Source organism: Ascidiella aspersa, chromosome 3 (genome assembly GCF_963924565.1).
Source record: "Ascidiella aspersa chromosome 3, kaAscAspe10.2, whole genome shotgun sequence".
In the NCBI taxonomy this organism is placed as follows: Eukaryota; Metazoa; Chordata; class Ascidiacea; order Phlebobranchia; family Ascidiidae; genus Ascidiella; species Ascidiella aspersa.
Genome location: NC_139449.1, coordinates 24,018,878 through 24,160,807, shown reverse-complemented (window position 1 = coordinate 24,160,807; position 141,930 = coordinate 24,018,878). Strand labels below are relative to the sequence as shown.

The window sequence follows — 141,930 nt, the reverse complement described above, 5'->3', positions numbered from 1 at the left end:
GGACAGGTTTTTCTGATGACCAACCGCAACCTTATTCCGATCAGTGAAAAACACCACGGGAGGTTCTACAGCTTCGAATGTTTGATTTTGTTATAACTTTTTAATTATTAGATCGATTCAAAAATGCATAATAAAAAGAAAAAAATGCATAGATGTTACCAAGTGTAATAATAGACAATCACGTAAAGGCAAAAAAAAAGATATATAATGTTTAGGAAGATACCTTTGAAATGTTACATGTGCACGTCAAATATTTAAATTGTTGCAAATTATTTTTAGGTGTTTTTTGTTGAGGAGGAATTGACAGTGTTTGCCTGGTAAGGGATGAATATGAAATACTTTAACCATCTCTGCCTTTTCCGGTTAAGGCTATGTTTTTCAAGCTAAACTGTAGGACAAATGCGAAGACGTGGATAATTTCAAATAAATTAAATAATGCTAATGTGTTATAATTTGTTTAATTAAATAAGGTTTAGTGCATAAAATTATGTCACCAAGTTGTTATGCTTAAGTTTGCAGTTTTATTGTAATGCTGCTAACTCTCACGCATAGCATTTGAAAAGTAGCATTTAAAAATCGATAATTATCGTGTCTGGGAGTGAAATCCGTTTCGTGAGCAGAACTATCACAAACCGAGAGATAATAATAACTAAGCTCCGTCACGTCCAATTGGGAATTATTATTAGGCGGCGAATCTCCACGATGTACCTAACTTGTTATAATGACTATCATCATCAAGCCCCGAAGGCTCGCTTAGCTGAGTGACGCGTAAGCGATTTGACCTGTTCAAAAAAATTAAAAGTGTTACGGTAACTACTATTGTAGCAGTAGGCCTATACGTTGTTAACTTCTATACGTTGTTAGTTTTCCAGATAACACAAATGAAAACCAACTGTTTAAATTGAATTTTAAAATATAGTGTAAGCATATTGCTGGAAAATAAGACATTTTTTTTACAAAGCGAATGTTTTTGCAGTGTGTTGATTTAGCAAGTCTATGGTTGTAGGCCTTTTGATATATTCGCCAGTTCAGATATCGTCTATATTTATTAAAATAAATAAAAATGAATAAAACATTTAATAATTTGTTCATTTCACTTAATAGCAAGCTGTGATATTTTAGGTTAATATTTATTAAAAAAGAGATTTCGATTACCTAACAAATATACTAACTGGTCCCTTCTCTTCAAAAAATGATGTGGCTTGTTGCAATCTGGACGTTAATAGGCCTAACAACACTATCAGGTAAAACAAATTTATATTAAAAAGAATAAATGACCAAATATTGCAGATTTGGAATATTTAAAAATTTTTACAGCTATGTCTGGTGATAAGAAAGAAGTTTTTTGTGACAACGTTGAATTATGCGAGAGATCTGGAGTAGAAGTTTTTACGTTGGTTAAAAACGGGTCAGGCCCACCACAAGTAAGGTAAATGCAAAAAGTAAGCCGCCGATAAAAATTTATCAGTCCACCATTGGACTAAAACTGAAAAGAGCAACACTGTATTTTGCAAATGGTAACCTAATGATGACTAAAAGCGACGTGATAAGCACAGTAAAAATCGTACAAACGTAACGGCAAACCTATAGGTACGCCAAATAGCCTCGGGTTGGCGTTTGGAAATAACCATTTATTTTTCTGGTGTCAAAAAATAAATATTTTCACAGCAAAGTATGATTTAAGACCGGATTCAAATTAGGTTATTGGTACATCAAAACTTCAAGATTTGATGTTTCCGTTAGCATTGCTAACATTTCACTTTTATGCTTAGTTACCGGTACGTTATAAGAAAGACAAAGTGTCACTGTCACGTGTGTAAGTTAAGACTTATCAAAACCCGCAAAGTATGAGAAACCATTCAAATATTAGAAACACATTTTTTTTATTTTAACTTATGTTAACCTATAATACCAATTCTGCCACTGGTATTGCGATTTAAATTCGACATGTTCCTATAGGAAACGTTTTTCGGTTGTAACTAAATAATGTTAGTGTAACCAGTGACGTGCGGTGAGGATCCTGGATGGTGAGGCACTAATTTTTTCAAGCCACGCTTTTCTTTAACAATCACAAAAACGGTATCGTACTAATAAAAATAAAAAATTAGCGGCATGCTTTCACGTTTATTAGAAAAATGAAAACAACAAACAGGGAAAGTAGAAAAGGCAATTCCAGCAAAAAATTTAGGGAGGTGGGGGGCTGGGCAAAAAGTTTAAACTTTTGTTGTTGAGCTTTTGCCATTGTATGAACTGCGTATCGAACACAAATAAATACGCTAGCAAACCGTTTCGAGCAGCAACTGACTGAGTTTTAGCGCAATACTCAAAACCATTCAGAGTGCAAAATCAAAATGACTAAAAAGTAGTAAAAGTACATCAATAAGTATAGCGAATTTAATAATAACTAAATCGTTTATGACGTAACAGTGCATGACAATTGAACTACTGGCATGCCTGTGTGATCGACTTTTGTGGTACTGCTTATGATGCTACAAGACAAATATTATTAAGAGTACAATATTTATAAATTTTTAGGGGGTTATGGCCTCTGTGGCCCCCTGGCTGAGCCTATGACAGTCACACACCCACTCCTATTTTTACCAATCTCTTTGAAAGTTGCGTGTTATTTTTTTGTCCAGTCGTCTGATGCAAACCTTTTAAATGTGAAACCATAGAGCACTATGGTGAAACAGATTTGCCTTTATTTATGATTCTAACTTAAGATTGATTGAAAGTGTAAATTTTCCTCCATTTTAGTTTTATAAAGGTTTCATAGCTGGGACGTCACATTTGAGGCATGCCTCAAATTCTAGCTAAATTGTTTATCATGTTTTCCGAGAGAATTGGGAAAGAAAAAAGCACGCATAATGCAGTGTATAGCACTTCTGTGATCTGAGAGAGGCACAGTTTGGCGCTGCCTCACTTTGCGTATTTCAACGATTTTGAACGCTTGATATGAATAACGCAACAGAAATTTGAAAAAAATAAAGCACGCTTTTGGTATAGAAACGTAGAATTTGCGGGAGAGGGAGTATAGACTACAGCAGGGGTTCTTAAACTTTTTTTACCGCGGACCCCTAAAATTTTTTTTTGCTTTGCATGGACCCCGGTTGGCAAGAAATGCTCCAAAATGACGTCATAACATGACGTCACAATACAAATAGACTTCATAACTCTGTTTATTTTGGTCCGAAAAATGTGAAAGTTAAATGGAGTCTAACTATACATTCAGTGCAAAGCCGTTTAATTTTTAATTAAAATGTTTTCTTTGAAAAATAAATTACTTCGTACACTAGTTCTTTAATTAGGCCTTCATGGACCCCCTAAAACTAGTTCACGGAGCCCCAAGGGGTCCATGGACCCCAGTTTAAGAACCCCTGGACAACAGGAATTCATACAAATTAAAGCACCCAAAAACATGCAAATTGTTTAATATAAGTTTTGCTTTGCCAGATGTTGGCAGGTGAGGCACTGCCAGGGGAGGCACTGCCTCCCCTGCCTCCCCTGACCGCATGTTCCTGAGTGTAACTTAAATACAAGTTTAATGCATGTATCGAAAATGCATTAAATCATAGAATTATCGCCCAGCAAAGTATTCCAAAGACTTTATAAACACAAAACATACGATTTATGAATACCTATATTGCCTATAGTTGTGGTATTAAAATTCAAGTTTATGAGTTTATGGTAAACACCTTTAAATTTTCTATTACCAGTCGCTAATTTGAACAAAGACTTTTTTGTCAGATGTTTCGACTCTGCAAGTAACGCGTCGTGCCTTCTGCCGCACCGCAAGGCATGCAACCACGCCTCCTCCATCTTTCGTCAAGTTTATTCGCCGTGCGATGCTCGGTGTCCTGGTTATTACACATGCAGCCGCACGGGAAATTGCGTTGAACGCTCAACGGTGTGCGATGGCAACTCGTGTAACGGATGCCCGGAAGACGACGATGATTGGAAAACAGGTCGTTTGGAAAACGTGTAACAAATTTCATCGAAGAGGAATAGTTTTTTATGGCGTTTGCAAAGGGACGAAGCACCCGTCGCAGATTTTTAGTGACCCATTTATCTTAAAAAATGTAAATAAATATTTTCGGCAAAACATAGTGAGTGAAGCTACTGTTGTTTAAAACTATAAGGAATTGCTCTTATTTTATTTTGTTTTTCGTATTTATGCGACACATAAATTAACAAATCGCTTGTGACCGAAGCAACAGGTCCGTCATCCTGTTGTAGGGTGTAATAGTCAAAGCCGATAGAATTTCTGACACAGGAAGATACGCGACTCTTTTTAAGCGCTCTAAGTAAAATGCTTTATTCGATTTTGTACGCTATTTTGCTTCAAACTGTGCATTTCAGGTATTGGTTTCCAGTGTGTGCGAAACGGAAGGTTTTGCAGAATTCCTCAACAACTTTTGTGGGACAATGTTTTTGATTGCGACGATGAAGCTGACCTATGCTACTCCAGCAGTTCAGCTTACGATCGAGATCCAAGGTGATTAGTCAATCGATTTTTTGTGACGTCCTGACTAATTCTTTAAACTAGACGAGTTTAACTTTCTGATTACGAGAACAACCTTGTTGTGTACTGCAAAACTTTTCGACACCTTTTGATTTATCCCGAACTTTCCCTTGGAAAACAGTAACGTTGTTATCCCGCCACAGCGCTTTTAAGTATTACCTTTGTTTTTTTAGAGACTTGCGAAGTGTTACTGATTCTACCTTCAACAGCGCGAAATGCTTTCAGTGCTTAGATGGGTCTATGATAGTTCCACGTCGTAAAGTTTGTGATGGGTTGTTCGATTGTGCAGATTTGTCCGACGAATGTTTGTGCACAAGGAAAAAGCCCGAACTTTGTTCCAAGGTCCAATGGCAAACTGCAGAGTAAGAATCAATGAATGACTGACAGTCCTAGATGAACATTACAGAATTCATAACAGAATTGATCATATTCCAAATACATATAACTAACTATTTGTGTCCCTTTTTGGATATTTTTTCGACTGTTTGCATCCTGTTTATGATCTTTTTTCACAAAGTTCAATCTTAATGACGTAATGCGCAACTGTTCCATGTCATATTTAAAAGAAAAAGAGAAAGGTCCGACACACTGCTATACACTATTACTATTTGTTTTGTTACGCAGTTCGCCTAAAATATGCTCAGAGGGAGAAGTCTTATGCGAAGCCAATAAAACTTGTATGAATCGATCCGTAATTTGCGATGGGGTTCTGGACTGCAGCGACGGATCCGACGAAAGGTTACTTTAGCTAAAAACTATCGCATTTGCATTTCGCCTACACGTTTCGACGATGTTTCAAGTGACCGCAAAACAATCGCTTATATGCAATTTGAAACAAATACATCAACTAATTAAACAGACAAGTTTTCAATTAAAAAAGTGTTGCCTAAAAGTTGTTACTTTCAACTTGTTTTGCTAATTGATAACTATATGTTCTAGGTTTACTTATTGTGGTGGGACTTTGCCTTGTCGGCATGGAAAAAAGGAAAACGCTGGAGAAGTATGTAGGTGAGAGGTCTATTAATAAATTTGAGTTGGATTTTAATAATAAATATGTTAATAATTTTAAATTAGGTAAAACACAGCTTTACGTTAGATGGTAGTATGTTTACAAGCTACTGGTACGTTCTCTTAATATTGCCAATTAATCAAAAACTGTAAGCAGATATCGTACTTAATATCGATAAGATTGCAGGCGAAATTGCAGGCGACTTGTTTAAAAAAACCTTTAACACTCCAGGAATGTAAAACATGCTGTTAAATTTAAAATTTCATAGGAATTTTCATTCCCAACAAACTGCTTAGTGTTGTCGGCAATAAAACAAATTTCTTTAAAAAGAACGCAATACTTTAAATGATGTAGTAATAATTCCAAAAAAGTACCCAACCTCATGATATGCTACCAAGCATATGTTGGCTCAAGTTTAATAGGACATCGCGTAAACATTTGAGTTTATGTTTCGAAAGCCCAATATTAAACCCAATCAATAGAAAATGGCATTTCTCTACAGGTGTGAGAAAGAGTGTTCTTCACCGAGTGGAAAATTTTGCGACGGTTTCGGCGACTGTCCGAGCTCGGGCCCTGCTGGTTCCGAATGGGAAGTAGAACCGGGATTCCCCGAAGACGAGTGTGCAGGCAACTGTGACCAACCAGCAAATGTCACTTGTACAGTTCCTCATTGGCGACTTCCAACACCCGAACAGTTTACAATCGAGTGTGAAAAACAGGTATAGTTAAAACCTCTGGCAGTTTTAAACCTTAACACGTCATACTGGCCACAATATTTTCTGGCAAACAGCCTATGTGTAGACGCTGGGGGCCGATGTAATGTTTGCCTGTATTTTGTCCTAGTTCTATAAATTTTGTCAATACACAAAACTTTATAAATAAACTTTGGAGCATAATGGTTGGAGGTTGTAGTAAGATGTAATAAGAATATTAAAGTTCATACAGAAGTAGGTATCATCTTGAACGTTTCGAATAACTCTTTATTCATTTTCAACATAGCTATTTTATTATTCTTATTACGTTTTATAAATAAACATTGGTGGAAACTAAATAAAAAAATATAGTAAACGATATTAAGCAGAGAACACCAACGAATAACGGCGTTACTTATCCATACCTTAAAAGCACCATTACGTACAAAATATGGCTACAATAATGAATGAGCAGAGCCTTTTTGTGGCGTATAACAAACTAGCATATTGTCTTATTTATTGGTCTTCTTTCCGAAAAAAATCTACCAAATACCAAAATATCAGTGACGGTGACAGAACAATAAATTTATGGTGCATCCATAAGCCAATTCACAACTAAACTCGAAGCTGTGGGGAAGATTACACCACAAATTCAGCTGTCTCTTTTGTTACCCGTTTAGGTGCATATGCGACATGCGTTGATATATACGTGTTTTTAGCTTTGAATCAATAATGGTTTAAAAACGGATATGCGTTTACAAGTCAATCGGACTTTTACAAACTTAGCGTACAAGTCCTACATAACTCAAAATCGATTTTACTGGCGTGTTTTGACACCCAGGTGGTTTCATCTTCTATACTAGCGGAGATACACATAATGAACAATGCGGACGGATATTGCGACGGGAAAATCGACTGTGCAAATATGGCTGACGAGAGCGCTCAGTATAATTGCACGAGGTTCAACTGTCCCAGCAAGGGCTTGGTAAGCATTGAGGAGCACCAGGTATGCGATGGCGTGGTGAACTGCGATGACGCGTCCGACGAAAACCGAACTTTGTGCAAGGTTGATCGTTTCTTTTGTTCTTCGAGGCACGGTTCAAAGGTAAGTAGTTGCCGTTTTTTCAAAACGTAGAGAGCGATACGTACACCCAGTTATATGACTTTCATGATAATTTGCTTTTCGTCCCAATGTAATTAAATCACAAACTATCAAAACAGAGTGAGGTAAAAAATATTAATTTCTATTTAATCTGAAACTATATATCAGGGGTGGGCAAACTGCGGCTCGCGAGCCGCATGCGGCTCTCCGGCAAGTTTTTTGTGGCTCTTCTAGTCGAATCGTAAAATTCCAAATAAAAGTAAAGGCCACCAAGAGTACCGTTTATGAACGTTGTTCTCTTTTTATTTCTTTATTTAGGCCAGCATTTCGGTTATGACGTGGCACTAAAGAGTTAGTTGCTGCAAGCCAAATCAATTTCATTGCTAAGGTTTCTGAGATTACCAAATCAAACAAAAGACTAATATTGATAAATAATGTGCGTGTTGCTTTGTTATATGCAATTCTTTTATTATTGCTGAACTTGCATTATTTACCGGTTTTGTATTGAAGTATTTTTGTGGCTCTCTGGTACTTGTATTTTCTGCAAATGGCTCTTCGGTTGAATAAATTTGCCCACCCCTGCTATATATGTTTGCAATATAAGATTTTTCAAGAGCCTTTACAGCGTTTCACTATAATCTTATTAGAATTGGAATAATTTTGCAAACATTCGTTATAGAGTATAGACTATGCCATAATTTCAGTGATTATAAGATAAAAAAAAAACGATAAATGTATTTCGTCCATAATGGCATATCTTTTTAAGGCATTTACTTTCCCAACAAATCTTTTAGATTTTGCACCAACATTTGGTTCAGAATTAGCGAATAGTTTAAAAGATTGAATGATATTTCGATTCAAGGTATCCGTCCCTAATGACGTTGTTTGTGATTTTAACATCAACTGCGACAAAGCCGAGGACGATATGAATTGCACCAACGATGGGAGGTTTTATTGCGAGGATGGAAATCCCATGTTTGTTGCAAAAAACAAGGTAAAATCGGGCGTACAAGTCCAGAAGTAGGCCTAACATATTAAGTTATGTAAAAAGTAGGTAGGTCTATAATAGCATGGTGCATCATTTCGAAAAAATATTGTATTTACAAAGTAAATTTTTTGCAATGTAGTAGAGTGTAAATCGGTTAGAATTTAAAATTAAAGGTGAAATAGCGTCTTTCACTTAAAACACAAACTCTTTGTGTTGTTGCACTACTCCTTATTTGTAAACAGCTATTATACAACATTTCTATTTTAACCCTATGATAATAGTCAACCTTTTAAATAAAGCGCACAAGGCAGCAATATCGGCATAGTGTCGCCCTTATTGCAACAAGAAATTAAAATGAAATGAGTTAAAAAGAAAACTCCAGACTCGAACTGTTATAAAAATAGTTATTTGACGGGGTGCACGACTGCAAGGATTGGAGTGACGAATGTCCAAGCACCGTAATTACAGAAGGACTAAACGTACTTTCATCAAGAAAGGAACTGATCGGCAATTGGATGCTGAGGTCGGCTGTGTGGATCATGGCCCTGCTCGCCATCTTTGGAAATTCAGTAAGTGTAGCCTACTTCGGTTACTTTACATGTCATTATAATTAAAGATTGTCAAATGTACTTTGTATTTCTAGACAATATAGGACACTTTAAAACAACTACAAGTTGTAAGACTGACAAGTACGAGTTGGACATAATTATAAGGCCATCTGGTCAAATAAGTTATTTCACTTTGCAAGAATGCACATTTTGACTTTCAGTCCGGTAATTATAGCCAAAATGGAGCAGTCACTTCAACAATGTATTATTTTAAGTTATAATGTGTTTTATGAAGCCAGACTACTGTTGGGCCATTTCAAGGTTAATCCAGTTTTGTTAAAGAGTGATCAGGGAGTTTATATTACCTGGAGAGCTCAAGAAGCTATCGTTACTTTTCCTAAAAAGGTTGTAATTTTTGGCGAATGCAAGAAACTCACGAAGATGTTCAAACGTCGAGGAAACGCGTCGAAACGAGCCAATCACATGATCGTTCTTAATCTAGCTATTTCCGACCTGCTGATGGGAGTTTACCTTTTAATGCTCGGTATAGTCGGAGCCGTTTATAGCAACGTATACTGCTCCAAATCTCTAGAATGGCTTAATAGCAATGCGTGCACAGCGATGGGTGTTCTGGTATTTCTCTCAAGTGAAATGTCGGTGATGAACATGGTTTTGCTCACTGTTAGTCGTCTGTACTCAGTAACTAAGGTAAGAAATTTTCAATTACATGATTCTTTTTCTTACGTCGAAGGTCCTCAAGGATGAGCTTAACATTATTTTTGCAATGTGTGTACTATAAAAAACAGTTGAATATTCTAGATTAAGACACTCCATTTAAGAATAGATAAGTCTTAGAGAAACTTAAAGACAATTATGAAGAATATTACTGATATTTGTTTTTATTATCCTGAGAGATTCTTCTGTATGTTCTATTGTTATATAAAAAACAGTGAATGTTAAGTGCATTTTAAAGGGCGTGTATTTTTGCTGTTTCAGCCGTTTAAAAGTTCGACGAGCCCCTCAACTGGAACAATTGTCTTCCTCATTCTACTGGTCTGGATGCTATCGTTGCTGCTCGCTCTTCTCCCAACCAATATAACACTCCAAGCTTACTTCGTCGACGTGGCAAAAGTAAATGGCAACAACCCGTTGTTTGGGAGCTTGGTTGTTGATTTTCCCGACGCAAAAGACTTTGTAGAATCGTTGGTCAACTACTCACCCGTTTTTGCGACGCTAACTTCGCGCGACCTCGAGGAGCTGTCGCGTGTCGCGTCGTGGAAAGCGCTCGTTGACTTTTTGGACCAACACGCCCCCGGGGAAGATTTTTTCGGGATAGAACACTATTTTGGGTAAATTGTTTGCGTAAAAAAATGTTAGGACATACGGTTGACAATTCTTTAAATTTTGTGCTGTCCATAAGGCGCCTTACTTGTAATATGAAATATGTATTATAATTATGGATTATTCTTTGTTTTTGTTGTGGTCATGACTTCCTGGAGTAGCTTCTCAAAAAGCGCGAAGTTATTTTAATTGTCGTGAAGTTATTAAATCCGTTCGGTTACAAAGTTATATAGGTATTTTATTTAGTTTAAAACTCGCATATATTTTCTGCCTTTGCGCTGATTTGTTTTTAAAATGTTTAAATGTTTTTTTTTTTTGGGGGGGGGGTCATGCCCCATGCAACCTTAAGTGGTAAAAAAAAACCGCAGGTTGTGCCTGCCAAATGGAGTCAAAATAAATGTATTTGCTGCCTTAAACACTACATTGAAAAATCCAAACTTTTTGCAGGTACTATAGCGCCAACAGTGTCTGCATCCCTAACTTCTTTGTGACACGCAGCGACCGATCGTGGCCTTTCTCCTTGCCCATTTCCATCTTTAACTTTGTGGCCTTTTTATTTGTTGCACTTACCTATGTTGGCATTATGATTGCGGCACGCAGGGGTCAAAACGGCCAGGCGAGAGCAAAAAGTGTCGCACGTCGAAATTCAAGTGAGTATGGCCATAGTTTGGCGAAACAAGGATATGTTTTCAGCGTTCTAACCTGCCGTACACATAACGACTTGTTTGTTTGTTTGCAATAGAACTTCAACGCAAGGTACTCCGCTTGATCGCCACGGATTTCTGTTGTTGGATTCCCTTATCGATTATGGTGTTTTTAAACTTCGGCGGAGTGCAGATAGACAGTATTTCGTACGCAATATCAGCAATCGTACTTCTGCCCATCAACAGTGCGTTCAACCCGATCCTCTACTCAAACTTTATCGATAACCTGATCAGCCGACTAATCAAAAGTGGGTCGGCGTGGAGAACAAAGCAAACGGACTTGGGCTCCAATGACAAAAGAAACCAAATAGCATTACAGCAGACTGGAAAGACCGGACAAAAAACGACGGCAAATGGCAGCGGTAAAACTCCAGGCTTAGATCATCAAAATCCTCCCTATGTCGGCCCCAAACCAATGTCTGACTCGGCCTAGGGTCAAAATAAAATTGTTTACCTTAACTCTAGATTAAACATAACCACTGCACTTTGCCCATATGGTAATATACTATTTATAACCAAAAAGTCAAATAATCAAATATTTATAGGATTCGATATTCTGAATTCGTTTTTCTAGATTCCAAACCTATATTCTAGAAACCCTGGGATTACACTTTAAACATCCCTAGTCATAACAGATCCTTGAAGCAAGAACCTGTCTAGGAAGGTTTACCATATATGCTAGGACCAGAAAGTAAGCACGCTACCGTAATGACCATATATTACCGAGAAAACTGGCCGTCCATTTTCGAGACTGAAAGAAAAAAGTTAATGGGTGTCTTGATATTATCTTTAAACATAGAACCGGTTACTGAAGATCGTTGTGTATTGTGAAAAGAGACTATATTTGCAATGTGTTGTAATAATTAGTCGATTGACGACTTTTTACGTTTTTCGATGTTTGTGTTCTGGTTAAAATTCTTGATATATTGTGTTCCAATGCTTCAATTTGTTTATGGTAAGTAATAAACATTGGGAATAAATTGATAAAAAAACATAAAGGACTAAGGTACTAACAAGTCATAATATAAGCGCTTTCATTTTTTAATAGCAGAGCTTCTCATCACAAATGTTGCTTGACTACTGTAGCAAAATTCTATTACAGATTTCAAAGCCTTGTTTCCTTTTCATTTAGCCCCAAAACGTATTATCGGTAAAATAAAAGGGTCGATCGAAATAAACTTTTTTATCAAAAGTAATAAATATATTTTTGCTACAACAGAAAAGGCGTTAGGCCCTACTTGGTTTATATGCTTCTTTCTTAAATATTATTTTTCAATTTAAACGAAATAAACGATAATATTTTTAGTGCTTTGCCCGGGTTGTAAAGGGGTGGAACGTTTTGGGATGTTGGAAACTTTCCTGGAAAGTTTCCGGGAATTTTGAAGGAACCGAGAAAAATGGGAATATTGGGAATTTTGAAATTTGGCATTTATTATGTTTAAAACATTTGTTAAATATTTCATTAACCAGAAAAAATATTGAAAACCTATCTTGAGCTAGACGAGCAGGAGGAGATGCTAACCGGCAGCAACTGGTACAGGGGTCGGCAACCTTTTTCTAGTTGCGGGCCTAAACCAAACTAAGAAAGGTCTCTGGGGCCGCACAATAAGTTAACGAAGAATTGTGTTATTAAAATGTTAGAACAACTGTATATCAGGCGGGAGCGTTTTTTTGCACTTAAAGACGTGTTTAACTACATTTAATGAGGCAGTAAAGTGTTGGCGCAAAGCGCGAAAAAAGCGTTTGTTTGGTGTAAAATTCGAGTCCACACGTCGTCATCCATACAACTAATGAAAAGTGAAGAAACGAGATAACTTTATTGGTAATTCAATATTTGCTAAGTTTTCAAGTCTGGGTGTACCTGGCGAGCTGAGTGCGATTTTTTTTTGGAATATCTGTATTTCTTTTAAATTTCAACCGGATGTATGAAAGATCAACCGGATGTATGAAGATAATTCGCGCATAGCGGGAAAGGTTTCGCACTTACGTAGTTAAAATAGTCAAAAAGTATGGGAAATGGACTCGTGTCTATTTTGTCAAATAGGCGGCAGGCCGGATGAATTACTTTTGACGGGCCGATCCGGCCCGCGGGCCGTAGGTTGCCGACCCCTGGAACTAGTACAACGACTTTGTAACTGACAAAACAACAAATGTTAAACATTTAACAACCGTAAGCTGGGGATATTTTAGCCCAGACCGGTCTGTGTTGTTTGTAAAAAACAGATTGGTTTTGATTCATTTTTGCAGTTAATAAACTATACCAGGGTGGTCCAACGTTGACAGCATCGCGGGCCACAATATTTCTTGCATATTCTTTGCGGGCCACAAACATAAGGTTACATTCGTACGACGGCGTGAAACGTCACAAATAATCGTCCAAGACATATAAGTTTCACAAACTTGCTACTATCGTCGAACTTGTGAGCAATGAAATCGTAGGGTATGAGACTGTGGAAAATGGTGCGCGCGAAGCGCGAAAATTTTTGCGTATTTGACAATACTTTTCAGTTAGAAGACAGCATTTTATAAGCGTAGAATGTTTACGGAAACAAAAAAAATTATGAGAGATGTTGCATACTACACAATCGCCAAATACAAAGACGTTTTCGTTTTGCGCAAAAAGGTTTTAACCAGATCAATTTAGCTGAAATTTTATCTTGGAATGGGTCAGCGCGTTAGGCTAAGGTCACAGTGAAAACCTGTAAAACAATACTTTACAGCAGCGCAATATATTTTATCGTTCATTTACTTTAAAAGTGACAAAAATAGTAATTTATATAGGGTCTTTGTTTTTATATTATGTTCATATTTAAACGTGGGAACATAAAACGCAAATATAACTTATAAGGTGGCAAAAAAAAACATTAAAGAAAGTTTCGTATAAGACTGCGGCTCAAACCAGTCATTAATTATAACACATACCAAACTTGGCGTCCTTGCTACTCCCTGGATGCGAATTTAGTGAGCGATAGGAAACTGGTTTATTTCATGGTATAACTGGAAAAATGTAATGATGACCAAACAATTGCAGTATTCTTACTGTTCGTTTGTCACTTAGATTTCTTTGATTAAACAGTCAACGGTACGCAGTGCAATAATTCAACAGTCCTCGCGGGCCACGAAAAATGATGTCACATGTGGCCCGCGGGCCTGGGTTTGGACCACCCTCAAGTAAACCATGTGTTTGTATGTTATTAAGTATTTTAGTTAGTACTTTTAATCTAAACAGTTTAAGGGCATTATTTTCCTGTTTCAATATCAAACTAAGAATGTTTTAAAAGTTTCCGAAAATTTCCTAAAATTCCCGTTAATTGCCAAAATTTCCATGGAAAAGTTCGGCTCTGAAAATTCCCGGGAATTTTGCAACCCTAGCCCGAGCGCTTTGCAATGACGTTCGTTAATGGTTTTAGACTCCAATTCAGTGGCAAATTCGCGCAAAGCTTAAACCTAGGACATTTTGTTAGGTTGCTTGTTTTCTGACATGATGTTAAACGGCAACTTTTTGACGCCATGGGTGAAAGTCTCATGACGTCTTAAAAAATCGTGGGTCGACCTCTTGTGGTGACTGCTCCAATCCAATATTATTGGAAATCTTCAGCGGAAGCTTGTCAGCCTTAACTAGTACGAGCTCCGAAAGGCGTCTGCTGATGTAACACAGATTAAAGCTGCATGTAACTTAGGTCACAGTTATGGGAAAGTGGTTTAAGTTAAACAGGACTTATTTTTGTATGACATTGAAAAAGTGTGCCACAACTAGGCTTAAGTGCGTTTCACCAGAAGAAAAAGGTCAGCCATCTTGCTAGGGAATTTTCTGTTCGCAAACGATCTAATTTGAATTGCTTAGATATTTTAACGAAAAATATTAGTGTGTGTAAGGCATGTTCGCCCTTTATACTGTTCGTTTTGTTTTACAAGTCTAATTTAGGTCAATATAAACCAGAGAGAATTTATGAACTGGTTTTACAGAAATTTTACCCAAACCGTAACCAAACCTGATTCTTTTTTAGAAAAAGGCGCATTTTTCTGTATAGTCGCTTGTTGCAAAACTACGACCAAATGTTACAAGTCAACGTCGCCGATAAAACTTTTACAACTGAAGGAAGGCACCTGTAATGCAAATGACAGTTCTAGTTCAACTTTTAATTAGAACCATGTGACATACAAATGTCGCCTCTGTGGATTTCGTTTCGAAATTTATTCAAAAGAAGATCGCCCTGATACCAACATTACCAACAACTTTCTTTCTAGTTCGGATAAATGCGCTCATACCCTTTCACGTGATTCAGTATCTTGATATATTTTTAGATCAGCTTCGGTCATGCCTCGGCTGTGTATTTTCGTTTCCAGCACACAGCGCAGACAGAACGCCCAAGGGCACGTTCTTCCGTATAGCAAATTGATTGCCTACGTTAGATCACGAGCTTTCGGTTCCTTTTTCCAGCAGCAGCAGTTTAAATTATAGTTTTTAGTTTTATGCTATATGTAGCCTAAACGATAAAAACCGAGAAAATAGTGGACCGCTTTCCTAATCAATGACAGCCCTTATTTATTAAAATAAGATATTTAAACAAACGCTAATTAACTGTGAAAGAGGCTTGGTAAATCCTGATAGTCACTGTTGGTCGTAGTTATGTTGCACAGGGATTTGACAGTCTGGCAATACGTAAGAATTTATGCCTTCAGTGGTCTCCGCAGTTTGGTTTTGTGTACCTCCATAATGCTGATTGATGTTCCTAACGGTATCGATATTTTAATTGTAGATTTTTTACAAAGGAATTATTGTTGTGTAAATTATCAAATGTCATTCCTCAAAGCAGCTCTGCTACTTTTAATTTGTAGCGTATCTGTTTCAGGTGAGAATATGCCGTAAATAAAAAGTGTTGTAATTAATTTAGTCAATGACTTGACTTAAATGTACTACTCAAGTTACTAGTTTTTAATGATTGATTTAAACGTGACTTGATTTAAGTTTTTTAAACAAACGACCTGAACTAACTTCTCAAATATTGAAAAAACATAGCTCAATCAGATAAGTTGATCAATTAATAATTTTATAATTAAAGAGGAAACAAATTACTTGACTTATTATAATAATGAGTTAGACTGGAATGTGACTTGTTTTGTATGCAAATGACTTGACTTGGACTTTTGCGATTTTAAAATCACTTGTTTGTACAACATTGATATAATTAATTACCAACTAGTGGTGGGGTAAAAATTGAGCCAATTTTTTTTTTCTGTGTGGCCTAGAAACGCCGTTTTTACATACTTTTTCCAACCTCAGTTTTGTGTTTACTAGTCAATGGAAGCCCAAATGCCACTGATCTCAATACCCAAGAAGAAACAAGCAAAGCTGCCACAAAGTCAGCAATAATTGAGACAACAGCTGAAACAGCCTCACACGCAACGACAATCGTTCAGTGTGGCGAGGAAATTTGTTCTGAAAATCAAATCTGTTGCGACAAATGGGAAGATTATTATGATTTGAGCACCCCTAACTGTTGCAACAAGTATGTTGTCTAATGGGTACTGTTTGCTCAATATCTCCTCCCTACCTTTCAACAAAATATCGATAGTGTTTAAATGTTCATGATGTAGGTTCAGTCCATTAATGGAAAACAACAATTGGAATTTTTTATGTACATTAAACAAACAAACTGTTTATCTTGTTGAAACTATTGTTCACATTTTCTAACTTGATATTTAGGCAAACCACATCGACATCAGACGCAAACCCAACAACAACATCTCTAAATCTGTGCACTGACTGTGATGGGGCCGGGATGACGTGCGTTTACGTCGCTTTTTGGAATTCCTACACCTGCAAAAAAGAAGTCACAGAACAGTAATTGTCAAAAATAAAAAAATATATATTACCGGCCTTATTAGTGATTAAATAAATTCTTTGAGGTAAATCGTAAGAGTTTGACCGCTCTTTTAATGGCGTTTAACCTTGAATACCTGACGAAAACATAAAAAAAAAACAATTAACACATTGGACAACCAAAAAGTATTCGCACGTTGCTTGATATATGATGATATTCACCAACGTATATTCGGCAAACCAATTGTGAGGCCATTGACTCCACATACGTATAGCGGCACTCAAACAAACAAAAAGTTAACGCAAAGTGCGAAAAGCGGCCTTGTTGGGACTTTAGGCCAGGGTATTCAGAAGCTGCTAAACAGTTTTAATGAAGTGAATAAAACCCTAACACTAGAACATGGGAGCGTAAAGTTAGCGTAGGTACCTAAGTTTTTCAACTGAGAATGACTTTAAATTTATCATTTAGTTTTATGACTTCCATTATTAAAACGCATGTGTTGGAATTTATAGTCCAGTTGAAAAACATTGTAGACTTTCAAAAATTAAACACATACAACAACTCAATCGGCGCTATCTCAAATTCAAAAGACATTGTAAAGGCAAAGTCGTCTTCAAATTAAAAAAATAGAGCGAAGGTGCAAGACTTGATTTGTTTTGGTATTTGTTGCAAACTTTGACTTATTTGTAGACAATCAACAACAACAGCAACAACAACAACAACAACAGCTATAACTAGTACAGGCGATCTAACAGGCACAGCCTGCGGAGAAACTACTTGTGGCGAATATCAGAAATGTTGCCGTGACGAATGGGGCGGCCTTTACTGTATGGGTAACTACGAGCATTGTTCCTCGCCCTTCCCATCGGAGCTAAAAGTGTGCAATGGCAAAACTTGCAGCGCAGACCTGACTGCCTGTTGTTTCGATGAATTCGGCCTTGCATTTTGCTGCTCATCCACGTCATCCGTGTACGTATGACTATTTCTGCTTGTCGCTGGTCACACAAGAAATAATAGTGGTCGTTACGATGCACTAATTTTTTAGTTTTTCGTGTGAATCTAAAAGTTCCCGCCCGGGGCTATGAAACTTGCTTTAAAGTCACTATTTTACTGCTTAGATATTTTAACGAAAAATATTAGTTTGTGTAAGGCATGCTACTGTAGAGTAAATGATTTTACATGGCGCAACATATCCCAAAGAGTGCAGTACGGCAAAAATGCGCCATAAAGCGATCACAGAAACAGTAATTGAGAATGACTTTGAATTTATCATTTAGTTTTATGACTTCCATTATTAAAACGCATGTGTTGGAATTTATAGTCCAGTTGAAAAACATTGTAGGCTTTCAAAAATTAAACACATACAACAACTCAATCGGCGCTATCTGAAATTCAAAAGACATTGTAAAGGCAAAGTCGTCTTCAAATTAAAAAAAATAGAGCGAAGGTGTAAGACTTGATTTGTTTTGGTATTTGTTGCAAACTTTGACTTGTTTGTAGACAATCAACAACAACAGCAACAACAACAACAGCTATAACTAGTACAGGCGATCTAACAGGCACAGCCTGCGGAGAAACTACTTGTGGCGAATATCAGAAATGTTGCCGTGACGAATGGGGCGGCCTTTACTGTATGGGTAACTACGAGCATTGTTCCTCGCCCTACCCATCGGAGCTAAACGTGTGCAATGGCAAAACTTGCAGCGCAGACCTGACTGCCTGTTGTTTCGATGAATTCGGCCTTGCATTTTGCTGCTCATCCACGTCATCCGTGTACGTATGACTATTTCTGCTTGTCGCTGGTCACACAAGAAATAATAGTGGTCGTTACGATGCACTAATTTTTTAGTTTTTCGTGTGAATCTAAAAGTTCCCGCCCGGGGCTATGAAACTTGCTTTAAAGTCACTATTTTACTAAAACAAAGAAGTTGTTGATCCTGATTCATTATAGTTGCAATGGGCTTGTACATTTAATTGGAAATTGTGCAAACAGGACCTTTGTGAACAAAGTTTATTTTAGGAGACATTGACTTCGCGTATCTTGGTAGGATTTTTTTAAGAAAAAAAAAACAATTACGCCGTAAGCATCAAAAGCACTATTGTGTGCTAAGGCAAACTAACTACACCTTTCACTCCTCAACTTTAACACTTTATTATAATTCTTCCCTACTAACTCCTCTAATGTTCTTCCAACTTTTCGTCCAACTCTTCTCTCAACTCTTCTTCCCATTTGTGTTTCAACTCAACTTTTCTTTCAACTCTTCTAGCAACTCTTCGACCAACTCTCTTTCCAATTCTTCCTCCACCTATTCCTCCAACTCTTCCTTCGATTCTTCCTACGACTTTTCAACCAACTATTTTTCCAATTCGTTTCCCCTTTTCTCTTTTACCTCTAGCTCTTCTAACTCTAAATTTTCTGACTTTAACTCTAACCCTGGTAATATTTTGCGTGCACATTTTTGCATTTGTTGCATAAATGAACATCACGTCCCCTGTAAGGTGGCCTCTTTTATACCACCGTATGACACAGATTTTTCCTGCAGAGTGTTCATCGCCGAAATTGACCGTTCTTATTTTTTGGTGAATTGGCCCATGCGTGCATAACTGTGTATATTTTTAAAGGTACCGAATGTAGAATATAACGCCACGCATACCAATAGTACAACGAGAGCTTTGGGGAGAATTAACCAAAATCAGTCTACCTTTATAGTAAGGATTTTTTGCAAGACAAGCACAACACTTTTAGGGCGCCCCAAAACATGATAGGCCTACATTTCGAAACACTTATGCAGTGCTATATGATTCACATTGCTATACCAAAAGAAATGAGTACAATTTTGAAAGTCCGTTTATTAGGCATTTTTATCATTTATGTAGGACAACCACGACAACTGAGGATCCAGGGAAAACCTGCGGGTATGAAACTTGTGGCGAATTCCAGATATGCTGCCGCGCATTGAACATCCTTTATTGCGTGGCGAGCAACGATTATTGTGCATCGCCCTACACACCAAAGGTTTGCGGCGGCATAACTTGCAGTGTGGGCCAGGACGTCTGCTGTAACGGTTTCTTTGGCAACTTGGTTTGCTGCACATCCACCACTACAACCCAGTATGTAAATGCAGAGAGCTTTATCGTGTAGTTTAACGTTTTGCGATAAGCCTTGCAGTAAGTTCAAATCAATTTAAAAACATTTTTCGCTTTAAATTACTTTCTAAAAAGTAAATCGCGGCCAACAGCTTGATTAATCACATGGCTTATCGCGTGTCCTTATATAACATATGTAATAAACAATTTATATTATTGGGTATAGATCTACTACAACGACAACAGAATGGGGGGACTATGTCAACGAAGATTACAGCGAACATTGGGATGATGCGAACAATGAATCAGACGACCTAAACTATCCCGACCCAGGGTAAGCACTTATACTTCATTCGTTAGTCCTGACTGTGACCAGGCAGATCTTCAGTTTTTTTGAACAGTGTGATTTTAAATGCAGGGCCTTAACAACTTTTATTGTGTTGCCGATCGCACTGATTGTGGTTTTGTTGGCCGTGCTCCGTGTATGGGTGCGCGTTCGCAATAGACGCATCAATGGACGAGTGCTGACTGGCGTACGGACAACAGTCACCAGACGCTTCGCCATACCAGGTGAACTATTGCTTTTGTATTATTCACGCGGGTTTGGTGGGTAAATTTAAGTACTGTATAGATATATTGAGAATTGGCATACGTCCTTTTGGGGTAAGACCTTTAAAAACATTACTTAATGCCCTTAATGACTTTAAAGCACGAAAAGTCTAAGTTATAGCAGTAAAAGTAATTTTTTTTAAATTAAAAATATTTTGTAAAAAATATGAAAATATCTATCAGAGTAATGAGTCTAAATAAGGGTCGAATATGGTCCGCGGCCGCCAGCTGCTTTGCAAACTGGGTACTCGGCCATTTCTTAGTTATATATATATATATATTGCCTAATTTTACTTGCCCGATTTTCTTCATACGCCCCGTAGGTTTGCGTTTCAAGGGAATCTTTTCATTCAAAAAGCACTTTGTATATGCAGGAGTGTCAACATTTTTCACCATTAATACATAACGCTTCGCACGAATTCACTGTGTCTTTTAAACATGAACATAAGATCGAGAGTTTAACGACATTTTTTAAATCGCCCTTTTCTTAAATATATTATAATAGGTACTTGAAAACAGTTGTCATTATAAAATGTTCAAGTTTTTACCAACCAAGTTGCCAAAAGTTTGCCAACCACTGGTCTTAACGATGCGCAATCGGGGACTGGGTTAAGATATAAATATGTCTTGGTATATGACTTTGTCAGCTGCGTAATCTTAGTAACTCTTTATTGACGTCATGGTCGTTGAGGACAGGACAAAGGTATGGCCATTGTTTGTTATCTTTAATTTGCAGGAAAATTTTTAATGAGTAGATATTAAATTTACATTAAGTGGAATGGAAAATTACGCCATTATTAAACAAAATGGCCTGTTACATAAAGTTGGTGAGACACAACGCTTAAAGCTATTTTAGATTATGCGTTATTCTCTTCAATGTGCAGTTGTTACGACCGCCAGCCACATTCCCTACCAGCACCTTCAAAATGCTGCTGAATCAACGTCGGAGCAGCTGAAGGAAACCACTCGCCAGGCTCCCCCTGCCTATGATGACATTGCATAAACTTGTTTCAAAGAGTGTGAATTATAAACGATTTTCAAAGACCGAAAAATAGTTGCCAATTAAATGTGTACACAACACGTTTATTGTATTTATGCCTTCCATAATTTGCTGTGTTTGTTTTCTAAAGTAACTTCATGTTAAGGTTCGACCGCAAACATCATTTTTTTGCATTTGTTTGTTTTTATGGCATTGGAGTGAGAACATATATAAATATGCTTCGTAGCAAACAATTTCCAATTTTCTCTAAAAAAAATGTTATTTGTACGCTTCCTGCTTTGAAGTAACCTTGCATTATTCTTTCCACTTACCAACAATAAACTTTGGAGCATTGATGAACAAGGTATTACGAAAGTTATTGCGCAAAATATTTTACTTTGGTAACTAGCTTTAAGTTATATATTAACAGTTACTTTGATTAGATCTATTGCTCATCTCTGGTAGTCACATTAATGATAAAGCGGAAGTTTGGTTGCATTGCAAATCACTACCGATTGAATAGAATAATGACGATTGAATTGAATATTTTTTTTTATTTTTGTTATAGGTCAACGAATTACTTGCTAACATTATTTGCTATACGTCCACGAATAATTTGCTAAGTTTTAGGTGAGAATCGCATCGGTATATGTTGTAATATGACTTGGAAAGAGTGTTTGCCTATCTAATAAGGAATTTATCAAAATGCATAAAATGTATTTTTAGATTATAACAAAAAACGTTATAAAGACAGCGTAATTACAACCAATTAAACCTTTTTAGAAATGCTTCAACACAATTTCATATAATCTAACTTTGCTCCAGGTAAAATGTAAAGCAAAATCGATTGCTGAAAGATGGTCTTTAATGTTATTATATTGTTTGGTTTGACAATATTGCGATACACAAAATACAAGTTTACAGGTGTAGGTTAAAAAGCGAAAAAAAAACGAATGGTTGGTTCCAGATGTAGCCGGGGAAAATGTTGGTTTATATCCCTCACTTGTATCCTAACTGTGTTTACGTTTACAACAATCTTAAACTTTGTGTATCACACGAATGGAGCCACTAAACTCAGTAGTCTTAGAAGGTTAGTAAACCACATAGGCGGATCCGTAAGTGTGGGTATCATGCCATGTCCCCCGCCGAACTACAATTTCTCCTAACTTTTACTATGCAAAATTGGCGGTTCGCTCAAACAAGTGCAAACGCGCCATTTTTAAGGCTATGTGCCTAATGCATCAGGAACGTTTTAAAAATTAAGGTTTTCCATATTTAAACTAAACTATCGCAATTTTTTTCGCACTACGCACGATTAGATTGCTTTTAATTGGAACTTTAGCACGAGTTCGATTTGGAACAACGAGTGATTCTAAGACCAATAGCTTCGTGACAGATGGTTTTCTAGTTATTTAATGAGAAGAGATTACAGTGTCTTTCTTTTTAGTACGTTTTTAGGCGTACTCGGTGAAACGTGTTTTTTTATTGTTTTTAGGTCGATACGATCGAACGGTGCAGGGAAACAGACTTTTTCGCTATTCTGCGAAGGTATGACGGAAATTGCTATATTAGTCAGTGCACAGCACGTTTCATTCAAAAGAAAATCTAGTCAAGCTTATCGAAACGGGGATACCCTAAACCTAATATTGTCTGTTGCCGCTTTGGTTCTGTTTACGTGCATTTTATTTCAAACCTTTTTCATCCCGTATTACTGTGTTGCTTCTTTGTGTTGTCTGAAAGTTTGAAAAGTCCTTTCTGTTAAAGATATAATTTTCCGTACCAATAAGTCTTAGTGTCAAAGATAAAGCTACAAACAAAAACGTGAAACATTACTTCTGAAAATTTTGTTTTACAGCTATCCATTTAGGCTGCTACAAAATGAAGAGCAACAACGTGAGCGGCTACAAAATTGCGGATTCCCAGATGAACATCAAAAAGTGCCTGCACACATGCAATGCAAGGTGTATCCGGCTGCCTACAATTTTCCTTTACAGTTTTCGATAATGTATTGAAGTGTGTGTCATAAAGTTATTTCGTTAAAAGGCGTAAAATCATGAACCGAAAATTGGACGTTTCGCTGAAATGGTCATGAAACGGATATGACGTTTAAAGTCGTGCGCTAATGTCGCACAGTGCAAATTGACTCATTACAGTATTTTAATGAGACATGAGTTAATGTATTGCTGAATTTTACATTTCGGTAAATTCGTTTTCACAAAATCCTTATGCTTTGCTTTCAGCAAAAACTATATATCATCCTTAAAAGCGACCTTTCTCAAAAGCAATGGCGTTACGGAAACAAATTTGTGAGATTTCCTTTAACAATGTATAAAGTGTTCACAAAAAACATACAATTTGGTTGTGTATCGTGTCATTTATCGGGCAAAAGCAACAGAGCACTTGAATGTTCGTGGTGGCCGTGTTGGCACATAGCAATTCAGAATGGAACTCTTTTACCTAAATCACGTATAGTTGCTTTTCATGTGGAAAATAACCGTTTTCAGCTTTACTGGAAGTATCATAACAGTGCAACTATAACAGTGTGCGTTTGTCCCCCAGAAGCGCGAACTACGTTGGGATCCGGGGCTCAGAATGCGCTTGCGGCCTAGAACTTTCCGACTTCGCCGTCTTGAACCTCACGCCCGCCGACCAATGCAATTTCGCGTGCTCGGGCAAAAGTAGGCAGTTTTGCGGTGGGAGCGAGGCCTACAGCGTTCAGCGACTTGTCACTTCGTGCGTGAAAGGTTGGTGGTTTCCGGCGGTTCGGGGGCGCGATGAGGATATATTCGACTGAAACGGTATTTCCCTGTGGAATTGGTGCACATCAGTGACTGATTTGTTGCTGTCTTTTATGTACTCAACAAATGGAAGTATAATTAAAAAACAGCTCCTCTGGTAATTGTAATTATGTAATTAAAATTACCATAGGGGAGCTGTTTTTTAATTTATATTACCATGCCTGGTAGCAACAGTTTATATAAATGGTAAAGAAGTACCGGTAATAAAATTTGGCCGTGTCTTATACGCACCCAAATCCTTCGAATGCTTTCCGCTTTTCAACATTTTTTCAGGAACACTGTGTGGTCCAAAAAAACTCTGGCTCAGGCGACTGCCATACTGATGTGCGTTATAGAACCCATAACAACCTTGTAGTTGTAGCATGAAAACCATTCCACTGTTTCTACATTTAATTTGTTTGTTTTGTTTAATAAAGCTTTTGTTTCTAATTTTCATAGATTTGGCGAAAAAAATGGATTCAGACACGACATTTTACACTAATTGCCAAAATATTGTTGATACTGTGCACAAAAAGTATAGTTACTTTTCATTCCTTCAGTGATTTACGCATTACATTGGCTTGCAGCAATTCTGTTAAACGCTGGGTTAAGTGAATTAACAGGGCGTCAAAAGACAACGTCGCTTTGCCCTATTTTCGCGAAATAACAGTTATAACCTTTGCGCATACGATTTTCCTTATACCTCTTTTGCGACATCCATGTGAATTTAAAACCAAATTTATATCCCGATAAAAATGTTAGTCTTTTTTGGTCCAAGTTTGTTCGACCTATAAACAAATCTTAACAGAACAAAATTATTTCTCCAGAATTTGAAGCCTAGCGTTGTCGCATTAAATTGAAGATACTGTTAAATACATGCCAAACCTTTATGTGACCATTCCAAAAGTCCTTATCTAATAAAAAGAGTATTTATAGCGTTATGCTGCTTATCGTATTTCTCACATAAAATATACTCCAATAATTTATCCTGGATTTCCTAGTTAAAAGTGTTTTACTATTTTCCAATGCTTTACAATTGCGTTTATATTGTTATTAACATAACAGTTAGGCGAATTTAGTTTACCATGGGCATAATGTATACCACACTGGCCACATATATGTGTTGCATGGCGAAAAACTCCTAGAAGACTAAACAATCTACTCTCGCAGGGCCATTTTCAAGCGACTTCGTTCAGTCGCGCGCGGTCGGATGTTACATGCGCCCACCCGAAGATAGCAAGTTCATCTCGTTTAACGCAGCTACGGCCACCGAATGCTATCACCAATGTCAGAACGCTGACCTGCACATAGCGCTTTACATCATGGGTGAATGTATGTGTGGCTCAATGGACGACAAGTAAGTTAATGTTCTGTAATGTCCCTTCCAATGTTGCGATAAACTTTTGCAATATCAAAAACTGTTTTTTGGCAATTTTAGCGAAACAAGCCGTGGTGAAGGTAAGTCAGAAAGGCGTTCCGGTAAAAGATTTGTGTATTTCCGCTCAGATTGTTTTGCAGATACGCCGTATTGGTATACACAGATGTTATTTTTTTTAGCAAAATATGTCCCTTTTTCAACAGGCCATCCCGCCATCTCCTTGAATGTATTTAAACCAGGGAGTCGAACCGTAACCGAACCGGAACTTTATGAACCGGTTTTCGGTCAATTATTTCCGAACCGTAACCGAACCAGAACCGTTTTATGTAAGAGTTTAAGGAGCCGAACCGGAACTGAACCGAATATTTTGAAAGTACCTGAACCGAACCCGAACCTCTAAACAAACGCGGTTCGCTCCAGCATGACGTCACAACTTCTATTTTACAGAGTCAAGTTATGCCATGTTCGAAATTTTATGAAAAAAATATGAATTTAAATAAAACGTTGACTTTTTATTTTTCAGATATTTCGATTATGCGTTGCTGTTTTTTTAACACGTCACTTAACTTAGATTAAATGAAAAAAAAAATTCTAAAATTAGTCTCTACGTTTATTGACCCACATATTTAGATTTAACGCAACTAATATTGTATCCGAACCGGAACTTTATGAACCGGTTTTGAAATAACGATTGTCGAACCGGAGCTGAACCGGAACTTTTAAATTGCAACGAACCAAAACCGGAACTGAACCGGATTCCGAACAAATCCTTGAACCCAAACCAAACCTGAACCGGAAAATTCAAACGGTTCGACTCCCTGATTAAACTAAAATTTTAATTGCGAATTATTTATGTGCGACCTAGAACGATAACCCAAGGTTTCTATGGTTCCTTGTTTTAGACGTCCTGGTAAAATTGTTTCACTGTTCCGGTAAGAAAATCATTATAGGCTACTTTAACCACCGGAAACAAGAAAAATCAACTTTCCACAATCTTATCGAATGTAATATAGTTTAGTCGGGCTACATTAGAAAAAGAAGGTGACTAAAATACGTTAAAAACCCATCTTATACAACTGACCATCTACTAAAATTTAGATTTAACTGGAAGCAATCTATAAGTTGCGTGGACAAGAGAGGAGGGAAGATGTATCGGACCCTCGTGGAGGATAAAAGATGCAGCTTGGTGCGGCTTCTTCCTCCGAGCAAACACCGTAAAATTACCATCTTGGCGTCTTTTCCAGGGTCCGGCAATACTTGGGCCCGATATTTGCTGGAGAAGGCCACGGGACAATTTACAGGGAGTAACTACAAAGATCGGGCCCTGATAAGATCAGGTATATATTATCTTCTTTTTAGATCCACTTTAATCAAACACTTTATATTTAGTCTGCGGACTGTTTGCACTAAGCTGGGAACGATGCGGTAATAACATGGCAAAATTGTTTTAATATCACCGAATGCTTCGTCACGTATAGGCTGCAAAATTGATTTATATTTCATTACAAGTGTTGGTCGAATTATGTAGCACCGTTGCTTTTATACCAGGTTGCACAAAATGATATCAGAAATACATTACTTGCGTTTAATATTAATATTTTACATATATAGTATTAGGGTAAAAAATCCGGGATTTTTTTTAATAATCTATACTAAATATGGTTATCCTCATTTTGGTTGAGCATAGGCCGACTGGCTGAACTTTTAAAAATTCTGAAACTGGCGAAATGACGAAATTCTATCCCTGATACTAATAATTGCGAATGTCACGTTTTACGGACACACTCTCATTATAAAAAGTTAAAATAATTTGCTGTAAGGCTTTTTTTTTAGGTTTGTTTCAAGTATTTGCAGTTAATTACACTTTGCATTAAATAAAATATGCCTACATAACACAGTCCGATGCTATCAATCTGCAGGATTTATCGGAGAAGGTTTGATCGAGCATCAGCAGACAGCTGTTGTAAAAGATCACCTTCGGGACAAACATCCAACCTCCGACCGGAGCATACTCATCATCAGGAACCCCTACGACGCGCTGTTGGCCGATTTTAATCGAAAAGCTACAGGAAATCACACCGGGATAGCGACCAGGAGGCAAATCAGAGAAGGTTAACATATTCTTTTTGCGAAATACAACCAAGTTAAACATATGCGAGTTTGGGACGCCTACAGCATTACACAACACGCGCAGGATTAAACATACTTTCATATTTATTGGAATATAACCAATTTTGAATTTCAGACGGTAAACTGCAAAAAATTTGTATTTCGTTGTGTTTCAGGTTTCGTTCAATATGCATCCACTCGAATAAACCTGTGGAAGACACTAATAAAAACGCTGCTGGCCAGCAATCGCCCGCTGCTGATCGTCCATTACAAAGACCTGGTACAAAACCCGATAGGTCAGATTAGGCGAATGGTCGATTTCCTGCCCGATCTGAATATCAGTAAGAGGAACTTCCAGGATAGATTGCACTGCCTCGGTCAGGAGATCGATGGAAAGCACAAGCGCAAAAAGTCCACCTGGGATTTCGAGCCCTTCACACCAGAGTTGATCGCACTCGTGCGTAACGAGATCGATGACGTAAACAAGTTGCTGGAAAACGCTAATCTGCCACACCTGCCGCGCTTTAGTTATCCATCTGAAAACGAACAGCCGAAAACAGCGGACTGACTGGTTTTACATTCGCTTCAACCCAGCACCCCAGGAAATGCAGTGGAAAGCTTCCATAGCTGTTCTTTTATATTTTCGTGGTGTTATGTAATAATTCTTAGAACTAAAAGAGAAAAGGAACATACGATATCATTCCCCTAAATCAATCAATCAATTATCCCATATAAACCATTATTATCTAATTCTATAAAGTATGTAAGTATCCTGCTTTTCAAAATCGCCTAAAATCCGTTAAATATACAGACTGAACCCTCCACAAAAATAGACTGAAATGTTGTTTCTTAATGATTGCACTAAATTTTACTCGACTACATGGTATATTGGTGGCAGCAAAACAGGTGCGAAAGGTATACAATTTTACTGCGAATCTAGAGGTATAATCCTAATTTTAGTTTGAAAAAAAATACTACAACTCCATGCAGTTATTACGCCCAGGCAAAAATGTCAATAAATTTTAACACAACGAACTCGTTAGACGGTATCTACTTCGTTTTAATCGGCCAAGTGCATTTGGAAAACCAAGCAGAGCATAAATTTGATTGCAAACTCAAAAAGCACATCACGCAGTACAATTTAAATCGCTATTCTAAGCGTTAACAAACAAAAAAGTCATTTACCACACCACGGTGCAGATAACACCTTTTTTTACAAATACAACAATTTGGTAACAAAAGCGGCAGCGAATATATTCCTTGATGAGTATATGAGATGCTCGCTACACTTAACGGAGTTAACTCGTTGCAAAAGGCCAAAGATAGACAGACTCGATTTAAACTTTAAGCAAGTTAAATTTTCCTGAGCAAAACTTTGTACAATTATGGTGCAAGCAACATTGACGAACAAGCAACGATATAGAAGCCTTTTTTTACTTGAATACAAGATCAAAAACTGTATTCACACGCAAAACTTATACTCAAGCCTATATGGCCAGGATCTCAGCACTCCACCATCTTCTCGATACAGTAGAGGCTCCTCGTGCTTCGGATCTGATCTATCCCGTCCCAGTTAGTTGGGGGCGTGCCGGCGCCCACATCATAACTTGGCGGAATTCGGTAGCTGTTGACGCGATTAATCTTGCTCTTCACGTAGCAGCCTGGCTGGTCGAGAGTGAAAGTGACAAAAAAGTCGGTGCCGGCAGTGGGCTTGATACTGCAGGGCAGAAATAAGCGAATTAGTAAGTAGTACATAGCTAATTTAAGCTGAATTGCGAAAATGATTTGTAAATGTTATCTTGGAAATACACAATAAAAACCATAAAGAAACACCATCTTACTATCTTGGGCGGAAGTGTCTATCACAGTGGTTCTCAACCTTTTTTTACACGTGGCCCCTTTTTAATGCTGTCAAATAGTCGCGGACCCCTTACATTTTTCTGGTGTAATATCTGCGTTTAGTGCTTTTTAATTATTCAGTCGCCTATATATGCCTAGCGCACCTTAGTAATAGACAACACCAAAATAATTTATGTCAGGTTTATTTTAATGTGATTTCTGCTGCTGCATCTCCGAAGCAAGTCTTAAAATGGTTGTGGTTTTGACAATGCTAGACGCATGTCATCTTTGCGATAAACTAAAATCCAGTACATGTGAAGTTGTGAACTACTGTAATGTTGTCTTCCATTTTACAATCTATTTGTGTTACATCACAATGGAAGTGTTACGTCACACTTAATGTGATTTTATCACTTACCAATATTGTGATTAAGCATGTTTCCCAGCGTTAATTAATTCAATAAAGGTATATTTAGAAGTTTTTGCGGACCCCCTGAAAACGTTTTGCGGACCCCTGGTTAAGAACCACTCGCGGCTTATTTTCAATAAAATACATAGGCTAAGCGGAAACCAGGGCATGTTGACAGATCTTGTCAAGACCCCGCCGAATTTGATTTTTAGCCTGTTCTAAATGCTAAAACGGAAATTCTTTTCGCGCTTTGCGCGAATCTCTTGTCTTTCTCGTGTGTTTCACGCGATTTTTTTGCATCTTTACGAAAAAATAGCGTCCTCTGCTCAGTGGCACTCTCTCCAACGAAAGTTTAACAAACTTAGCCTGATATTTAAAATATATATAAATATTAGGTTAAGTTTGTTAAACTTTGTAACACATCGGTAACTTAAAGTTTTGAAAAGGAAGAAAAAAAATATAGGTAAAAGTTTTTCGTACGAAATTTTTCGGTATTTTAATCTTAAGTTTTGGGTCAACGCGCCCCACAACTTAATAAACGCTAATATATCAAGCAATATACATTTTTAGTCGGTGCTCAATGCTTCCCGTACCATCTAAATCTAAATTGAAGTTTGCATTTTCAAATAAACATAGTCGCACATTTTTCGCGCTTCGTGCGACGTTTCGTGACCTTCTTTAAATCCGACTTAAATTGCACATTTTCGCACAACTCCAAACGTAATAACACATTGGTTGATTATTTGTTTTACACCGTCAGAGTATGACGTCATATTGTATGTATTTTAGATCCTATATTTGACCTGGCCCGCCACAATATTTTAGGTTTCTCATGCGGCCCGCGGCTAAAAATAATTGCCCACCCCTGATCTATACAAGACTATTTAGTCAAAATGCAACAGCACTACCAGCTGTCAAAAAATACACGGCAGACTCACGGCAGGACAATCTCGTCGGTAAATACGCCGTCGGGTGGCACTTCCATGCTGGTGTTATTCTTGTAAGTCACGCTCACGATGCTCTTCGGATCAACGCTGAGCGAGTTGCCGTCTCTCGTTCCCAAGTACATGTCATGGATCGTGTATGTCTGCTTTTCGCCGCGCCCCTTAAGTCTCAACTTGACCCGGTCAACGCCCATTTTGCTGAAGTCCTGGTCATCCAGAAGCACGCGGAAACGGCCAGTCAATCTGCTCGGCCTTAAATGGACAATGGTCGGTTTGGATAGCCTTCAATAACCTAAGTCCACGTCAAGTATTTTTGCAAACAAACGTAACGTAAGTCCCATTTCAAATGATCGGTTGCCCAAGTCCCAGTCGAGTCATTAACATAACAAGAAAACGTTTTACTCCTATAATTAGTAAACTAATCGGATTATGGGCGAAGACTTACATAGTCGCTTTCCGAGTATACCACTGATCTCTTGTTTATTTAAACGACATTAACAAAGTTTGTATATAAAAGCATTTCGCCCACTTCAACATCTAAAGTTATATTTCAGAAAGATAGATTTTTGGCGATGATTTACAACAAAAGACTCGAATGTCCAGTTACCTGTAGTCGATATCTTCCACATTTGGCACGACAGAACTGGGCTTCCACACATCGACAGGTTCTTCCGGTTTGAATACAGCTTCCTCCGGAGCCAAATTGTTGTAGATCGTAAACGGCGCCATGCTGAAGTTACTCATCTCCTCCATCGCTTTTGTGATGGTCACCTTTAACAAGCATCCTTGGGTTAACATTACTATTCTATCAAAACCCTGTTGATGGAAAAACACTCGAAATAACTAGTCCGTTATATTTTTTTACAACACGAGCGAACGTTGTTCAACAACTAAATCATTTCTGAAAGGAAAACATGGCTACTGCTTTGAGAAGCTTTTCTCGCGTGCAAACACTACCAAGTAAAGCAAGCTTTTCAGAATTTAGGTTAAACGCGAAACAATTAGAATTGGAGCTCCAAGTTAGACGTCTTGCCTTTGTTCCCTTGATAGAAATGGGGGTGGCAAACGGGAATCCCATGAACCTTGAATCCGGGTAGTTCTCGTCACGCGTTCCACAGTAGCTCATGCTGCCGCACTTGGTCCTCATCTTAATATTGTCGATGTCGTTGTTGCTTACGAACACCGCCACGCACCATTTCTCGCCTGCCTGAAACGCAAAACCCACAAGGGTGTGCAGGGGCGTATCCAGAAATTCAAAAAGGGGGGGTTCCGAATTTTCAACTTAGGGAATTTCCCGTTGTTTTTTCGTCTGACGTTAATGACGTCATAAAATAGTGACGGATATGACGTCATAAAATAGCGATGGTAATGACGTCATAACAAGAAAAAAAATCATCCGAAACAGCCAATTAACGTCCAGCAAAAGCGAACACGTGCGTTATCGACAATCCTGCCAGGCGCCAACTGCGAAACCGCTTAGTGTGCAATCGTTAACTTCAGGCGAAAAACTAAACCAAGACCGTGAAATATGTGCGCGACATATAAAACTACTTCGAAGAAACGGTATAACTTTAATAGTTAGTTAATCTAGTTCAACGTTTGATAACCGTTTTAAGTGAGGGCACAGCTGGCGAGCGAAGCGAGCGCGATTTTTATTTTAATATAACTGGCATTTATTTTATTTCATTTATTTTTAAGTTTTTATTACATTGCCGAAAATAAAAAATGTTAAAAAATATACATGTAAAATATTTTTGAATACGTGTTCGGTTTGTCCGCGACGCACTTGGCAGCTTTCCACGGCGCAACGGTAAAGAAGCGCTGATCTAGTTCAAAATACAGCATCAAAACGTTAACAAACCGGACTTAGTAAGATCATTCGCGCGAAGCGCAATTTTTTCGCATTTACGTAGTTAAAATAGTCAAAAAGTATTTGTAATGAACTCGTGTATAGTTTGTCAAAGAGGCGACGGGCCGATGAATCACAGTAGGTTGCCGACCCCAGTCTTACACCAACATCTGATATTTTTAACGTAGACAACAAACAGCGAGAAACATAGCACCGTCTAACTAGACGTTTTCAAAGAGAAAAAAGCGGAAACCGCTTGATTTATATTATTAATTGTCGAACACACACTTGCTGATTAGCCAACCCGAACGAATAACGAAAGGCGTGATTTTAGTTTCGCATTAGCTTAAGACGCGTGACCCAATTAGTAACTATGACAAAAACGAACAAAACACGATAATGTCACTTACGAAAAGGGGGGGGGGGTCCGAACCCCCACCCACCCTTTAAGTTCAAACAGCTGATTTATCTGTTATGATGACCAACAGAACAGAAGGTAATTCTCACCTTAGTCCCACGGGGAAGCATCATCTCGTAGGGCCAGCCGCATTCGCAGTTGCCCGCCACAGTTGCACAAAACTTACTCTCCTGTTCATCCAGGTTTTCGAATTTGCGCTTGATAACGGAGGAGTTGATGTCTAGACGCTTAAGCACGCAGTGGTTCACCTTGTCCGGCATGCTGCAAGCAAATGCAAGTGAACGTTTGATAAGCTTTACAACACTCAGCATATATTCAGGCACACGTTTCTTAAACATTAGCACATTGTAGCATTTTTCAGACACTGTACCAAAACAATAAGCACAAATGGTATTAGGGATGACGATGAGCCGCAGCATTATAAAAAACACAAAACAGTTTAACTCTTGTGACGCTCGTTTAAAAAGAAGCTGCTGACATAGTTACCGGTGAACAAATTTGTCCATTTCGATCCACCTCTTTCGGTTCAAGACGTGACGCTCCTGACAGATGAAAACGCGGACGGTGAGGTTTAATGTGCCTGCAAAGCACAGATAAAACCAAATATTTGGATGGTTACGGTAAAAATAATACGGTAAAAATGTTAAATAATTTGTTGCCTCGTATAGTTTTAATTTTCTTTTGGACAAAAAATCAGATGACGTGCGAACCTTTAGTGCCCGGGCTTCTGCGAATACGGAAGTGAAAGCTGAAAGGCTCGTGGGTGAGCTTGTTATCCCATTCGTACATCAATGTTGCTTTCTTCAGGTCGGTTTTAATTTCGTTTTGAGGAAAATTCTTTTTCGTCCACTTGCCATTAGAGAATCTGGAAAATTAACGACCGCGTACTGTGTTTAGGGCCTTATTGATGCAGCAAGGCACAGTGAAAACAAAGTTTGGAGAGTTTGTCTATATTTCATTTCCAGTACCTGCAGTTTACAGAGAATGTCATAACCTTGTGCTGGATATCAATAAACTTGCCTATAAAGTATTCATGAAAGTATTTAGCGTTGGGACACCCGGTGACTAGTAAATTACGTTGATCTGGTATAATAGATTTACTTTGTGTAATTACGAAAAAAGCTAGTTTTAAAATACGCTATTTTTATTTCCTAATTGCGCAGTGTTTACGCTGAGAACGAAACGTAAAACATATAGAAGCTTAAAATATATTTCGTCCTCGTCGTATCTGTGAAAACAAACAACCGAAAGTTTAGAACGTTTCGCGTTTGTTTGCCTTAGCCAACACTAAAGCAACGAGTTCGCTGCTTTACAATTTTTTTGACCGCCATTCATTACTTTTACAATCGCAAAACGAGAAACTTACTTGTCAAATCCATCAGGGGCATCGGTGCCAGGCTGAACGAGCACGTCGGTGGGCTCAATTATCACGCCGGGGTTTTCATTTTCCATTTCGGTTAACTTAGACGCGAAATAATTGTCCGCTACATTGTCGACTCTCTTGTGCCAGCGGAAGAAGATCGGATCGCGAACAGCGCATTCCGACGACCCCATGTAGGTGGTATACTGCGAAATGGACGGGTCTTAGCCAATGGCGATCGAATGGATTTAAAGTGTGGGAGATAAACATCCTATACGGAGGGTTCATCCCAATACTAAATCAATTTTCTTAACCGCAAAGTACAGAAATACGCTCACTTCCTTTTGAAAGTTCACCCTATTAAGACTTCTTTGCAAAAGTTCGTTGAAGAGGGTTTGGTTTAATTGGATAAAAAAGTCAAATTAAGCTCCGCATTTACCGCTAGTCGAGAATCTGATATGCACTTTTACCAAGGATTGACAACTACTCGCATCTGTATTAATCTACAATACCTTACATGTTCTGGTAAACCAGCGCAAAAGGCCATGTGTCCTGCGTTATGAAAGCCACCGAAAAAATCGTAGTATCTATAGTTTGATGGTTCCATGAGAAATCCTGCATCGTTGGCGTCAATGGGTCTACCATCATTGCTGAACCAATAAAAATATATAAGTTAAAAAAGCTAACATTCACAAAATCACAAGACAAATAGTGCTGGGGTTGAGACAATTTATGGCCTTATGCCTTTTTGTATATTACTTACTAGTTCTCGCTCGACTTGTTCTCGTACAATTTGAGAAGCTCATTTTCGAAACGCTCCTGAGTGTCTTTGGAATCTTCTGGCCAAGGCTTGTAATCTTCTCTAGGCAAATACCAACCATGGTCTTTGTGAAACTCAAACCCAGCGTTAAAACCGCGCGGGGTCTCGTTGTATCCGAAAGCCTGTGGAAGATTACCAGTAAATCTTGAGCCGCTGTGCAGTTAATGTGAAACATATTTTGTTTGAAAACTATTGAATGGTGGCTCTTTAATCCAATTTATAGCGCAGTAAGGTATCAAAGCGGTAACGAGAACGATACGAATAACAAAACAATTTACCTTTACGGGTTTTAATCCCCAGGATTCACGCTCGGCATCGTATCTAGCCAGCATTTGCGAGTGCATGTAGAGAAACAACTCGCCCTGTCTCTTGGCCAAGGCCTGGGAGAACGAATATCTCGAATAAACGGTGTGCCAATGCCTGCAGTGCAGAATTCATGTATAAGTATTAAGTATATTGTGCCGGTCTTAAAATGCCGAATGCATTCATTGCAATAACATGTCAGGAAAATTGAAATTACTAGGGTTTAGCAATATTAACATATAGGTGAAAAACTTTGCATATAGAAAATAATATTAAAAAACGGCGTCCACGTGACTGTATCAGCTAATATCGCGTCTCTGTACAATACGCTAAAAATAATAACATATTAGGCTAAACAACTGGGAGTTCGACATAACCTGCTGGCTATTGTTCAAACCTGTGGTGAAAGTTGAAATCTGCGTCGCAGCGCCAATAGTTCATCCAGTTCTCTGCCGGTTTTCCGCTGCGTTTTGTCTCGATCATGGCGGCCGCGGAAAACATTTCCTCCGCCATCGGCTTAGGCTCTGGATAGCTGCGAAAATGGGAATAGATGATAACTCGACGCAAATTTCACGATAAAGTAAGTTCTTATAACTCTCGTTTGCTTTTTGTTTTTTTGGTTGATATGAAAAACACGTGGCACGGTAGACGAATTGTTACGTTGAAGAGCTTTCTCAGGAGCGTGCTTCATTACTTTAGAATGTAAGACAGGCTATAGTGTTTACTGTCTTTGTTCTGTACGCTTACGCCTCTATACTTCGTGCGTCTTCGAAAAGTAGTTTACTTGCCTTCGGGATCAGCGGACACCCGTCACCGAAAAGCTGAAACACACTTACGTGATGTGGTAGCTTTTAGCCAGGGGGCTATGGACGACGTAGCACTCGATGGCCCACTTGTACAAAGACGGATTGACCTCAAAGCTCTTCTGTCGCGCTTCAGCGTAGTCAAGAACCGCGTCCAGATCGTCGGTTTCATCTTCCAGATCTTGCAGTTCGTCAATGAAGTAGGTCGCCTTGGCCTTGTGATCGCCATCGAAGTTATTGAAAGGTCTGTTGAAACGAAAACAATTTGGAAAACTTTTATTGTTGTGTTGAACGCTTAACTGTCGTGTTTACTAAACAGCAAATCCGTAATGGACGTGACAAATGTAAAAATCGCAATAGACGTGACAAATGCCGCGCAGACAGGTTAGCTCACTGAGGAAATGGCGGGGAAGCGATTACGAACGTTTCGACGCCGGTCTGCTAAACGGAAGTTATTTTTTATCGTATTGTTATTTTATACTGTGGGTGGGAGGTTAAACGCTGGTTAAAGGCAATAGGCCACTGCAAAGGTTAAATTCATGATCGCAACTAGATCACGGTTAGTTGCAATAAGCCGACGATGATTTTAAACCCATTGATTGTCATTTAAAAAGAACTAATAAGAGGCGGAAGTTTAATGCGAAGTAAACATTTTTTACCAAACGCGTTTTTTTTAGTTTTAGTGACCTGGATAAACCGAGTCCGGACGCCTCGTTGTCCACCTCGAACTTCTCCGTAGGTTTAAACCAGAAGAGTTTCTCAAAGCGGCTCTGCAGTTTCTTCCTGTCCGGTTTTGCCGGCGGTGACTCGTAGGGTTCCGCTGTTGGTATAAACAGGGCTCATTGTGTTAGTAAACTTAGCACATGTCGATTCTCACAGCGGTAAAGCCCAAGCTGTCCGCCAATCAAGGTAGATCAACGTTGGCCCACCACTCTCGGGTTTGTGCTTTGCATTTTGTTAAGGTTGTAGGAAGCAGTGATTCCTAAACTGTGCGCCACAACATATCAGTGTGCTTAGATATATTCTTACATGTGCTGCGAAACGTTTTGGCAATTTTCGAAAATAACTTAGAGGTTGTTGTTCCTAGCTAACGACAATCAACTTTATACAAAATATAATTCTTGAAATTGACGTATATAAAAACTTTGCGAAATAATCACTAATTTTCCTACTCTGTTATTTGGCACCAAACGAATTTGATTTTGGAGGATTTTGAACGGATTCTAATTGGTATTTTAAGGAATCAAAAGGGGTTTCAGATTAAAAAAACTACTACAACAGACAATCTCTAGAGCCACCTATAGTCGAAGTCCAAACGTCGGTTAATCGTTTGAGCCGACAAAAGCAATGTCTTACGTGTGCTGAGCAATTTTTCCCAATCATCGATAGCGCGCTGGACCATTCCGGTCTTGTTTTCTTTCAAGCGCACCAGATCGGCCACCAGCTGAGCGTATTCCCCATCAGCCTTGGGCACTTTCTTTGCTTTGGCGTACAACTGGCTCCTGGCATTCACCAACTTATTGTAGTTGAGCGGGTCGACGCCGGGCTAAAGCGGATAGGTTTTACGTTAGATTTACTCGGTTGGCGTTGGCGGCATGTTTTTGTTCGGGACACGTTGTGTTTTGTGATTTCGTTGTGGCCTCGCAATATACCCGGGAGCGTTGTACCCTCGCAAATCATTCAAAATTTGTTCGAAATAATAATGGTTTGCAAAATCTCGTTAAAGCCCCTCCCTTAATGGTTAGCATACTGCGTCAAACTACCGCAATGCTTCAGTGTGCCCTCTTATTTTTTTAAGTTGTCTGTAAAAACACTAGTTAACTTCATAGCAAAAGCTTTGTGCTGACAAACATTACAACCCTGTTGAAGGCCTACACTGCAAGATACAAGCGTTCTACCTATAGTGGTGGAAATTACTAGTTCGTACGCGGCCTATATAGTTGGGTGTAAATAACTAACTCGCCGGACTCAGTAGGAGGGCAGGCATGTCGAAAATCCAACCAAAAAAGCAAGGTGCGAAAATAAAAAACTCGTGGCGATTTAAACAACCCGATTTGTTAACCTTCGTCTGATACAGGCAACCTTCACGTCCGAGCAATGGCAACTTCGAAAAAACTCGCGCCGGCACTAGACTCACGTTGTTGTGATAGTAGTTAAGCAGATCGTCGGTATCAGCAAGCAGCTTCTGCGGCGAAATGGCTCCGGTCTTCAGCTTCACTTTGCGGCCGCCGGAAGCGCCACGATCACCGCTGACCTCCATCGCGTCCTTTGCGAATCCTTTGAGCAGAAGGAGCATCATTTGGACGCGCTCAGCCTTTTTCTCGGAGGTTTTTTTCGCCAACTTCTTCCAGTAGTTAACTGGGGCGCTCTGCTGGCCGTACGAAGCCGACGTCTCCAGACTTGCCGCTTTTGCCACCTGAAAACGAAAGGAATGCAGCTCCTTCTCAGGACGTACACTCAATTTGTCGAGCCTGTCAAATCGGGCTGTTTTAACGACAAAATCGTGCATAAATGTCACGATCTTTATGATTCGGTTTTCATAATATCCCACCTCGGGTGGGTTATTATGTGCGAACGAAATCTTACCTCGTATTTGGCCGCTTCATCTTCTTCGTCTTCCTCTTCAATCGTAATGGTCGAGTACTCTATAAAAACAGATTACGTAATACAAATAAAAACTAATATTTTGTAGGACATCGCGCACAGGTAGATGTGTGACTAAAATACACGAGGGAAAGTTTACAAACGTTTAGGCCGCGTTTTACAAACTCAAAGTCGAGATAACTAGAAGGAAAGACGCTGAAGACGAGTAATGTGTTTAATGCACCTTGCCCAACACGAAAACAGCTTAGCGGATGTTTTTTCGTTAGCTAATACTTGTTTTTAGACTTACTGGAGGCCATCTGCACCCCGCCACTCTGGTACACGGCCTTCACTTTGTAGGTTCCGACCTTGTTGAACATGGGATAGGAAGATTGCAACAGAGGGACAGACTCGCTGTAAGATTCGGCGTAGTCGCGACTGCCAGGCTTGCCGAGAATGGCGTAGTTGCGAGTGGGAGAATCGATTACCTGGGCCACAGGCTTTACCGTCTGCACAATAAAGGCGTTTGTCATTTAGAGCAGGGGTCAGCAACCTTTATGGCACTGCGGACCGGCCGAAAACTAAAATTTTGTCTCAGGAAAGGAAATTTATTACAACTTTCAATGCTATCTTATGCTTGTTTCGCTGCAAAGAGATGCTCCCATTTAGGAATTCTTATCTTACTGAAACCCGCGGGCGGCATCCGGCCCGCCAAGCAATTTAACCCAGCCCGCTGCTCATATCAATAAAACTTTTAGGCCTTTACGTTTTTTCTTAAATTACACTGGTATATCATTATTATCAATTCCTACATTCCTACCAGTTGTCAAAATAGGGATATTTAAAGCATTCTTTCAAAAGAAGTGACACTTTTGTATAACATATAATAATGTATGATCTTATTTGACCAGGCCCTACGCGACACTTTCAATAGTAAGCTAACGTAATACAAAAACGAAAAAAATGAATGGCAATATAAAAAAAGTACGAACCACAGACCGAGAACTGAAAAGTGTAGGATAGACATACGTGCAAGGCTTGACAGAATGTTTTTTTTTGACAAAAATAAATCATTTTTAACGTGGTTAATGTTAGAAAAATCATTAGGCTTTTTGACTTTTTTGTCATTTTTATAGAGTCTAAAATTATAGAGGCTAAAACTAATAATTATACATACGTATTATCGAAACCTTTCCTGCCTAAATATCAAAATAATAAATTATTTCATTATGGGAAATAGTTTATAAACATTGTTTGCATGAAATTCTATTGCACTTTAAGGTGAGCACACTTAAAATAACCTGCATGATATTTTAAATAAAACACATGATATTTTAGCCCATTCTTCGATATATTGTAAGTTCTAGAAGTTAGATTTTGCAATAAAAATATGCAATAATGATGGTGTGAACGTGCTATGTAACTCATATGGCCACAGCACACTAGTTGTTTTGAACCTCACGAGAGCTTGATGCTAATTGTGTTTTTTTAATCATACCAATCAACCATGGAGTAGTAGGCTATATTAAAACGAAGGTAAATGTGGTTTAAATATGAAAATACATTTAATTATTTTTTACTTTTTACCAGGTTTTTACGTACAGTTCGTGTTTAAACAAAATTCTAACAACCCTGCTACGGACCGGTAACCAACTCCCCGCGGACCAGTACCGGTCCCGGGCTTAATTGCTCGGGACATGCGCAGGCACAATAGTCTTTAGTTTCGTTCCCACGGGAAGGGCACTCGCAAAATCGGCAATATGCGATGCGGGCGAGTGGCAAAAAAACATTATTAACAAGTCACCTTCTCACAAACACCGCAATTGCACTTCGTTCACCAATCATTATAAAAGTTATACCACCAAGGAGTAGCAATGTGTGTTATTGCAGATTGGAATTATACCTTAACGTAACCCTGCGGGTCAGTAACATAGACAGTAAGATTTCCACCACCCGGCTCGAAATTGGCCTCGATCTTTGCTGGCAGTTTTCCAACGTTCGTCAGGCTGGTCTGCAGTTCAACGATGTCGCCCTGGGTTTAAATATTAAAATGTCATTACACCAACTGCAAACTTAAATTTAAACCTGTTGCAGCGGCAGAATAACCCGAGTGCAAATACATCTATATTGAAGTTGCGAACGTGAGGGCTAACGACAAACTACCTTCTAGTACTACCATACAACAACATTACCGCGTAATTGGTAAACGTTTAATTTTATTTATGTAAATTGTTTATAATAAATTGCATCAGTGTCAGTGATACAAGCTCGTATCGAAACGTCTCAATAAAGATGATGTCAATATACTCGACCTTTTTGCCTTTGTAATTTATCCTCAAGCTGCATTACAGATCCATGCATAGTGACTAGTGTACCCAAGTAAATTGCTTTATTACGTAAAAAACGTACCTTCTTGTAGGGCGTTTTCTTGGTGTTAATGTCAAACACGACCTCTCTGGCTTTCACTTCTGTTTTGCGCCTCTTAGCTGGGCCCTGCTGGTATCCTCCGTATTGTTCGTCGTCGTCCTCCAACTCTTCCTCGTCATCGTATTCACCGTACCCGGCTTTTCCGTAACCTTCATCTTCATATCCGTATCCGCCCAGGTAGTCTGGAGGAGCCGACTTGGAAGGCGGCACAAACTCAAAAACCTCATCGTTGGCCTCTTTGTAGGCCTGCTTAAATAGCTAAAAAAGGCAAGCCTCGTTTACGTTGTTCATTGTTTGAAAATTTTCTTCAAGATCGAAACGCTAGGAAGATACTGAAATTCACAGTCTAAACCAGGGGTACATGCACCCCCAAGAGGTATGGGAATGTTAAGTCAGACACGGAAAATGTATTACTGTAATTTAGTTCTTTGTTCAATTAAATGTAAAACTAACTCACATTTCGGTATTGCTTTATTGAGTTATTAGTTACTTGTGTATAAATAAAATTACGATGGTTTTGTTATTTAAGCAATTTTAGAAGGGAGTACGAGAATTGGTTGGTGATTTAAAAGGGGTGCAGCAATGAAAAAGGTTAACAACCACTGGTCTAAACAATCCGATTCAAACAATCGCGTTAGTATCTTGTAACGTATGTACCAGTAAAAAATTCTATGGGAAATCTCTACGCTTTCGACTTTATGTAGAAATATATAGCAATTTACGTCTACAGAAATCTATAGCAATTACTTGTTTCAACCACTTAAGTTAAAGCAATAATATAGTACTTTTTCCGTTCAGTCCGTACAAAGGTATCACAATGAACAACTATACTGAAATTATTATCACCAGGTTCAACATGGAGTAAACAGTATTGGTGCAGCAGCATTTTAAAACAAACCTTGTCAGGCTGATGGCGAAGGATCAGGAGCTCTTCACGGGAAAAAGTGAATTTGAAGTTTTTGTAGAAGTCGCCGGCTTTGCGCTTTTTTAAGCCGTCATACTTCCAGGCGTAGTTCATCCAGCTCATGGAGTCTACATTACCTGCACAAGCAGACAATTCATTGGACTCGGAAGTGGAGTACCGCTACTCGAGACTACTCGCTTACCGACTCGGGGCAAAGGTTAAAACTGATATAGCCGCACACTGTAAATCGTAAAAGTGAAATATTTTCCAACCACGATATGGGGATAAATGAGTGTTCCAACCACGATATGGGGATAAATGAGTGAATTGTTGTATATCCACTAAATTTTGGTTACGCTGATAAAATGCACTACGCGGCAATGTGAAGGTCGGCCACGGGAATCGGTTGTTTTAAACGGATTTTGTAGCCCCGGTTACATGTCAGCGAGATCGATCACCGACTAGCCTGGTGATTCCCAAACTGTGTGCCTGGTGAGATTATCAAGTTCGACACAAAACTTTTGGTCATTTTGGAAAGTAAGTCATTTGTATTACAAATAGACATACACACAGGCATTTAGGCTTAATGCGCACTATTCATGCGATTTCATAATATTGATATATTTACATACAGTTTGTCGTATGTTAAGGGCGACTGTAAATTTTCTCTATTGTTGTTCTGTTAAAAGAAAATTCACCTTATAAAAAAAAGCAAAATTCACCTTTATAAAGCAAATTCACCTTATAAATATATAGCCGTGGCATCTAACTGAATGGCAACTTTTGGGGTTCTTTCAATTTCCTAAACCACTTAGTCGTTTCCTAGTGAATTGAGTAACCCTATGCTTTGAAGGGCCAGTATCAATGCCAAAATTCACTCGTTAGTGGATAAATAGTTTGGCGTAATTAATCATAAAGGATTTATTGCTTTTCCTAAATCAACTCGCCTTCTTCGAAGGGGTGCTTCAGCCCCATGCAGTGGCCGCACTCGTGTACGAGATAGTGGAGCAAGCGACGGCTTGCCTTTGCCCGCACTTTCGGATTGTCGCTTGTCACTTCTTTGAAACTCTTGTGGCTAGGGAAGACAAAAATTATGATCAATCACGACACTCCCGAATATTGTTAAAATTTTCGGTTTTCGGAGTTGTTTATATTTAAATAGTTCGAAACTTTCTGTACTTGACAGTGACTCAATATTGGAAAAAAAATGTTGCTTTGTTATGATAGATGTTAAAAATTAAAAAAAAATAGCCTTTAAATTATCATCTATTTAATCTACACTACATGATAATACAAAAGCAAACCACACAAATCCTGCCGTCGGGAAACATTTTTCTCAAGCCACCCAAACTCTTTGAGATAAAGTATGATATCGAAAATTTTCCGTTTTCAGGCAAGATGGATAGGTATTAAACTCTGTTTGAGGTTTGGGAAAAAAAACGTGTAAAATAATGTTTTGTCTTGTTGAAATTTTAGACAGATATCTCCGGTCCCTTTAAACAAGACAAAGCACCTGCTTTAGGGGAAAAGCGAACCGGCAATGTGAACAGAGATAAATGACTAAATAGGTATATCAAGGGGGTTTCATTTACCCGAGAAACAGGCCAAAACCCCTCTTGTTTTCAAAGTCGAACGAGAACCCCATGTATCGATCGTCCGGCGGGTGGGTGGCCATGAGACACCAGATGCTGTCGTCGAAGTACGCGCCTTGTTGGAAGTTTTTATCCATCACCTTGACCATGTCATCCTTCGACCACGGTGTGTATGGCGTTGGATCTTCAACCTTCATGAAAAGAAAAAATCGGTTACCGTGATTGCGAAGCAAGCGGTTAAAACCGCACGAAGAGGTGTGACGGCCTTTTACTTGCAACTCTCGCGGCATAAAACGCATTAAACCACAAAAACCGGAAATCATAAAAAATTGATTGTCTTTGAAAGACGTTTTTACCTATTTGCATTTTATGTACAATAATTTGGCCGTCAAAGACTTGCTTGTTCTTTTCGCACAAACTGATGCGACTGCTTTTATTCAACTAAATATACTGGTCTGTTAATTTCAAGCGATGTTTCATGTTATATACCGGTTTTCCAGTCATCAGTCTAAAACCCTTCGTTCAAAAACTTTTCGTTCTCGCGATTTTGTTTCAAAAATAACATTTTTAAAATCATAATATACATATATTTTTACAGTATCGCCAACCAACTTGAGTAGCTGATTAAGCGTCCAGTCGCATCATTGCCACGTTTTGATCCCACAGAAGGAAATTCTCTTGTGCCGTAATAACGTACAAATAAAAAATTGGTTTACCTAGCAAACCTTTACATTAACCTAAAAAACACAATATTGATTAATTTATTAAAGGTTTGTATGAGCTAAATAAAGATTATAAAAAATTGTATAGCCGTCATTTTATGTATGTATTTATATTATCTTGAATGTTGTTACATAGAACTTTTACAAAACGAGTCCTGGGGCTCAAAAAATGGCAATTATTCTTATTTTTATTAGACATGACTATTTGACAGAAGCTATGCTTCAGCCATTGATCAAAAACACGCGAATAGTGACGTCATAAACACGGTCTGTGACCTAAAATGCCATAAACATAATTGTTTGGGGTGCGTTTGGCCCCTTATACACTGGGGGTGGTTTTTTGCTACAGCAAGATTTTTAGTTTATATTATTGTTTTTTTAAGCCTTAGTGACCCCTTTGGAACCTTCGGGTCGGAAACTACCGGAAAGTTTTAGACGGTATTTTCGATTGTTTTACTACGTCTCGGTTCGTTTTAAGCAAATTTATTCAACCAACCATTGAAAAGTTTTGATAATTTAAACAAAATAAACGCAATTTTTTCGCTGTTCCTACGATTAGACTTTTTTCAGCTGCGGATTTGCGTTCTTTCGAGAACGACAGATGTTTTTAACTTAATTATGATTATTAAACAATTATCATTATTTAGGTTGAAGTACCTGTGTTGTGTCGTCCATATTAAAGTTGAGTTTAAGACCAGCGTCTGTGAAGGCCGTGACGATGTTAACTTCGCGATCCTTCATATTGCCGTATGCTGGGGAGTTAAAGTCCTTCAGTTGGATGCCTGGAACCGTCAGTTTGTCCACATAGTCGATGTCCAGCTTGATGTCACGATAGTGCTGCACAACAGAGAACAGTTGTCGAGTACAATTCAAAGCACTTTGCCAGGGCGGCGGACACGTTCTCAGCAGGTAAACTCTGGTTAAGGGTTACAAGGTAAATGTTGGGGAAAGTTAACCCACTCAAAACTATTTGCATCCAAATATTCTTACTTGTGTCGCTAAACTTATTTTTATTTGGAAAAATAACCCATCTTGTTACAAAGTGGCATGCAGAAAAGCTTGTGCAACTTAACTGTTTATGACATGTCATAACGATATTTAACTATTGCCTGCTGTAAACTTTCCAGCATTTAGCGTGTGACGTCCAGAAGAGTTTAGTGAAAAGCGTATTTATGGTTTATCAAGGATATCTATTAGATCAAAATGCTACCTACTGTATATATTATCCCAAATCTACAAAATTGTTTTGCGTGAGAAGACTTTTCTGTTCACAAATAACAGAAAGTTTTACCGGGTTCAGCGAAGAGCTCCGTCATTCAAGGCAAGGTTTAAATGGGCTTGATATTTTTACTGTGTGTGCCTAATAAAAGCGCAGGGGGAATAGCTTGGTTGCGGCAGAACAACGGGAAAGGGAACTACAAAAACTGCGCGAAACACAAAAGCACTGCAAACATTGACATCCAAAGTACCTTACATATTAGATAGTTGAAAGCTGGCCACAGACAGCTTTTTTATTTGAACTGAATAGCATTTAAAAAGTGGAACTCTATACGAGCGGAAAGAGGCCTGTCTGAGTGCGTACAAAAGCGCCAGAGCTGGTAAAAGGGGTTCAGCACGGGGTAAGTAACTTCGTCCTACGGGGAAGGGGGCGCACGTCGCGTCTGGAACACGAACCCCCTTTGCACGCAATGTGGAGTGTGGCGAAGTAAAAGAAACAGCCGCAACGTGGGTATCAGACGGGGGCGATGCGCGCCAAGTCGCCCCAAACAGGAAAAAGGAGGCGGAGACGGAACGCGGGGGCGTGAACCGCAAATGTCACCTGGCTCTTTCGCGTCACGCCTTTGTAGACGAACGTGGCCGACTCGATCTTGATGGTCACGTCGAAAGAAGGCCCGCCGCGCGTATTCCTGCGCGCCACCGCGTCGATGGAGCCTTCCCTCTTGCCCCCGTCGCTTAGCGAGACGGCAAGTTGAGCGGTGAGAGCCCCTGTTTCCTGGTTATAGACTGCTCTGTCGAGGTAGGTCGTAAAAAAGGCGGTCGTCGCCTTTCCGCTCCTAAAAAGAACAGTTTCGAGTTAGGTGCTTGTTGGTGTTTTTACTCGTGGGTACAATTGACGGCATTTCCACGGAAAAAGCCTACACAGTTCTGAGAAGCGCCGTGGACACAATACGGTCGATTAATGCGTTTCGCAAGGGGGTTTCTGGTTAACAGTGCTATTCGCAGGTTATCGCATTTTACAGAATAACGCAATAATGAAGCGTAGGCATGCGCAAGTCCAGAAATATTGTTTGCGCCTTGTATATTCCAAATAAATATTTCTTATGTTTTGCATTCTGGGTTACGGAGTCGAAGCCGGAGTAGGGACTCGACGAAATCGCACACTTGACCGGGCTCGGGTTCAGGTTCAATTTTTTGGCCGGAGTCGGATACGAAGGTTCGCAGTGACTCCGTTATTGGGGAGACGTTATTATTAAACCACTTTGCAGCCCTGCTTGCATGAAAAACATTCTCCATACTCAAATAAACATGCTTATACTATTTACAGAAAACCTGTAAACGGATTTAATTTATCTAAAATTGGCTTGCTTAAAGCATTACTCGGTTACCATTTTGGCTTGCTTAAAGCTTTGAGCGTCCCGCTGACCACTTTAAGGGCTTGTTGGAAGCGTCCGGGCTGGTCAACGTCAATCTTGAGTTCCAGCTGCTCGGCATCGGTCAAAGCTGTGTACATTCCGCTTACCGACTTCCCATAGTCGACTGCGGGCAAAAAATGTAAGTTGTTGTGCGGGAAAACATTATTTTGGCGTTGGTTGAATTGCCGCACTGGCAGGGGCGGACCTAGGGGGGGGCGATATGGCCATGGCCCCCCCAAACTAAAAAAGATGTACAAAATTCGTTTCGCGCAATCGCGCAAAGCGGCGTTTTTCAGATTTGCAGAGACGGCTTAAGTGACCGTACGCTGACCTCGACTATTTAATAACTAACTTAAATCCAAGTGCAATTAAAAGCTTTTTTGTTGTTAATGCAAATCTGTATCAGAACCAGCCTGCCAATATACTTCATCCGGCCCGCCGCCTCTTTGACAAATTGGACACATTTTAAATACTTTTTGACTATTTTAAGTGTGTAAATGCGAAATTCGTCGCGGACAAACGGAAAACGTATTCAAACATAATCGACAAATATTTTTTACCCATTTTTTTTAAATGTAACAAAAACAAGAAATTTAAAAGAAATACCGGTATACCAAAAAAATCGCCCTCGCTTCGCTCGCCAGGTGTGCCCCGAATGGTTAACACTAAAATAGATTAACTATAAAATTTATCGCGTTTTCTTAAAGTAGTTTTATTACACTTTTTTAATAGTAGTAGGGGGATGACGGCGTGTGGACTCGAATTTTAAACCAAGCATACGCTTTTTCAGCGAATTTGCGCCAAGATTTTACTGCCTCCTTAAAAGTAATTATAAACACGTTTCAAAAGTGCAAAAAAATCCGAGGCCCACCTGATTCACAATTGTTATTAAGTTGTAATAACACAAAATATCATTTAATATATGTTGTGCGGTCCGCAGAGACCTTTTTGAGTTTGCTTTTGGCCCGCGACTACTATACAAAGGTTGCCGACCATTGTGTAAGGATTTGAATAACCTATCCAATGTTAGGAATAAATCTGCATAAAGTTTTGCTTATTTCAGCAACCTTATTTGGCAAAAACCAACTACAGTAACTTAAAAATTGAGAGAAGTGTCGTGAAAGAACCACAGCTGACCGCAGCAGACAGCGCTATGGTTTTATTGCGACGTGGCCTCGGCGCTTTTTGGTGGCATGTGCGGTTGCTCTCGCCTTTTCGGGAAAACGCAAGATGTGTAGACAATAGACATAGTAGCGTCTTTCAGCGATATTCTTCATATCGGGTCAAACTAGGAAACCGGCTCACTGTAGAGGCTAACCTTATTACTTTTTCGTGCTTTCAAAAGGTCTGTTTTGCGCGTTATTTTACAGGAGTTAGTTTATTCGTCCAGCCGATGTTATTTTTACCTGAATTATGACGTCACGCAATGGTATACTTTTGTGACGTCATATCTGAAAAAAATCCATGGCCCTCCCCAAACTGAAATCCTAGATCCGCGCCTGTGCACTGGTGACACGAATTTACAGGGTTCAGTTCCTTGTAGTTTCGAAATGCATTCACAACTCGCAATAATGGGGCTGTCGAAGTAAAACCGCGGAGCCTAGTTTGTTAAGGAATTATGCCAGGGCATCGATTGGTTTCTAAACGGCATTGGCCATTAACAAAATCCACGTCGTCGGAGAGGGTTGTTAAACACACAACTGAGTATCACACATTACAGTCTCCTGACAACTTTATTTATCCAACATAAGAGGTTCAAAACAATACTGGTAAGGCATTCAAAACTACACGTTTGCATAATTGCAGTTTATTGTAGTGCGACCGAAGTCGCGTATGTCTGGATCAAGTTGCGTTTCACCGAGAACAAAACACGCTGACTGCAATGATTTTTTAAAACTTTGGGCGCTGGTCTGGAATCCTACCACATTTTCGACTGGGGTTTATATTGTTAACAATATTTGGGTTTGGGTGAGAGTTAGCGTTTGGGTTTTTTTATGCCTCCCTTGCAGTTTCAACTTTGACAACTTGTTTCGTTACTGCTAAAATAAATGTGGTAGGATTCTATACCAGCGCCAAACTTTGTTATATTTTACCAAATGTTTTGCCAACTAGCAAAATACACTATCCCACTTACCTCCTGCATCAGGAGCTACATCTTTAACGTTAGGATACAGATTGTAAGACATGATTGATATCAGTTTCTACGCTGTTATCAACTGCAAAAATTGATATATTGCTTCAGAAACTAAAAAACATCTGACAAAGTAGTTTCCAAATCAAAAACACCTGCATATAGTCAAACAGGCGTTTTAAAATTACTACCGTTACACTATTAAAAGTTGGACGGCTATCTCCTTATGACATTTTTTGGCAACTGCCAAGGATATAGTAGGTTCAGTTTATGAAGCCAAGTCAGGCGTTGCGACTTCCCAAACGGAGGAAAGAAGGCAGCAAAGCAATTACCAGGTTGACTGGCACAACTACTGTACCAAGGAATGGTGCTGGACGTAGGCGGCTAAGCGCGACTCCTTCGGTATTTTTCTGTAGGCAGCAGAAGCTTATCTACTTTGCTGTCTGTCCAAAATCCGACCTTAAACAGGCACTTTAAAAATTGTTTTTGCGCGCGTAACTCTTATTTCACGTGTCGCCATTTCTGCCTGAGGCGTCATACACTTCAATACACGCGGCAAACTGCACGTGTTTAATTAAACACAACCTACACTGCAACAAATAGCCTACCTATTGGCGAATAAAATGAAGAATATAGAGCAGGGGTGTCCAACTCAAACAGGCCAACGTGTCAATGTTTATCTTATATATTCTTCCCGTGCCAAAGGGTTGTAACTAACATGTGTATATTTAATCAAGCAAACCATTCATAATAATTGACCAAAACTGGTTCTTTGCAAACGTTTGTTTTCAGCCAAACTCTGAAGATAGATTGGCCTTGAGGCTGGTTCAAACTAAAAAAAAAACGCTTTCGGTTGCGGAAAAGTTGAAATATTTCAACTTTGACGCTTTCGGTTAGAAGCGAGGAAATTTGCCGTTAACGCAGGCAACGCGTTATCTGTGAACTGGATGACGTTATCCGAACCGAACCGACTTTTAGGCTGTTTAGTACAAATGCGCATTACTGCATCTAAGTGTCAGTCGGTGAGCTGACTTTTACTTATTGTTTCTTCACACTAAGCTATATAATTATGGTAATGTTAGGCTCCTTCACTACAGTATAATAATGTTATAATATCCGAATTAATTGTTAGTTGTCGAAATTGCCGCGATTGTTTTATATTGTGAATAAACAATGTCAATTGGCTGCATAAGAAATTTAGTACTTTTTTGACATTTTTATTAGGTGCCGCGTGTTGGACACCCCTGATATAGTGTTATGTATATTAAAAAACAAAACTTCGTGTCACTAAAGCAAGCAGAGTAGCCTACACTCCATTTTCAGCTAAAGTATATTGCCAGCTATCTTTCTCGATATAACATGTTTAAATTTTACAAACAACCTAATAAATGTTTGCAAACTCGACAAAATCCAAAACTAATTCACTGCACACTTGCTTTTCTTCCGTTATACAGTGCACTTTTTCAACAAACTGAACTGTTTTTCCACAAACTGATGAAAGTATGATATATGTTATGTTTCTTAGGTTACTTTTCTGACACTGCGCAGTGCGTATATATGCAGCATGAATGCCTGCATGCAAGCAGGAAAGAGTGTAACGAACAGTCACAACTGGCATTCTGCTTTCCGATTCCGCTTGACATCAACCGAAATTCTATTCTGAGACTGTCATGTGTCTGATGGATAGAGATAATGATAAACGCGGCGCTATAATAACACTGCCTCGTAGGTTAATCGTCGGTCAAATAGAAATTACAAATACGCCTAAGGGACGTTCTAAAACCAAAAAAAGATAATAAGCTGTGCTAAGCAATTATCTTGTCGTCATTATTGCCCAATTGTTACTTGTTAGTTATCATTATAAAACTTATCATGATGTTTTACCTAAAACAGTCAGTTGTACTGATAACCACTTCAAAACATTAATAAATTCACCTACTTCACAAACTTTATTAAATTCCTTACAATAAACGGGATTATGGTCGCTTCGCCTCAATAGCTTGCAAAAGACCAGCTTTGTTGTTTAAACGTCATTCAGATACCCGACTGGCAACTCGTGCTTTATTAGGACTGTTATTGTGTTTCAGGTGCTTTGCAAAGTCACTAGGCTATATATTTTTTCCTTAACCATATTACATGTCATAGACTATATAAGCATGTGGTAAAATATAATTGTGTTAACCGGACGGGAATAAACTGATAAAGTTTGATCGCTACAGTCTGCAGGTGCCTAAAATATAACATTGTGGCTTTAACCACAATGAAAGAGTATTTATTGCGACAACGGTTAAGGTTAAGCAATTCTTACAGGTAACTTACGATACATCAATTTACCTCAGTACGTACGCGATCTGGACTCCTCAATTGAACAGCGAGACTGCTCGTTTTGGTATAACATGAAAAATTTCATAACAATGCGGTTAAGAAAAACAGGAAATTCTAAGCAATTTACGAAACACGAGTTCAGTATAGCAATATGTTAACAGTTTGATGAATTCACGCAGGCTGGTATGACGACGTCACAATCCAATAGACTGTTTCAATTGAATGACCGGAGTTTCAAACCGGTAACAACAAGGAGCGCAAACCGCTACAAAATTTGGCATCTCGCTAATAAATTTAATTGGACTTTGTCTTTTCTAAATGACAGAAAACCATCAAAAACAGCCTTTTTACAAAACATTGCCTGAAGACCGGTTGTGGTCGCAACTCGCACCTAGGAATTTCACACAACATTGGATTGGAACTGATACCTGGTTATATCATCACTAGTTGTCCCACATTTGGGTGATAAGGGAACCGACTCAGTATTGTTTACTGCTTACCAACGTCTTGTGTTTTTGTTTTTGAATGGCGAATTTTATAACTTTATTAGGCCTAATCATGATTTCAAAATAACATAAAGAATAACACAAGGACAGCGAGATAACCGTTTGGTCATCGAGTCGAGCTGCCCAGACAGATAAGCATTTTGTTTATCGCTGTAAAACGTAAAGGGTGGCGGGAAATTAAGAGCTTGCAGACTAAAAATTGTAAATACCCCAAGCATACTGAAAAGCTTTTTTGCTCAATTCCTGCAATCCCGTAAAAATGCTGAAGCATTTATTAACTATTTAGGTTGTAAATATTCGTGGGAATCCGAACTGTTTCTGAAAATTTACAAAACTATATGCGCGATCTAAAATTATTTTTGAAATTTGTACCTGAATGAGAGCATAATAGTTAAATTAGGACCCGTGAAACCAACACCACCATTCGCAATGCAAAACATGACACACAATATGCGCACAGTATTCTTGTTTTAAGTGTGTACAATTACTGTCTTAAAATATGTGAAATATTGTGTAAAACAGCTTGCATCCCTATCTCCGAACTATAAATGCTCATGCTGGAGGCGGCATAAAGTTATAATGGTCGCGAGTAGGCCTTCATCAGTTCCAAACAAAGTATATTACATACATATTATATAGAATTTTGTTTTATCAAAAAAATGTGTTACTTGAGTTACAATTGCAAAAAATGCGTGCACAATCATCCCACTAGAAATGTCTTGTTTCACACCATCAGTGGTTTATTTATAACTTAACAGGGGCCTCAGATTAAAAGGTTGGATAGTTTATTAATATGAGTTTTCTAATGGAAAATTGTGTATTCAAGTCTCTCACATACAGTATGTTAACATATATTTATGTTTGGCTTTTAATGTAGCCTACATATAAAACATGCAATATGCATGTTATACAATAAAAACTGCGAAAACTTGGTAAACTTCTGGATTCCGTTGTCTTTTATTGTTAAGTTACCGATAATGCAAAGCGTTTTTTTTTTTAGTATTCTACTCCTCATAATTTTATTCGTTTAGGCAGGAATTTTAATAAATATAAGTCATTCTTAATTTCAAATGTTGAAGGAGCTGACATTGAGGGGGGAGTCCAGAATCAGGTGGTAACTGTGCGGCGAAATGTGTAACCAATAAAAGTGCCGCGCGCAAAACCCGGTTGAACAAAAGCAGCGCCTGAGCGTGAATGAGCTCTTGGTTGGGATCGGCTTTCCGCGATCACTAGAACAGATATTATTCGTCGTCTTTCAAATCTACAGCGCCCGGCAACGACCGGCTTCTTACAAACAAGCGGCGTTCGTCCTTGCACGTAACAAAGACGGTGTTGGTTTGCTAGCAGCCGAAACAGTTGTGTGTTGCCACATGCCGCCGGTGACGAATTTGCAGTGTGATTAATGGAGAAACGGGGCTTGGTAAATGGCAGTGGCAGCGAACCATTGCGCGCACCTTTGAATTACCTTTCATACGTGGCGAGTCTGGGGCCGATTTTTCCAGACAAAACAGCGACGCCGGTGAATTCCGTCACGTATATCCAAGTCGCCGTCGGACAGTTTCAATACCCATCAATAGGTACAGGAAGCACCCCATCGGTTCAACGACGCGTTTATTGCGCAGGCAACTTGCACAGTGCAAAAAAAGAGAATACAACAGTCCTAACAGCGACATTACGCATGCAGTTCGAAAAAGCAACATGTTAAAAGTGTTCTGCTGAGCACGCGACTAGCTGGCCAAATCATCCTGCGGCCCGTGGATAGAAGCGACCCTGCGTATGGCGTGCTGCGCGTGAGGATATTCCTGGCTGACTCTGTCCAGGATGTTGATCATGTGATGCAATCGGTCTTCTTGTTTTTGCATCTGGAATCCACATGAAACATACATAAAACGGTCAAAAACAGGTTTTGAAAAGAAAACTAAAAATCAATAAGTAAAATATTATAACTTGTCGCCGCCAATAAAAACTATAGGCACTTGGTGTCGGTCAATATTATTATATCGCGAAAAAAGCTTTTATTACAGGGAAGGGGAAGCGATATTTTAGCAGGCTGGTTTCGTCTGTCACTTAAATTGAATTACGCTTCAACGTTCGCTGAAAAGCAAACAGTTTTAAAAATCAACATTGAAAGAATCTATTTTATGGTATGTTCGGCAGCCAGAACTAAAGTGTAAGAAATAATGTAGGAATGTGTCAAAACTTTAACTTTAAAAACATTAGTGTTGCTCACTTTTACACAAATAACTTGCACCTAAATAATAGAGCCATTTTTCTTATTTTTAGCAAAAATAGCACGATTAAGTAGAACAATCTTCATTATTTTCGACAAAGAATTGAGTGCACCACAGCATTAAACCTCAATAGCATGTGGTTTAAAGCTAAGTGAGGCATGTAGTAGTAAATCACTAACTAACGTAATAAAAGAATAACCAGTGGTTGGAAAATGCAGCTAAATTCTACCAGACTGGTTTCACAATCACAAAACGTAAAAATAGGTCCGGGGTATAGGTACTGCTGCAGACATTTTAGTGTGTTTGTTTTTTAATACATTCTAAATAACAAGCAAAGTACGCGTTGGAGAAGAAAAAAAATAGTTTTTATTTCGTTCCAACGGGATTTGAGCGGACCAATATCAGAAGAGCGACACCCAAACAAAAAAGCTGTCGTCTGGTGTGTACGCATTGTATCTATCCTAATTCATCACTCTATCGGACCACTGTATCAATCACCTCGGCGTTAATGGCTTCCTCGCTCTTGCACAGAGGCGTGTATTTGCCGGCCTTCAGCGATTGCAGATGCTTCACCTTCGTTTGTTTCGCGACGAGCTCGTTTAAATTCTGGCACACAAGCAACAGAAACGGTTAAAAACATGTCGGACAAAAGAGCAACTCTCTTCGTTAAAAACACAAAACTAGCGTACGCTAGCATTACGGCAAAATAAACATAGGCAACAGGGAACAAACAAAGAGGCACCACAATGGAACTGGCCTTAACAAATACAAATCCTAAACCCATATAATCAATGCCTAACAAATAAAGAAACCGTTGTCATTTAGGTGACCGGGAAAGGTGTTCATTTACCTCCTTATCTGAATATCGGTAATGTTTGGCGATTAAATTGGAGCGGTGGGCTTAGCACAGTGTACACAAACATCTACACATTGGGTTAGCTATGAGAGTCATTTATAAATTACGTCATATGGGCTCTTGGCACAGGAAAAATAATTCCAGCTTTTGCCAAATGGGTGATTATTTTTGCAAAAAAATTAAGTTAACCCTTCACATCGTACCCAAATAAATTAAAAATATACAAAAAAAGGCTAAATAAACACAGTATAGATAAGATACGATAGCAAAAACATCATTTTAAATCATTTCGAAAAATGTTTTGTGCTCTATAAAACTATCAGCACCGCCCGCGTCCTATATTAACTTACTCTTTGCTTGACTTCGTCCCAGGCCTCGACGTCTCCCTCTAGCGTGTCGACGGTGCCCTGAAGTTGCTGAACAGCAATTTGCTTCTCTTCAAGGTTGCGGCTGATGTCTGATTGGTTTTCGCGCAGTTGACGTATGTCGTCGTCACAGTCGGCAGCCATCTGTGACGCGCAACGGTGAATAATGATTTAACGGGTTATCAATGTTTGAAGTGTTGACCATGATATGTTAAATTGCTTACTGTTATGTGCGTGGTTCGTGTTACCGTGGTAAGTATGCAAAGACATTACCGACGCTTTCTATGTTTATTTTTATGATCAAGTCGATAAAACATTCCGAGTATATCTGTGCTCTAAATTCTGGAAACCTCGCAACCTTTTTAATAGGAGCTATTTTGTATTCTTTCTATTTTGTTGTTTAAGCGTAAAAATAATAAAAAGTGTGGATTAGTTTTTTCAAAAGCCAGCTGAATTTGTTTGTACAGTTTACCAAAAAAAAAAAAACATAGTCTACCCTCACCGAAATACTAACAGTGAGATTTAACACAATGTTTAACAAACGTAAATTTTAAAGATTACTTCTTAAAAGTAAGAATTTTGAATCGTTTTTAACCTGCTTATTACTTTAAGCTTGTCAGAAACAAAGATCTACATTTGTCCCGAAAGCTATATTACCTCAAAGGCGAAGTCGAGTAACTTTTCTAGTTTATTAATTAAGAAACAAATAACTGACAAGTCATCTAAAATACACATTACCTTTTGCGTGTGCTTAATATTCTTCTTAAGGTCCTGTAGCTTTTTTTGGAACGCTCCCTTGGTTGGGGTTTTGCGATCCAGCTTCGACTGGGCCGTTCCGCGCGTCACGATCGTCTCACGCCGTGATACGACCTGTTCCATCTCACGGATCATCACGTCCTGCTGCTTCATGAGCTGAGCGTAGCGCACCTGCCAAAGACATCGCAAGTCGCAACATTTGTTTTAAGATAAAGAAAACTGTATTTGCCTTCTATTCACCTTAAGCTTTGTCCTTACAGCGCAACTTAGCCAGTTAGTGAAATATAAAAATAATAAATTTACGCTAGTTTATATTGACATCTTTTATGCATCTGCGTTAATTCAAAATGTATTGTTTTTACGATTTACTAACAATTAGTATTTTGTTTTCCAGCATAAAACAAAAACAGCAATGTAGGTTTAATATAAAAAGGTCCGCTCGCGCATTTCCGAGAAAAAAAGAGTAAACGGGATACCTGCATCCTGTGTATTTCCGCCTTCATGGCTCGCATTTCTCCCTGGCCGACCTCAGAGTCCACAGCGGCTCTCGTCTCCTTTGCCAGCTGCGTTTTCTTTTCCCAAAGCATTATCTGACGTCTGTGAAAAAGTTGTGTGAGTTCAACGCTATAGTTAAACGCTTTGGATCTCTTTTACAACCTTTGTGGTTTTGCTTGAATCTATAGTTAAACGGGTATAAGACGGACCTTAAAACTTGATTTTAAAGTGCAAGGTCAGATTTCAACTAAAGTATATAAGTTTTATTTCAGTTTATTATTTCTATGAAAATGATAGCTTTACACTGTATGTATTTATCTGTTATTCGAACCAAAAAGGCTGCTTGGGGTATAATATATTCTTTCTAATAAACGTCTAATCTTAAACTTTGTTAATTTTTTTGTTAATTTTTCAGTTTTACTTGTTTGTCCAAATTTGTGTGGACAAAGCGTACAAGACCGCCCCATTCGATTATTTTTTTATCTTAAAGCTCGAATACTTATTATTTATCACTCGCTGGATATCCCAAAGCTCTGGTCCAACCATTTTTTATGGTAACTACAATACCCCGCCTCGAATCATATTTATTATTTGTGTTTCATTCTGTCACTCCTCAGTGTACGTACTCAGCCTCAATAAGATTGTTGAGTAAATTTTCCTTTTCTTCTCTCAGCGAATCGAGTTTGGCTTGCATCTGGATCGATTCGAGTTCCGCTTCCTGTAAGAAGTTATGCATTTCGTAAGCTGACAACACACGGCCATGTAAGATTTTATTAGATTTAATCTAATTGTTATTTCATGTTTAAACTTAATATACGTTTTTAAAGGTTAAACTACAGATATACCAAAGAATTACTGATTGCGATATATAGCAAAGCATACGCGATAGACCTCGTAAGCAATAGTTCAGTGAGGTCAAACTAAAAGAGATATAAAGATGTGAATAGGTTACTATCCAAATATTCCGAAACATCCAGTATAACGCAAATTCCACTAAACCAGCGCACGAAAACGTAAAAAAAATGGGAAGGTTCAAACCTCATTAAAAAAATCGAAAGAATCCGTGGCGTGCGTAAGATTGCCACAAACGATCGTCAGGATAAAATTTATACGCATTAACCAAAAGAGCGAGCAACTCACCCGCAGTTCGAGCATGAACTCGTTCTCGGTAAGCACGTTTCCCTGCTCGAGGTTTTCCTGTACACCCTTTTCCTTGTTGAGTAGCGTGTTGAGTTTGATCATTGCGTTCTGCATGTTGCGCACCGAGCGGTTGATGTCGTTCTGCTCCTGAACCTCTTGCTCGATGTCGCCTGAAGGAACGAGAAGCCGCTTTAACATTAGGACGAAAAGTTCGGGACAACACGCTTGAAATCGTGAAGTTGCAAGTTGAATAATTGGAAGCTTTTGCAAAAAAAAAAGTTCGACCGAAGCCCATACAATTATTAGCATTGTTTCAATGCGCAATCAGTTTCTTTAAACGGGTTAATATTTTTAGAAAATGCAGCACATCTTTATTTAGATTTATGTTCTACAAAATACAAATAGTTTTTTATTAATTCATGGCGACCTTCATACTAACAAGTTTGTTTGAACACCTTTTCATTATCAAAAATTAAAGAAAGTCAATTAGGTAATGGATAAACTCGCTAAAATGGCTTACATATATTTGCATTTATATGAATATTTATAGGAAAGGCCGATACTACTTTTTTGCTATCCAATGTTTAAACATCACCTCTAAACTGTCAAATTACCCCCTTTGATCCCCAAAACAATGACCCAAATACCACTAAGGAAGAATCGGCAAGAGCGAATAAAATCACAAAACAAAACGAAACAGGATTAACCAAAACAAGATTATTACAAGGGCGTTACCTTCGATCCTAAGCTTCTTCTGAGTGAGGATAGTGCGTTGCTTCTTGAGCGTCTCGAGGTCGTCGTTCTGCTGGTCCCGGGCCTTGCTGAGCAGAACGAGCTCGTGCTGCTGCCGGAGCCAGAATTGCTGTAGTTCAGTGACGCCGTGTAGCGCGCCTTCAATCTGCTTGTTCAGCGAGTTGATCTGGATCTCCAGCGGCCCTATCTCTTCTCCCTGCGAGCCCAAAAGAAAAGAAAGAGTTGGGGCGACTTGGGATCGAATGTTATTTTTTACTAGGCCAGACCATGCTAAGAGTAAAATCGGCTTACAAGTCATTTGTTTTTAACGAATACAAATAACAAAGATTTTACGCGACATTGACTCGATCAGCGGTTTTCCTGAAGAACTTTATTTTATGAATGTTTTGTTTTTCTTCGCTAAATCAAACTTATATATTGCTAAAATAGAAAGGGTCGGTCTCTTTGTATAACCACTTGTTCAAGGCTGATCCTTCCCCAAATCCGGAACGTTATTTACTTTTCTATTTGTGTGAAACATGATTTCTAAACACGATTTTACTAAAATCAATCACACATACTTCACCGTCTATGGTTTAGTTTTTCGCCTGAATTTAACGATCGCACACCAAGCGGTTTCGACGCACGTGTTCGCTTTGCGTTAATTGGCTGTGTCTGATTATTTTTTATGACTCCATTACAAATCACTATTTTATGACGTATTACCTGTCACTAGTTTATGACGTCATAATTCATTAACAATAGACGAAAAAGAACGGAATTCCTAAGTTGAAAAAATCGTCGCAAAAACTCTATCAAAAGCTCAAAATTACCCCGCTGGATGAGACGAGCTGGTCAAGTCGCTTGTTGTACTGGTCGATGGTCGTCTGCTTGCGCTCGATCACCGCGTTCCGCTTCATCGATTCCTGCTCGGCGCGAGTGATCAGCTCGTTCTTGGAGCGAATTTCCTGCTCCAGCTCCTCACGCTGGCGCGCCAACTGGCGGATGCGCGCCGAGCACTCGGAGTGCTGGAGCGAGCATCGCGCCATCTCGTTTTCGACCAGCGAGAAGTCAGCCTCCTGCGGAAACATTAGGAAGATTAGAAGGGCGGGAAGTTATGCGAGCGACGGAAACTGGCTTGGAGGTGTTAAATTTTAGTTTGTGGGTTTTTTGTTATACTAAACACGCGTATTTAAAAAATTAAGGGTTGTCACAATTTTTTATGAAAAATATTATAACATTCAAAGATTTGAATTCTATGTTTTTAAAGACCCAATATAGGATCACTCGACATGCTTTGAATATATATAACTCATTACAGCACTATAAAGAAATACCTTTAAAATTGTTTTTTAATCGAAATGTCCAAATCAAACGTTAAACATTTAAAACAAAACGTTTTTTTTCTTTGACAATTACATTTTGATACGCTTCCATTGCTAAACCTAATACCCATCAGCACGTTTTTCAATTTTAAATATGTGCAGCAAACAAAAATAAACTATTAAAACAAATCATTTAAAGCACAACCCCGTGTAAGCGCTTCCAGGTAGCTTTAAATCGCATCTGAGATCATGAAAATACATCGTTCAAGCACTAGCGCGTCTGTTGTAGGAAACACAAAACACAGCACAAAAAACGTTCCACGAAGCAGCGTTAACGCGCAATCGCGCCCAAACTTTGAAAAAGAAGACACGGATACATCGCACTCACCAGCTTTTTCTTGGTCTCGCGCAGCTTCTCGGTCATTCGGACAGTGTAGACTTGCGCCTTGTCGGCGGTGAGCTGCTGCTGCAGGTCCTTGAGGATTTCATCTTCCAGTGCCACCTTCTCAACGTACTCGCGCTCGATTTGTTTTCGCAGCGCGTTGATCTCGTTTAGCTTCATCGAGCGCTCCTGGAGAAGAAAAGCGAATTTACTCGATGACTTCATGGGGCGGATGATATCACTCAGGCAAAATATATACTCATTGATACAAACGCCTGATCTTGCGTTTACTCGGGTTTACAAACTTTAAGTTTTACTTGATTACTTCTAGGAACAGCTCCGTGTCTATTCAGATGTACATTTTAAATGTTGGTATCACGAAATTTGGTTAACTTTTTTTCTATTTGCAATTTTTCCTCGTTTGCCCTCGTCTAGGTTCGCAACCTAGTTGGCCACTGCAGCAAAATTCAGTGCCTCTTCACTATTTTAAAAGGATTAAATTTTCAATTGTAAGCTCATGGCATAAATTAAGGTGGCAGGTTATATATTAACAACTCTTCGACTATTTGGATTCGACTACAAGCGATTCATCGTTAAACAGAGCTCATGGAAGTGAAGCAGGACTCACGGTGGTGACTTTGTTCAGCATTTGCTCGGTCTCGTGCAGCGTCCTGCTGTAAGTGCCGTACTGCTGTTTTAGCGCGTCCTGCTTGACCAGGTTCTGCTTGATCTGCTTCTTGGTGAGGCCGATGTCCATGTCGGTCTTGTTCATCACCATGGTGAGCGTCTCGTTTCGTTCCTCTTCCTTCTGGATCGACTTCTTGTAGCCTCCGATCTCGGTCTCAAGCGACTTCACCTGCTGACTCGCCAGGCTGTGGACAACGACCGAGGTAGCTTTTATTTTGTATGTTGTAAACTGGCGTTTATGAAACTGGCAAAGGGGGCCAAATCTTGTCTAGGAGGGGGGCCAAGTCTTGTCCCCCCTAAAAGCACAATATAAAGTAGCTTATATTTTGCGTGTTGTACACTGACTAAGTAGTTAAGACCTTCCGGGTCAGAGAATAATATCTGGGTTTTTTTTAGTTATGTTCAACCTTTTATAAAACTGGCAAAGCCTTGCCCAGGATAAAGCACAACATTTGTTTTTATACTTAAAGTTGTCAATATAACTCGATTGCAACATCACACTATACTATGAAGCAATGGCTGGTACATCGCCAAACATTACATGAGCGGACAACACTTTAAAATGCCGAAACGGCCCCTTCAAGGTGATTTAGAGAAGGGTCATAACATCCGTATGACCATTGCTTTTTCCTGTGGAATCATCCATTTTCGGTTAGACTTTTGGCAGATACACACACAACTCCATGAGTATTGTATATTCGGATGACCACAGTATTAAGATTGACGAAGAAAATTAAGTGTTATAAATTGTAATGACCTCGGACTTTGCAATATTACGTAAAACACCAAGAAATTACCGGGTTCTAGCTATGAGAGCGCGTCAATCGCGTACCCTGTGTTACCGACCTGAGAGCTTCTTGCATTGCGGCGTGTGCCTCGTCGCGACGCTTCATGCCGATCAAACTGGAGTTCCACTGTTGGTACAACTGCTTCTTCTCCAACTCTATTGCCTGCAAAATAAGGGATTGAACATCGTATAATCACGATTTGTAATACTTTTTTATCCTGTATTTTTGCTTTTGCAATGTTGTTTGAGAAACGAAATACTCGCATTTTGCTAAAACTCTTTTGTTATATGATAAAGCAGTACAGTTGCATTAAAAGCAAATTACCTAATCTTTACCAATTTAACACATATTAAAAATAGGCGTTTAACATTAAACAATACAATAAAGTTTCGAGCGTAATGGTTGGAGGTTGTAGTAAGACGTAGTAATAATTTTAAAGCTCATACAGAGGTAGACAGCATTTTAAACATTAGAATAAATCTTTATTTAGTTTTAACATCAGCAAACAAAAAAGGATTGGATTACAAAGGACAAACGCACCTCGATTTCGTCCTTGGCCTCGCTAAGCGCCTCCTTGGCCGATATGGTCTCCTCGGACTGTGCGGATTGCTGGGCTTCGTACATCGCAATCGTCTCACGCAAGTTGTCCACTCGTTCCGTGAGCCGCGCCACATGAAGATCCTGCCAACAAAGTAAATCAAACGGTTGTGATACATTGTCTTTCTATCTGTTTTAAGAATATATTGTTTTCTTTGCTTTTGTAATTTTCTAATACTTTCCCCTTTCGCATTTTGTCACGCGGTAAAGTATTGCTTCTGTGAACAAAAAGGCAAACGGCGGTTAAAAAGCTTGTGGAAACGTCCGAAGAAGTATGTTTCCTTTTTTATATATTTTTTTATCCTGCATATTTACCATATTTACCAACATATTGCTCTGTATTTTTATAATTGTTAGAATTTCAATTACATTTTTTTTTCGTTTGACGGCCCCTGACTACATAACATTAGGACAAGTTACTTGGAGGTGCCAAATTAAAATGTACTTCAAATACCCTACTAAATTCACATCGGTGAGGGATTCGGGTGAACAACTGTCTCACTATTGTTTATTTTATTTAAAAAAAGCAAAAATATATATGTACAGCTCAAGCCGCCCACAAGGCAATATCTGGATAGCTGTTAAAGCCGCTTTAAGTTCAATCCAAATTGGAACGCAGAGTAATCATAACTATTCGACGCGGGCGCGGAGGCGGCGTATCAGCTTTCGTATATTGCAAAAAAAGTGCCCAGGGTATCTTTTTTTTAACCAAAAAAGCGCACCTGGTGCTTCTTGTCCCTCTCCGCTTGGCCGACCTCGACCTCGGCCTTCTCAGCAGCGCGCTTCATGACGGCGATGTCGGAGCGAATGTCCTCCTTGGCGCTCTGCATGTAGAAGAGACGCGTGGAGAGGTTCTCCACCTCCGTCTGCAGCTCGGCGTCTGTTGACAGAAAATTTCAACCGCTTTTCAGGGAGTGACGACATTGTCGAGTTTTCGTGAAGGCACAAAGCTTTTAGTGTCATGTTTAACTTTCAGTTCGCAAAAAATACATTGGTTTTATCATGGCGAGAAGGTTCAACTTGACAAGCAATTCGGTTGGATTAAACAATTACATCTAAATACTTATTTAGTCCAAGTGCCAGACAACGTTCAGTTACAAAATGCGCAGAACTCACTCCTTAAAGCTGCACATCGCGTTTTTATTTTAGAAAGGCGAATGATATCTCTAAAAACCTTATATGATGTGATGGAGACATTATTTGTTCAAAACTAAGACCTTTCACTGGGTTGTGTTTCACTACCTTATGTGGAAGCGATTTACGATGTTAATGCATATTGTTCTCTAAAGTCGTGCTTGCCGGTAGCCGATTTGTAACACAAATGGGTTACTTTCCATAATTAGATGAAAGTTCTGGGGCACGCTTAAAAACACTGATGAGACACACTGATGTTCCGTGCAACACTCAGTTTGTCAATCACAGTTCTAAATACACCATAAGGGGTTTATGATGTCACCGAAATCACGTAAACTTGTGTGGAATCCTGAAAAGAACCAACGTCACTTACTCTTTCGGCGCTCCTTGGTGGCGAGGCTCTGCACCTGCTTGTATACGTCACGCATCTTGGACAGGCTCTCTTCGCGGTTGCGCCGCTTCTCGGCCGAGGCGGCGTGCTTGTCATGAAGCTGCTCAAGATTGGACTGCTGCCGCGCCAGCTCGGTCTGCACGCCGTACAACGTAACGCCAAGGTCCTCGCGGGTCGTCTTCTTGCGCTTTTGGTCGTCCACCTGCAGCGTCGGATAACAGTTACTAAAATGTGCAGGTACTGTAAAGCCCGCTCAAATCTTCTAATTATTGGCGAGGGATTTTTTTAGGTGCAGGATCAGGCCTGAAACCTGTTTTTTTACAGAGAGCCGCGCCCTCATCAACCTAAAATACGGAATAAGTGATTGAAAGTTTGCTCTAAGTTTAAGTGTTAATAAACGTGTATATTAAGATAAGAATTAAAGAACAACACATGGAAATTACTGCGCTACATATAAATTACTGCTTTGAGTTTTTTTAGCATTACGTGAAACATTTTTTTGAACATTTTCCAGATTGAAAGGTTGACTGAATGGTAACTTTAATTTCTTTGGAAATGCGTTTTAAATTTATTTTAGTTATCCAAGTCTATTGTATCTGTAGAGTGATAAATTATTCTCATGTCGGGCTGTTTAAGCTAGTTCTAATACCAACATACTTTTGTCACAATTAAAGTAGTTCAGCTTGCTAAAAGTGAAGTATACCACCCCCTTACTTCCATGTTGGTAGATATGTGACAGCACTTATTGTACATTAACAGAAAGGCATAGTCTATCAGAAAAAGCAAGACAGTTAAAAAATACTCTTTCACAAACAGTGTGTCATAATGACAAGTAATGCAGGTTTACCAGTTCTTTGTACTCAAGTCTTGCTTTCTCCAGTTGTTTGGTGAGATGGCCCTTAAGTGCGGCCTGGAACCTTGTCATCAGCGGATGGTCAGGATCAAGGACAACAAGATCCGACTGGACTTCATCCTCCGGATCCGATTCAGAGTCTACATCCTGGATAATAAACTTATCACTTAGGCATAAAACACTTTCGTAAGTAAGGAATTTATTGCAGACAGTATAATGTAAAAGAAAGATTCTTGCTCTTGTTATAAAAACAGGTATAAAACATAAATTAATTTTTTTTAATTTCATGTTGCCGCTTGTTGCCATTAAGTTGTTGTGTTTGCCTCTGACCTCTGCAGGTGTTGTATAATTTTGTATGCGATCTTATATTTATATATATTTATATTTTACATTTTAACTACTATTGTTGGCATTTTATACATGTTTGCTTTATGTACAGAAACTGACGATGCCTATTCATAAGGCTAAATATATATTTCTGTAAAATTTTAAGAAATGTTTTATGTATACCTGTTTTTATAAACAGTCTTAACATCAATATTAGGCATGTTAAGATTTGCAAACTGTTGACCGTTTAAGTCATTTGAATTGTTACAGATATTTAGAATGACATAATTTGTGTTTATATTTATTGATAGCAAATGTTATGCTAAATTCAACAATGGGAAAGGTGAATAACGACTTCTCACCCTGTCCCCATCTTCCTCTTCTTCATCAGTTTCAGTATCAATATGTCCAAGTCCTTCACCCAAGTTCCTAAGCAGCTGGCTTGTTTCACCTTTTTACACAGAAAATAAATATATTCTTGCATAAGCATAGAGAAAAACTATTAAAAATAAAGTGAAAAAGATTAGTCAATAAAAAATGAATTTGCATTTAGAAAGTTCACTATTATTAGCGTGACTTTTAAAATCACTGTAACGAAATGAAAAAAAATTGTTCAATTTTAAGTTTAAAAAAGTAATATTTGGTGAGCTTGTACACATTTTGTAATAACATAACTTTTTAAACCTAAGCTTAAAAAGGCCTTTTTACAAATGCATTAAACAGTAAACACCTAATTTGGCAATTACTGAGAGATAAAAAGTTATTTTACCTAAAAGTGTATGGTGTTTTTATCTGCAGTTAGGTACACAAAGTAACAATTCCACAACAGAATAGGTTCCATACTTATTCCAATAAAAAACATTTCTTACCTTGTGTTGCACTGCTGGGGCGACTTCTTCTGACATCATCCTCACTTTCCGAAGTGGTTGGAGGAGGACCTTGCATCAAAGATGCATCAACAGATTGTTCATCATCCATTGTAAACTAAATATAAGTTAATATTTTGACTAGTACAGCAATTCATCCATAACACACTACAGTTCAAAACCAGAGGAAAATATCCATTCGGAAATTTTGAGAAAAACCTTTCATACCAAAATTAACACATTAATCAGGGTTTAAAATTTTGCAGAATGAGTTTTGTAATCAAGAACACAATCCTAACATAACAGTGGAAAGGAATATTATATTTCAAAACTAATAGAAAATAAATGAAATAATATTGAACTGTATATAAAAAGTTTTGTTTAGGACATATATGTAAAGATTCAGTAAAGTTTCAAAGCAAACAGGACCATAAATTATGAATTTAAAAATATGTACTAATAATTAGGTGTTTTAAGTAAAGAGTTTACTATAAAATTGTACAAATGATAATATGTTTTTGTCAAGTTGTATATTATACTTTAACTTCACACAATAAAATTTACATGACAAATGAATTCATGTAACTTAGATTTATGTATAAATGAAGTGTTGGAAATTCAGGAGAAAAACAGGAATAAAATTTAACATTACAAACATTTTTTCAAGAATTCTGTGAACGCTGGATGAAAATATATGAAGTGATAAATATAAAATAAACTTTTATGTAGAAAAAAAAACTGATTAACAATTGTGTTTATGTGTCACTGGCATTTTTGATAAACTTTAAAATTAACAATACTATCAACGGTTTTGCAATATTAGCACACAATTTACTACTAAAGCCCTGGACAGTAATCCTGACGTATATCATATATTAAACTTTAGTTTTCTTAATACTTTCTTCAGCTATAGCAATAAATTGTAAACTGTTTTGCAGTACACCAAACAATATTGCAAATTTAAAAGTTCAGGTTCAAGGCAAATCGGGCAAATAGCTGAGTTTAAAAATTGGGTGCTGGTCTAGAATCACCAAAGGGAAGTAAGCAGCTCGAAACTATTTGCGTAATATCTCCGGAAGTAAACAAGATATCGATTAGAAATTTTTACACATTACTCAAAGCAACCTAAGCTAGCCAATCCTACCATGGCAGTTATTAAATCAACAAACAATATATTGGTTTAGGGTGTGAGTTAGGGTTTGGGTGTGGGTGGGTGACGTGGGTCAAGTATTATTATATTCATTATTTAATACTATTGCATAACCCACTCTAACCCAAACGATACCCGCACCCTAACCCAAATAATGTGCGTTGTGGTAGGATTCTACCAGAGGCAAACATTGTAATGTGTTATTCCAAAGCAAATAATTTAAAATTTATAAAAACCTCTTGTAATGCTTTCACAGTAACTTTCGAAACTGCATTTGCAAACCCTGGCAGACGGGGCTGATCTTCATCATCAGATCCCCTGAAAAACAAACAATTTTAACAACTCTTTGAACGTTGTGTAAAAAATAGTTAAAGTCTAAGAAACACAAAACAGCGTATAAACATAACAAATCTGAAAGCCATTGACAAAATACATAATTAGTGCCAAACCTTGCGTTGTCTGCCATGCTTTAGTTGGACATTAACTTCCTTGCAATGAGAAAAATAAATAAAAATAGTAAGACTACAGTCAAAATTTACAAAACCGAAATTTATTTTTGTTGGCGTTGCTAGACAACAACTCCACCAGCGGCAAAACTGAGCAATGTTTTTAAAATGGGGTGCTAACTTCGCAGCGATCGACTTATAATTTATTAATATAAGATTAGCCACTAAAATTATTAAAAAGTTATAATTTAAACTAAAAAACAGATATACCTTCAATATCACTATTAATACTACTTATGTATAGTTACATCAATAAAAATCAGTTTAGCTTTCTGCCCCAAATTAAAAAAAAATCATTATCTAAAAAAACACTTTAAAGACGTTTAGCATTCTATGATTTTACCAAAACTTCTAAAATAAATTATTTTTTACTGCCTATATTGAGGGACATTTGCTGGAAATATTTTTTTACTTTGGCTTAAAATATGTTCAGTGTTCTCACTTTGCACACATAAAATTGATGTGATGTTTTCATCATTATCACTTTATAGGGACTTTTAATTTGGTAAAAACAACTCACTGAAGACGATTTATTTTCTGTAACTATGGCCTAAAATACTAAAAATACACCAGGTTTTCTTTAGGTGAAATAAAGGCTATTGTAGAGTGCGTGAATTATTACCGACTAAGAGCTTTTGTGTTTACACTTTACAGTGAGTTTTATGATGTATTTGCTTATGTGAGAGAATTATTCTATGCGAAGCATCGCTAACTCACAACCAAGTGTTGCCATTATCTCTGCGGTCAGTCTCTAGCTATTTAATACCGCCGCTATCCGCTTGTAAAACTAAGTCTTCTTACTTATCCACTTGTGCTGTTTACAGCTTTAATATTTGCAAGTAGCATCTCCTATATGCTAACTTGTTCCGCCGACTATAGTTTGAAACTGGTTGTCGTTTATCAGTTAATACAATTATAATCACCAGAAGTATTGCGGTCGGCTAACGAGTTAACGCACGCTACTTAAAATTGGAGTCAGGAGTTCAACAAACTAAATTCGTGCCCCACACTATACTTTCCAAAACAGAATACAAAATAAAAACAAGGAGCTACCATATTTTGTTTTAAAGGTTTTGACCAGCGAAACTTTAACATATAGTTGGTTAGAAACTAGTTCCATTCACCGTATCAACATGATTGTAAGAAATAATGCAAATGCAGTCAAAATATTGCCAAACAAAAAAACACTCCAATTCGAACCAAAACGAAATTAACATTTGAAATTTATTACAAAAAAACAGGCAAACTAACGAGAATTGACCAGTGCCGTGTGTGTCAAAGCTATTTAACATACGCAGAATGCTGGATACAATTGTAGCGATAAGGGTAAACAATAGCCACACGACTAATGTGCCAAACCTATAGACCAGCGGTTCCCAAACTGGGGTCCGCGGACCAATTGGGGTCCGTACAGTCAGTTTCATAGGGTCCGCAAGGAGAATTAATCTTTAAGTTTTTCAACATTACTCTTTAGTCTATGTTTTAAATATTATCTGTCATAATTATCGTCTCTATAATTATGCTTTATTATTCGACCATATAGCGTGTTTGATCATGTCTCTTTTGACATCAAAGCATTTATTATACTGTAAATCCTTCGCATTAATTTGAAAGTTGTTACATTAAAAAGAATCGTGACTGCACTATTTGACTACAAGAAACATGGGTCAACTGACCCTTGAATTTTTAAAGGGCTCCGAAATATCAATATGATTGCAACGGGTCCACCAGGCAATTTTTTTAGAAAAGTTTGGGAACCGCTGATAGTAGACTACACGTAATTTCGCACTTAATTGTCCCTTTAGTTTAAAATTTTCATTGTCGTTTATCAGAACGAATCCCTTTTATGATTCTGCAAAACTTGTTTAAACTGGCGAGTTTTGAGGTTTCTTGTTTCAGAAGGTCAAATTCAAGTTGTTTTTCATTCGTGATTTTTACATTGACCTGTGAAATTTTGGTTTTAAAGACGGACCTTCACGTGTCTCATAACATGCAACATTCCCCTATTCAGTTGGGTATACTGGATTTGTTTCTCGGTTTGAATATTTTTTAATCCTATTCGGCGTTACCCTGAATAGTAAAACAAAAGAGAGAGAGAGAGAGAGAGAGAGAGAGTGAGAGTTCAAATGAAGCGTAACTTGTTATTGTATTTGTACAGTACAACAGCGTAGCTTCAAGATAACATACATGTAAACAATATGAACCAGTATCCACAGGCTAAACCAGCTAGATAAAAATATCTTTTAAGCTGCATTACATTTAACAAGATGAACGAAACATTTTACGAATACAAACCTAACAGTTAGGCTATTAATCATAACTGGATATTTGTTAATTTCAATAACTGTAAACTAGATAATTATTATGCACACATGCCTTTTACGTTCCAAAAATTGGCATAATTAAAAATGCACCCGGTCACCCGGAGGTAAAAGTTATGTAGGTCGTGGTGTGATGAAACAATTTGCAATATCATCTTTCGCTGATTACAGTGTTATTAGAATCTCATTGATACAACATGTTTACTCATTCAACACAAGTCTACGGAATCGTTAAAATAGAATGTACTGTTCTTCAGCAAACAAACAAAAATGCAATAAAACTATGGCTGAACATCTAGCTGGGCGATAACAAAGGGATTAAATAAAACTCTACATAGAGCCCGTGATATGAAGCAGGTATAGCAATCAGAATGTTAATATCGTAAAACATGGTTCAGTGTATGGGCTTTTGCCAAACAAATATTTAGCGATTGTTGTGGCAAACACTGAAAACGTTTTCTGTATGGTACGTTTTTTGTGTACAAATATATTTAAATTTTTAGACGTTCTGTTTATACAGTTTTCCCTGATGGGCAAAATTACATACACATAAACCCTTTTTTACAAAATTGGTGTTAAACGAGTAATCTACAATATATGCATGAATTTTCAGATTCCAAATACGTTTATAGTAATATAAAACTTGCATTTAAAATATCAATTTGACCAAGGTCAACGCAATAAACTTCCGCTTTCGGGTCTAACGAACAGTCTACAAGGTAACTAAAGAAACCTTTTAAGTCTTGCAATAGAGAGGTTTACCAAATGCAAAAAATTGTGCACACGCAATATTTTGGCACAAAATCCCGTTGCAAGCGAGCATGCCATATTATCGATTGACAAAAGTAGTCTTTAAATGGAAAAACGTGCTTAAGTAAGAATATCTAGTAAAATAAATTAATGTTGGTAAAATGGTGCGTGTAAAAATATATATTGTGTGTAGCATTTTATACAATTGTTAAATCAATGAAAGCAAGCTAAACAGTTGAATAAAATTATAGTGCAATAACAAGATAGTGCATTAGTTCTTATAACGTATTTGATTACATTTCTAACGTTCAATTCGTTATTGTAAAATAGTTCAAAATGATGTCAATAAAACAATAATTACAAAAATATGCAGATATACATATGTCTTTAACGGTGCAATAAGTCGTTAATTTTTTGATAAACACTGTAGGCCTACAGTGTGTTTAATGTTGATCACTCAGTAAGTTTAAAATCTTTCCAATCAGTTGTGCAAAGTTCGACGAATAAAATGCGTTCACAAATATTTTAAAAGGTATTCAACATACAGCAAAAGAAAAAGTCAAGCTTCGGGCTCATTTGCATTTCCAGGGGTCGTTATCTCCGCGTGATGTTTTGAGTGTGCGCCGCAGCTATCGTTGCGAAGCAACAGCAGGCCACAGTCACAGGTCATGGAGCTTGTAAGTAATGATTAAGCAACTGGTGACAGGTCTTAGCGGTTTCCAGTAGTGCGGGAACGTGCGACAGAAGTCCGCCGAACTCTTGCAACTCTTCCTCGGTGAGGATCCTCTTCAGCTGTTCTTCCTCAGTGTTTCTAAGCTCGGTAAAGTCGTATTTGGGATCGAGCATCTTCTGCCAGACCTCGATCGATTGGGTGACTTGATTTCGGACAGGTGAGCGCCTGTGGCTGCCGGTGGAGTCGCGCGACTTGGCCGACGCCGAAGCCGAATCGGAAACGCGCAGCCATATCTTGGAGGTGACGTCATGATGGATGCGGTCGAGCGATTCCGTGACGTTGACGAACTCCTCGACAAGCTGCGCGGTCTCGGCGGAGTCGTGCTGCCTCAGGTTGGTGGCATACTTGCGCAGGTCGCTCACGTGATGGATCTTGTCCACCCCGAACTGCGATGAGTTCTTGAGCACGTCAACTAGTCGTCTAAGCACCGATTCGTCGAAGTTTCTGGTATAGCAAGTCATCTTAGTAAACATTCCAGGAATTCACCTTATTGGTTTATCCACGTAATATCGTTCTGATGATGCGGGACAGTGCTTTGGTCACGTATGGTGGAAATAATCATAAAAGGCCACACACGACGAACGTGTTTTTACGACTTCGAATATATTTAAATTAAGTCGTAACTTTTACAGATATACTTTGGTTTCTGTGTGTTTTACCCTCTTTGAGTGCGAAATTTGTTTGTTATGTCGATATTTCTTTGAAAGTCATTTTTTATAACACGCAGCTTTCTTAGAATGATTACGACATTATTAGGACTATTTTTTTTAAAACATGCGACACAACCAAACATCGTAATAGTTTTGTTTACCAAAGTCCGACGTGTATTGTTTCAGCTTGTTGTAAATCTTGAAATGACAAGACACATTTTTCACTACTATGAAGACAGCAGTAAAACCCTGTTCTTATCGACGATTGACAATTCTCTATTGGTCTGTAAAGGTAGTTTTATTATTATTGATTACCTATAGGCAGTTTCAGCTTCTAGCGTTCTCTTTTCCAGATCATCCATTGCTTCCTTCATCGCGAAATCGTCGCTTTTCGTCGGCGTTCCAGGATTTTCAACACCTGAAGAATCCGATTGTAAATTAAATTAACATAACAATGTCAAGAGGAGAAAGTGTGAGTTTGAAAGTACGATAAGAATAAAATAAACATAAATATGGCCGAAACGTTTTCCGCACAATGTTCTCAAAATTTAAATCAAAACTTTAGTTACAAAAAATAATTTTAAATTGTTTGAAGTTTGAACTTTGTGTCAGCTGCCTTATGTTAGACTTAAAAGTGTAAATAAATCCTTGATAAAAACATGTTGGTTTCTCCTTTGAATAGTTAAATTACCAAAAGTTATTGGACAAATGGAGAACTTGATGGAGGCTACTCTTACCTTCGGGTATGTCCGGGGTCGGCGGTGGTGCCGATTGACTTTCCGGGTCTTTAGGTGAGGTTCCCTGAACATTTTCGTTCACATGTGCTTCCGACTCGTTTAGGGGACTGTGCTCGTCAAACACCACCCCGGGAATGCTATCGGCCTTGATTGAGCTGCGACCTTTGTCGCCCTTACCCATCGGACCTCGGGGTTCAGGTCGTACCGTCCTGACGCTCGGCGCCAATTCAACAGTAACCGAGCGACTTGCTGGCACAGACGATACCCTAAAAAGGTGAAGGTATCAAAAAGGGTAATGTTTTTTTAAACGACGTTTTAGGTTGATTTAGCAACCGAGAAAAAGTAAATCAAACTTCGATAAAAGCATAAAACAAGGGTATTATTTTATAAATGTAGCCTATAAAATGTAACTTTGGATGATAAGTACCTTCTTTAACAAGCATTTCAATAACGAACAGTTCAAAATAGTGATGTGGTTTAGTCTACTCAAGATCTTCATCTCATTTGCTTTTACTGAAGGCTCATACACTTACAGTGGTCTGAATTTATTTTCAGAAGATACGAATAGATTTGCCGTTATAATTAAGGTATCTTATGTTATTTATTGTGGGAAGGTATTTTACCTCGACTGAAGTGTGTGCTTCTGCATTCCGGATGAAAATCGCGGCGTGAGCTTGTAGGCAAGCTTTAACCTGGGGGGCGACGTGCTACGGCTTGCACCTATGTTCGAGCGCCGGGTAGAGTTGGCAGCAAAGGCTTTTCCTCGGTTACCAGGTCCCTGGTAAATCAAATAGAGCTATTAGTACTAAATCTTATCTACCATACAGAATAAATCACTTTGCTTAGTTATTTCAATATATATACATTTAAAAAACATAACTCGGTCGATCAGTATAATGCGCAGAAATCAAACAACGATTTTGAACAATCATTAGCTAGTTAAAGGTTGTTTAAATCGAAGTCACACTGAAATTATTACGGTTACAAGGAGGTTGTAAATTCACTTTACTTTTACCTGTAAATGCCGAAAGCAGGAATCCACTTCGTTTTGGTCTATACGGGTTTCCAACGAAATGGCAAAGGCTCCAGACATTTTCAGGGCGTTGTCACTTATTAATTGCTCCTGAAAGATGTCGTTGAGATGCCCTAACACAACACAGAACAAAGTTTATATCAAATACAGCTAATCAGAATAAAACTGCGATACTTTTCGCATCTGCTGTGACACTTTACAAAATTCCGAGCCTATTGATTAGATTCCGTCGACAGCATCGGCCTATACCATTAGGCAATATTTTCCGTAAATAATAAATAATGTTACTATAATGTTGTATTTTAGTTTAAGTTTTGAGTTTAACATGTTACATAAAATGAAGAAGTTTTACCGGACTCGAAGTGACTCCAAAGCTCTTTTAGTGCCGTAGTTTTGTGGACGCTGGTTTCAAATTTAATAGAACCCCGTCGAAGTTTTTTCACCACAAGTCCGTCGATTGATTCGAGGGTGGAAACAACAGAAAGTGCTTCACGTGATCCACTGCCACTGAAAATAACAAACACAACAGATAAAGATAAATATGGTGTCATTCGGTAGTTAGAAAATTAAACTAGCAAAATATAATTTAAATAACCAAAACTTTGTAGTTTCAAGCGTTGATAAAAAACTGTCAAATTTAAAGTCTATAGCCACGAAATTTCTTTGAGCGGTGTGTTTGCATTGAAAATGATGCAGAGCACATTATTTAATCGTTTCCGTCGAAAAAAATAAACCTAATAGCAATCCTACATCATTAGCATGTGTTTCCACAACACAATCTTAACCTCCAACAGAACACATACAATCCTATACATCATTATAACGATTTATAAATAGAGTTATACATACTTCAATAGATACTCGAAGAGCTTGCTGGCGATTTTCTCCTGAATTTCCTCAGGATGACAATCTCTAAAAACGTTGTTGGTGAGAGGAACTGCTGTCTTTATGGTTGTGCAGATGTCAACTTGACCTGTAAACGTAAGAATAGATTAATCGTTAAATTTGTCATCTTTGGAAGAGGGTTGATCTCGAACGGGTGTAAAGGAACGTATATATAAGGCGAAATCGAAATCTTGATTATGTAATTTTCTTATAATGTAGACCCAACAATCCGAAAGGGTGTATTAAGTCTTACCCGATCGTTTATGTGCCCCAAGAGCCTTTTTCTTTTTCTGCAATAGAGGTTTTCCGGAAATAGTCGCTGGACGTGTTGCTAAAAACAGAAAAATCAAATAAAGTATAGCCTAAACGTTTTATGGGTCAGTAGGCTTTACTATTTGTAATACAGGAGTGGATATATCTTTGTTCAGTATTTCAACATAATTCATTTTTTATAAAGTGTTAGACGATGGAACGGCAACTATTGTTAATACTTCCAAAGTGCCGAAAGGTGCATGCAGGCTATGGGAAACCCCAGTCGAAAATATACTTGACAATACAGTTCCAGTTCAACTAATCGAATTATAAATTAATTTCAGGTCGCGAAGTAGCGCAGCCGCCTAAGGCGTGCGGCCTATATTCACGATTCCGTATCGAGGTGTTTGTTTTTTTCGAAGAGACAAGACTATCGGAGGCTGCTGTGGGTGCTTCTTGGGGTAACCGGACACGCTCGAACAAAGACGTGCCGTGATGCTCGGGCCAAATACTCGCTGGTATGGATACCTTCGTTGTCCACGCATGATGTATCGGATTTTGTGCGACAAAGGTCCAGGCAGGCGAGGAGGCGGTCGTGGCACCCCACGAAGCCAGTGTAACCGAGATATGTCGTATATATTTCTACAACATGGACCCGGTTTTATCACGACGCCCGGAAACATTTTTTTCGCTTGTGTTGCCCGAAATAGATGACCGCCCCATGTGGGTTTAACTAAGCGAACTTCTGTGCACGTTCCACATTTGCGTTACTCGCCAGTAGTCCGTTTTTATTAGCTCGAACGACAAAATAAATTTTCTTAAACATTTAAAAAAGCAGTTTTTCTTCATGAGTGGCAACTTCCTCAAGAAACAATAATTATTCTATACTGGGTCAATGGGATGAAGTTTTTTTGTTCAATAAACACATTGTGATTTGCAGGAATTTGTGTATTTAATAATAAATTTTATAGTCTTTTCTTTGTTAGTTTACAGGTGTTTTATACTGGGGTTTGAATGTGAAATGTTTTATTCTATATTTTTGTGAATTATATTTAACAATTTATCTTTTGCAACAGTGCTTGTTTTTTGGTTTAAACTGTCAAAAAAAAAAAACTGTCAAAAACCAAATACCATGTTTTTTTGTTAATATTATGCATGATAAGCAACAGTTGATATATAATGGGTAACGGTCTTACGGGTAAGTTTAACAATTTTATATTATTACTTAGTCGCGTTTATGCATTAATTCACAATCGAATGGTAACACAAATCATACAAAAGGGCCAATGTTACCCCCATGCTTAAAACGCACTACCTTTTTTGGTGACCCTGACTGCCCAGGGCTCCCGGTGAACGAGATTCAGCTTGGATCCCTGAATCGACACGGATGACGTCAGATCGAAGGTGTTGGGCGCAACCGAGCGTGACGGATAGAACGCGGCCGTCGGGGATCCGTAGAGAAACTGGGGTAGGGGGACCTCGCTCGTTTTCCACTGTCCGTTGGTGTAAGCCGACTTGGGCAGCTGTGGATAACGCGACTGCGGCCCGAACTGCATGGCGTAGTACTGCGTCTGGAGAGAGAGGTGCTTTCGCGCGTTGCTCGAACGCCGCAACGTCATCAGCCGACAGTAGGACTTCACGTCGCCTGCGCACGTATTAACGTCGATATATTTGCGTGCAAAAACAAAAACTATGCATCTGTTGGACTAATGGGGCAAGTGCCATTGCTCTAGTTGTCATTTAAAATGAATCACAAAAGCTTAGATACATTTAAAAAACGACTTTATTTTGAAGCAAAATAGTTATTCCATATCGGTTATGGGATGCAGATGAAAACATATTTTGTCAAAACATTCCGAAATACAAAATGTGATATATTTTATGATAAAATAAAATTCACCGCTTTTAATTTAATATCCACAGAGTAATTTTTACCGCGTGTTAGTCTTCATCATATTTTATTTCACGAAGGTAAACATCCCTTACGCGGCTCAATCGCGCGTTTCGTATATACTCTGCCTTGTTAAAAAAAATTCAATGTTAAAAATTCAATTCAAAGAAAACAACTTGCTAACCTGCCAGACTGGTGGCCTGGACTTGCAGAAGTGCAGCAACCAGTTGATCAAAGGTGGCCTGTTTCGGTTCGTCCTCGATCCAACACTGGAGGCCCAAAGTTTTTTGGCGTTGCAAGTCGCATCCACTCGATGAAGCAACAAGGTGAAGTTTGTCCGGGTCTATGCGCAGACAGCTAGCCACTCCGATCCACTCGATCTGTCGTTACATTTGTGTTACAAAACAAACAAGGTTATTAACTAATGACCTGTTTAAATTAAAACTAATAACCACTCGATAAAAACATAGACTATATGTCTGCCTGTTTCACTGGACATATGGAGATCTTTTCTCGATACTCCATCTGTTTGCTCTTATTTAGTTGTCTTGTAAAGTGTATATGCTACTACATAACAAATATGATGCCAGTTGATGTTTTCGTTAAAACGCTTTGAACAATCATTTTATAATATGCCGAACCAAAAGTCTTGTATAAAAACACACAATTGCATTGAAAAAACACACAAAATCATGTTTTCAAATGACTTGGCCGAGCTAAATCTTTTGAGCAAAATGACTTGACTTAGTCTTAAGTAATTTTTTATTTTCATTTTTTTCATATGTCAATGACTTGACTTGGAATTTACTTGCTTCAATAATGACTTGGCCAGGACAAGTTATTTTAAAATGACTTGACTTGGAGTTGTGTCATTTCGAGAGACTTGTTTACAACACTTCGTAATACTTGTATGAGGAAACAAATCATTTTTATCGGTTTTAAGCAGTGTCGTATCACTCGTATATGTGTTTGAATAAAGTGAGTAGAGGCATAACTTCATTTAGATGAACCAACCTGGGTCAACTCGCTAGTTACTTCATTCAGTACTTCTTCAAGGTTTTCGCATTGAATTAGCGGAACATCTTTCGTTTGTACCTCTGTGTATAGAAACAACATTTTAAGGCCTAAGTGCCCTGTTTGGAAGCCTTTATTCGGAGTTCACTAAATCGATTAAGGAAACCTTATAGCCAAGGAACTATGACTCACAGAAGACAATAAATCCGTTTAAACTTTCTAGGCTCTGTTTTATAAACAGTAATACTGTAATAGCAATTGGGTATTTAAGTGGTCACAACTTAAGTATAAGTAATGCTTACCTTTGTAGAGTTGCATTGGGGCCAGTAGAGTCATTTTTGATTTGTTGTTTCCTATTGCAGGGGTGGTAACTAATCCAATTGATTCTTTTTGACTTGGTGGAACTCAAAAACAATACAGTTTTAGCGCATAAGATCGCGCATATTGTTTGATTTCCTTATGATACACCTATCTGTTTAAAAAATACCTTAAAAATACGTATATAAAATAATCGCAATAGGATGTCATCAATACAGCAAAGTATGCCTAACTCGCAGCGATTCCACAAAATATCACGAATAAACGCCCTGGTTGCGCGGCCTAACATTTTCTGCCTATCCAATTTTCAAGGAAACTGAAAATAGTAAAAGCAAATCCGAATGTTGCGCAATCCTAAGGCGAAGATCGCCTCGCGGTTTCAAAATAACAAGTATTCTGTCGGCGTAAACACCCTGGTCGCCCGCAGGGTCCGCTACGTAAATCGCGCTTCATTAGGAGTGCGGCGCATAGCTAATTGAGTCGGCAGGGGAGAGCTATAGGCATTCCGCGCGACTCCGCGCCCGCGAACAATTGCTTTTCAGCTCAGGGCTTGTGTTCCCGCTATCCGGTTACGGCGAGAACAAGCTTATTATGGCCTCCCTGGGAACAATAGAACGCAGTTTGGCGCTGAGCTTATGTATTTTCATCTTTCAATCGTCATATTTATCGTTCGGTGCGAATTTAACCGGTGCGCGGCGAGCACTGTGCTGGTTTGCTGATACCACCCGCTGTGGCCTCTGACCCCTGTCAAGTGTTGTGCAATAAGCACTAGCGCAGCACTACGAGGCTACGCTTACAGTACACGTTTCTACTCGACCAGCATGCCAGGGCAACGCCTCACGGACAGAAATAGATTCGTCGACGTATGTATCACACATCCATCCGAATGCAGCCTAACGTTTTTGTAAAAATCTATTTCGAATTCAGCTTTGATTTCGCGACTAATGAACCAATAACCTGCATGTTCCGATACCTTCACCCAACATTTTATTTTTTTTTTCTTCTTTTTTTTTTAGCTTTAAAGCAATTAGTAAAATACCGCAATATATACTCTTTCACTTTTGTCCCATTTTGAGACCTTCAAACGTCATTCCGTAAATCTTTTTCAAATTGCTGTAAAAATTCAAGCTCCATGGACGTGTGAATAACCATACAAAATAAGTTGACTCTATCGGATAAGAAATTATTTATGATAACAGTTTTAACAATAATACATATACATCATGGAGTCATTGTCGTTTACTCGCCTCTCAAGTCATTTTTATCAAACAAGACTTAAACAATGCACAGCAAAGCGGGAACGAAAATGAAGTGAAAGCGATCTCATATACCACAGACAAGGTTCAATAGGTTGTCACTTTTTTTCTCCATAAAGCTTTTAACATTGCTAAAATCTAAAGACTTGTATTTTAAGTTTCACAAAGTAGAAAAGTTTTACGTTCGGGTTCCTGCGTCGATAAAGCAGGTCAAAAATTGAAATAGAGAGATAATGGGACCCGACTTTTCTTTTGTTGCCCGCAACACCGTCAACAAGTCTATTGAGATGAAAACCGCACAGACAAAATATTTCGCTTGTAGCTGTAAGGCCAAGTACATACTAAGTCACAAAGCGAGACATGCCGAAAATAGCAAATGAATTCCATCTTACAAGTATCGCATTGCAATTTCAATAAAAAAATTACCCTATTAAAAAAGGTAACTTACGTGTAGTGACGCTAGCAGCAGCCGTATAGACGCCGCAAAACCCATACACATGTACATGTTACGCTTAATAAGAAAAACTGTCTAATCAACTAATCTGTTGAAAAGGTTATTCTCAAGTGCAAATATTCTTCTTCTCCCCTAATATTTATACAAGGAGCGAATTTAACCAAGAAAACGTGACGAAGCCACCTCAAGACGTCGTGACTAGACAATCTACCACAACTACACTATAAAAGTATACGCAGCGTTTACAACAAATGTCAGAGTATACATTTCTATGCTGCAGCTCACTAAGGCTACGGACTTGTCTCTAAAGCTTAATTACTAAACATATTTGCGAAACTGGTTTCAGCAAAATAAGGTAACTTTAAATCTGATGTATAGTCGCTGGTCCTCAAATTCCTATTTCGTACTATTTTTTCCCCTAACGTTTGTCAAAATTGAATTCGAGCTACCAAGTAAATAGCTTTCCGCTTAATCCCCGCTGGCACGTCAACTCTTTTGAAATATGGTCGTTTTACTGCGCCTTGACAATTGACAGTAAAACGCGAACAGGCAATATTTAAACGCAGTGTGTGTACGGGCAGTAACTTTTACACTTACTGCGAAATGGTCGATGTGGGTCATCAGAATAGGATGGCTTCGCGTTGACGTCTGCCAATATATTTCTTGACAAAGTAACCTTTAACCTCGGGTCTGTCGTACTTGACATTCATTGACAGTAGCTCGTCATGAACTGCGCATTGGTCGGGCGCGTATAGGGGCCAACCAGCGAGCGTTGGCAAGTCTGTGACGTCACAGACGCGCGAATGAGGATCGGTTTGTTGATCGAAGGACCCGGGCGAAGAGCAAAGCAAACAGCAGGGGGAGACATGCCAACAAGTTTATACCTTGGACAAACATGTGGAAGGCCCCTGGAACAAAACGCGACGATAATTGGCACCTGGCAGTCGTTTTCTCGCCCGACCTCTTCTGGTCGGGTAGATTTCGCCGTTGCTACGGACTCGCGCGCGACATCACTACAATACGCAACGAGGCGCATCGTCAAATAACCTTTGAACACAGTCTACGTTGAACTGCAAGCGATCGGATCCTCTGTCCCCTTTTAATATTTTGTCGATGCTGATGCAGCAGACGATTCCTAAGCAACTGCTCGGTCAAGTATTAACTGCTTCGCTGCACGCTTCGTGTCTTGCCGAGTGATGGCGTCTGTCGCCCGCGGATTTATTGCGATTTGATCACTGGGCTTATAACGCGATGGCACAACGCGCGCGCTGATTGACGTCGCCGCGATCGAACTTGATCCGAAAACAAATCCGCGACGCCTGGTTGGTGGGGCGACGACCACAGGACCCCCAGTCCTAGCTCCTTTTCCGCCATTGTCATGGTAGTAGATTAATTATGGAATATTTTCGAAACACATCATTTCTCAAAAATAATATAACATATTTTAATAAGTCGATTCGTTATTCTAATTTGCAATAGCCCAACGCAAATACATCAACTACTGTACGATATTCCGTTATGCTGATTTAGTGCATTTGAAATCATAGGATGGTTCTTGAACTCTAGTACGTGTAGCTCTAGTGACAAACAAGTAACATTGTTGGTTCTATGATGTAAATTAAGAAAATTGGAATATAGGGGCGGTCGCAACTTATTGTTATTTAGAAAAATCGAATCGACCAATAATCTGGAATCATCTTCCTGCGCTTGCGTTTTTTCCGTTTCTCAAAAACTTGTGTGTTTAATTAATAAAGAACAAGATTGAGCACAACAGGTTCTTATGAAGTCATGTCGTACGCAGTGGTAGTAGAAGCAAACACTTGGCGCCCAGCAAAAGTATTGAGAAACGCTAGGTTTGTTGACCCCTTTTAATGTACCCTACAGGTTGCGACGTTAAGCCAATGAACTGGTAAAAAAGTTTTTTGCATTCCTTCCATGAGTGAAATACAACAATACATGCATGCATATTTGAAACAGCAAAATAACGTTTTATTAAAACTTCCGAATTAATTTAAAACCACATGAATTTTCAAAGGTGTTATAAAATATAGTGAATCATAGAAAAGGCCATAGGTAGTGTAACACTGTTATTGCACATGTTATCTCGGTAAATAAGGGAAAAGCGCGTAAAACAAATAAGGAAAACGAACGACGTGTTTTGCCCTAAACATAGGAATAAACAATATCACAAACAAAAACAGTGACGCCTCGGTCTGTATCGTATTTAAGCGTGGAGCTCAGTTTAATATATAAGTATTAGCAGTTAAGCTGGTCTTTAGACAGAAAAATTATACGGAGTAGTCGTCATACGCGAGATAACACGTAGGAGAAATTTTAAGGGAAAGATTGTGAAACTAACACTGATCGATCGGTAGGGTTATTTACCAAAAGATATGTCCAAATATTTTTTTACCGTAGCGATTACTCTAACTTAGTGTCGCTTTTCTCTCCTTCGTTGTTTAAACAAAGGTAAGCTCCCTCGCCTGAACTTGGCGTTCGGCATTTTTCAGTTAATGAATTGCTTCCCGGTGTGACGTCACTAGTGACGGATACTACCACGTCACTCGTCGATTTAGAAGCGATCTCAAAATACGAGTTGGAGTTCGAAGTGGTTGTCGAAGAATCCAAAGTGTGCGTAGTAACCGCGTGACTAGAATCAGTAACATGTTTGTTTGCAACAGGAAAAGATAACGGCTTAAGCTCGCTTGTGACGTAGTTTGTAGTGAGGTCGCCGGAAGAACAGGGCGTATCGTCTGTAAACTCACAGTTTATATCAACGTTGGTAGAAACGACGTTCGTAGCGGTGTCAAGGACACGGTCGCAATTTGGTACTCCGGGCATTAGGGTTCGCTCAACAGAAGGGGATTCACATATTTCGCTATTTGCCAAAGCACCGTCAATCGTCTTCGAGCAATCCTCGGCGCTATCAGAAGATTCAAAATTACATTCGGAAGTGACTAATGACTTACACTCACAGTCACTGGCAGCGTCAGGTTCTATTTTCAGCATATCGTTTGGAGCAACCGGCGCCGTAACCTCAAAGCTTGCTCCCTCAAGCAGAGCTCCCTTCTCAGTGACGTCACGGTTGATTACATCATCCGACCTCGTGAGGTCATCGATTTTCGTCGGGTCGAAGTCTAACTTAATGGAGCGCGCTGAGGCCGAGTCGTAGATGGGCGGCGTCGAAGGCGCTTGGTTGTGGAACTTATCCAGCAGCTGGTCGGCCAGCGCCTCGTCGGCCTCTGATTGGCTGATGCTCTTTCGTGTGCTGTCCTGATTGGTTGGCGCGCTTTCCACGTGACCGGTTTTGGCGTGAGACGATGAGTTAGCGTCGTGAACGCCGCTTGCGTGCGAAATTAGAATTTCTTGCAGTTCCGGGTCCTTGTGAAAATTTTAAATCGGGATTTGGTTAAAGAAATTTGAGTTTGGCTGAAGAATTTGTTTTTGTAAAAGCGACGTGTTTTTTGATAATAAATTGCAAAGCCAAAAAAGTCGAGTAAGTCGAGTAAAAACAAAAAGGTCGACAGCATCTTGATTAAGACGTTTCGATACGAGCTTGTGTCACATTAACTGAAGATGATACAAGCTCGTATCGAAACGTCTTTATCAAGATGCTGTCGATTTACTCGACCTTTTTGGCTTTGCAATTTATTATCAAGCTACGTTACAGATCCGTACATAGTGTACCCGACATGTTTTTTATTATATAAACACTGTTACTTGTTGAATGGACTGTAATACAAAGTAACGTGAACATAATGTACGGTTCAAGACGTCATAAATCAGCGGTTATCAACCAGTGGGCCATGGCTCACTGGTGGACCATGGAAACCTTTTTAAAAAATACACGTGAACAATAAATTTGACCTAACCATGCTCAATGATTGCTGGATACACAAGAACATAGTTACCGTGGCAGAAAGTTCCACTGGAGTTTTTCCCAAATTGTTCTTATAGTAAGCCACAGCTCCGAGATCGTCAAGCAGCCGCACGGTGTCGCTGTGCCTCCACTTGACGGCTTCGTGCAACGGGGAATCCCCTTTTCGGTTACGGATATTCACTGAAGCGCCGTGCTGATCAAAACGGAAATTCGTCATTTACAAAAACATGGCAAAACAAATCGACAAAAAAACAACAATTTAAGTTCTGGATAATGACAGAAAAACTGGATTACTAAATATAGATTTTAGGTTTAATGAAATAAAAGCATTAGGTAATTTTGCAAGATATCTCCGATTGACATATACTTTTAAAATCGAAAACTATTTTTAAAAATAGAATTATTTTTTTTAATAAACATTTTTTACGGTTTTGTTTTATGGCAACATGCGCCGTTCACAGCAAACTATACCTGTGCCAAGACAGCGATACAGCTTGTGTGTCCGTTCATGGCCGACATAAAGATTGGAGTGTTGCCTTCATTGTCCCGGATGTCGCAGTACGCGCCGTGACGCAGCAAATATTCGATTACCTAGCAAATTGAACTCTCGTTCAGTAACTTTAACGACAAAGTTAGCTATTCGAATTGCCAAGAAAGGGAAGAAGTCCGTACGTAATTCTATTTATTGCAAATATTTTACCCCTTCTTAGGCCATTAGCAGTTGTTACAATATAAATACCTCAAACTTTTTAATGTTATTCACAGCGAAAATCAATTTAATGAGCTTGGGGCATTAGAACACAGTACACAAGTACAATACGTTTTAGAATCCTTTGTTAACTCGTGACACTTTGCCATGCATTACATTTTTTCTTGCCTTACTTAGTGCCCCTCACCTATACAGCCCTTATAACAAAGCCTATGACAAACGTTGGACACAGTTCATATGATTGTTACCTTGACGTGGCCATACTGACAAGCGAGATGCAGTGCTGTGTGACCGTTGTTGCGTAACTTTGCGTCGGGTTTCGCATTGTGACGTAACAGTAGACCAACAACCTCTATGTGGCCAAGTTTAGAGGCCAACGAAAGCGGAGTCTGGCCGTCTGGCCCGGTCACATTCGCATGAAGCACTGGGTCCTGTGGAAGGAATGGGGGGAAATAAAATTGGTTTCATATTGTTATTAGAGAAATACAAGAATAAGAACAGTATACTATTCTTTTTAATTTTAAAAATTTAATTATATGAAAGCATATGTAAAAAAGGCAAAGCGACCCATTATAATTTTAGAAATTAGAATATAACGGTTAAGATAGGGATTTGGTCGGCGGTGGCTTCTAATATAGGAACTCTGTAATATAATATATCTAACATCTCTGTTGGTAAACAAGATAAAAATAAGTAAACGGAAAGAAAACAAAACTATATAGGCGATAAGCATACGAGAAGCAAACTAAACACCCATTGGCGTTCTTAAGTTAAACGCCACTTACGGACAATGGAGGTTTACACTTGGTGCACTGGCACAGCGGATGACACTTTGCAGGGGTAGCGGTTCCGGGTGTTACAGCCCAACCACATAAGTAACACAGCATGTTCGCATCGTTGTCGGAGATGGCACGGAGCAGTTTCTCGACCTGGCAGACGATCAGATATTTTTTAAAGCTTGGTTACCATCAAACTGCATTCGCTTTTAAAAACAAGAGAGAATAAGATTTAAAAATGATTTTAATTATTTCCTGCAAAAATGCGGTTGAACATCAACCTGTTCTCTATGACCGATGTTTATAAAAATTGTAATAACATAGAGCATTGAAGTTTGGAGTCATAAAACTAACAATAGGACAAATAAAAAAACGACAAAAAATGTTTTTCTAAAAAATAAAATTTATTTTTACCCTAGTTTAAGGATGACATAAATAAGAATTTTTTCTCTGATTTTTTCATAAAAATAGGCGGTATGGAAGTCCTGCCTATTGCGTTTTAAACATCAAAACAGGTCCTATTTTATCTAACGTAATCATTTTGTTGCGTTGCAATGAGATTTTAGTCTAGTTTAATACGCAGGACGATTTCCACGGAAGCCAGCATTGCAGTAAATTTGAAATTTTTTGCAGTAAACCTGCTTTGTGGTGTTTTTCGGGTCGTCGCAGTTTTGCCGATCCGACTTGAGTTTGGCCGTCCCTTCGTTCGCCAGCCCGGTGTTCTTGGACAGCGTTGACTTTCGAAAGCTTGATTTCTACATAAAGGTTTTTTGTCGCATGATTTGTTAACTGTCCCGTCTTTAATTAAACAAAATCCGGATTAAAAACACCTAATGTTGGTCGTAGAGTGTTTCGCAGTTTTTATTTTGCTATACTTTGTTTGGCAAACCATATATAACCTGTGAATAGACAGGAATTTGGGATGCGATAAACTCAAACTTTTAGGATCTTTCTTTGACTAAATAAAATGAAAACCTTTGAATCATATCTTAAAAAACGTTCGCGTTAACTTAACTTTTCCTATAGTTGAGGTATTTTTAAAACAAACAAGAAAATATAACGTTAAATTTTACAAATTCCCACCTTTCTTTTTGGCTCAATATATCTGGAGATAGTGTTCGTCTCTGTGCCGCTGGCTTTGATAACGGCAGTGACGTCAGAATTATGACTGACGTCAAGAGGTGTAAGCTTTCGTCGATTTTTGAGAGTGACGTCGGCGTTATACTCTACAAGAGCTTGAGCGATCTTAACTAAAAACGACAGAATATAACGATTTTTTTTTATTTAAGTAAGCGACAATTAAACCAATAAGAAAAGGGAACACCCAATAAGACCTATAAAGCGGCAATATCTAAAGCTAGATTATTTATAATACCATAGCATTAGAAAACAACACATTAAAGCCAGATACGCAGTAATTTTTGGCACCGGCCTGTTTGCCCGTGTTTGGGGTTAGTGGTTGGGTAATAACTTTTGTTAACGTTGGAAATATTGGAAGGCTTATTGGTGGTTAGGGGTGGATTTTGGGTTAAGTAAGAGTTGCGTGAATCTTGTTCAAGTTATATTCCGATTTAAAAGTCATCCTTACTATTACTAATTAGTTTTATTTTGGTGTTATTCCATCCTTTTTTGTAACTAGTGATTGTATATCAATTGTCAAAAATAATAACAAAGTAATATTTTAAACAATACTCGTAATTTTGTAGAACGTTTCCCGCAATTTCTTAATGAAAGGGATGCAATCATTAAATGATTCACTAACCGTAACCCCATTTGGAAGCCAAATGAAGCGGCGAATCCCCCAAATCGTTGATCGCATTGACCTTGACGATGTCAGCTGTGGGGTCGAAGTAAAGAAGGGCCTTCACGCACTAGACAAGAAAATCGACACGTTTCGTGATGTGGCGAACGATAAACGGTTTAGTTTTAATAATACGCACCCCTTCGTGGCCACCTAGACACGCGAGATGCAAGGGCGTGTTGTTGTTGTTGTCTTCAGCGCTCGGGTTCGCTCCGTGATGCAGCAAGAGGAACTGCAACGAGGTTCGGGAATACGCAAGGTAAAGCGAAAATTGTGCGTATAGGCCAGGGTTCGGGAACGTAAGGCTCGCGAGCCATATATGGCTCTTTTTGTGAAGCCATATGTTTTTTTTTTATGAAATAATCTTGGTTGCAAAAAAATCTAAGCTATCATTTCTAAGCATGGTATCAAATAAAACTGCATGCGACCACGACCGCTTTTCTAACTTGACTGTATTTTTCCTTTTCTAACACACATGATGGAAAATTTTCGGCGGTTTGCGCGAATCCGTTTGTAGGAATCTCTTAATATCCAAAAGGCCCTATTCTTTTAAGGGAATCCCACAATCAAAGTTGCGCAAACTAAGCTTATTCATTTTTGGTGCATAGCATGTCCTATACTTTAAGTGAGAACAAAATAAACGACCCTGCTCAATTTACTATGGCTCTCATGAAAATACAATCACGAATACTTGGCTTATATGGCTCCATTAGCTAAAAAGGTTCCCGACCACTGGTATAGGCTATGGGTTTTCTTAAGCATGTTTGGGATATAATTTATAGAGGAACAATAAAGGGGGAATCGTAAATTGTTTTAAAAAATCTTTAAAAAATGATTCCTGTTTCCTACTTGATCTTAAGACAGCTTATAAAAACAGGTATAAGACGTAAAATCATTTTTCTAAAAAAATATTTTAAGAAATGATAAGTTCATCCGATACGAAAGCAAGAATCTTTCTTTTACATTTTTATATGTTTTTAAGCAGTTGATCTTGTTGTATGTGTTATTATCTGCTGGAAATCCGTAAAATACTGTGAAATTTTGAAAGCTATGTACAAATTACCAACTCTTAAAACATGCGCAGGGGTCAAGACAGGTTTACTCATATTCCGTTCAAGTGAATGTGTTCCGATAAACAGTAAAACATAAATCTTGCAAACAACTTTGCTCCACCTACAATTACGCTCTGTGAGCCTTCCTGGGCGGCAAGATGCAAAGGGGTACAACCGTGGTAGTCGGTCGCATTGAGGTCGGCGTCGAATTCAACAAGTACGTCAACAACTTCGTGCTTGCCTGTCAAAGATAAAGTATGAATAAAATGACTGTGATGGATTACTTAGAATCCCATTGAAAAACAATCGAACATTTAGATCTACCAATATATCCTATGTTAATATTAAACAAAGCTTTAATACAAATTAGTCATAAAAAATATAAGGCCAATAAGCACTAACACTTTTTGACTGAGTAATTAGGGTGCTGTTGATGGATCAATGGATCATGGATGGCCTCGTTATCAGAAATTTAAACTTTAAAGTTTTTCTGCCATACGACAGTATAGGGTTGCGTTTACCTGACAAGGCAGCAGCGTGAAGAGCGCATCTTCCACGGTCATCCCTTGTCGTAACGCTCACTCCAGCTTTGGCTCCCTTTTTACCAGGTCTATAAAGGTATATAATATACTGTGTTATGCGCGCTATAAACGAAACGGAGCTTTAGCGTTAATAGTTATGGGTTGCGAAATTAAAGTAAATAACCATGGTGGCTGCGGGCAAATTGGCCACAATGAAAATGTATTTGTGGCCTTTATGGGTATTTCTTGATTGTCACCGTCCAAATATTTGCAAAAACCCACTTTTGAGAGAAAACATGTCGTGGGAAATTGAAGGTGCACGAAACGCGAACGAAACATACCCTTGTGTCAGCTTGGAGCACTTCTGGCATTCGCACAGAGGATGGCATTTGTCGTGTTCGTGCAGGTCGCGAAGCGCTTCTGCTTGCCTCAAGAACCGCCTCACACCCGATGTGTCGCCATCGCGGATCAGCTAATCACGCAAACACATTTTCAGTTTTGCCTATAGCAGTGCTTCCCAACCAGTGGGTTGCGACCCATTGGTGTGTCGTGAAGCTATTTCAGGTGGGTCGCGAAGCATTTCTAAATGTTGCAGTTTGCTATATAAGATCGGGAAATTATTGCATTATCATTACGTAAAATTTATGCAATAATATCACAAATACTTAACAATTAGATGTGTTGTGTCGCATTACCTATTTTAGTACGTACGCCAGTAGTAAAGATGCGGGTGTTATGTAACTGTATTCGTTTGGTAATAACTAATTGTGGGTCGCACAGAAAAACTTGCATTAAAAGTGGGTCGCAAACTGAAAAAGGTTGGGAAGCTCTGGTCTATAGTACGATCATCTTTGTCAAGAACAACAATAAACTTCCTCTGACAAGTTTGCTTGTTTTAAACATTTCACAAGCCACAACCGTCGTCTGGCAATCGCAAAATAAATCAACTAAACGTGACAGCAAAAACAGTGAAAAAAGGGTAGTAAAAAGCCTCTTTTGTTTGTTCCGTTTACGTAGCCTATGCGTCCTTTCGTGCAAAATTATAAAAAAATATTAAGAGCCCTGTTACGCAGTACCCTGTGATTTTGTCAATTTTACGTTACACATACAAATCGTAACATTCACAAACAACACCATTTGTCAACGACGGCTACTGCTTCGGCTGGTTAAGTAAAACAAATTCGGCAACAAACCATAAAGAGACGAAGTAGTTGTTCCACGTTTTCACTTGAGTTCTGTCGCTTCAGTGGTAGAACCTTAACGAAATCAAGGTGGTGGTTAAGCAATGTGAATGACTTTTTGTCTGGTATTGGTAATTTATGTAAAACTGTTCTTTTTTAAATCTTAAAGCGTAGAGATGTGGTAATATCGTTCACCATTATTTAAACAACGGTTTTAGTTAGGCGAACAGATACGTTTATTTTGAACGAACCGATCACCTTCACGTTGTCCAAATCTATGTTGTCGTTCTTCACGTGCTCGATTGCAGCTTCCAGCGTCGCCAGGTAAAACCTAGACAAACATTTTTTAAGATACAGTTGCGTTTGAAAACGCTTTCTCAAAAAAAAAAAAAAAAAAACGAATGTTGTTACTATAAGGAAAACATTCATTTTTTTGCATTTAAGTTGCAATGCAAAGTTTGGAGAAGAAGGCAAAACTTTCAGTGAGAAATAGAACTTAATGCAGCACATGTCTGACACAACATGCAACAACACTTTAAAACAACACAGCGTATTTATGACATGCTAACATTTCTCGCTATTGTTTTTGTGTTTATTTTACCAAAAACATTTGTTTCGACGGGCAGCGGTCTAGCAAATTAATTAGTTAGCAAATCATTTACGATTCTGGAAAACCAAGGATTTTTGTTCCAGCCCTAAATGATATAACTATAGCAAATAAAGCATATTTAAAATACATTTATTGTCTACAACGTATTTAATAATAAATAAAATTGAGAAAAGCCAAAGAGTAATGTTTTTACGCAACACGTCCATTAGTTCCTTTCACGTTGTCCGAACAACGGCTTACCCCAACTTATCGCCTGCTGTGGCGGTGAACTGAAAGTACTTCAGGTACTGCAGGTTTGCCAGCCAATTGGCCACGTCGCATTTTAACACCAGGTATATAAGAGTTGGTAAAAGGTCGTCAGATGACATCGCAACAGAATCTTAGACCAACAATGTGTTTTTGTAATATATGTTAGGCATAAAAACGTTTAACTTAATTTGGTATATTATATATTTTGTAGGAATTGGCATGTCAACAAAGGCTGATCAATGAACGTGTATAAGTATAATAATTTTAATAACTTGACTGTAAAATATTGGCTGTATGTAGAATGGCTTACCTTGAGGCTTTGTTTCTAAACCAGCTGATCCCTTTTGAACACCAGCTAGAAAGTTTAAACAATCGACTTATTAAATCCAATACAAATACGACTTAACTTAAATATTACAACTTTGCTGCCTTAAAAGCATAGGCTAGGGGTGGGCATGGGCAAACTTGTTCAATAAAAAAGTCGCTGGTCACACAAAACTAAAAAGCAAAGCAATCCACAAAACTAATATTGCTATTTAGCTAGAGAGGCCACAGGCATGTCTGTGGGCAAAATGGGGTCGCAAACTGCAGTTTTATATAGGCTTTATTTCACAGCACTTTTATCTTTAACATATTCTACAAAGCTTTTCAACATTTATAGGTTAAACAATGGATTCCTACCCAAGTTGTTGGCATTAACACTTTCTTCTGATATAAACATCAGTGCTTTCTGCAAACAGCATAGCTTTTGCTTTGGAGTTGAATAATGATTTAGCTTGGAGAACTCGCGCCTTGCTCTTGGTAAGCCAGCACTGCATTACAGTAGAGCACAATTTAGTTAACCAATATCAGGAGAGGACAGAACTGTTTTGAAGTATTATTTTTCTATAAATGGCTGTTGGATAAAAATGTAGTTATTTTTAACATTTTTATTTTGGAAAGTAACCAAAAATAGCTTTCCACATTGCAGGTTGTTTCCAAGGTTAAAATATTCAGCTCACAATATATTTTAAAGTTAAGCACCTTTTAGTTCAAAAAAGCATGATTCCATACCAGTTTAATTGGATTCTTACTTGTCTTAGATTCAACAATTTTGTAAATTTAAAAATACTGATAATAAAATTTGGAATAAAAATTTGAAAAATGAAATAAGACAACCCTACTAAGCAACCAAAGGATAATAAACAAATAAAAAAAAATATTTAACTGTTACCTAAACCGTTCTTGGATTCCAAGATCTGCTAAACGAATGCTGGAAAGGCTTCGGGTTATCTTATTCAAAAAACAATCCTGAAAAAACAACACTTTTATAGAATTTAAAATTAAGATCAATACATATACACTAATAACAAAGATTTAATATTTTTAACTACTGATCTTTATAGTATACACACCTTAAATGAAAGAAGGTCATTAAGTTTGTTCATAACAACATCATGAATGTCATGTTGTACATAGTTCTACAAAAAGAATAAAAAACAAAACATGAAACCAGGGTTTAAAATTAAAATAATATAAAATGCAAAGGCATTTTTTTGCAAATATAGTTATTATATACATTCTATTAAGTTTTAGTATAGTTTTGGACTTATTTGCAATTTAACCTACTTCTAAAGCTGTTCGAAATTCTTCATATTGTGCGGGTTGCTCACAGTACTTTCTCTGTTGAAAAAAGGTAAATTTTTATATACCACAAATATATAACACACTTAGATCTTAAAAACAGCAAAACTTACTAATTTTAAATCTTTATGAAGCAGGTTGAAACATGTGGTCAGCAAATCTACTGCTTTGTCCTAAAAATGTATAAACATTGTTTTTTTTTAAAACACTATATACGGATCTTAAGTTTAATGGTGAAAATAACGGCCCAAATAGACATAAAAAGCGACATGCTATATCACTGATGATGGCATGAGCATTTGCCGAAACGTTTGAATAATAAAGCATGTCGCTTTTTATGTCTATTTGGGCCGTTATTTTCACCATTGTTTTTTTTAAATTGAGCATTATAAGACCACATTTTTACATATAAAAAATGTAAAAAACAGATAATTTTTGTTAAATAACTTCGGGCTTCAAATGGAAACAGACATGTTGTACACCAATTAAAAACCAAAGGAAGATAAGGGAACACACAAAAAACTAACTGAAGTGGATTTTATTTCCTTAGCAGCAGCTTGTTCATTTTTTCCCATGAGTGTATAAGAGTAAGGAGCATTTTTCTGGTCCGAAATGAACAGATTGACTTTGTCATTGACTAAGTTTCGGCATCGTGTCCCATTGCTTGCTTTACTCCAGATAAATGAACCATAAGTTTCCCAAACTGATGTTGCTTCTTTGTTGGCTTGTGTTTCATCATCCTCTATGTCATTTCTCTCTATAAATACCAAAAATTCACTAATTAAATGTTGAAACACATTTTCTTAAAATGTGCAAAGAAATATGTAACAATATTATTCAAGTATTAATATTATTTAGGTATAAATATAGTGTTTTTGATATTATAATATATATTCCGTTTTAGTTTATAACTGTATTGTCTTCATGAATAAGAATTTTCCGATCCCCACAAAAAATGTAAATTCTTAGCATAAAACTATAGGCAGACAAAATGAAATAAGGTTGTATAAAAATCAAATTGTTTTCCACTATTAGTGAAACCAAGTATACAAATATAAAGTAAAAAACACGGTAAACAAACTTTTTTGCAATACAAGGTCCGGCTCCAATGGCTGTGAAATACATAAAACAATATAGCTTTCATCATTTTGATTGAAAAATGTCTCTTCAAAGAGTATCTCTGACGAATGGCATGATTCTACTTGAAGATCTAAAGTCTCACTACGAGTATCATAAGATGGTTTTTGAAATTTATTGCTAAATCCACTTCCACAGTTTATTTTAGAACCTTCAATGTGCACTTCCTGCAAAAAGGAGTATTTTCACATAAAACAGTGTAATAAAAACACCATATAACTTAACAAATGGAGTGATCCCAAAATAAAATTATTAAAAGTTTATCAACGAGAAATTTATCAGGAAACATACAAACTAAATTTTGATGGCGATTTCATAAATCTCATTTTATATTTAAAAAAATAAAATATAATTTGAATTTTTTATTTAATGTTTTCTTAGTTAAATAATAATAAAGTTAAATAAGTTTGAAACAAAATTTTAAATCTAAACCTTGGATCCTTAATCGTTACAGTTGTCTGGCCCTTTATGAAAATGTTATGTGAATCCCAGGTTGGAAAGTAAGGCCAGGTTTGCAAAGTAAGCATAAATCCCCCACACAGTTTCCCGCCAGGCCACGGTCATAGCCACACATTTCATGTAAAATCAACTTAAAATGCACTAATGGTTTTCAGTATAGTACTCCACTTTCAGTGGTGCAAACTTTACAAATAATGTCACAACAGCCGTGCAAATTTGGACGGAAATGTTATTACAGCCGCGCTATTTCCAGCTGCAAAATCGTCTCCCTTGTGCAAAATTTTGACACACACCTATAATAAAACTAGGCTATATCATAGGAACTAGATGCTTATGAGCATTAGCAATTACAAAACGCCAATTATTGCTACACTGTCAAGGCCTGTTAATATATAACTAGAGATAATTGTTTTCCCAGAAACCTGCAATTAAATTGTAAACATGCCAATAAACTAAAATTTTAAATATCTACTAGCCTTTCCATTAAATGTAACAAAATTGGTTTGGTGGGTTGATTCCACATTACTATTTTCACTGGAGTAAACTACAACAGGCTTTAACATATGAGATTCAAAATACTTTTGTGAAAATAAATCACCATCATCAAAACCTGGTTTCCAAGTGCCTTGTTGCGGGATGCATATCTAAATAAAAAAAAAAATTATATGCCACAATTACATACAAAAAACGTCAGTACTTCATTACATATAGAACGAAAAGTTAATTATATTATACAAATAAACGATAACCACTGCTGGAAAGTATGGCAGATCTCGACGAAATCTCTCGGGGGGGAAGTTTGAAAAAATACGAGTGACCAGGTGCAACAAAGGTAAAAAAGTGGATCTCGGGTGCACTTTATGATTTTCCGATGCACTCTGTATTGCATACATTGCAGTGTAAACGTATTCCGCACAAGTGTTTCACATATTTTGGGTGCAGTTCAGATTTTTTCGGGGTGCACTGTTAAACGGTTGAAAAAATCTCGCGGGTGCACTTGCCATACTTTCCACAGTTGCCGATAACCTACCATCCATCTTTCATTGGTCGCCCTTGCATATAAATCTTCATGTTTTTGAAATAATGAAATGTACCAACCATTTTGGGTTAGATCCTCGTCATACGACTCCATTTTATTGGCGTTTTACGTTTGGTATCGATCGTAAACAGAGTAATATTACAACGCGTAAAACACAGTAGAAAACTTATATGTAAACATTGTATTGGACTTGTGTTTACTCAGGCATTACAACATCGAAAAATCATTGAGACGTGTCAGCATTTGTTTACACAAAAAATGTTTTATGTATAAATCTAGATTTGTAAGTTGAAAAAAACTTAGCAGTGATAGTATCATAGAATTCAGGAATATCAAGGTAAGTAAGGAAATACATAGTAATTCATGAATCTAAAGCCGAAAGCAACTTTGCATAAAACGCAGAATTAGCAACACGTTACGCATGAATACCGAACTACTACAAATAATTGCAGTATCTATTACAAGGTTTTCCAAACTATGTAAAACAAAATCATTTGAAAAGGAAATCCCAAGGCCACCACAGTTCTATATTGCTTTTTAGGACTATTGTAGAATACTCATGTTAATTGTTCATGGTCAACAACATAATTCGATAAATAGCAAACTACCAATTGAGTAACTACCAATAAAAATATTTAAAAAAAATATATAAAGAATTACACAAATACCGTTTATTTGTAGCTCCTGCAAAGGCCGAAAAATTAATCCAGGTATTTTATCATAGGTTAAAAAAAACTTATCAATCTTTTATTTGCAAAAGCTAGTAGCTTGCAAAAATATGTTATTTCTTGAAAAAATTAAAAAAACATTGCTAGTTTATTAAAGCAGGCAACACAAATTGATAAAATTGCAATATTGACACTGATAACAAAACTCTAAAACATTTCTTTTTTATTTACAGCAATGTATAAAATATTTTATTTGGTAATAAATAATGCATTCTGATGATAAATCTGCATTTTCTGTCTTAAGGCCGGTTTGTGTTGAGGTTATGAAAACACAAAATGTGAAGTCTATGGTTCAACTTCAAAACTTAATCAAGATATTTGACTCGAATATCATTCAAAATTTACATGAATACCTTGTATTCCCCTTGCGCATCATCTTGCAAAAGGGTTTAAGTAAAGAAGAACAGATTATTCAGGCACAAAAATGCCTTAATGAAGTATTTACTAAGTCAAATGTAAAAGAATGGAATCTTGTGGATGACATAGTTAAGGCATTGCTGTTATGCATATCCAATCCTCAGGATGGCACTATTAAACTATCTGGCAGTGAGGAACTAGTTCTTTCAACACTCTTGTGCATTGATAAGTTAGTAAATCAAGGAATAGCAACTATTTGGAAAAACTTTTATTCTTTTAGAAACTTGCCGCTACTAGGCCATTTGGTCACAATATGCCTTGATGCCATGCTACATGACCACAGACCTGTTAAGATTGCAGCATTGTCCGTATTGTTACACATCTTGAGTCCGGAATACTGTCATAATATGTTGGAAAATGAAAAAGATCTTTTAGGGCTGCTCATTGGTGATTGTTTCTGCTCCCTTATGCCGGGAATTTTATCTGGTGTTTCAAAGGTTTTGTTGGGTGAACAGAAGTTGGGCCATACAGTCAAATGCAAAGCATTGAAGGTTGTTTCAACGTGCCTAGATGTTGTTCTTGGGGATAAGTCCATCGCTATATCTTCAAACAAGGAATTCCGTTGCTTAACTGATGAAATTAATTTCAAGGGAATAAAACAACTTGAACATTTAAGAAAAATAAGGGATGATAAATGGGTTGAAAGTGTGGCCTCAAAGGTTGAGATTGTGCTACAACGAATAATTGCTGTTTCACAAAACCCAAACGGTTATGTGCGCTTGGCGTTGGTCTCATTTTGTAAAGACGTATTGTTTTCTTGTACTAACACATTACCAAATTGTGTTGCAACGCTACTAAAGGGCATACTACAGTTACTACATGATGAGCAACCATCAGTTTCAGAAGCCAGCCAATCAGCAATTTCATTGATCGGATTAGAGTTGCCACAACAAGTGAAGGACACTGTAGAAGACTTATTATTTAACCATTGCAACAACTTGCCGAAAAACCTTATCCGCTTTTCAGATGATGACAAAGTTAAATCTTTACAACTAATGCTTGGCTATTTGTCTGTGTTAAAATCCAATCTAAAACCATTATTTTATTCTTCAATCCAGATTGAGAAACTCTTAAATGCCCTGATGTTTTGTTTTAAAGTTGATGTTTCAAGTTCTGCTGAAACAGATGGTATTACTCCCCTTGCGGTCCAACACAATTCACTACAAGCACCAATGTTTCATGGTCAATTTTCTAATTGGCATTTTAAAAAGGTATTCAAAAACTTTACAGACTTATCCATCGTTACAACTTTGATAAAAATTTGTCGTTTGTTAGGTCAGTATGGGGAGATAGATGTCATGTTTGATTTGTTATACCAGTCATACACACTCGAAAGCACAAAGATTGAAGCTGTTCTTCTTTTAAATGAGATTCTTTTGGGAACACTTAATCGCCATGATACACAAAACTTGCCAACTTTGATTTCTAACTTGTTGGAAGTTTACACTTCTACAGAGAATTGGTATTTGGTTACTGGTTTCGAATCTGACTACCTTTTAACTAACCATTCATGGAGACCAAATAACAGTGTGTGTGTTATCGATAAAAGTGTTGCTACAAGCAGGAAAGTCTCACCACTCACAATTAAAAGCAATGTCTTATTGGCCTGCATACTTATTGAGGCAATTTCAACATTTTCTCAAGTATTGGGTTTACATTTTCGCCCAAATTTGATTGTTGCTCTTTACCCTGTTTTGGAAAAAGTTTTAGACACTAACTTGATGGTATCGAGCTGTGCAGTTAGTTCACTTCAAGCTATAGCAAAAAATTGTGAATATAACAATGTGTCTATGCTGCTTTGTCAAAATGCTGATTACTTAGTAAGCACCATCTCCATCCAGCTTCATCACATTTCTTTATTTCCCAGGTATTTATTACTTATTCTGCTAAATTCGTCTAGATAATTTTAAATTGCTTTGTTTTTTATGCTGCTGTTATTAGGACAGCTTATGCAACCCACCGATTGTAGACTATGTTTTTTCTAGTTATTTTTTTAAAACTATTCACAATTTAAGTTTCCAGTGTTTTAATTTCAGATGTTCAACTGTTCTACAAGCAATGATTTTGCACAGTGATAAGTCTGTGTTTTATTTAATCCGGGACAGCATTACTGAGGTTCTTGACGCTTTGGATTTACATCGACAACAGCATAAACATTTATTGGCATTTCTTTATGTTTTGCTCACACTTGTGAAATCAATAAAGAATTGGTTTAAATTGGACATGTCTGTTGAAAAACCCCCGTCTCATAAAACAACTGAAACTAGTTTTAAACTTTTACCGGAAGATGTATTGGTCTCCTTGTTAGAACTCCACAAGAACAAACTGGCCTCAACAAACTTTGAAGACAGTTGTGAGGACGAAACTGATAATCAAGCTAAAATCGACAATGAACCAATTGTGGATGAAAGTGATACAGAACCAAAAACCCCTGCAGAAATTCAGGTGGTACAATGTGTAATGGAGAGATGTTGTAATCTCATGGCAAATGAAAATCCAAGAATTCGGCTTCTGGTTATGGAGATTTTGTTTGAGGGTATTTCAGCTCTGAAAAGACATGAAAACATACTCTTACCTTTGGTGCACAAACTTTGGTCACCTCTGATGGTTCGCTTTACTGACACTGAATTGCAGGTGATAATATGGGCGCTTTAATGGTTAATTTTTATAATACTATTATAAATTTTAGTTTATACGTACAAATAATCAGGATGCTATAACTTTGTAGACAATATAAATATAAATAGTTTGATTATATAGAAACTATAGAGATTCACATTACCCAATTTAGCTTTAAAACTTTACCTTTACCTGTGTTAATATATATACTAGGTGGTGTCCTATTCATTTGATGTGGTTTGCATCATGACTAATGCAGCCGGCGATTTTATTCGGAGACGCTTCACCAAAGATGTACTTCCGCAACTTGTAAAATTGATCAAATCAAGCACTGCAAAATCTCTTTCTATGAAATCTAATTCCTCTAAACTTGTGTATCATCATTCAACTCTTTTTAAACTTTTGCATAACGTTCTTTGTAAATTGGGCCCACTACTCCTCAACATTCATATAACCTTTGACCACTTTCATAATGTGTTACTGGCATCTTGGGAGTACCTGAGTTCAGATTGTGATAAGGAGTTGCAAAACGATGCAGTTAAACTTTACACTAACCTTATCAAAATTGATGCAGATGCCGTTTGGTATTTTCTGACAAGGATTTCTGTTGCGAATAAAGACATTGATTTTAGAAATTCTAACTTTACGAATAATGGTTTTAAAAATGCATCTAAGTTTACCGTAAACGCTAATTATTTGTTAAAATTGTGTCATGTGTGATAGCTGTACATTTGTTTACAATATCTAACGCATTGAGTCTATCACTTTTTATACGTTTAAAATGTATTATGTTTTTGATAATTTTATTGGTAAACACTAAAAATAGCCTAACATGTATATTTTTATAACGGAGTGTTGCTCTTCCAGCAGAATATATAATAGATCGACGTTTCGACGTGCTATACAGAAAGTCTTCATCAGGATACTGACGTTACATGTAAAACAGATTCCTTATAAATCAAAAAGTAACAATTCGTGCGATTAAATATTTAATTTAATATCCTGATGAAGACGTTCTGTACAGCACGTCGAAATGTCGATCTATTATATATTCTGCTGGAAGAGCAACACTCCGTTATATATTATGCCTGGCAACAATAGCTTATTTCATGTATATTTTTAGTAAATATTTCAAACTAACATGAACATTCTGGTTTTTATGCAGTCCTGTTAGTTATTATTTAATGGCAAGCCGTAACATAATTTCCAAGCTGTTGAAATTTTCTTCATTTGCATACCTAAAAAAGGTAAATGATTGTTGAAATTGGTATTAAATATTTTATTGCATTTGTTATATTACTGTTTAACATTTTAGATTTGGAGTACAAATTATTCTATCAAGTTGGCCCTATTCTCATCAGCTGCTTACACAAGCTGCAGATTAGTAACCATTCCAGTTGCTTTTGCCGAACAGATAAAAAAGGGTAAATTTAAGATATATTATAACTAGATAAAAGTTTTGTGAAAAATTGTAGTAATACACCATATGATTTTAAAGAGCTCATTTTTTCCTATGATTTTGTTTTTTTAGAAAATGATAAAGCTGTTATAGCGGAGGCAGAGAAACGATACAACAGTAACGACACTCCTAAAGATGTTTATGATTACCTAATCAAGTATGACCTATTAATTACTTCTCAATACCAATTTAAATTAGTTCACAACTTACAAATATGATAACTTCTAAAATAATACAATAATTACAACTAGTGAAAGCATGACTATGTTTTCCTATAAACTGTTGTAGTTACAAAGATACAAAAAATGCTGAAATTTTATGGCGGCTGAGTCGTGCTGCTCGGGATGTTGCACTGAAAACTGAAGGAATAGACTCTAAGGAAAAAAAGCGTCTTGTCTATGAAGCATTCCAGTTTGCTTCTGATGCTTTAAAGGCAGATGATGACAACTATGCATCTCATAAATGGTATGCAATTACAATTGGTGATGTTGGAGACTATGAAGGAACCAAAGTGAAAATTTCCAATGCATTTGTTATAAGAGATCATTTAGAGGTTTGTAAAGTACTTAATTTTGGCTATTTCTATGGTATTTATTTGCAGTTTTGTAAAATGTAGCCTCAATAACTTTATTTAGATAACCTAAGTCCTTAAAGTTAGAACATTCATCAAAGATTAGTTTAATATTTGTCTTTTGCTCATTAAATTTGTACACTTTAGAGGGCAGCAGAACTAAATCCAAGCGATGCAACAACTCTACACTGCCTGGGAATGTGGTGCTTTGTGTTTGCAGACATGCCAGGGTGGCAACACACTATTGCAGGATTCCTCTTTGCAACCCCTCCAACTTCCAACTACAAAGATGCAGCAGAATACTTCATGAAGGCTGAAAGAGGCACGTTTAGTACCCTTTATGGCAATAATCTAGAATTCTATCACAGCGTTGAAACAATCATTAAACCAATGCACAATATTTGGTTTAGGGTGTCTGTTAGTGTTTGGGTGAGGGTGCGTCAAGTATTATTATTTAATAATATTGCTTTTTAACCTACCCAAACGCTAACCCGCATCCCAACCCAAGTATTATTCGTTATGGTAGGATTCTAGACCAGCGCCTCCTTTTTTTCTTTTAAATCCTAATTTGTTAAATGTTTAGAAGTATTTTGGGCCTATGCATTGCTTGTTTTCTAACTCCAACCACTCTTTTTTAGTACAACCAAACTTCTACAGCGTCAATCTTCTCATGTTGGGTAAGGCGTACAAGAAAATGGGTGATGTGAAGCGAGCCATGCTCTACCTTGACCGAACTATACACTATCCAGTTTTAAATGCGGAAGACGAAACGGTTAGTTTGAATAAATGAAAAATTTGTATAGTCGGAAGTATATTACTTTCACGTGCAGTGGTAAACCAGTAATTTGAAAATTCAGGCAGTGTTAAGTGAACCTATAACGTGTAAGAGACTTAAGCTGCCGTCGGAGCCAGCGCCTACTTACCCGTTGCAACTTCTACACATCCTACTAATCGCACAACAGAATAAACTATAAAACTGAACAAAGAAATTCAATTTTTCAAAAACAAAGGTCCATTAGTTTTAGTTATTGCTGATTTTCATTCCTCTTCGATTATTTTCAGGCTAAAAAGGAAGCAGAGGAACTTTTAAAAGAACTGATGAATAAAAAATGAGTGTGCTACACATCATTCACATCGCTCGACGTTAGTGGAATTTTAAGAAGCATTTAGTTTATTCTGAAGTGTAGAAAAATAATTTGTTTTTCGGTTGAAGTTGGCGTTTATCGTGCTAATTAAAGATGTTTTTTTTCTGTGTTTGTATGCTTGCCGAAACCTACGCACGCGTGTAATCCGATAAACATATAAATATGATCAGTATCTTAAAACTCCGTTCCAAAACAATGCAATGCATACTGCGCTTTTAAACAACTGAATTGCCTTATCGGGCTAATCTGTTCTGCGATCTGCTATTAAAATATAATGAGTTAAATCTTTCCACTTAAAAAATATATAATTTTGTGATAACCGCATTATTTTCGATATGGCCCCACATTTTATTCACCCACTACCGTCATTTTTTTACTTTTTTTTCAACAAAACGTTCAAGTACCCAAGATCTCTAAGTGTAATATTATTTCTTTGTAACACATATATCGTTATATCAGCTTGCAAACGCTTAGTTTTAGCTACTTTAACGTGTTTCGCTATGTATTGTTTTTTATTTTGTGATGCAGGGCTGTATTTTGCATAAAAAGCGAAGCACGACTAATCGATGATCTTTAAGCATTTCCTACATAGATATGCAACCAATGAGTGGAAGATTAGAACTGTATTTCTGTTTGTTTTTTTCATAATCCTGCGACAAGTTTCCTGGTTGCCCCCACTTAAGGTGCTTTGATTACTAAAAGCGTGATCGCCCTTAAATATACTAAAAATGTGAAACTTGCTGTGTTTTTTTTAGTACGCTAAGTTATATTAATGTAAAGGCGGATCCAGAAGGGACACTAGGCTAAGTACCCCAAAAAACTATATTTTTGACCAACGTTTACTGTACAAAATGTTCCACTTCGCGTTTGATATGTTAGGAATCAATTGAGCTCATATGCGCTATGCATTCCATGGGAGATTGCGCCTTGTGACTCAAGCGCAACTAAATTAGGTTATAAAGCATTTTGCGAGCGTCACGTCTCGTATATTGAATGTTTCGTCAATATAATCCAAATAAACGCATTTTTTGTCTAAACATTTATCTTTATCTTTATGCACGCATTGTGAAAACAGTCAATTCTGACATACCTCCATTCTCATGATAGCCTCCAGTCCGAGGAAGAAAAAAAAGGTTAGAGGTGTTGTGCTAAAAAAGTCCGGTTAGGATTTAAGATTAAAGTTCTAAATCAAAAGTATAAATACCTGATGCAAAGCACGGCAATCGATCATGCCTTAAAAAACAGGTCAAAACACAATTCATATTGATACGGGCAGTTTATGGAAAACATCCGGTTAGATATGTTCAGCCATAGTTTATCTTATAGTAGCATGGCTCAACAGTGTCCAAAATATCGCCAACTAACCGAAATACCCCCGGTAAATTGCTTGCTGTTCAAACTGCTGTAATTAACACGATGGTTTGTACGTTCTGACTAAACTTTTCGTTGCTAAACGTACTGGAAGAAGTTATAAAACATAAAATATTCACTTAGAAACATTAAATTCTATTTTCACCAAGGCGATATGCCGTACTTTTTTATTTTGACGGTGACGCAGGTAATTGCGCTACGGCTGTTTGAAAAAGTTTCTAAGTTTAGCGCGGTTACGTCAAGAGGTGTTGCGTTACGTTAGCGAAAGGCACGTGGACTATATTTTGCGCCAAATGTTAAGCGATGCGTAACAGGCATGGCAGCATGCGGGGTTTAAACTTTAAAGCAGTTTTCGTTTTTAAACTTTTGCCACCAGTGGCAGCGGCACCCTTCTTATACAAAACATACAATTTCACCTCAACAATTATCCTAACTACATGACAAGTAGTAGGTAATTACTATAATGCCTTTAGTTATTTTATTAATAGTGTACATTCAAGTCTTGCTTGCTTGCTCACATAACTATTTGTAATAAATAAATAGGTATTTTAAAAAATAACAGTAAATGTTTGCGAAATCCTTTTATTTTTCGGGAAAACTAATTTCTGTTTTACTAATTTGCCAAGGGTGCCCAAGATTAATATGATTTTGAAGCTTGCACCAATTCACGTCACATAAGCTGTTACACACAATTTTAGATAATCAAACCTGATAATGCATTCTGAAATCATTCTATAAGCGCACTGCTCGCCCAGTTTTTATGTGATTTTTAACATTATATGCACATCTGAAAAAGTAAACTAAAATCCTATATTTCAGGACATTTAGATATGGTGGAATTCTAAATCTCCGTCGTGTATAAGACCTGGATTACACACCTCTGCACACCTAAAAATAAGATTTCTAAGAAAAGTGCCATAAAATGCATACTGGCTGCTGTCATACAACTAACCCACATATAGTGGAGCACAATTTTTTAATTTGGCTATATAATATTTTTTTAAACATTAGTATTTTTTTTGGTTTGTGTTTTTTGCCAATAACTCAACATCTAGGAATACTTCAAGATCATAATGTTAATTTTTTATCTTGAAGAACGCTAATTAATCAATAATTTAGATGTGTTTAAATCTACAACTTTAAATCATACTTTGTTTATAAATTAGAGAATAGGAATTTTGTTTATGAAATAATTTAAAATTTTGCATTAATGTCTATTATAAAATCCAGAGAAGTAAAACTACACATTGTCACTAGGCAGTTCCTAAAAATATGACCTCAGTCTTCAAAGTAAGTTATTTATTTAACTATTTAACCAGCAAAATTAAACCTACATACTTTGTTGTTTTTTTAATTTAGTTTAATACATTGTAAGATGATAATCATGATAACTTTATTTCCATCATTGTCTGTCCTAGAAAACATTACTAACCAAATTATGTTTGCCTGCAGAGTGTATGTCATGGTTTTGGTTTCATCAGCAGTGCTGCTGGAGTTTTTTGTGCTTATGAAATATATACCGGAAATAAGAAGTTCTATAAAAACTGTCTTATGCCGTTTTTGCAAAGATTTGTAGATGCAGAAAACTCACACAAGGCTGCAATAAAATGTCTTTCGTGGAATATAATACCTAAATCAAATTACAACGATGACAATAGTCTGGCAAGTACATTTTATTGAGAATTTTATTTTAATAAATGTTTTGTTTTAATAAAAATAATTTAATAATTATATAACTGTTTATCAGTTAGGTGTATTCCAAGCAATGTTTATTCTTTATTATTCTGTGGCTAAACAGGCACAAGTAGTTTGGAACAAAAAATTTCCTAACCCATTGGGAATTGCTGCTGGCTTTGACAAAGATGCTGAAGCAATGTTGGGCTTAAGTAAAATTGGATTTGGTTTTGTGGAAGTGGGAAGTATCACCCCTTTACCTCAGGAGGGCAATATAAAACCAAGAGTGTTTCGTCTTGATGAGGACAAAGCTATAATCAATCGGTTATAAGTTTGTTTGTTTGTTTGTTTGTATGTTATTGCCAACAAAAATGTAAAGTTAATTAAAGTTATAAGCAAACCTTTTTATGTAGGAGAAAACAATTGTTCAGATACCATATTTTAATGTTGTTCTACAGTATGGCAGAATGCTGGCGACTTGCCGACTAGGTCGGCCGAAGAGATTCAGCCAGAAAACCGAAGAAATTGGTGCAATAAAATATTTAAGTAAAAAAAAAAAAAAAATTAAAAAAAAAAAAAAAAAACATCCAATTTACAAAATACCTTGTGGTTGTTTCCACACATATTTCATCACATATATTTTTGAAAAGCAGAAATATGTAATAAGTTATAACATTACACACTACAATTGGCAGAAATTAATTTTGTTGTGTCATTTTGAACAAAGTTACGGTAGTGTGAAGCACGTTCTTTAGTGAGAAAAAGCCAGTGTAAGGCATATAGACTGTTAATTATTTTAAAAAGTACACACTTTTGATCATACAATTGTTACGTGTTGGCAGTTTTACTTTGAATTGGCAAGTACTTCTATATTGAATTGATTTCCTGTATATTGAGTTGAATTCCCCATTCCTGTTAATTGTACAGGTATAACATTCGCATCGGCTTATTAAGGATGTACCAGGCTATGCTTCTCCCCCTAAGGCCTAAAGTATATTTTTGTTTTCAATTTCTATTATAATTTATTATAAATATCATTATTTTGAGCAATATAAATTGGAAATTTATCCAAAGAATATTTTTTCGTACTTTTCAATCTGGTTTTGAGCAGCACATTTTCACTCAAGTTTGCCTGAAAACAGCTTATCTATGTAACACTTTTAAAGCAAGAAGACATGTACGTACACCCCCAGGTTGTACCTTCACTTGTCCCTTATGTATTTGTTAATGACTTGAAATCACAAAATTTTTGCGCCTTCGGCGCTACGCTTTGTCGTCTAATTTTATTGTCAATAGCCTTATTTATTGCCAACACATGGCAAGGATAATACATTCCTTAGGCGATCACATCATTTAAGTTTAGGGGCGCGACCAAAAACTGAAAAATTTTCGCCAGAAATGCTTGTCACCGGAAGGCTGGCAAGATTCTGCCAGCCTGTTGTTCTATTACTGTAACTATTTTATTGTCCTCACTTTTTTGCAATTTTGTTTACTTTTGTCAGATATGGATTTAACAGTTGTGGCCATGCTTCTGCAAAGTTAAGACTTCAAAATTTCAGGAAAACTTCCCACAACAGTTTAGTGCTTTTAAAATTTTACAATGCGGTACATACAACTTGAGTTAGAGCTAACAAAAATTTTACACTATGTCTGTCAGATTTGATTGTTGGTGTTAACCTGGGCAAGAACAAGACATCAAGGAGTGCTGTACAGGATTATGTTTCTGGTGTTGAACAGCTCGGAGAATTTGCTGATTATATTGTTGTAAACGTTTCCAGTCCCAATACACCAGGACTCCGTAGTTTACAGGGAAAAGAGGAACTGGAAAAACTTTGCAATGCGGTAATGCCTCGTTTTAGTTTAGCAAAAGAATAGTGCTAAAACAACAAAAACATTTTTTGCTGTTAATGTATTTCTATCATGTGTTTAGGTCTTAATAGCAAGGGATAAAATTCCTTCCAAGCCACCTGTTTTAGTAAAAATTGCACCAGACCTGACACCAGATGATAAGACAGACATTGCAGAAGTGATGTTAAAGGTATATTGTATTTCGTTGAGCAAAACCATGCTTTAAGATATCACAAAATGAAATATTATTTTAAAGACAAGTGTAGATGGCTTAATTATTTCCAACACAACTGTGCAACGACCAGATGAACTTCAGAGCCACTACAAGCCAGAAAATGGGGGTTTAAGTGGCCCACCACTACGTACTAGGTCAACCGAAATAATTAGAGAGATGTATCAACTTACCAAAGGTGAATAAACCAGGGACAGTATATTATTTTGATCCCCTTCTGTCAGTAATTGAAATTATAATTTGTTAAAACAATTCATTGTAATGTCATCATAATTCTGGTTTAATTTGAGCTAACTCAAGTGTTATCTTCCGCTTATATCATGAGATTTCAGTAATGATTATTATGATTATGATGTGCAATACAGTTACTAAGTGTAAATTTTTGAATAGTCCCCACCTCTATTTTTATGCATTTCCTAAAGTTGTGAATATAAATGTTCGGTAGAACAGGCATTGTATTCACAAGGGGTGTGCAACCTGCCGCCTAAAGAGTGGAAACATGTGGCCCCCAACAGGCTTTAGTTTATAGCGCATGATGGAATGCTCTCACAAGTAGTTTTTGCCCATAAAAAAACATTCTAATCATACACTTTATTACTTGCAAATATACTGGAAATAAAATTAGCATTTATTTGCCGTAAGTGGGTAAGCAAGGAATCCCCTTAATGATCAGTAATGACTAACAAGCACTTGAAGAGTGACATTTAGGTTTGAAGGTGAACTCAATGAAAGTAAAGTGCGATAAAAAATGGGTTTATTTTTGTATGCTGTTTAATCCATATACACAAGTTTGGCTTGTGGCCTCGCTATAAAAGGTTGCACATCCTGGTAAACACCATAACCACTCTATATTAAATCTAGGTTTTATTTGTTTAGGTAGTATTCCAATCATAGGTGTTGGAGGCATTTCAAGTGGAAACGATGCTTATAAAAAGATCACGGCCGGTGCCTCCCTTGTACAGCTTTACACAGCTATGGCATTCCACGGACCTCCAGTCATTACTTCTGTTAAAAAAGACCTTGTCGAACTGCTCAAAAGGGACGGTTACACAAATATTACTGATGCTGTGGGAGCCGATCATAGAAAATAGTACGTTAAATCGCGAAACAAATTTCCACATCTTAACTTTTTGAGTTTCCTTCTTGTTTAATATTGTTTGTTATTTAAAATGTCACACGTTTTTATACGCTATAAAGTAAATTAACAGTCATTCTAGAGAAGACTAAATCCATGTTTACAAGAGTTATCTTGTTATCTTGTTAAATGTGATTATTTGCGTATTCTCGACGCGTTATCTTTTCAATTGAAAGTATTTTAAATTTAAGCGCTAGCCACTTTATGTATTTATTTATCATCCATTTTCAGCACATTTGCGCACGAGTTCGACTGAAAACAATAGGTTTAAGGACTAAATGTGCTTTTTTTATGAGTTAACAATATTGCGTAACTAAGTGACGTCATCTTTAAACTTTTCTGTGGTATCTGCTTTGCATTGTGACAGCAACTGTTCTCTCCTGAATAAGAGGTAAATTGGATAATTTGCTTTTTAACTGAATGTGTCTCCCTAACCCTTGCAAACAAAAATAGACCTTAACTCCTGATAAGTGACTGCAGTAGTGATATAAAGTAAACGATTATTGTCTAATAGCTAGTAATTAAAGTCAGACATTTTTTGTAGATATTAAAAAGATATATATTTATTTTGCCAGCAAAGGCGTCGTCTGTATATCTCGTTAAAATAGGAGCTGGAATATATGTCTTTTTAATATCTATAAAAAAATTCTGGCGATAACTACCAACATCGTTGGACTATACCTACCTCACCAAGAGCTAGCCAACCTACAAAATCTCGCCCTATCTCATCCTACAATTTCAAAGGCAAAATAAACATATTTATTCATCACCTAGAAAAAAAATATTTTACAACCACACTAATACAGGTCTATATTTTAGGAATATCAAAAAAAAAATTTAAAATTTAAAAAAATATTAATATTCGCCGAATATTAAAATATATAAATATTTGCCAACCGTTTAACCAACAAATTGGGGTAGACCTTGAACACACCTTTCCAAGGATACTACACATGATGCCACTGATATGGGGGATAAGGGTTTAAATCGACGATAACCGATATTTATATTCATAAATAACCATGCGATATAATCGCCATTTTTGCTCCCAGTAGCATCCCCTCAAAATGAAGAGAAATTTTCACTTGCCAACCGTTTAACCAACAAATTGGGGTAGACCTTGATCACACCTTTCCAACGATGCTACACACGATGCCACTGATATGGGGGATAAGGGTTTAAATCGACGATAACCGATATTTATATTCATAAATAACCATGCGATATAATCGCCATTTTTGCTCCCAGTAGCATTCCCTTAAAATGAAGTGAAATTTTCACTTGCCAACCGTTTAACCAACAAATTGGGGTAGACCTTGATCACACCTTTCCAACGACGCTACACACGATGCCACTGATATGGGGGATAAGGGTTTAAATCGACGATAACCGATATTCGTATTTATAACAGATCGCGATAATCGTAAAACGCCTGTAGCTCACACAGTTCGCATTGGAACTGGGCGAAATTTCAGCATGGCGTTTAAGTCTAGCGTACCTGACCAATGAAAAAAGAAAATTCGAAAAATTTTAAAGTTTAGAAAATTTCATTTTTATAATTGAATATGAGCAATATCGCGATTTTTGCTCCCAGTAGCATCCCCTTAAAATGAAGTGAAATTTTCACTTGCCAACCGTTTAACCAACAAACTGGGGTAGACCTTGATCACACCTTTCCATCGATGCTACACACGATGCCACTGATATGGGGGATAAGGGTTTAAATCGACGATAACCGATATTCGTATTCATAACCGATCGCGATAATCGTAAAACGCCTGTAGCTCACACAGTTCGCATTGGAACTGGGCGAAATTTTAGCACGGCGTTTAAGTCTAGCGTACCTGACCAATGAAAAAAGAAAATTCGAAAAATTTGAAAGTTTAGAAAATTTCATTTTTATAATTGAATATGAGCAATATCGCGATTTTTGCTCCCAGTAGCATCCCCTTAAAATGAAGTGAAATTTTCACTTGCCAACCGTTTAACCAACAAATTGGGGTAGACCTTGATCACACCTTTCCATCGATGCTACACACGATGCCACTGATATGGGGGATAAGGGTTTAAATCGACGATAACCGATATTCGTATTCATAACCGATCGCGATAATCGTAAAACGCCTGTAGCTCACACAGTTCGCATTGGAACTGGGCGAAATTTCAGCATGGCGTTTAAGTCTAGCGTACCTGACCAATGAAAAAAGAAAATTCGAAAAATTTTAAAGTTTAGAAAATTTCATTTTTATAATTGAATATGAGCAATATCGCGATTTTTGCTCCCAGTAGCATCCCCTTAAAATGAAGTGAAATTTTCACTTGCCAACCGTTTAACCAACAAACTGGGGTAGACCTTGATCACACCTTTCCATCGATGCTACACACGATGCCACTGATATGGGGGATAAGGGTTTAAATCGACGATAACCGATATTCGTATTCATAACCGATCGCGATAATCGTAAAACGCCTGTAGCTCACACAGTTCGCATTGGAACTGGGCGAAATTTTAGCACGGCGTTTAAGTCTAGCGTACCTGACCAATGAAAAAAGAAAATTCGAAAAATTTGAAAGTTTAGAAAATTTCATTTTTATAATTGAATATGAGCAATATCGCGATTTTTGCTCCCAGTAGCATCCCCTTAAAATGAAGTGAAATTTTCACTTGCCAACCGTTTAACCAACAAATTGGGGTAGACCTTGATCACACCTTTCCATCGATGCTACACACGATGCCACTGATATGGGGGATAAGGGTTTAAATCGACGATAACCGATATTCGTATTCATGACCGATCGCGATAATCGTAAAACGCCTGTAGCTCACACAGTTCGCATTGGAACTGGGCGAAATTTTAGCACGGCGTTTAAGTCTAGCGTACCTGACCAATGAAAAAAGAAAATTCGAAAAATTTGAAAGTTTAGAAAATTTCATTTTTATAATTGAATATGAGCAATATCGCGATTTTTGCTCCCAGTAGCATCCCCTTAAAATGAAGTGAAATTTTCACTTGCCAACCGTTTAACCAACAAATTGGGGTAGACCTTGATCACACCTTTCCATCGATGCTACACACGATGCCACTGATATGGGGGATAAGGGTTTAAATCGACGATAACCGATATTCGTATTCATAACCGATCGCGATAATCGTAAAACGCCTGTAGCTCACACAGTTCGCATTGGAACTGGGCGAAATTTTAGCACGGCGTTTAAGTCTAGCGTACCTGACCAATGAAAAAAGAAAATTCGAAAAATTTGAAAGTTTAGAAAATTTCATTTTTATAATTGAATATGAGCAATATCGCGATTTTTGCTCCCAGTAGCATCCCCTTAAAATGAAGTGAAATTTTCACTTGCCAACCGTTTAACCAACAAACTGGGGTAGACCTTGATCACACCTTTCCATCGATGCTACACACGATGCCACTGATATGGGGGATAAGGGTTTAAATCGACGATAACCGATATTCGTATTCATAACCGATCGCGATAATCGTAAAACGCCTGTAGCTCACACAGTTCGCATTGGAACTGGGCGAAATTTTAGCACGGCGTTCAAGTCTAGCGTACCTGACCAATGAAAAAAGAAAATTCGAAAAATTTGAAAGTTTAGAAAATTTCATTTTTATAATTGAATATGAGCAATATCGCGATTTTTGCTCCCAGTAGCATCCCCTTAAAATGAAGTGAAATTTTCACTTGCCAACCGTTTAACCAACAAATTGGGGTAGACCTTGATCACACCTTTCCATCGATGCTACACACGATGCCACTGATATGGGGGATAAGGGTTTAAATCGACGATAACCGATATTCGTATTCATAACCGATCGCGATAATCGTAAAACGCCTGTAGCTCACACAGTTCGCATTGGAACTGGGCGAAATTTTAGCACGGCGTTTAAGTCTAGCGTGCCTGACCAATGAAAAAAGAAAATTCGAAAAATTTGAAAGTTTAGAAAATTTCATTTTTATAATTGAATATGAGCAATATCGCGATTTTTGCTCCCAGTAGCATCCCCTTAAAATGAAGTGAAATATTCACTTGCCAACCGTTTAACCAACAAACTGGGGTAGACCTTGATCATACCTTTCCAACGATGCTACACACGATGCCACTGATATGGGGGATAAGGGTTTAAATCGACGATAACCGATATTCGTATTCATAACCGATCGCGATAATCGTAAAACGCCTGTAGCTCACACAGTTCGCATTGGAACTGGGCGAAATTTCAGCAACTTCCCGGGTCTTCCCACAACGGAAGTGAGCATATGTGCATGTATATGTGGTGTTTAATTTAATGTCATTTTGAACGCTAAAAACTAATTTATGAAAAACATGAGTAGGCTACATTATAAACTTACACATCCCTTTTTCAGGTGTGTCACAAAGCGACCAAGGAGGTTCGTGTCGTGCACACCAAACAAGATGGTGCTTTGTCTGTGGTAAGTGAAGTACATATTTTTACCTAAGTGAAGTACATATTATTTACCTTTTTTATGTTCTCAGATCTTTCCCAAGGCACTAAGAGGAAGCACCCCCTTTTCGTCGATGCTCGAATTTGGTTTTCACGCAAATGAGGTAGGACTGCAGATAACAAATTAATTCAGCAGATAACAAAATTATTTCAACTATGCTAATTGAAACATATGTTTCTTAAAGACGAACGGAGAGTGGAAAACCATGGCAACAAGGAAGCCAGCGGCGTCGACCACCGGGGCTACGAAAGACCTCCAGCCTGCAGTAAGTGGTTTTGTAAAATCTTTAGCATTTGCCAATACAGTTAAGTTGGACCTTTAAACGTACTTACAGACGACCGTTGGAGCACAGGTGTCCGCGCCATCGACCAGCAGTGTTACGAAGGAGGACCCCAAGCCTGCGGTAAGTCATGTTGCAAAGGCTTTTTTAATACTTGTTGAGAGTTTGGACTTCTAAACGGAACTTACTTGCAGAGGAAGGAAGATGAGTGGACCATCGTTAGATCACGAAAGTCCACTTCTTCAACCAGCGGCCTCAAAAAGGAGACTCCTGCGCCTGCGGTAAGTGCTGCGCTTCAACTTTATATTGTCTTGTTAATACTTTTAATCTTAAACAGGCAAATTGGAATTACAATCGTGGTCCTTAGTTTTGTTGCTCGGCACTTTTCCGCGCTTTTTCGGACTAGAGTTTCTCAAGTCCTTTAAAGGAGCTTGAAGATACTTTCCAACCGTCCTATCTGGCCCTGTGGTTCTGGGTTTTTTTGCCCAGCTTTCCTCCTCCTGTGGCTGGACTACTGCCCTCTTACGCCTAGATTTTTGCGCCAACCGAATGTTATCTCTAAATTCACGAACTAATGCATTATTCTGGTCGTCGTACACTTTTGCAAACTCAGCGACATTACAAAACCGCTTTCCAAAACACCGCGTTCGCTTTAATTCCTGCTGACTCTTTTCCATAACGCCTTGCGTCCTGTTGTCTCTAGATAAATTTTGCTCCTCACTTTTAGTTAACTTATCGAAAAATTCCGACGCGCGTATGTACGACTCGTTCTTTCCGTGCCGACCCAAATCGCCTAGCAACAGCCCTGTCCACAGCGCAATTTTCGGCAAACAATTGCTCGTAAATTTTACAAAAAATTCAGGACAATAAAATTCATTTTGTCCGCATGCCTTTTGCATCTGGACAGCCTGTCTTGCTCTACTAATAGCGTTATCAAAGTACTTAACAAATGGGTTGGTTGACGCGATAGCAATTTTGTCAAGTTCATGTTCGCTCTCTCCCGAATCACTTTCAGAAAGAACAAATTGTTTTGAAATACGCTGATTTCGCTCAATTTGTGCTTTCAACCATTTCCAGCTTATTTTTACTTGAGTGTCATTTTTCGAAGTAAATATGATAACCATATGATATAAAATGTTGTTAATTTCTTCGAGAGATCCCGCACACATTAACAAACCCATTACATACATTGCCTCTTGCCTTCTTTTAGGAAGAAGTCCACAAAGGCTTTTCATATTCTTCATAGTGTGGCTGCCACATAAATGAAGAAACGGTTTGCTGAAAGTTCTTTGAGTTGCTTTTCCTGTTACTAAACTAAAACATCGATCTAAATAGGCTTCCAAATCCTCGCTCATGTACACTGACAATAGCGACCGAATAATTGCCATGCTTCCATCGCAAATAATTTGGCGCACAACGGTTTTTCCGACTAATTTATTTTCGTCCGAATAAAACATTTTTAAAAAGTTGGAAATTGAAACGATGTTATGACTGTTGGTCACATAAGTCGCAACAGCCAAAGGGGCTTTTCCCTTGGTCGGGTGACGCACTAATATTTCATACGCGTAATACTGCGCCTTATTCTCTGAAGCTTTAATTACTCCCCCTGTGGCGTCTATGTACATAATATCCGTTTTAGTTCTTTCGTGAAAAATGCGTAAAGTATCCAACGACCAAAGCATAAGGCTACTTGGAATGCTAGAATGAAACCGAATAGTCCCTGGTAACGCGGACTTGCTTCCTGTGCATGTCTCTGCCTGCGCAACTTGCATTGCCCTAATCGCATCGTTTTCGTTACTCGAAGGAAGTTTTATTTTATTAACCTCCGCCCTTGCTTGTCTTAAAACATTGTAAATAGGCGCGTTATCGCGATTGCCTGACTCTTCCACTTGGTCGTCCAACTTGTCTAAGTTTTTTAGGTTTAAGCGACGGGGCAAAACATTAGCCAACTTTTCCTGCACTGCTTTTCTTCTATCACCCTTTAATCTGCAAGCAACGATATCGCCTTTCCTGTGCTTTACATCGCCTGTGTAATTCACCTGAAATGTTTTGCCGGTATTGTTTAGCAAGTCGATACTAAATTTACAAGTGCAAAATTCAAATGTACAATAACCTATACAATTAAAAGAACGGGTTTTATCGTTTTTTTTATTCCAAAAATGCCTTGTAAAACCAAAACTACAGAAAGGGTTATGTTTTTTAAGTGCTTGACGAAACACATCACACCAATTTTTATTGGTAAAACTTCGGCCAACTACGGATGATTTTAACGGAATCCACTCGGATTCGGTGAGTTTAAATGTTTGCTGTTCTGCTATTTTTGTATCAGGAGTCCAAAACTCGCAGCTGTTATTTTCAACGACGGCGGTATCGTATTCGACAAATGACGACCCGTGGTCACATGTGTTACTAAACGACGAATTGCTCTCACACAACATAGGATCTGCACAACACTCATCCTCACTAATTTCAACACCGCTACTACTACTACCACAACTTTCCTCGCCCGACACATAGTCACCAGCACAGTCAACACCTGTCACACTCTCCTCACCTTGATTTTCATTAAATGCATGAGAATTTTGCGCAAAAAAATGCTTGAGCGATCGAACTTCGCGGTTAAGGTCTTTTTTTGACATTTTTTTCGTCTTTAGTTGTTTTACCAAAGTAACCCAGCTAGTACAGCATGAAGGGTCAAAATTAAACGTTTCAATTGCGGCCTTAATTAACTTAATTTTATCAATGAGATTAACGTCACAACTCTTAATATTTTTTGCATTATCCATACGAGACACATCCTCAACATTCAATAAAGCACTACCAGTGCACAACTTTCCTCGCCCGACACATAGTCACCAGCACAGTCAACACCTGAAGCACCACTACACAACATGGGCTCTGCACAACACTCATCCTCACTAATTTCAACACCGCTACTACTACTACCACAACTTTCCTCGCCCGACACATAGTCACCAGCACAGTCAACACCTGTCACACTCTCCTCACCTTGATTTTCATTAAATGCATGAGAATTTTGCGCAAAAAAATGCTTGAGCGATCGAACTTCGCGGTTAAGGTCTTTCTTTGACATTTTTTTCGTCTTTAGTTGTTTTACCAAAGTAACCCAGCTAGCACCGCATGAAGGGTCAAAATTAAACGTTTTGATTGCGGCCTCAATTAACTTAATTTTATCATCATTTTGTGCTGTACTGCGTGCTGTTCCGCCATAAATTCGTTTCGTCAGCTGCGAGAAACACACAGGTTGATTAAAAAAAGATAATGACAAGGTGAATTATTTTACAACATAACTTACGGCCGGCTTAGGGTCCTCCTTTTTGAGCTCACTGGTCCACTCATCTTTCTTCCTCTGCAAGTAAATTCCGTTTAAAAGTCTAAACTTCCAAACAAGTATTAAAAAACCTGTGCAACATCACTTACCGCAGGCTTGGGGTCCTCCTTTTCTACCCCGCTGGTCAATAGAACTGATGTCTGTGTTCCCACGGTCCTCTAGAAGAAAATATAGTTTCGAGTTAGATTAAGATTAAAAGTATTAACAAGACAATATAAAGTTGAATCGCAGCACTTACCTCAGGCGCAGGAGTCTCCTTTTTTAGGCCGCTGGTTGAAGGGGTGGATGTCCGTGCTCCAACGGTCCTCTAGAAGAAAATATAGCTTCGAGTTAGATTAAGATTAAAAGTATTAACAAGACAATATAAAGTTGAAGCGCAGCACTTACCTCAGGCGCAGGAGTCTCCTTTTTTAGGCCGCTAGTTGAAGGGGTGGATGTCCGTGCTCCAACGGTCCTCTAGAAGAAAATATAGCTTCGAGTTAGATTAAGATTAAAAGTATTAACAAGACAATATAAAGTTGAAGCGCAGCTCTTACCGCAGGCGCAGGAGTCTCCTTTTTTAGGCCGCTGGTTGAAGGGGTGGATGTCCGTGCTCCAACGGTCCTCTAGAAGAAAATATAGCTTCGAGTTAGATTAAGATTAAAAGTATTAACAAGACAATATAAAGTTGAAGCGCAGCACTTACCTCAGGCGCAGGAGTCTCCTTTTTTAGGCCGCTAGTTGAAGGGGTGGATGTCCGTGCTCCAACGGTCCTCTAGAAGAAAATATAGCTTCGAGTTAGATTAAGATTAAAAGTATTAAAAAGACAATATAAAGTTGAAGCGCAGCTCTTACCGCAGGCGCAGGAGTCTCCTTTTTTAGGCCGCTAGTTGAAGGTGTGGATGTCCGTGCTCCAACGGTCCTCTAGAAGAAAATATAGCTTCGAGTTAGATTTAAGATTAAAAGTATTAACAAGACAATATAAAGTTGAAGCGCAGCACTTACCGCAGGCGCAGGAGTCTCCTTTTTGAGGCCGCTGGTTGAAGAAGTGGACTTTCGTGATCTAACGATGGTCCACTCATCTTCCTTCCTCTGCAAGTAAGTTCCGTTTAGAAGTCCAAACTCTCAACAAGTATTAAAAAAGCCTTTGCAACATGACTTACCGCAGGCTTGGGGTCCTCCTTCGTAACACTGCTGGTCGATGGCGCGGACACCTGTGCTCCAACGGTCGTCTGTAAGTACGTTTAAAGGTCCAACTTAACTGTATTGGCAAATGCTAAAGATTTTACAAAACCACTTACTGCAGGCTGGAGGTCTTTCGTAGCCCCGGTGGTCGACGCCGCTGGCTTCCTTGTTGCCATGGTTTTCCACTCTCCGTTCGTCTTTAAGAAACATATGTTTCAATTAGCATAGTTGAAATAATTTTGTTATCTGCTGAATTAATTTGTTATCTGCAGTCCTACCTCATTTGCGTGAAAACCAAATTCGAGCATCGACGAAAAGGGGGTGCTTCCTCTTAGTGCCTTGGGAAAGATCTGAGAACATAAAAAAGGTAAATAATATGTACTTCACTTAGGTAAAAATATGTACTTCACTTACCACAGACAAAGCACCATCTTGTTTGGTGTGCACGACACGAACCTCCTTGGTCGCTTTGTGACACACCTGAAAAAGGGATGTGTAAGTTTATAATGTAGCCTACTCATGTTTTTCATAAATTAGTTTTTAGCGTTCAAAATGACATTAAATTAAACACCACATATACATGCACATATGCTCACTTCCGTTGTGGGAAGACCCGGGAAGTTGCTGAAATTTCGCCCAGTTCCAATGCGAACTGTGTGAGCTACAGGCGTTTTACGATTATCGCGATCGGTTATGAATACGAATATCGGTTATCGTCGATTTAAACCCTTATCCCCCATATCAGTGGCATCGTGTGTAGCATCGTTGGAAAGGTATGATCAAGGTCTACCCCAGTTTGTTGGTTAAACGGTTGGCAAGTGAATATTTCACTTCATTTTAAGGGGATGCTACTGGGAGCAAAAATCGCGATATTGCTCATATTCAATTATAAAAATGAAATTTTCTAAACTTTCAAATTTTTCGAATTTTCTTTTTTCATTGGTCAGGTACGCTAGACTTAAACGCCGTGCTAAAATTTCGCCCAGTTCCAATGCGAACTGTGTGAGCTACAGGCGTTTTACGATTATCGCGATCGGTTATGAATACGAATATCGGTTATCGTCGATTTAAACCCTTATCCCCCATATCAGTGGCATCGTGTGTAGCATCGATGGAAAGGTGTGATCAAGGTCTACCCCAATTTGTTGGTTAAACGGTTGGCAAGTGAAAATTTCACTTCATTTTAAGGGGATGCTACTGGGAGCAAAAATCGCGATATTGCTCATATTCAATTATAAAAATGAAATTTTCTAAACTTTCAAATTTTTCGAATTTTCTTTTTTCATTGGTCAGGTACGCTAGACTTAAACGCCGTGCTAAAATTTCGCCCAGTTCCAATGCGAACTGTGTGAGCTACAGGCGTTTTACGATTATCGCGATCGGTTATGAATACGAATATCGGTTATCGTCGATTTAAACCCTTATCCCCCATATCAGTGGCATCGTGTGTAGCATCGATGGAAAGGTGTGATCAAGGTCTACCCCAGTTTGTTGGTTAAACGGTTGGCAAGTGAAAATTTCACTTCATTTTAAGGGGATGCTACTGGGAGCAAAAATCGCGATATTGCTCATATTCAATTATAAAAATGAAATTTTCTAAACTTTCAAATTTTTCGAATTTTCTTTTTTCATTGGTCAGGTACGCTAGACTTAAACGCCGTGCTAAAATTTCGCCCAGTTCCAATGCGAACTGTGTGAGCTACAGGCGTTTTACGATTATCGCGATCGGTTATGAATACGAATATCGGTTATCGTCGATTTAAACCCTTATCCCCCATATCAGTGGCATCGTGTGTAGCATCGATGGAAAGGTGTGATCAAGGTCTACCCCAATTTGTTGGTTAAACGGTTGGCAAGTGAAAATTTCACTTCATTTTAAGGGGATGCTACTGGGAGCAAAAATCGCGATATTGCTCATATTCAATTATAAAAATGAAATTTTCTAAACTTTCAAATTTTTCGAATTTTCTTTTTTCATTGGTCAGGTACGCTAGACTTAAACGCCGTGCTAAAATTTCGCCCAGTTCCAATGCGAACTGTGTGAGCTACAGGCGTTTTACGATTATCGCGATCGGTTATGAATACGAATATCGGTTATCGTCGATTTAAACCCTTATCCCCCATATCAGTGGCATCGTGTGTAGCATCGATGGAAAGGTGTGATCAAGGTCTACCCCAGTTTGTTGGTTAAACGGTTGGCAAGTGAAAATTTCACTTCATTTTAAGGGGATGCTACTGGGAGCAAAAATCGCGATATTGCTCATATTCAATTATAAAAATGAAATTTTCTAAACTTTAAAATTTTTCGAATTTTCTTTTTTCATTGGTCAGGTACGCTAGACTTAAACGCCATGCTGAAATTTCGCCCAGTTCCAATGCGAACTGTGTGAGCTACAGGCGTTTTACGATTATCGCGATCGGTTATGAATACGAATATCGGTTATCGTCGATTTAAACCCTTATCCCCCATATCAGTGGCATCGTGTGTAGCATCGATGGAAAGGTGTGATCAAGGTCTACCCCAATTTGTTGGTTAAACGGTTGGCAAGTGAAAATTTCACTTCATTTTAAGGGGATGCTACTGGGAGCAAAAATCGCGATATTGCTCATATTCAATTATAAAAATGAAATTTTCTAAACTTTCAAATTTTTCGAATTTTCTTTTTTCATTGGTCAGGTACGCTAGACTTAAACGCCGTGCTAAAATTTCGCCCAGTTCCAATGCGAACTGTGTGAGCTACAGGCGTTTTACGATTATCGCGATCGGTTATGAATACGAATATCGGTTATCGTCGATTTAAACCCTTATCCCCCATATCAGTGGCATCGTGTGTAGCATCGATGGAAAGGTGTGATCAAGGTCTACCCCAGTTTGTTGGTTAAACGGTTGGCAAGTGAAAATTTCACTTCATTTTAAGGGGATGCTACTGGGAGCAAAAATCGCGATATTGCTCATATTCAATTATAAAAATGAAATTTTCTAAACTTTAAAATTTTTCGAATTTTCTTTTTTCATTGGTCAGGTACGCTAGACTTAAACGCCATGCTGAAATTTCGCCCAGTTCCAATGCGAACTGTGTGAGCTACAGGCGTTTTACGATTATCGCGATCTGTTATAAATACGAATATCGGTTATCGTCGATTTAAACCCTTATCCCCCATATCAGTGGCATCGTGTGTAGTGTCGTTGGAAAGGTGTGATCAAGGTCTACCCCAATTTGTTGGTTAAACGGTTGGCAAGTGAAAATTTCACTTCATTTTAAGGGAATGCTACTGGGAGCAAAAATGGCGATTATATCGCATGGTTATTTATGAATATAAATATCGGTTATCGTCGATTTAAACCCTTATCCCCCATATCAGTGGCATCGTGTGTAGCATCGTTGGAAAGGTGTGATCAAGGTCTACCCCAATTTGTTGGTTAAACGGTTGGCAAGTGAAAATTTCTCTTCATTTTGAGGGGATGCTACTGGGAGCAAAAATGGCGATTATATCGCATGGTTATTTATGAATATAAATATCGGTTATCGTCGATTTAAACCCTTATCCCCCATATCAGTGGCATCATGTGTAGTATCCTTGGAAAGGTGTGTTCAAGGTCTACCCCAATTTGTTGGTTAAACGGTTGGCAAATATTTTTATATTTTAATATTCGGCGAATATTAATATTCAATATTAATATTTTTTTTAATTTTAAATTTTTTTTTTTGATATTCCTAAAATATAGACCTGTATTAGTGTGGTTGTAAAATATTTTTTTTCTAGGTGATGAATAAATATGTTTATTTTGCCTTTGAAATTGTAGGATGAGATAGGGCGAGATTTTGTAGGTTGGCTAGCTCTTGGTACCTACCTCCGTTAGGGAATTGTTCGTGTCATTTCATTCTAAACACCCCTTTCCGAAACCGCACCCTGATTTTGTAATAAATCCAACTTCTACAAAACTGCATAACGCCAAACTAGATTGTAAGTTATAAACCAAAGTCGAACCGTAGTTTACGGCGCCGCTAAATGTTCAGTGCAATTTGTTTTGTTTTTTCTTTTTGTTTTTTTAAAGTTTTTTTTTGCTACCAGTCCATCAAAGTATAACGAACTCCACTGAACAACGTACAATGGTTTACTTATTTTTTAGCTTGTTGTCATTTGAAAGGGTTATTATGAGGCGATGAAACGACCATGAAAGATAAACTTATTATATACGCTATACGAATTGTAAATCTAACAACGGCCAATCTTCAGGTCCTTGTCAAAAAAGTGATAAAGGCAAGAACAACAGTTGGAAAGATAAAGGCAAAATATTGACCAATCTTAAAAAAAACGCATATTTTTAATGTTTATCGTTTTCAAATGTGCTAACTGCTTCTTTTTGAATTTTTAACAATCTTTAATATATATTTTACGAATCATTTTTGATTGTTGTTTACAGTAAAGACTATATTATGAGTTTTAAGTTTAGTAGGCCTATAAGATATTTACGTTTAACCTAAACCGAAACTTTATTAACCGGTTTTGAAAGTAACGTTTATGTAAAACAATAAATAAAGTCGAAGCGATGCTTAGTCGGAAACAAATTGCTACAAAAATCTCAAACCTGAACCAAGGGCCGGATTAAGGACATGAGAGGCCCTAGGCTATTCCATTTGTGAGGCCCTTCCCCATTTTTGAGCTCAGAATTTCTCTCTAAACAACATCACATGTCATTGCTTAATGTTAAAAATAAGTGAATAAACTCTTCGTTCTTTTAACTTTCCACATTCTTGGGTGCAAATTTTTAAATAAAATAATAAAAATTTAGTTAAGGCCGTTTTGCTTTCAAATTTAATTTCTTTGATCAAACAACCGTTACAATATTTGTAAAGTTTATTTATGAGAATCAATGAGAAATAGTTACAGGCTTACAGCCATCAACCTAGAGTAAGACTAGGCTACGATTTTTTTATAGCTTTCGTCAAAGCAAAATCATACAAAAGTTCATCAAAATTTATCTGTTGAAGTTTGTCACTCTCAATGCACTGAATGCTCAGTGCGGACAACCTTTCTTGACACATTGCCGATCCCAGTTTATTTTTGATGCTTTTGAGCCTTGAGAAAAATCTCTCTCCTGAGCAGTTAGTGACCATTAATCTTAGAAACAGTCTTAATATTGCTTCCATATTAGGAAAGGCAGTGTTTATGTTTTTCCTTGTCTCCATGAGACAAAGAAATAGATTGCTCTTCTGTACCGGTAAGCCCTTGGTTTTGTGTTTGTCTCACGTACAAATAAAATTGTAGAAGCTCTTCAGTAAGTTTCGGGTCAACATCTTACGGATACGCTTCCTTTAAAAGTTCTACGCCTCGTACAATTTCTACCATAGTTGCTTTCAGATTAGCAAGAAAGAGGAAGATTTGTGCAATGTCACTGTACACATTATAGCTCTTCTTTTTAAATTGGCTTGAAGTGCGTCGAGCATAGGGACAAAGGAATTTATTTTAAACATTTCCTTTGCAGAAAGTTCACTTAAACCGTCAGGTGCATTTCTTTGTCTCCTAGTGACAGCTCTGTAGTTAATATTCGGCAAGGTTGCTTTTGCTTCCTAATCAAACTCGTCAAACCCATCTCTAATTTCGCTTAGAAGGTCCACAAGTGAACTGTACAATTCGGCAAGTACTTAATAACGATTCAGATTTCTGAAGAACTTTGCTAACCCTATGAAAACGACCTAGCACTGCGCCCCCATTATTAAGATACAAACGACGTAACAATGACTGTTTACAACAGGGGTCGGCAACCTTTTTCTAGTCGCTGGCCAAAACCAAACTTAGAAAGGTCTCTGCGGGCCACACAAAATGTTAACTAAGAATTGTGTTTTTGAAATGTTAGAACAACTGTGAATCGCGGGCCTTGGATATGTTTTTCACTTAAAGACGTGTTTAATTACATTTACAGAGACAGTGAAGTGTTGCGCAAAGCGCTTGTTTAGTTTAAAATTCTAGTTCACACGTCGTCATCCATACTACTAATGAAAAGTGTAATAAAACTACTTTAAGGAAACGCGATGACATTTCATTTGAATCTAGCTTTTTCGCAATTAAGTAGTGAAAATAGTTAAAAAGTATGTGAAATGGACTTGTCTAAGTTTGTCAAAGAGGCGGCGAGCCGGATGAATTACATCGGCGGCCCGTGGCCTGTAGGTTGCCGACCCCTGGTTTAGGCCTACAACGTGGTTGAAACCAGTTGTGTATGGAATTTTCTACTTTTGAATATAAAGCATGCGTGTTGATTACAAGTCTCATTAAACTAATTTGCCTCGACCAATCAACCTCGCTATTGCTTCATTAAGTATTGCTGTAGTCTGATAACAAATCCACACAGTTTTTGTTGGCTATTATGGGCAATCTTTAACAATAACGCGTTCACACAAGTGAAATACTTTTATCTGTTACGGAAGTATATGTGCCATGATATAACATTTATCATGTGTGAAACAGCCGAATGCTTTGTTCTCAGAATGACAGCAAGTGTTTGGTAAAAGGCGTGAAAAAGTGACAAATCATAAATCGTAACATATTTGATAAATACGCAATACAATAAATTCCAAATTATCCACTAATTATTACTTATGACGCTACAAATATACCTATATATTTACTTTAGGTAGGGTTTAAACTTGTCAAGTTTTGTCAAGTTCGAAACCGAATTTCGAGGCCACTGGACGTTGAGGCACTAGGCTTCATTCTGCCTAGCCTATTGGTAAATCCGGCCCTGCCTGAACCGGATAAGCCAAACGGTTCGACTTTCTGTTTAAAACCATAAAGCAAAAGGATAAAGCGGATTTAATATGTACGGTATAATAAAACATGCTTTGCTAGTTGTTAACGAACCGCAAGAAAGACATGCTACAACTTTTATAGAGTGTGTGTATTTTTTCACGGCTGGCCTATCTATATAACTTACCTGGCCAACGGCCGTATTATATATAGATTGTTGTCACGAAAAAGCATAAACAACTATTATTATTGAATCTGCTTTAAAAACAAAGCTACGTGGATTGTTGGCGGAATATCTGGACAAAAAATTGCTTCCAGAACGACTTTCAAATAAAATATTTTTGGCCGGTAATAGTTATAGTATCATTGCTAGAACCATAGTTCTACTAACGTTGGAAAACTAAAACCACGGTATTATTTTAAGAGCGTTATTTATTTTTCTTTTAGTGGTTTGCTTAGATATTCGAGTTTTTGCAATTAACATAGGGGTTTTGTATTTCTTTAAGCATAACATTTTTGCGATAGAATTACGTCACCGGGTAATCGTTGTATATTGTTTTCTTGGTAATAATATTTTATGGATGAGTGAGTAATTTCTTTTCTATGCTATTTTAGGTTGGTTAGAATTATATTGCAGGCTGTAAATGTTTGTAGAAACGTTATCTGCCAATTAATAACACGCTAAAATGTAGGTTGTGGATATTATTACTTTGTAGTAAGTTTTATTAGCGCTGTTAACAATTGTTATAAAATTTTGCGTTTTTATTGCCACAAGCAAATGTTTTCATTTCAACATTGAAAAAATTATTTGTAGCCAACCCATCAGAGGCCAGTGTTGTCAGATTAGTTTAGGACTGTGTGGCTATGTCCGGATCGTTTGGGTTACACATACACCCCTCTGACCAAATAATGATAATTTGGGTTGAAGTTTTGGTTCCAGTCAAAAGTAAACCCAACACTATGACGCATGGGAAAATTGGATAAATGCACACCCGAATTAGTAAATTGTACACCTACATTTCCGAATTCGGTTGAGTTGTGTTATTATTCTGTACTCAGATGTGCATAAAAAAATGATTGCAACTTGGAAATTTGGGACTGCACACCCAAGATCCTGCAAAAAGTGACATAAAATGCATGACCGATTGGCTTGCTTCCAATTAGTGTTTATATGTCCCGGATTAGAAACTTTGGATTTTGTGTGGGGGAGGTGCCGCTGTAATGACGTTTCTGCCCAAATTTGCGTGGCTGTAATACTGTTATTACTTATTTGTACAATTTGCACCCTGCTGATAATACCAAAGGGAAGTACGCAGATCAAAATTCTTTGCTTAAATTTAATTTTTAAATTTTAAGGTTGAATATGATTGAATATTAATATTCATAAATATGAAATATTAATATTCATAAATATGAATGTTAATATTTTAATGTTTTGTGTTTTTTAGAAGTCTGATTGCTGGCTAACTTAGGTTACTTTGAGTAATGTGTAGAAATTTCTGATCGATATCTTGTTTACTTCCGGAGATATTATGCAAAGTATTTTGAGTAAGGTTATTTCTTCTAATTGATTTTTGTCATGCAGGTGAAGCTATATGTTTTGTAGTTAAATTGTAATGTCAACTGAAACTATAAGTTTTCCGTTTTTTAATCAATTGATAACAAATTATGGAAGCTCCGGTTGCCCAATTAGATGATGAATGGGACAACTTTTCCAGATTTTCTCCAACGAGCAAGGAACATTCAGATACCCTTAGTTTTGATAATATTAAGCTTGAAAACACTTTAAACCATGACAACGTCCAGTATAAAAGCATGGAAGACCTTGTTCATTCTTTTGAAGAGACACTAGCATCATCCTTTCGAGTTGAGTGTAAACCAAGTAGTGTAAGCAATGAAATAATTTCAAGCCTGGAAGAAAATGTTTTGTTCAACAACATAATTTGGAAAACAATAACTGACAACTATGGATTAGTCCAACCACTGGATTGGCATAAATCTCATATTCGCAAGTTGCATATGTCATCCCTTGAGTTAGATCATTTGGATGATACAGCAAAATCTGTAGCAAGCAATAATAATTCCAATAAAGATATTGAAGATGAGGAACTTGTTGAGCAAATGGACCTGCATAAGATGGTGGAATACAATGCATACTCAGAACAAGACAATACCATGTTTTTTACTCAATCTTTGGACACCAATGAGACAGTAATGCAAACTGCTGACGAAGTTATCCAAGAACTGGAACAGATAATGATGAAAACTGAAGATGACAATGAGGCTGTTGACCTCGAGATACAAGAACAAACTGGTATAATTATAAGTGACTCTTTATATACAGATGACCATGACCTACTTGATGGAAATAGTGTAAGGGCAAGTAGAAGATCAATTGGTTCTCCATCCAGCCAAGAAGAAAGTGACAGGGCAACAGAACTTAAATATTTATCTGTTACCGAATTGAGTTCCATTTGCGAACAACTGGAGTCTGAAGTGAAAGAACTGTCGGCAGAGTTACTTCAGCAACTTAACAATAGGGACGAGCTCCAGTTTAACAATGAAGTACGTAATACCTTGATATCCAGTGTGTTGGAGGTTCAGTACAAACAAGAACAATTTTGTAAGTCAAATCCAACTTCCATTATAAGTGGCAAGAAATTTGGCAGACTTAAGCGCAGTGCCACTACCGATTCTGTTACCAGTAGGGATGGCCGTTACTTAACAACTGTCATTCCTTGTAACAGAGATGATCTTACACTCAGCAACTTACAGGCCATGATTCGATTGCTAAATGCAATTAAAGCAGATAGTGAAGAAGTACCTACACTTTTGACAACTTATATATTGACAGTTCTGTGTCCTGCACCCTCTGGAACTCACCAAAATACATTGAAGCTGTAACGTGTTTGTTTTAAATCGGGTCATGAATAAATTGCTCTTATAAGCGACTTCATATGTGTGAACTGCATGCTACCTTGTTTCTTTTAAACAACCATGTAAATACACCCTTAAGCATATTTAATTTTACTGTGAATCACTGCAAGTGAGTTTTAGCTGATTCTTGATTTTCCTCGTTTCTTAGTATTAATTGTAAGGTTTGCCTATATAGTGACATATTACACTATCATGCATTTTTTAGTTTCATTTGCTGTGAAACTCTTTTGCTAATCAATTTGTGTGCATTTATATTGCTATATATAAATAACAAATCTTAGCTTTGGGTCAGTATTAATTTTATAAATTTTGTATTTTGTCTGACTAAAATTGCCAAATATTATTGTATATAAATCGAACATAACATGATAGATGACACATGACAGTAATATTATGCACTAGGGTTTTAATTCAAAATGACAAGCAAGTTTGTATGTAGATCTAGATATAAACATAATATTATGCAGTACTAACTTATTTTTTGTTCGCTATTAGTTGTTTTTGTAATTCAATGGTTAACTTCCAATATGTTAGGTTACAAACTTGTATTATTATTACCTTTAAATTAGTTCCTGCGGAACAAGTTTTTGTGTGGTACTGTACTACATTATGTTTTGTAATCGCACTGTCAGTTTAAAAAGTAGTAAAATTCATTAACAGTTTATCATGTCATATTTCCATTTGCCTATTAATGATATATATTTGAAGTTTAAAAGTTTAACTTTTGTCTTGTTTATTTCTTGAAAAATTGATCGAAGTAAAGTATACTATTATTAGTTAGGTTGTATACTTTGCAATCTTTTTATCTTACTTGTAAGTCAAAAAATGGATATAAATACTGGCTCATGGAGAAATGGAACACCAGACTCCAACTCTGTAAGTTTTTTCCAATCTATAATGTTGATTTAGTATATAATCTATAAGTTTTAATATTTCATTGTATAGATGGACCTTGGAGCAGACATGGAAGATGATACAGAAGCAGTTAAGACTTTGTGCATTAATCAGATGGAAAGCAAAGATTTTATAATGGAGTCGTCCATATTTACCTGCCTTAAAAGGTTTATAAAATTCATTATGATTTTCGTAAAAATTTTTAATACAATCCCTCTCTAGAAATTTGAATGTTGAACCATTTTGCCAAATTGTATGTAATGGGATTAACTTTGATTTATGTATTATACACCAAAATTAGGGGTTCAGTTAAGTTTTGAAAGACTGAACAGGGGGTTGCGTCTAGGGATGTTCAAAGTAGAATATGGCATCTTTCGATTCAAATCCATATAGGATTCATATTTAATTATTCCAATTTGGATTGGTTAACTGGAACCGATATAACTTCTCATTGATAGTGCTTGTTTTAAATGTAGCCATGTAGTTCTGTGTCAGCATTTTTGCGGACAACCAATGACTTGCCGATAATCTTCACCCAATGTAATTTCATTAAATCAGATAATCAGCGAGGTTATACAATTTTGTCAAATATTGGATTGTTGGCAATATAAGCTTTGTATTCTTTGCAGCATGATATTTGACTGCCTAACAGATCACATTTAGTAGACTAGAACTGACACACCAAAAATGTATAAGTGGGCCGAATTGTTGTAATTTTGTGTTACATTGTACTCCTGTGACTTAGGCAAAGTTTTGAGAACAACCCAACAGCTGTTTTGTAGTTTTGTTTTGCTATTTATAAATTCATTTCATTTCCAATAGCAATTGTTTAGTATGTTAGACACCTGGAAGATCATTTTTTTATTATTGCAAAATACATATGTCAGCAAAGTGTATTCCAATGTTGCAGTTTATATCGGGTAATTGGAACTGATATAACTTGTTTGTTTTACCGCAGATAGTTCCACCTAATTACAGTATAAGTATGTTGTGATTGATTCCTATCACCATAGGATATATTATGATAAATCCCTTCTCCCCCCAAAAAGAGTGGTAGTTAAATAATAATAAAACATATTAAGATTCAATATTCCAGATTCGTTATTCTAGATACGCAAACTCTGCTATTATAAAATCCCCTGGGATTCTACTCTAAACATCCCTAATTACAACAAAGTTTTGTTTGAATCCCTAGGTTTTTTAAATTTCTTGATTCCCATAAATAGATAAACTGCAACATGGCTGTGCAAATTTAATATGTTTAAATGTTTGATAAAAATACTTTATATAGGCTACACTTAATATGCTGACAACACACAATAAAATGTTTGCAACAAATACTTTTCTGCAAACACTATGTTCTACCAACCCATACTATGGGCCATTTTTCAATATTTTGCATACACCAGTTTTGCTAATATAACCAGAATTGTATTTCATAACAAGCTTTAACTTTCATTGAGTTAGGTGCATGATAAAAATATACATTCTTTAGGTTTTATTATTGGTAAGCACACGAAAAATCAATTTGAATTTTGTTGTACTTTGACTATTTTTACCCATGCATATTTTTGCCATTATATTTATTCCTGAATAGTCGTACTCATAAAACAGTATCAGTATTTGGCTTTACACATACCAACCATTTAAAAACATGTATAACTGGCCCTATGAAACATTGTTTATTGTTTATTTATTGTACAATTTGCTTGACATACTTTTGATGAATTATCAAAAATTAAGCTTTCAAATTCCCCTTCGAGCCTTTCAAACATAGATACAATATTTTTTGAACTAGTTTCCATTATCACTAAAATATGTTATTTTCTTGCATATATTACAGTTATTCTTTTGAAAAGGTATTTTCAAGCTGGGGGAATGCCGGAGAAGGTTGTAGAGCTGTTATCGGAGAACTATACTGCTGTGGCTCAGACAGTTAATCTTCTTGCTGAGTGGTTGATTATGTGTGGTAAGTTCATGTATCATTCTGACATTTTTGCTCACACTGTAAAAGTCCAGCTCATGATATCAGTTATGTTGACAGTTAGCAGTGTTTTTATAACATGTTTATTTTTTCCCTATTTTAAGGCCTTGCACCTACTGAAGTTCAGGACTTGGTGGAAGATCATTTAAAAGATCTGCTTCTCAAACACTTTGACCCAAAGAAAGCAGACACTATTTTCACAGAAGGGGGAGAGGTATATTTTTTGCTTGTTAGGCATGCGTATTTATTTGTGCTTTGGTTTGTTTTGTTTTCTATTTTTATGCCTTATCTATCTTATGGAAGCAGAAATATACATTGAATCTAATCAAAACAATCCTTTAGGTATATATAGAATTTGTAAAGGTGTTAGTCCTTCCAACAAGTTTGGGATAGCTGTAATTAATGTCTTAAGATATATTTTACTTTGAATTATATATAATTGAATTTTTTGCTTTTTAGACACCCTCCTGGCTTGAAAACATGATTGCTCATCAAAAATGGCGCCAGCTTTTCTACAAACTTGCGGAAGAATATCCAGATTGTCTTATGCTAAACTTTACTATTAAGGTATGTGCATTATTTAAATAGGTTAAATTACAACACATTACAAGTAGCTCTGAAATATCACTTCTAAGAAAAGATTCCTAAGGCTATTCCCTTGTCAGTTATTCATTGACCTTTGTAGCTAATCTCAGACAATTGTGCTTGTGCTATCAAAGTACACTTATTAACATCCTGATCTGTGTTAACTGAAGCTTGATTTAATATACAAAACAGCTTTAGCTAGTTTTTAAAACTCAGAATGATTTGGTATTGCATATATTTTTAAAATTTAAATTTTTTCTGTTTTAAATTTACAATTATTTCTGCACAAATTTAATTTTTTAATTTTATTTAGTTAATATCTGATGCTGGATACCAAGCTGAAATCACCAATGTGTCGACAGCATGCACTCAGATTGAGGTTTTCTCAAGGGTACTGCGAACTAGTCTTGCAACCATTCTAGAAGACGGCGGTGAAGAAGCGTTGAACAGACACATACCAGAGTTTGCTGTAAGTGGTTTTGTGTGTTTCAACTAAAACTGCAGAATTAAACGTTAAAAAAATGAATAAACGGAGTGTCTGTATTATATTAGAAATATAAAAATGATCGATTAACAATGAACAAAACATACAAAACAAACTATAGTCGCCCAACCTTAAATGTTACCAAAATTGAAATGTTACCAACCTGAACAAGTAAAGAGATATGAAATATAGATTGAATTGCCACTTAACTTAGGCCTGTAACATAAAACGTTAGGCTGTTATTGCCAAAATAGCCAAAAGACTAGCACTTGTTTACCCTTTCTTAATAAGGCCATAAACAAAATTATGCCCTTTTAAGGCGAATCGTTCAAGTCGCATCATGGTGCAACAACGCAAAAACTCGCAATAAGTATCGTACATGCAGCTAACGTTTTTTTCCATTTATAACAGAAAATGGTTTGTCACGCCGAGCACACTTACCTCTACACGCAAGTGGTGATGGCAATACTGGGCCAGGAAAAGCACGGAGGCTCGGTTGTGAGACGTATTTCACAGGAGGTACAAAAGTACGCCAAACAAAAGTGGGTACAAACTGTATAAAGCTGACAAGTATCTTAGAAACTGTGAAAATAATTTCCTGATTTTCTTCAAACCATGTAAAAAAAAGAGTTTCAATAATTTTAGGTTATTGTTTCTTTATATCTATCTTACGCATTTGTTTCCTAAAGTGACTATGGCTATGTTTACCACAAAGCAGTAGTTCTTCTTTTTCATTCCAAAAATACTATTTACAGCGCCCAGTGCGACTAGACGACTTTAAACGAAAGGTCAATTAGATGTTGTAAAGAAACAATTACTTGCGACAGCCTCTATATTATACGAGATAAAGTTACCCTAAGACCACACACATGCTTGCGTACGACTGCGATTTGTTAACCACGTCTATAGATCCAGTCAGCCACTTTTAGTAATCAGCAAACTCAATGAAACTCGAGAGGTACGTCAACGTCAGTCAACGACCCCGACCATACCAAAAGTCTTACGAAAAACTGGCTTTATTCTATGTGATTATTCTAGTTTGACACTAGTAGGTTGTTTTAGGTGTTACTCTACTTTGTATGTGCACTGTGCAGTTGTTAATGCGACAAACATTACGCAAAACTATACTTGCAGAGGCCATGACGTCACTCACATTACCCTTGCACTAAGTGGGGCTTCGTCACACCCCAGAGCCAAGCAGGCGATTATGTCAATGCTTTCCAAGAGCCAGCTGAACCCGGGTGACGTCACTGCGCTGCACAAGCTCTATTCTTCCGATGACCCTCCCCCGGTATCCCTGCTTAGGGTAAGGATCTACTTACATTTGTGACTTGGATCTTTGGAAAAGCTAAAGTTTTTCGTACGCAATTTCGCCAGTAACCGTGAACGTATTGTAGTAACGATGTTCATAAAGCAATGCGATGATATTTTCTTCTTTAGCCAACGAATGATTAGTAAGGCGTATAAATCCTAAATGTATTCTTATTTAACTGCACGGGCAGCGATTTCGTGGATTTGTTGCTGTACGGTGACTTGTAATTGTGTCCCACTTTTCTGATATAGCAACCTTATACGGAAAACCCGCTTTCTAAACTAGTGGTTTATAATTAAAATCTCGTGATTCATCAAGGCCCATTAATGTTAAAGCTTTGTTCGTTTCTGTGTGGTTTACCCCGGGAATATGTGTTTGCTTGTTACACGCGCTCGACTCACATTGGAGTAAACCAGCACCTTTTGTTGTAGCATCCCCTTTTCCTCGAGCTATTCGTCGAAAGTCTGTTTACGAGCCGAGGCGCGAAAATTAACCCGGACCACAAGCACAAGTACATCTACCTGCTCGCCTACGCCGCCAGCGTCAACGAAAAGTGGCACAAGGTGCGGGCTCTTCATTCAGCCGCTTTTATGAACTGTAGTTTTTCGAACGTTGTTCGCTTTTAGAATTGTACTCTATTGATCACCTCGTCGCACTGTGTTGTTGTGTGCGTGTTGACGCAACGGCAAAGTTCAAGTTATACCGTGTTTTGTATCGATTAGTCTTTGTGTTGAACCAATAACATGGTCCCGCTGGTAGTCATTAAATTGCCACGCGTTGTTGTGACCCAACTGAACACGAAATTTAGCGAAGAACGACTGTTGAAGCCTTACATAATTTCATTCAAACGTAATCGGATAACAGCGTCAAATTGAATTATTTAACTAATTCCCCAAAGATAACTTGATGTACTAAATATGTCAGTCGTCATTGTCTATATCAGGGGTTCTTAAACTGGGGTCCATGGACCCCTTGGGGGTCCGTGAACTATTTTAGGGGGTCCATGAAGATCTAATTAAAAATTTTATGAAGTATATTTCTATTGTGACGTCAATCAATGACGTCATTTTTTATTTTTTTTTGCCTACAGTGGTCCACGCGAGATGAAAGAAAATGTTAGGGGTCCGCGGTAAAAAAAGAACCCCTGGTCTATATGATAAGTTATGGTTAATTAGATCCCCATATTTCGGTTACCTAGTGCTTTTCATTGAATTCCCTAAGATGTGTCTAAGATATTGTTGTGATGGTACTTGTTCAGGGCGACAGGCGCGCGATCCTTCGCGACGAGCTAATTCAGACGTCGCAGGCCATCGACAAGGTGCACCACCTAGTGAGCGGGGGACAGGGTCAAATGGAGCTTTTGGCCGAAATTGGAACCTTGTATCACTGTATCAGGTTGGTGCCTAGGCTTTCGTTCAATTTGATTTCAGAGCATTATAAGGAGTGCGGACTACAATCGATCCTCGAAAGCTGCGACTTTTGTATTATTGCGTGACTACTTTTTCTATTTGGCAGGCGAGGTTTGTAATCTCATATAGTTGAGCAATATAATAGGTAAGCGGTACAGCTGTGCTGTGATTTGTACGTCATAAATTTACGAGTGTAATTTATTAAGGTAATTGTGACACAGTGTCGTGACATGTCGTAGTATTAATGAAATTGCGACTTGAACGGGTAACATTCTAATGGCATTACCCTTATTTTTGGTCCGAGGTCCTCCCAGCGTTCGGTATTTTCTTTGCAGGTATCCGGTAGTGGGCACTGGAGTGCTGCGCTGGATCGACCAGACTGTCTCAGATCCTGCCTACTTCGAAAAACAGATTGATCACACGCCACTACATCTTACCCTGCTTGATGAGGTGGGGATACAAATTAGACAGTTTTATCTACCACTGACAAGGCCGTCTAATTGTCTATTCTGTTTGCCTTTGATGGTATTTTACCGTTTTTAGCACAGTGACGTTCGTAGATGATTTGAACTTTATACGTAACACCCAATGAAGGCTGTTGACAGATCCTTTTTGATTGTAATGCTCGATATGATTTTTGACAAAACACCCAAGAAATGATTTTACTTTCGTGTGCATTATATCCTTGTCCTTTCCACGGATTTCGAGGTCTAACATAGTAACTCGGTATTAATAACCCGGAGCCGTTATTCGTAGACTTTTAGAGGGTTCCAATTGCAACTAAACACATTTGTGTAGCTTTACTCTTAAAGGATTAGGTTTAAATTGCAAATCATTTTCAGTGTTGGATACTCCACTGTCACCATATTAGCGGTATAACAAATCGCTTACTTTAGCGCCTTAAAAAGTAAAAATTTCCCCAAGTTCGGGCTTAGGCTTTCCACGTAGTTATATTTCCGGCCAAGTGAATACAAGGTTAACAAGCATGTAGCTCGGAATGCTTGTGCTGGAACCAAATAACTACAACTACAAGTTACTAATACTTTTGGTAATTTCTTGTATAATAGGCGAACAAGCAGGCTACATGACCAACAGACACTAAGCCTCGTGGGTTCTGAAAACAACAGCTTCTCGTAAGAACATTTAGGTGAATCCGCATAGGGTTACTGAAAGCGACGGCCCCGGCTTGACCGGAGGTCGTGAGTTCGAACCTCACTGCAGGCCAGTTGTTTTTCTGGCTTGCTCTGCTTGCATCATAGATCGACAGATTCGGCGAGTCTGCGATGGCTTTTCGGTGTAGAACCGAACCAGTTCTACATTTACCGGTAACGGTGAACCCCAGATCACTAACCGGCCCCAGTTAAACTAAATTTCGCAGTAACGTCATTTGCGGCGATGTCCTTAGCGAGTTCATGGTATTTCGCTGTCGTGACCGGATCTTAAGTAGCATAGATGCCCGAAAAGAGGCACTCCCCCCAAATGTCCTCAAATACGACCGTATATAGGTCAGCTTTGCACAACATACGGCCCGCGCAACCTTTTTATGCAGCAGCCCGCGTGTGGCCAACGACGTAATACAATTTTTTGGTTTTATTTCTTTTTAAATTAAGTTCAAACTTGCTTGTGTATGCGCGATCACACATGTTTTCTGTATTGTTTGGCAAATACAACAATGCACAAAGCGCATAGTTAGCCATGTGTATAAAAGTGGAAGTGTGTTATCTTATCATAGTTTACTTTTCGGCTAGTCGCATCTCGATTTCTTTATTAATTGCGTATGGAGCACTTTTGCTACGCCAGACCAGAGTACGCGGGGTAGTCTGTTATGTGGGTTACAAACTTACAAGACAGTGTTTGTAAATGGATTGTCACAACGACTTTGTAGAAGGGACAACCAGGCCATATCTTCTACAAAAACATTTTTGCTAACTTTGACTACGCAAATACCAATCTTAACTGCTAAAAGTGCATTCACTGTTAAATTAGATTACAAATGCGAAATCTTTGTTATGTGACATACGCGTTGCGTATCATTTTAAATTGAAGATTTGTCGATTTAAACCAAATTAAACCGTTTTTTCGCGCTGCGCACAATTAGTTTAAGTTTAAGCTGCATATTTGCGCACAAGTTCACTCGCGAACAATATATGCCCGTTCTTGTGCGGCCCGCTAAGTTTTGTTTTGACTTGTTGTGACCCTTTTATTGTTGTAAGTTGTGCAGGCCTGGTGAAGGTGTTTGCTTTAAGTTGAGGTCCACTCTCTCGAACTTATTTACTTAGCGGTCCTCTTAATAAGAATCTGTAATTAGATGTAACAAAAAATAATTAGCACAAAGAACATATGCAATTAAACGCTAAACTAAACGAAGCTGATACTTTTAAAAAAATAATTGATATAGCTTGATAATGAATTGCAAAGCCAAAAGGGTCGAGTAGATCGACATCAACTCGATTAGGACATTTTAATACGAACTTATATCATCTTCAGTTAATGTGACCTTTTTGGCTTTGTAATTCATTATTAGCCTACTCTACCGGTCCGTGCATAGTGTACCCAAACATTTGATATAGTTACCAAAACCCTTAGAATAAGTTAATGCTTTAACAACATTAAAATGCCCTATTTATAAATCGAAATCCACTGGTTGAGAAGCGCTGGCTGAATAGGTGCCGAGTCCTAGCCGTGTGTATAAAAGTGGAAGTATGTTATCTTATCATAGTTTACTTTTCGGCTAGTCGCATCTCGATTTCTTTATTAATTGCATACGGCCTGAAGTTCAAAGTCTATACGGCCTGAAGTTCAGAGTCCAGCCCCTTAAGCTATTTATCTTAAGATATTTATTTTAATATTTGTTGTCCAGTATACCACAACGACGATGTAGTTTGCAATTGCGTTTCCGAATTCTGAAGTGTAAATTTGGGATTGTTACTAAATTTTTCCTTATCCACTTGCAAGCACGGCCTTCCTAGAAAAATCTAGCCTGCGGTGAGATTTGAACTCACATAAGGCATGCCGGGACCGTCGCGCCACAACAACTGAGCTACACAGGATCAGAGTTTAGCAAGTTGAGAAACAACGACAGCACCGCTGCCTGCTGCATCATGTTCGTGCGCACAACTTCTTATCCCGTTATACTGTTTATATTCCAATTTTGGTTCCAAAATAACTGTGGCACGCCCTGTTCTAAACGGTGTGCGGACAACCTTAAAAATAGACCCCCTTTCTAGATCGTATCCTGTCACCAGCTGGTCCACCAAGACGTCCTAAAGCTGCTGGTGCGACTCTTCGAGCAAACCTTTTCCGAACTCGACACGCTGGTGCAACTTGAGCTCAAGAAAACCGTTCTCGACCGAATGGTAAGTCGCCGGAAAATAGCTGTTAATTCTGGAAGCATCAAACATTTTAACTAACTATACGTCTGGTGAAAATTGGGCGCTTCCAATAAATATTTTTGGTTTATTTCCGACTCTTAACCGCTAATTTTGGTAATAGCTCGGCAAATCATTAGTTCGTATTTAAATTGCAATACGCTTTGCCAAGCTGAAGGTGGCAAGCCATACTGGTTCTCGTTAACCGGTTTTTCTTTATTATGTGGTTAGTTTTGTGATAATTTCGTGCTTTAGTTATAGGAAACTGCCAATTTTCTATTCGTACAATATAATAATCACAGCGTAAGTGTTTTTTCTTAATAAGTATAGCGTTACTTAGTAAAATTGCAACTCAATCGCACCGGTTTCGTTTTTTTTTTAAACGCTGCTTTTGAACACCAGGTTCACCTGATGAGCCGCGGATGCGTGCTGCCGGTGGTTTCCTACATTCGGGAATGCACCGACCGACAGGACACCGACGTCTCGCTCATCCGTCATTTTGTCATGGAGGTGTGCGTGTGCGAGCATGCGCGCGTGTGTTGTTTTCTGTCGCGCGTTCGTGATTATGTGTGTACTGTAGTCTGTAGTTAAAGGCCGTGTTCGTGCGTTTCAGTTTGTTGAAACGTTCAACCATCCTCACGAACAGGCTGAATTGCCCTATAACTCGCGATTTCTTAGTACAGTTGTCGGAACTTTTTTGTCGCAGGTCAAAATACCTTTTAACGACTATTGAAAGCCCACTACGTGAAACTTGTACGACAACAGGGCAAGTTTTTGTTTTTTTCGGGGGGCATGTAAACTTTTAAAGTAACGTGACAAAGTTCTCATGCGCAAATATGTGTCTGAAATCAGTCTGATCGCGTGTATCTGTTACCATGAGGCATACAAAAAGATTTGAATTTTGCTCAAAATAATGGCATTAATAGCCTAATTCAATAGAGGTTGTACTTTATAGAGTTTTTGAAAAACGGCATTAATAGTTTGGTTCAAGAAAGGTAGTGCTTTCCAGTAATAGAATTTATGTCACAGGGCGCAACATTCTGTAATAGTATGCATAGCAGCTTAGGGTTAAATAGACCTAATTTAAATGGGGTTAAGTTTCCGCAAATCACGCAAATTTTTGTATGTGCATTGGGAAACTTGCTAGGGGACAAGGCCTGGTCTGCGAGGCAACAACTGACCGAAAAAAAACATTTACGACACAAAATTTTGAATTAAATTGAATAAATGTGTGGCTGTTTCGTGGCACACAACTACATTATAAAACTCAAACAATAATAAACAGCAGGCGCACGTTTGAGCCGCGGCCCACAGTTTGCCAAACACTGAATAATTGGAATAAAAATGTTTGCTTAGGTAGTCCATTTTGAAACGTTATGGCATTTAATTGTTATGCTTTTTTTCAAATTTCTGTTTTTCCTTATCACAGATGTGTAAGGTCGCTTTAACATACCAGTCTGGACATGACACTTTCTCATTTGAAACCATTTGCGAACCACAAGCCGTCTACGACTTACGTTTAAATGGCCTGCCTTAAACATTGGTTTTGCTTTAGCTGTATTGCTAGGCTTATACATTAACAGTGGAAAAAGACTTGGACTGCCGAACTTCATAATATATACCTTTTTTCTGCAGTTCCAATCGTTACCACGGATTATGTACGCAACATCCACTTGCTAACATTGTTTTATATTCGAAAAATTTCAAGAATAACTTAAGCGTTGTTTCCAGGTTGTGGACATCATTTGCCCACCTTATACTTCCGACTTCGTCCATATGTTTCTCCCTATTATCGAAAACGACAGTATCACGTCATCATTACGTAACGACGACGGCAATGACCCGGTTTCCGATTTTATAGGTTTGTCTTGCATGTATTCGTATCCCTGGATTTTATCCTCTTTAGCATTTTTACCCTGTTAAGCATACAGGTAAATTTGCTCTATAGGATTTGAGTTAAACGAAATAAAACTCTCCGTTTTGTGTGGATTTAGTGCATTGCAAGACCAACTTCATCATGGTTTCCTGAGAAACATGAGTTCACAAAATGATTTGTGACTTCTGCAAAACCGCCCACCTACAACAAGAGAAGCGGAGGGAAAACTCAAATTGTGGAGTTGACCGCCGTACAGCGACGAGCTGGTGACCCAAAAGAGGATGGTCAAAAATACCGATTTGCTACTAGCCACAAGCTCGCATCAAACTGGTCCGTGCGATACTCTTTCAGTCTTTTTTCTGCCTAACTGTGTTTGTGTTACGGCCTTTGCGTGTAAGACACCTCACAAACTGCCTATAGTGTGACTTAATGTGAAGAAGTAAATGGAACTTTCACTTTTTAATTTGCCGTTTTGAACTGTAAAAATTTTTAGCTAATAAAAACATAATACCCCTCCAATTATTTTCGTTTATATTTCATTTTTTGTTTTTAAACGCAAACATGAAATCCATTAAGCGTTTGGAAATTTATTGCACTTAAAATTAATTTTTTCTTATGGCCCAGAAAAATAAAATTACTAGACCAAAACGTTTGAATTTTGCTTACTTTATTTTACTATAGCATATAAGATATAATCATCTATGTAACAAGAAAATAGCGTAGAGATATATTACCCTAAAGGCAGTGTTTCGCAACCTGTTTTTGGCTTGCGGCACCCTACAAGGATTATAAATTGTTATCGCCTCCCTTGCTCGTATTTTGGCAGATTGGTTAACTGTATCGTTATAATAAACGACATTAAAACAGTACATTAACTGTGCAACAAGTTATAACACTTTTATTGTAGTTTTTGCCTTTTTTATCGTACACAAAAATTGAAGAAGCTTACCAATAGAGCAAAATTTGGAATCCTAAAGAATTTAAAATATCTCTCGGCACCCTTGAGCGTTAAAAATGGCTCCCTAGAGTGCCGCGGCACCCCGGTCAAGAACTACTGCCCTAAGGCATAAAGCTATATTTAAATAAGTTATTTTAGCGAATATGTTGTTAAACTTTTTTTTGAAAAAACAATCTCGTTTAAAAGTAATTAAAAAATTGTCAGGCATTTTTTAAAGCTGTGGTTCCCATATATTTTGTGAGTGTTTGGGAAACACCTTGCGAGTTGCGACACAAGACGAGTTTTGCCAATTCTCAACAAGGAGTTTAATATAGGTATTGGCGTTATACTTTACTGACCCATTTGCTACACTATCCAGCAGCTCTAATATAGTTTTGTATTCCACTGTACGATCTAAAATCGTCTGAACAAAACCTGAACGTGTCAAAACAATTCCCAAATTTATCAAAATATGGCCCAAATGGACAGAATAACGGATTTGGGACCGCCGATTCAAAATCGGCCATTATGTAATCGACATTTTGGCTCCCTAGTTGAAACGGCGCAGTTTGGGCTCTGCTTTTTTGTCACCGTACTGTTTGTTTATATTTTATTGTTTGAGGGCGGGTAATGGATGAGGTCAGAATATGGGTTAGTGTTGAAATTATTAGGGGATTTGGTTATGAAGTTAGGGGTTAAACTTGGAGTTACGTAAAAGGTTGTTCAGACCTTATTCTGATTATTTAGATGTTGGGTTTTATTCAGATGGATGCTATTCCGACTAATTAGTTATTAATCATGTTTTGGCCTTTTTTCAAAATGTTCCTCAAATCGAAAATATTTAGTTGATTTTGGATTACCCTTAAAAAAAGCTTTTTTAGATATTTTTAGACGCCATTATTCAAATTTGTCACATAGATCCTGCAGATCGAGATAATGGCAAAATCAATACAAAGCAAAATCGTGCTGAAGAGCTGCTGAAGAACAAAGGTGATCAAACTGGGTTTTAAGACATGTTTTTAAAAATAAATAAAAATATTCTGTGTTTGTTCTGCTCCAGTACAGTATTTACGCACAGTTAAAAAGTTTGCTATCGCGTTTTTGAAGTTATTTTACAAATTGTTTTTTTGTGGTCATTGGCATGCAAAGTCATTATTATTTAGTGTCTTTGTTATGTAACAAAACAAAGCATGCCTGCCAACTGTGATTTGTTTTATGGTTTATACCAATGTTTCCCAACCTTTTTTACACTAGTGCCCCCTTGGGCTCAGTATTATTTCATATCGCCCCCCTCATCTTGCTTTACAGTAAAGTATTATATTAATCGTTGTCTAACATCATATTGTCTTCACTTTCGTTTCGATAAGCTGTCAGTGATATTTTAGGTTGCCTAACATACATTGACTATTGGAATTTATACATACATTATTTTACCAGGTTATGTCATTACCAGGAAAAATTCATATCTTTCTGCACCAAGACTTTAATCCTTTTTTAGTCGCGGGCCGCAACCAAACTGATAAATGTCTCTGTGGGCCGCGCAACATGTTAACTAAGAAAAATGTTAGAACAACTGTGAATCAGGCGGGCCTCGTTTTTTTTTTATCCATACTAATAATGAAAAGTGTAATGGTGTTTGTTAATGTTTTGAAGTCCGGGCGCACCTGGCGAGCGAAGCGAGCGCGATTTTTTTAGGTATAACGGCATTTATTTTAAATTGCTAGTTTTTATTACATTGGCGAAAAAATAAAAAATGTTAAAAAATA

General features: G+C 37.7%; 12 protein-coding genes across 14 annotated transcripts; 8 read left to right on the top strand and 4 right to left on the bottom strand.

The window, feature by feature from the left end:
* The first annotated feature begins 1,319 nt into the window (after positions 1-1,319).
* LOC146161033 (uncharacterized) lies at positions 1,320-11,339 on the top strand. The gene is made up of 12 exons (XM_083385072.1): positions 1,320-1,429; positions 3,748-3,965; positions 4,360-4,495; positions 4,696-4,884; positions 6,034-6,250; positions 7,065-7,328; positions 8,188-8,319; positions 8,718-8,882; positions 9,267-9,569; positions 9,858-10,210; positions 10,650-10,852; positions 10,945-11,339. Exons 1-12 carry the CDS (start codon positions 1,320-1,322, stop codon positions 11,337-11,339), a joined length of 2,685 nt encoding a protein of 894 aa, XP_083241198.1.
* A 4,258-nt stretch (positions 11,340-15,597) lies between these two features.
* LOC146161032 (uncharacterized) lies at positions 15,598-21,773 on the top strand. The gene is made up of 9 exons (XM_083385793.1): positions 15,598-15,759; positions 16,206-16,416; positions 16,614-16,751; positions 17,422-17,700; positions 18,232-18,504; positions 19,609-19,842; positions 20,045-20,152; positions 20,237-20,388; positions 21,312-21,773. The coding sequence occupies exons 1-9, from the start codon at positions 15,624-15,626 to the stop codon at positions 21,428-21,430; spliced, it is 1,650 nt and encodes a 549-aa protein (XP_083241919.1). The 5' UTR covers positions 15,598-15,623; the 3' UTR covers positions 21,431-21,773.
* Positions 21,650-28,480, top strand: LOC146161031 (sialate:O-sulfotransferase 1-like). Its single transcript, XM_083385071.1, has 8 exons — positions 21,650-21,770; positions 22,902-22,954; positions 23,262-23,367; positions 23,966-24,150; positions 25,354-25,540; positions 26,660-26,898; positions 27,481-27,672; positions 27,847-28,480. Exons 3-8 carry the CDS (start codon positions 23,285-23,287, stop codon positions 28,236-28,238), a joined length of 1,278 nt encoding a protein of 425 aa, XP_083241197.1. The 5' UTR covers positions 21,650-21,770; positions 22,902-22,954; positions 23,262-23,284; the 3' UTR covers positions 28,239-28,480.
* Positions 28,481-28,709: 229 nt separating this feature from the next.
* LOC146161030 (uncharacterized) lies at positions 28,710-49,637 on the bottom strand. The gene is made up of 27 exons (XM_083385792.1): positions 49,411-49,637; positions 47,250-47,400; positions 46,463-46,697; positions 45,301-45,480; positions 43,922-44,112; positions 43,277-43,404; positions 42,324-42,466; positions 41,408-41,683; positions 40,902-41,030; positions 39,309-39,507; positions 39,002-39,060; positions 38,553-38,831; positions 37,772-37,961; positions 37,103-37,235; positions 36,449-36,661; positions 36,010-36,144; positions 35,588-35,729; positions 35,253-35,431; positions 35,007-35,139; positions 34,496-34,695; positions 33,840-33,994; positions 33,616-33,709; positions 33,219-33,390; positions 31,896-32,069; positions 31,470-31,633; positions 30,857-31,114; positions 28,710-29,387 (listed from the first exon to the last, which is right to left on the bottom strand). Exons 1-27 carry the CDS (start codon positions 49,460-49,462, stop codon positions 29,174-29,176), a joined length of 4,578 nt encoding a protein of 1,525 aa, XP_083241918.1. The 5' UTR covers positions 49,463-49,637; the 3' UTR covers positions 28,710-29,173.
* A 4,201-nt stretch (positions 49,638-53,838) lies between these two features.
* LOC146161029 (coiled-coil domain-containing protein 40-like) lies at positions 53,839-67,859 on the bottom strand. Its single transcript, XM_083384099.1, has 20 exons — positions 67,763-67,859; positions 67,550-67,631; positions 66,167-66,281; positions 65,660-65,748; positions 64,965-65,117; positions 64,100-64,319; positions 63,315-63,472; positions 62,536-62,676; positions 62,054-62,157; positions 61,149-61,392; positions 60,527-60,709; positions 59,647-59,892; positions 58,817-59,030; positions 58,082-58,251; positions 57,568-57,659; positions 56,923-57,043; positions 56,429-56,617; positions 55,676-55,834; positions 54,968-55,075; positions 53,839-54,100 (listed from the first exon to the last, which is right to left on the bottom strand). Exons 1-20 carry the CDS (start codon positions 67,777-67,779, stop codon positions 53,966-53,968), a joined length of 2,940 nt encoding a protein of 979 aa, XP_083240225.1. The 5' UTR covers positions 67,780-67,859; the 3' UTR covers positions 53,839-53,965.
* A 2,082-nt stretch (positions 67,860-69,941) lies between these two features.
* Positions 69,942-78,557, bottom strand: LOC146161028 (uncharacterized). Of its 2 annotated transcripts, none has more exons than XM_083384547.1 (12): positions 78,388-78,557; positions 78,086-78,168; positions 77,256-77,451; positions 76,496-76,825; positions 75,182-75,259; positions 74,893-75,016; positions 74,396-74,550; positions 74,026-74,156; positions 73,634-73,788; positions 73,011-73,276; positions 72,589-72,691; positions 69,942-72,067 (listed from the first exon to the last, which is right to left on the bottom strand). In XM_083384547.1, the coding sequence occupies exons 1-12, from the start codon at positions 78,419-78,421 to the stop codon at positions 71,557-71,559; spliced, it is 2,166 nt and encodes a 721-aa protein (XP_083240673.1). In that variant the 5' UTR covers positions 78,422-78,557; the 3' UTR covers positions 69,942-71,556. The 2 variants fall into 2 exon arrangements, with proteins under 2 accessions (XP_083240673.1, XP_083240675.1); XM_083384549.1 differs by having other exon boundaries at positions 74,396-74,544.
* A 3,473-nt stretch (positions 78,558-82,030) lies between these two features.
* Positions 82,031-95,282, bottom strand: LOC146161027 (ankyrin repeat domain-containing protein 27-like). Its single transcript, XM_083384106.1, has 25 exons — positions 95,142-95,282; positions 94,588-94,755; positions 93,597-93,819; positions 93,043-93,272; positions 92,629-92,688; positions 92,501-92,554; positions 92,287-92,352; positions 92,106-92,182; positions 91,574-91,704; positions 91,203-91,247; positions 90,884-91,022; positions 90,292-90,364; positions 90,046-90,108; positions 89,194-89,324; positions 88,853-88,941; positions 88,457-88,572; positions 87,419-87,511; positions 87,241-87,349; positions 86,562-86,728; positions 86,117-86,233; positions 85,488-85,631; positions 84,951-85,133; positions 84,465-84,584; positions 84,025-84,186; positions 82,031-83,494 (listed from the first exon to the last, which is right to left on the bottom strand). Exons 1-25 carry the CDS (start codon positions 95,241-95,243, stop codon positions 82,535-82,537), a joined length of 3,822 nt encoding a protein of 1,273 aa, XP_083240232.1. The 5' UTR covers positions 95,244-95,282; the 3' UTR covers positions 82,031-82,534.
* A 774-nt stretch (positions 95,283-96,056) lies between these two features.
* Positions 96,057-99,805, top strand: LOC146161026 (TELO2-interacting protein 1 homolog). Of its 2 annotated transcripts, XM_083383435.1 has the most exons (4): positions 97,416-97,506; positions 97,571-98,162; positions 98,332-98,929; positions 99,128-99,805. In XM_083383435.1, the coding sequence occupies exons 2-4, from the start codon at positions 97,594-97,596 to the stop codon at positions 99,632-99,634; spliced, it is 1,674 nt and encodes a 557-aa protein (XP_083239561.1). In that variant the 5' UTR covers positions 97,416-97,506; positions 97,571-97,593; the 3' UTR covers positions 99,635-99,805. The 2 variants fall into 2 exon arrangements, with proteins under 2 accessions (XP_083239560.1, XP_083239561.1); XM_083383434.1 differs by having other exon boundaries at positions 96,057-98,162.
* A 10-nt stretch (positions 99,806-99,815) lies between these two features.
* On the top strand, positions 99,816-102,816 carry LOC146161025 (regulator of microtubule dynamics protein 1-like). The gene is made up of 7 exons (XM_083383436.1): positions 99,816-100,161; positions 100,230-100,338; positions 100,446-100,530; positions 100,662-100,926; positions 101,092-101,266; positions 101,583-101,716; positions 102,007-102,816. Exons 1-7 carry the CDS (start codon positions 100,099-100,101, stop codon positions 102,055-102,057), a joined length of 882 nt encoding a protein of 293 aa, XP_083239562.1. The 5' UTR covers positions 99,816-100,098; the 3' UTR covers positions 102,058-102,816.
* Positions 102,817-104,633: 1,817 nt separating this feature from the next.
* On the top strand, positions 104,634-109,024 carry LOC146161024 (dihydroorotate dehydrogenase (quinone), mitochondrial-like). The gene is made up of 8 exons (XM_083384402.1): positions 104,634-104,750; positions 104,913-105,126; positions 105,266-105,458; positions 106,637-106,710; positions 106,792-106,976; positions 107,065-107,172; positions 107,239-107,392; positions 108,091-109,024. Exons 1-8 carry the CDS (start codon positions 104,733-104,735, stop codon positions 108,303-108,305), a joined length of 1,161 nt encoding a protein of 386 aa, XP_083240528.1. The 5' UTR covers positions 104,634-104,732; the 3' UTR covers positions 108,306-109,024.
* Positions 109,025-125,967: 16,943 nt separating this feature from the next.
* Positions 125,968-127,905, top strand: LOC146161023 (fasciculation and elongation protein zeta-2-like). Its single transcript, XM_083384572.1, has one exon. It carries the CDS (start codon positions 126,047-126,049, stop codon positions 127,280-127,282), a length of 1,236 nt encoding a protein of 411 aa, XP_083240698.1. The 5' UTR covers positions 125,968-126,046; the 3' UTR covers positions 127,283-127,905.
* Positions 127,906-128,067: 162 nt separating this feature from the next.
* Positions 128,068-140,096, top strand: LOC146161022 (negative elongation factor D-like). Its single transcript, XM_083386045.1, has 15 exons — positions 128,068-128,191; positions 128,261-128,376; positions 130,069-130,178; positions 130,298-130,407; positions 130,653-130,760; positions 131,092-131,247; positions 131,674-131,804; positions 132,397-132,568; positions 133,006-133,137; positions 133,833-133,969; positions 134,319-134,433; positions 137,211-137,339; positions 137,754-137,861; positions 139,083-139,212; positions 139,346-140,096. The coding sequence occupies exons 1-15, from the start codon at positions 128,141-128,143 to the stop codon at positions 139,378-139,380; spliced, it is 1,740 nt and encodes a 579-aa protein (XP_083242171.1). The 5' UTR covers positions 128,068-128,140; the 3' UTR covers positions 139,381-140,096.
* Positions 140,097-141,930: the final 1,834 nt, after the last annotated feature.

Excerpts from the sequence above, each read along its gene's own strand:
- LOC146161033 (XM_083385072.1), top strand. The coding sequence starts at position 1,320 with ATGTCTGGTGATAAGAAAGAAGTTTTTTGTGACAACGTTGAATTATGC. Across the intron at positions 9,570-9,857 it reads GTCTGTACTCAGTAACTAAG|CCGTTTAAAAGTTCGACGAG; the intron begins GTAAGAAATTTT and ends TTGCTGTTTCAG. Across the intron at positions 10,211-10,649 it reads GGGATAGAACACTATTTTGG|GTACTATAGCGCCAACAGTG; the intron begins GTAAATTGTTTG and ends AACTTTTTGCAG.
- LOC146161032 (XM_083385793.1), top strand. The coding sequence starts at position 15,624 with ATGCTGATTGATGTTCCTAACGGTATCGATATTTTAATTGTAGATTTT. Across the intron at positions 15,760-16,205 it reads TTGTAGCGTATCTGTTTCAG|TCAATGGAAGCCCAAATGCC; the intron begins GTGAGAATATGC and ends TGTGTTTACTAG. Across the intron at positions 18,505-19,608 it reads TGCTCATCCACGTCATCCGT|GACAACCACGACAACTGAGG; the intron begins GTACGTATGACT and ends TCATTTATGTAG.
- LOC146161031 (XM_083385071.1), top strand. The coding sequence starts at position 23,285 with ATGAAGAGCAACAACGTGAGCGGCTACAAAATTGCGGATTCCCAGATG. Across the intron at positions 24,151-25,353 it reads TGTCACTTCGTGCGTGAAAG|GGCCATTTTCAAGCGACTTC; the intron begins GTTGGTGGTTTC and ends CTACTCTCGCAG. Across the intron at positions 26,899-27,480 it reads TCGGGCCCTGATAAGATCAG|GATTTATCGGAGAAGGTTTG; the intron begins GTATATATTATC and ends ATCAATCTGCAG.
- LOC146161030 (XM_083385792.1), bottom strand. The coding sequence starts at position 49,462 with ATGTCTTACAATCTGTATCCTAACGTTAAAGATGTAGCTCCTGATGCA. Across the intron at positions 41,031-41,407 it reads AGAAAACGCCCTACAAGAAG|GGCGACATCGTTGAACTGCA; the intron begins GTACGTTTTTTA and ends ATTTAAACCCAG. Across the intron at positions 34,696-35,006 it reads GCGCTGGTTTACCAGAACAT|TATACCACCTACATGGGGTC; the intron begins GTAAGGTATTGT and ends TCCATTTCGCAG.
- LOC146161029 (XM_083384099.1), bottom strand. Across the intron at positions 62,158-62,535 it reads AGGCCAAGGACGAAATCGAG|GCAATAGAGTTGGAGAAGAA; the intron begins GTGCGTTTGTCC and ends CTTATTTTGCAG. Across the intron at positions 61,393-62,053 it reads GCAATGCAAGAAGCTCTCAG|CCTGGCGAGTCAGCAGGTGA; the intron begins GTCGGTAACACA and ends CGTTGTCCACAG.
- LOC146161028 (XM_083384547.1), bottom strand. The coding sequence starts at position 78,421 with ATGACTCTACTGGCCCCAATGCAACTCTACAAAG. Across the intron at positions 78,169-78,387 it reads CCCAATGCAACTCTACAAAG|AGGTACAAACGAAAGATGTT; the intron begins GTAAGCATTACT and ends TTCTATACACAG. Across the intron at positions 74,157-74,395 it reads TTGGAGTCACTTCGAGTCCG|GGCATCTCAACGACATCTTT; the intron begins GTAAAACTTCTT and ends GTGTTGTGTTAG.
- LOC146161027 (XM_083384106.1), bottom strand. The coding sequence starts at position 95,243 with ATGGAGTCGTATGACGAGGATCTAACCCAAAATGGTTGGTACATTTCA. Across the intron at positions 92,183-92,286 it reads ATGACCTTCTTTCATTTAAG|GATTGTTTTTTGAATAAGAT; the intron begins GTGTGTATACTA and ends TTGTTTTTTCAG. Across the intron at positions 86,729-87,240 it reads GGCTTCCAAATGGGGTTACG|TTAAGATCGCTCAAGCTCTT; the intron begins GTTAGTGAATCA and ends TGTCGTTTTTAG.
- LOC146161026 (XM_083383434.1), top strand. The coding sequence starts at position 96,085 with ATGCATTCTGATGATAAATCTGCATTTTCTGTCTTAAGGCCGGTTTGT. Across the intron at positions 98,163-98,331 it reads CACATTTCTTTATTTCCCAG|ATGTTCAACTGTTCTACAAG; the intron begins GTATTTATTACT and ends TTTTAATTTCAG. Across the intron at positions 98,930-99,127 it reads TTACTGACACTGAATTGCAG|GTGGTGTCCTATTCATTTGA; the intron begins GTGATAATATGG and ends TATATATACTAG.
- LOC146161025 (XM_083383436.1), top strand. The coding sequence starts at position 100,099 with ATGGCAAGCCGTAACATAATTTCCAAGCTGTTGAAATTTTCTTCATTT. Across the intron at positions 100,339-100,445 it reads TGCCGAACAGATAAAAAAGG|AAAATGATAAAGCTGTTATA; the intron begins GTAAATTTAAGA and ends TTGTTTTTTTAG. Across the intron at positions 101,717-102,006 it reads TAAATGCGGAAGACGAAACG|GCTAAAAAGGAAGCAGAGGA; the intron begins GTTAGTTTGAAT and ends GATTATTTTCAG.
- LOC146161024 (XM_083384402.1), top strand. Across the intron at positions 105,459-106,636 it reads GACAAAGCTATAATCAATCG|ATATGGATTTAACAGTTGTG; the intron begins GTTATAAGTTTG and ends TACTTTTGTCAG. Across the intron at positions 107,173-107,238 it reads TTGCAGAAGTGATGTTAAAG|ACAAGTGTAGATGGCTTAAT; the intron begins GTATATTGTATT and ends ATTATTTTAAAG.
- LOC146161023 (XM_083384572.1), top strand. The coding sequence starts at position 126,047 with ATGGAAGCTCCGGTTGCCCAATTAGATGATGAATGGGACAACTTTTCC.
- LOC146161022 (XM_083386045.1), top strand. The coding sequence starts at position 128,141 with ATGGATATAAATACTGGCTCATGGAGAAATGGAACACCAGACTCCAAC. Across the intron at positions 132,569-133,005 it reads CCCCGGTATCCCTGCTTAGG|CATCCCCTTTTCCTCGAGCT; the intron begins GTAAGGATCTAC and ends CTTTTGTTGTAG. Across the intron at positions 133,970-134,318 it reads ACCTTGTATCACTGTATCAG|GTATCCGGTAGTGGGCACTG; the intron begins GTTGGTGCCTAG and ends TTTTCTTTGCAG.